At 47.3% G+C, this 139,580-nt stretch overlaps 8 protein-coding genes and 1 long non-coding RNA gene across 20 annotated transcripts in view; 6 read left to right on the top strand and 3 right to left on the bottom strand.

The window, feature by feature from the left end:
• KCNK4 (potassium two pore domain channel subfamily K member 4) overlaps positions 1-6,809 on the top strand; it is a 20,291-nt gene extending 13,482 nt beyond the window's left edge. For all 6 annotated transcript variants that reach the window (XM_080985544.1, XM_080985539.1, XM_080985541.1 and 3 more), the window contains 3 exons: positions 330-516; positions 1,030-1,169; positions 4,602-6,809. In XM_080985544.1, coding sequence (XP_080841670.1) covers positions 330-516; positions 1,030-1,169; positions 4,602-5,147 — 873 coding nt within the window. In that variant the 3' untranslated portion in view covers positions 5,148-6,809. The remainder of the gene's footprint in view (positions 1-329; positions 517-1,029; positions 1,170-4,601) is intronic.
• Positions 6,810-8,248: 1,439 nt separating this feature from the next.
• LOC308465549 (uncharacterized protein) lies at positions 8,249-32,946 on the top strand. Its single transcript, XM_080985526.1, has 17 exons — positions 8,249-8,395; positions 10,464-10,527; positions 11,258-11,781; positions 15,193-15,232; positions 15,347-15,408; positions 17,196-17,244; positions 18,820-18,869; positions 19,775-19,814; positions 21,968-22,008; positions 23,066-23,105; positions 24,191-24,234; positions 25,212-25,257; positions 27,302-27,359; positions 28,807-28,892; positions 29,571-29,624; positions 31,406-31,472; positions 32,753-32,946. The coding sequence occupies exons 2-17, from the start codon at positions 10,474-10,476 to the stop codon at positions 32,851-32,853; spliced, it is 1,356 nt and encodes a 451-aa protein (XP_080841652.1). The 5' UTR covers positions 8,249-8,395; positions 10,464-10,473; the 3' UTR covers positions 32,854-32,946.
• A 382-nt stretch (positions 32,947-33,328) lies between these two features.
• On the bottom strand, positions 33,329-47,388 carry LOC308465550 (transforming growth factor beta-2 proprotein-like). The gene is made up of 7 exons (XM_080985527.1): positions 46,579-47,388; positions 44,754-44,917; positions 44,117-44,249; positions 42,424-42,534; positions 42,153-42,318; positions 38,640-38,793; positions 33,329-35,376 (listed from the first exon to the last, which is right to left on the bottom strand). Exons 1-7 carry the CDS (start codon positions 46,928-46,930, stop codon positions 35,218-35,220), a joined length of 1,239 nt encoding a protein of 412 aa, XP_080841653.1. The 5' UTR covers positions 46,931-47,388; the 3' UTR covers positions 33,329-35,217.
• A 15,845-nt stretch (positions 47,389-63,233) lies between these two features.
• ESRRA (estrogen related receptor alpha) lies at positions 63,234-78,247 on the top strand. Its single transcript, XM_080984738.1, has 7 exons — positions 63,234-63,402; positions 66,958-67,303; positions 70,995-71,111; positions 71,282-71,407; positions 73,049-73,216; positions 74,576-74,845; positions 76,071-78,247. Exons 2-7 carry the CDS (start codon positions 66,970-66,972, stop codon positions 76,316-76,318), a joined length of 1,263 nt encoding a protein of 420 aa, XP_080840864.1. The 5' UTR covers positions 63,234-63,402; positions 66,958-66,969; the 3' UTR covers positions 76,319-78,247.
• Positions 78,248-79,878: 1,631 nt separating this feature from the next.
• On the bottom strand, positions 79,879-82,491 carry TRMT112 (tRNA methyltransferase activator subunit 11-2). Its single transcript, XM_080984922.1, has 4 exons — positions 82,308-82,491; positions 81,064-81,165; positions 80,379-80,471; positions 79,879-80,150 (listed from the first exon to the last, which is right to left on the bottom strand). The coding sequence occupies exons 1-4, from the start codon at positions 82,386-82,388 to the stop codon at positions 80,049-80,051; spliced, it is 378 nt and encodes a 125-aa protein (XP_080841048.1). The 5' UTR covers positions 82,389-82,491; the 3' UTR covers positions 79,879-80,048.
• Positions 82,492-83,560: 1,069 nt separating this feature from the next.
• PRDX5 (peroxiredoxin 5) lies at positions 83,561-93,439 on the top strand. The gene is made up of 6 exons (XM_080984859.1): positions 83,561-83,810; positions 85,886-86,020; positions 86,912-87,043; positions 90,515-90,553; positions 91,990-92,054; positions 93,090-93,439. Exons 1-6 carry the CDS (start codon positions 83,658-83,660, stop codon positions 93,193-93,195), a joined length of 630 nt encoding a protein of 209 aa, XP_080840985.1. The 5' UTR covers positions 83,561-83,657; the 3' UTR covers positions 93,196-93,439.
• LOC308465179 lies at positions 86,113-89,294 on the bottom strand. The gene is made up of 2 exons (XR_013980323.1): positions 87,137-89,294; positions 86,113-86,436 (listed from the first exon to the last, which is right to left on the bottom strand). It is a non-coding gene; the product is annotated as an uncharacterized lncRNA (long non-coding RNA).
• A 3,197-nt stretch (positions 93,440-96,636) lies between the features above and the next one.
• On the top strand, positions 96,637-128,724 carry CCDC88B (coiled-coil domain containing 88B). 6 transcript variants are annotated; one of them, XM_080984496.1, is made up of 26 exons: positions 96,637-96,768; positions 97,733-97,872; positions 101,469-101,577; positions 103,151-103,220; positions 104,237-104,295; positions 105,426-105,509; positions 106,452-106,583; positions 106,932-107,056; positions 107,563-107,644; positions 109,272-109,430; positions 110,018-110,164; positions 111,167-111,287; positions 111,399-111,568; positions 112,312-113,199; positions 114,858-114,982; positions 115,506-115,629; positions 116,585-116,728; positions 116,908-117,069; positions 118,206-118,483; positions 119,273-119,416; positions 120,112-120,298; positions 121,604-121,749; positions 122,348-122,443; positions 123,683-123,828; positions 125,102-125,359; positions 128,244-128,724. In XM_080984496.1, the coding sequence occupies exons 1-26, from the start codon at positions 96,709-96,711 to the stop codon at positions 128,288-128,290; spliced, it is 4,203 nt and encodes a 1,400-aa protein (XP_080840622.1). In that variant the 5' UTR covers positions 96,637-96,708; the 3' UTR covers positions 128,291-128,724. The 6 variants fall into 6 exon arrangements, with proteins under 6 accessions (XP_080840622.1, XP_080840621.1, XP_080840623.1 ...); XM_080984495.1 differs by having other exon boundaries at positions 111,167-111,305; XM_080984497.1 differs by having other exon boundaries at positions 96,675-96,768; positions 97,792-97,872; positions 111,167-111,305.
• A 3,986-nt stretch (positions 128,725-132,710) lies between these two features.
• The window catches only part of RPS6KA4 (ribosomal protein S6 kinase A4), a 41,209-nt gene continuing 34,339 nt past the window's right edge, over positions 132,711-139,580 (top strand). Inside the window, exons 1-2 of one of the 2 annotated variants that reach the window (XM_080984590.1) lie at positions 132,711-133,042; positions 138,172-138,243. In XM_080984590.1, coding sequence (XP_080840716.1) covers positions 132,991-133,042; positions 138,172-138,243 — 124 coding nt within the window. In that variant the 5' untranslated portion in view covers positions 132,711-132,990. Of the gene's footprint in view, positions 133,043-133,468; positions 133,490-138,171; positions 138,244-139,580 lie in introns of those variants that run through there. The other variant, XM_080984591.1, reaches the window with a different exon arrangement.

The raw sequence follows: 139,580 nt of genomic DNA, 5'->3' as shown, positions 1-139,580 counted from the left end.
TTCCCCCCAGCTTTTTTTGAGTCCTGTTAGGACACATTTGCAAACTGGAGAAACAGTTATGGGCATTTCACACAGACACACACACACCACAGCCTGTTTTGTCGACTGCAGTATAATGCTTGCCTTCCCCAATTTCATCAGGGAGAAGGGGACCTTGTGGGCACCAAGAATGCCCCCTGTGTGTTTGCAGGGCAGCATGTTGGCAGTCTATAGTCTAGACAGGCCGATTGGAAGAAATGCACTTATAGGAGTTGGCTGCCTCTTGGATCAGCTGTTGGCTTTTTCAACTTTGACCTCTCTTCCATCCTGTTCCCTCCTATTCTCTGCAGAAGTGGCAGGTCAGTGCTACCATTGTGAGGGTCCTCTCGGCCTTGCTCTTCATCCTCATTGGCTGCCTCCTCTTCGTCTCCCTGCCGACCATCATCTTCCAGAGGGTGGAAGGATGGACCCTTTTAGAGAGCGTCTACTTTGTGGTTGTCACACTGACCACCATTGGATTTGGCGACTATGTGGCAGGTGGGTGTTGTGGGGCGAAATGAAGGGGGTGAGCCCAGTGGTGTGGGGTGCATTGGGATTCCCCTTTCTGACCCTGAGAGTGGTTCCCGGAGCACAATCAACCCCTCTTCCCAGGGAACTCTGGGAACTGAAGCTCTGTCTCCTCTCAGTGCCCGTAAGGGTCTCCTCTCAGTGCCCATAACAAACTATTGTTTCCCAGAATGATTTGAGGAAAGCCAGGACTGTTTAAAGTGCTTTAAATGTTTGGAGTGGATGTGGCCTGAGACCTAGTACAAAATGCCACCCTATTGGTCTATTCCAGTTGAGAACTTCGTTGGGTTTTCCTGACAGCCTTTCATCCAGGCATCGACCATACATGATCTTAGCTTCAGCAAGGTGATTCAGTCAAGTCTCTTTGGACCACCTCCTCACCTCTCTCTTCCTCCCTCTGTACTAAGGTGGAGAGTAACTGGTTTTGGTGGTGTTGGGAGTGCTCATCACAAATTGTCTTGCCTTAAACTTTGCTCCTTCCAGGTGATACAAAAAGCGAAGAATACCTGTGGTACCAGCCATTGGTGGTGGTCTGGATTCTGCTGGGCTTGGCCTACTTTGCCTCCATCCTGACTATGATTGGCAACTGGTTGAGGGTGTTGTCCCGGCGCACGAGGGCTGAGGTGAGGACACTTCAAGTGCATTTGATAGGCCCATTGCATCATCTCCATGTCCTCCACAACCCCCATTATTAGGGTTTCCAGGTCAGGAGCATCCCAGACCCTGAGATTTCAAGACCTAGGAGAGGGTCCTGGTGATGTCACAGGGCAGGACCTGCAGATAGAGGTTTGTTGGAAGAGAATGAGAGTGGACACCCTCCTCCTCCTCCTATTATTATTATTATTATTATTATTATTATTACTCTATCTCACCTGAAGATTCAAGCCCTCCAACTGCAACCTGGAGGGGCCAGGCAAACCTGGAGACTTCAGGTCAGACCTGGAGGTCTGGCAACCCTGCCAATCTTCTCCCTGTATTTACCTGTTATAGTAGTGTGATGATGACTGACTGACTATTTAATTTCTATACTGCTTAATATATTAGAAATATCTTTAAGCAGTGTACAAAAAATGGAAGCAACGACAGACAAACAAAATATTACAAAAACACACTGCTACATGTAAAAAGGTTACATTAATACAAAGTTACTAATATATATAAATCAATATCCATTCATTTTCCTTCTGACACATCTTCCCTCTTTGCCTCCAGGTTCTCTTGTTAAGTCCACAACTCCCAAAAGCCAGTGGTGTAACCTCTGACGCAGACAATATATCCTTAGATCTTAGGTCAAAGGTTGTTTGTTCGTATAGACCAGTATTGGCCCAGTTTGTACAGAATACTAACCCAAACCGTGGCCTAGCATGGTTCCACAATCGAGAGGATATCCTGACTGCTGTGCTCCTCCCCTACTCTGGTTCTCCTCCTGCTGTGCTATTGTGAGCTAAGCCAAGGTTGTTGTCCAAATCTAGCCTCATGATTTGTCTCTCTCCAGTCCAGGCCAACTCCTGAGCAGCAACCAAGGTTTGTTTTAGGGTTGGGAACCTCAGGTCTGGGGATCTAATGTGGCCCTCCAGCCTTTTCTATCTGGCCCTTGGGACTCATCCTCCTTTAGGGTTTTTACCTGGCTGGAATGTTTCCTTAAACTCTGTTCATGCCTCTTAGTTGCCTCGCTTTAATGTGTGTGGAAGGTAGAGCAAAGCAAAATTTACATCCATGACTCACTTTGACTTCTGGTGCTGCCCACCAGTGGCATGTGGCCCCCAGAAGGTTGCCCAGAAGGGAATGTGGCCCTTGAGCTGAAAAAAGTCCCATGCTCCTAGTTTGCAGCCTGTGTTTCGTCTGGAGCAAACCTGGCCTCCTCTATTGCCTTTCAAATTGCAACTTGAGCAAGGCGTCTAGGAAGTGTGAAGGCAGAAGTCAGCAGATCAAGCCACTGTTAACAGCTGGCAAGCAAGCAAACAAACAAACAAATAAACAAAAATTTGGGGGCCTTGTTCCTACAGTGCTCCTCATCCCCACCCCCAAACACTCACAGCGCTCCTTGTGCTGGTGGTGCTCTATAATAACTCAAAGTGAAGGCGAGAATCTGCAGCCTCCGAGTTTTGAAGCATTTCCCCTTTTGCCAATTAAAAAAGCAGATGGCATCAATTTTGCACATAAACTCATTAAGCGGCTTGCCTAATTGAAAGCCATTTCTTTCTCGCTGACCCTGGCGTTCAGACAAAAGGCAATAAAAACAGCTGGAAATGATTGGTGGCATTTTGCACCCACCCGCATGGAAACAGGACCAGGCACAGTGAAGGGAAGTAGGGGGTGGTTAAGGAGAAATATGTACGTGTTTGCAGCGGGTCTCAATTTTATTTGGTGGTGAAGCGGTTTGCAAGGCAGGGAATGCAGTAGCCCCTTAACTGCTGCTCAGCACAATTTCCTACCTTACCCAAGTTGTGGCTGGCTTTGTTGAGCATGGGTGCGAGGGGGAACTGCCTCAACAGGGATGCAATGGGTGTAGCAGGGCATCACACACGATAGGCATGTCAGCAGTCAGCTGAGGGCAAACAAAAAGAAATAATTCCTCATGCAGCCTCAGAGGGGTAGACGTGAAAATCAGCTGCACAAAACGACTGCTGAAAGTTGCCTCTGGAGCATCAATATTTTGCAGGAGAGATTCAAGCACTAGGAGTCAAGCACTGAGAACCAAAACGCAAGGATCTTTGCAGCTTAGGAGTCGAGCACTTGCCTTCAATGCAGAAGGTCCTGGGTTCAATTGCCAACAGCTCCAGATAGGCCTGGGAGAGACTCCCGATCTGAAATCCTGTAGCGCCACAGCCAGTCAGTGTACACCAGGTGTGGGAAACCTTGGGTCCACCAGCTGTTGCTGAATTGCAACTAGCCATTGACCAGGCATAGTGGCGCTTCTGGGAACTGTAGTTCAGCAACACCTGGAGAGCCAAAGGTTCCCCACACTTGATGTAGACAATACCATACCCTCTAAGTGTCCCTATTTTCCAGGGGCAGTATTGGAATTACAAAAGCCATCCCAGCTTCTAATTTGATCCTGGAATGTCCCTATTTCCTCCGCCAGCGGCACCACTGCCTAGCTCAGGGGAGAGGATGAGCCAGCACTTGTCCCGAGAGATGGCGGTGGCATCCCATTGCCTCTCCATGGCTGCCACTGCTGGCCTTGGGCAAGGAGAAGGAGAGGCTTCTGTCGCCAAGGCCCAGCTCCTTGTGATGTGCCGGCTCTGAGGGGCAGACAGGGGGCAGGGCTGCCCTGGGTGGGAAGAAAGGGGGAGCCGAGCAGAGCACAAGGAGTCTTGATTTTTTTAAAAAATGCTTTGTGCATCCGCATCTAATCTTGCCATTTCCCAAAATTTATTTATTGATGTGTGTTTCCCTGTTTATAAATCTGCTAAAGAATAATTTTTTAAAAAACCAGGATTAAGGGTTTTTCTCAGGATGGTGGTGGGCGTGTGTGCTGGGTCCCATTGGTGTGGTGGTGGCGGCACTCGCCCTTCTGATATGAAATGCTCTGCTGGGGACACACAAACACACACACACACACACACACACACGGGGGTTGGGGAGGATCAGTTGCGGGGGGAATGAGAAATGTCCCTATTTTCATCTGAGTCATGTTGGAAGGTATGCAATACTAAGCTGTTGGTGTGACTCAGTATAAGACAGAGCCCTGTGTTCCTATATCCCTTATAGTCCTTTAGAATTTGCATTTATCCGAAATTAGCAACACAGCTCTCCAACCAGTGTTTACAAAAATGCATATAAAAATGTGTGCATATAAATGAATATATCCACGACAGTAACATGCAAATGTCTTGCATTAGGGGATATTGCATTAGGGGAAATAACATGCTATACTAGATAGATCTTTTAGCATAGAAGTTCTTGCATGTTCCTAAGTGGCATCTGATGGGTTTTTCTCCCCACCTTTCTACTTTCTGACCTTTTGCTTGACTGAATAAAAGGCATTCCCCCAATATGGATTTTGGAATTTTCTGTTATAACTACATCTCCCCCTTCCTATTTCCCTACAGATGGGAGACTTGACTGCGCATGCTGCCTCCTGGACGGGCAACGTGGCCTCCCAGCTCCGTGTCCCAAACATGGCGTTTCCAGACAAGCTGCACAGAGTGGGCACCTTGAAAGGGAAGCCGCTATCGCCTTCGGCCATGTTGCAGCAGGGGGACAGCCAAGAGGTATTGCCGCCATTGCTACTTCCGCAACAGCAATTGCCACCGCAGCAGCAATTGCCACCGCAGCAGCAATTGCCACCGCAGCAGCAATTGCCAACACAACTGCCACCTTTACCACCCCCGCTGCTGCCGCCACCACTGCCATCCCCGCGCCCATCTCCAGGTACTGCACAGCGTGTGGCCCAGCTGCGGCCTATAGACTACGCGGGTGAAAACCTGGCCTTCATTGACGAGAGTTCAGATGCGCTGAGCGATGGAGGGCCGCCTTCTGCCAGGTTGCCCCGCCGCATGCGCCCTCGGGCACGGCACCGTGCCAACACGGGCCAGCCGCCAGGATTGCCCATGGTCCTGCTGAGCCTGACCCAGGACAAAGGTGAACCTGTCTAAGGCTAGGGCTAGGCCCAAGCCTGTCTTGGAGCAAGTTTCCGACCTATTGGTGCAGTTCTCTTTGTTCCTCTCCTCCTGTGCCCAGCAGAGTGAAACCCAAAGCGTCTCGGCTTTTGTTTCCGTGAGGTGCTAAGTGCCCGCCTTTTTGTGTGCCCTGGCACAAACCCTCTGCACTGCGGTATCCCATTCTATGCTGCCAACTGGGCTCTGTCCCCGTTTCCATAGACACTAGGAACGCCACCCTCTTTGCTGTGCCAACACAGTCTCTTGCTTCCAGTGGGACAAAACCTGGCATCACCGCTCTCCTCTCCGCATGGTGCTCCCCAATTCAGCCTTCCTCCTGGCAGCAGGATTATACTTCTGTTCCCCGAGCATCACTGGAAGCCTCATCTCAACCTGTGTGCCTGTTATGGTTGTCCTCCTTTAATCTTCCAGAACTGCACCTTGTGAGTGGGTGGACAGGTCAGAATCTCTCCCATCCACTCTGGCTCCAAGCACCAGGTCTACTTCCTGTTGCATGCTCTCCTGATCATCCCTGTCCCCAAGCACACACGCACAAAACTCCTCCTGCCTTGTGAGTCGAAATTAGGCGAATAGCCACACAAAGTGTGAATGAGTTTCATAGCTGTTGTTCCCTTTCCCCCAGGAAATTATGTTAGCATTGGGCTTTTAACAGAGTAGAGGTCTGAACAGATGTCACTATGATTGAGAAGCCTCAGTGCCCTTGACAAACTACAATTCCCAGGATGGGGGTGGGGTGGGGAACCCATGATAGTATTGCACCTGTACACTTGCTGAAAGTTTGTCACAAACTTTTGCACCTTTCCTCCCCTGCTTTGGTGTAGGGACAGAGGAGAAATTTGGTTTAGTTCACATCTAGAGGCCAACCTCCCAAACTGGAATTTCCTGAAACTTAAAAAACACAACCCTCTTTGGAGATTCGCTCTCCTCTGCGTTTTGCACTGCAGTTCTCCAGCCAAGTAATGTGTAGAAAAATGCGTAATTTGGGGTAAAGTATGTGCAAAAATGCTTATAGTGCTGAAAATAAAGTGCAAAAAATGCATTTTGTTTGGAGGAAACTGCTTTGTAAAAATGTGTCTGTTAGGAGAAATTCACACTCAAATGGCAATGAGTTGTCATGAAGACTTTTTTCTTTCTTTCTTTTTTAAGCAGATGCAAATGGATGTAGAAATGTGAATAACTGAACTTAAGATTGGAAAAAATAAGAAACTGAGGGAAGCAAGAATTGACAGATTTGCCTATCCCTACCATGGGGTGTCTGGGAAGGTTGTTGTGGGGTGTGATTGCCTAAAATATGCTAACAACTGCATTGGGGGTGTCCCTATCCAACCCTCCCTGCAATCCGGTAATGTTGGAGAGGTATAGTAAAATTTGGGAGTGTGTGAACCCTATGGGAGCTCCCTCTTGGTTGGGCTTCCTCCAAGGGCTGTTTTGTTACATGGGGCAAGGCTCTGCAGCCACCCCAAGCTACAGAGAAGAGAGTGTGGGAGGAGGCTACCCTCATCTCTCCCCGTCTTCCATCTTTCACTTCACAAATGTGCCTGTTCTTGACTCTGTATATTGGAAGCATTTTATTTATTTATTTATTTATTTATTTATTGGTCTGGTCTTCCAGAAATTAAAACCAAAACTACACGAGAAGCATGTGTGTGTCTGTGTTGTTTGTTTGTATTAATCACAAAGAGACACGTCTCCGTGTTAAATTACAGCAGTGGTGGGGAACCTCTGTCCTGTGGGTCCATCTTGGCCAGCTAAACCATACCTGTATGTCCATCAGCTGATGTCACCAGGTAACACCAGGCCTACACCCACCTGTCTAAGTTGGCCTGCGAAGTGGGGGGAGACAGATCTGGTCCACTGGGCCAAAAAGCTTCCCTAGGTGGAATGCAAGAAAGAAGGAATTGTAAGAAAGTTTGCATTTGCTCCAACTAGCCTTATATAACTGATAGCGCTTCCAGGCTGTTGCTATTTGGGGGTTAGTGCTGGGCTGGCCTCAATTCCCCCCACCCCACCAAAGTGATGCTCATCGGCCTGTTGGTCCCACACTCTGGGGAATCCCCATTCCCAGGCCTGCCTGCCACTGGCCAATCCACAGGCAGGCATGCAGTCCTCCCCAGCCAGCCTCTGGATTGGTGACATGGCCGTGGCCAGGCCGCAATGCCGCCTGACCGTTTATGGTAAGGTATAGGAATCTGAGGCCTTGATGGAATCTAGGCACATATAAAAAAAATTGTGAAAATGCTTTTTTTTTAAAAAAAAAGTTTTGAAAAAAATATATTGAATTTGCCATAGCTCACCATCGCCAGCTAGTGTCACATTTGTATAATGCCCTTTAAAAGGTAAAGGGACCCCTGACCATTACGTCCAGTCGTGCCCGACTCTGGGGTTGCAGCGCTCATCTTGCTTTATTGGCCGAGGGAGCCGGCGTACAGCTTCCGGGTCATGTGGCCAGCATGACTAAGCTGCTTCTGGCGAACCAGAGCAGCGCACGGAAACGCTGTTTACCTTCCTGCCGGAGTGATACCTATTTATCTACTTGCACTTTGACGTGCTTTCGAACTGCTAGGTTGGCAGGAGCAGGGACTGAGCAACGGGAGCTCACCCCGTTGTGGGGATTCGAACCGCCAACCTTCTGATCGGCAAGTCCTAGGCTCTGTGATTTAACCCACAGCGCCACCCGTGTCCCATAATGCACTTTACACAACACTTAAAACATTCTTGTGTATTTCTGGTGCGCAGAGTCCTCTCTTAATTTTCAAGTTCAGGCGGGTTGAGGGAGATGACTCAAAATGTAGCTGAGAGAAAGAAATAACAGAATTCCCTAAGGGCATATAATGGGCCACGTGTTCTATTTAATAGATTTTCTAATGATCTGCAAAAAGGGTGGGAAAGAGAAGGAGGATGGTGATTAAGTGAAATTTCCAGGTAATGCAAAAAAACAAAAAAAAACCCCCAACATCTGGGATGCCAGCCAGGCATTACAGGCGGCAGCAGAGAGAGCAAAGCACGCTTTTTGAAAGGGAACTGAGAAATAATTTTTGTATTGATGGGGACAGTTGTGGTGGGTAGGACAGGAAGTGCAATTGCCTCATCCTGTTTCCATTGGAAATATTGCACTATTTACATGCTCTGGTTGTGGTTCACTACATTGGATGTGCTGTAGTTCAGTGGGAGAGCATCTGCTTTGCAGGCCAGAGGATCCCAGGTTCAATCCCCAGCATCTCCAGGTAGGGCTAGAACAGACTCCCTGTTTGAAACTTGACAGAGCTGCTGCCAGGCAGTGTATGCAATATTCAGTTAGATGAACCCAGTGGTCTAAGGCAGCTACCTTTTCTCCTGTGTACCAGGATTTTAGGCTGGGGACAATCCCAGACCCGCCAAGTGTCCCTGTTTCCCAGAGACAGTCCTGGATTTACAAAAGCCGTCCCGGTTTCTGATTTGATCCCGGAATGTCCTGCTTTTCCTTAGGACGTCCTTATTTTCATTGGACAAATGTTGGAGGGTGTGGAGTTATGCAACCCCCGAGCCAAGGAGATAAATAACTATATAACCTTTAGAAGGCATCTGAAGGCAGCCCTGTTTGAACGTTTAATGTTTTATTATGCTTTTATATATGTTGGAAGCTGCTCAGAGTGGCTGGGGCCATCCAGTCATATGGGTGGGGTTGTTATTATTATTATTATTATTATTATTATTATTATTATATTATATTTTATAAACAGGACCCCTATTTTCATCGGAGAAATGTTGGAGGGTATGCAATCTCAGCCCTGCTAGGGGTGGGTGTGCAATGAAATATTGGCATGTTTAAAGGGGGGGTGTTCAATATAGGAGAGGGTGAGTCAGATCTGATGCACAGCATATATTCAAATTGCTACTACAGCACCTTAACAATCCCAGGAATTGTGCTTAGTTAAAGTGGTGTAATAGTGCTGTAAATGTATGGTGTGAATGTGACCTTTGTGTCAACAGGGAATTGAGGAGGAATATGTTCTATAGATTTTTTAGGGCCGATTTCCTGAAACCTTTGCAAGCGCTAGAGGAAGTCCTGGTGGGCACCAACGCCTGCTCCAAGTCCTGAAATGTCTCTGTGTCTCTGGGTACGCGCTATTCCATTAAAGAACATTCAAAGCATATTCCCTCCCTCCCGAAAGAATCCTTGGCACTGTAGTTTGTTAAAAGGTTGCCGTGAATTGTGTGGAGTAAAGGAGAGAATTATTTGAGAGAAATGATGTGCTTCGCATGTGCTTTAAAGGCACAGTGTGCACGCACACCCTGTGTTTGGGTGCTATGAGAGGAACAAGAGCCCTGTGTAATTTAAAATAGAAACCAGCAACTGCAAAGGAGGGAAGGAAGACGACTGGAACTCGGGAAGGATCTGTTGTTCTCTGTTGCCATGGTGCTGAATGGCTCTCTTGTGTGGCGTTCGCCATATTGTAAAGGACCTGTTCTTTTTCTTGTTGGAGAAGAAGAGGCAGTCTTTTCAAGTCCTGTTCTACCCCACAGGGGTGGAGGTGAGAGAGGTGAAGATGTTTTCCCAGCAATAAGAATATTTAAGCTTGAAAGGGGCCAAAGCGTCTAAAGAGCTTTAAAAAAAACAACCCAAACACCTTTTGTACTTAGGCTGAGGGAAACTGAGCTACGAAACTCCTTGCCGCAAGGAAAATGCCACGGCAAAGAATTTAGTAATTCCCAAAGATAAGTTTAGTGTCAGTAAAAAAAAGAAGTGAGTAAACTGCCTGCAGATTCTGCCAAACTCTGCCTCCATCTGTCGCCATTTTGTGGCTGGCTTTGGCCCACAACTTCATTTTGTGATTGGTCCTGGGCCTCATAAATCTGAAATGTGAGAACCCCTCTCCGTTGGGTTTGTAAAGACTTTGCCCACTCCTCCCTTTTGGTAGATTTACTGAGGAGGAATTGCCCATAAGCAACCCAATCCTGTCCATGTTGCATGTGAGGTCTCTCAGGAGGAATAGGCAATTGGTTATTATGCCACACTCCCAAAGGCAGCCATTTTGTGTTATGCTACATAGAGAGAGCAGCCATTTTGGAACTGGTACCCACGGCACTTTCTCAAAATGTCCACTGCCCAAAAAGGTTGCTCACCCCTGATGTGCGTGAACTACCGGGCTCTGGGGGAGATGGCTGGGCAAAGCATGTCAGATTGAGGGGACCACAGAAGTAAAATGTTTGGTAGAAAGGGAATGAAGGCCTATGGCAGAACCCACTGGAAATGGGCATGGGTCAAAACGGAAGGTCCTCATCTCTCTCTTTTTCTCTCCCCACACCCCCAAGAGGCTTCCTAATGGATAGAAGCAGCAGGAAAGCGAAGAAGCCTACCACAGGCACAACAGAGCAGGTAATTGGAACAGGTGGGGTTAGGCATTGATTCCTTTTTTTGTCTTTCCCTTAAAAAGAACTTGATTTGAGCATTGTATTCAGGTTATTCCTAAGCGTCTTGAAGAAAAAATCTTCTACTGAAAATAGGCCATATTTCAAAAAGTAAAATTCCCAGCACCCCCAAAGTTCTGAAATTGTTGAGCTTTCTTTTCTTTTTAACCAAAGTTGTTTAGGTTTTTGTTTTTGTTTGTAAACCACCAAAAACAAAGAGAGAGGACACATTTTTCAACTTAAACTTCAACTCTTTCTTTCTTTCTTTCTTTTTCCCCCAGGGGGAGGGGGGCAGTGGCATAGTCTCCCCCAAAAAAACAAAAAAATCAGCAACACCCCCAGCATCTCCAAGAGCCGATTCTTCTTCCTCTTCTTCTTCTTCTTCTTCTTCTTCTTCTTCTTCTTTTTCTTCTTCTTCTTCTTCTTCTTCTTCTTCTTCTTCTTCCAGGGTAAGAAAGGGAGATTCCTTGTTGAGGTCCCCCCCCCCCCCCCGCTTTGGAAGGGTGGGACTGAGGAGGTAAGTTCCTATGGACCTGCAAAAAAAACAAAAACAAAAAAAAGATTCAAAAATTGGAGAAGTGCAAATTCTGAAGGATGGCTGTGTTTCAGTTCATGTATTGTTTCAAAAAGTGCAGATTACGAAGGTTTGCCTTGAAATGTGAACTGAAATGAATTTCTCCCCCTAACTGACATTACAGGCTGGTACAGAGAAGCTAACAGAAGAGGAGAAGGCACTCAGGAAAGAAGTGGATAATGTACTGCAGGGCGAATTGGCGAAGCTCTTAGTTGAGAAGCAGGAGGAGGCGGAAAGTCCAGCATTTCAAGGTGAAGTACAGAAAGGCAAGGCAACAGAGAAGTCCAAGGAAAGGAAGGGAGGCCTAGCATTGCAGAATGAAGTAGAGAAAGCCCAGACAAAGTCCAAAGAGGAAACGGAGAGTGAATCACCTCAGCGTGAAGTAAGAAAAGCCTCGGCAAAGAGAAGGTCCAAGGCAGGAAGTGAGCCTTCCTCATCATGGGATGAAGCAGGGAAAGGCAGGGTGAGGGAGATGTCCAAGCAGGGAACGGAAGAAGAGAACACCCAGGAGGAAACTGAGGACACTGAGACCCAGGAAAGCAGGGACAGTGAATCACCGCAGGCTGAAGCAGAGGAATCCTCAGAGAAGGTCAAATGGAAACAAGGCTCTTTATCAAGCAAAGAGGAGGAGATGAAGAAGGAGGAGGGGTAAGAGAACCCTCCCCAAAAAGCACCAGCTTGCCTCAATCTGTCCCACATGTAGAGATTAGCATCACCCCATAGTGCACACACACACACACACACACACACACACACACACACACACACCTGCCCCCTGCCTGCAGTGCTGGGAGTCTCAGATATTTTCTGCCTCCTACACTGAAAAATCAAAGTGATACTTGGCTTGGAATAAATTTCAAAATAATAATGGCCTACTCCCAAATGAGAATGGAAGCAAAGCAATGATGGGCTTAGCACTAGCAAACAGGCAAGTTCCCAGAGTAAAGATTGCAACTTCTTCCCCCCACCCCCAGTGCTACAGTTGCCACACTTCCTGAGGCCGGCTGGAGTCATCATTTTTCTCCCCCAAACTAACAAACCACAAGTGATATGCCATAGAACAAACCTTGGTCCCAGCTTGTGATCTGTCTGGCGCAAGACAAACCACAGGCTTGGATACAACACTTAGCCAAACCATGACTTAGGGCTCGTCCACACTTCTGCTTATCCCAAGTGGACTCTCTAGGCACAGGTCCGAGTGGTTTTCCCTTTGCTCTTCCACTTTCCCTTGTTTAGTGCTAGACTGAAACAAACAGGAAACCCCATTGCCCTTTGTTCCGATTCAGAGCTAGAGATCAGGTTTCCTTGGGGGGAAGTCGGAGGGCAAATGGAGGTGTATGTAAGCCTTAGCCTTGGGTAGCCTGTGCAGCAGGCAGCAGGACCAAGAGAGGAATGTACCAACTAACTAAAGTCTATTGACTTGAAGGCGTCTACTTAGTGGGAGACAACCATGTACTTTCTGATTTTATCTATCGATTTATGGTTTGTATGTGGAGAGTGCCTTTCCTTCAAGTAACTCCAAGCTCCAAGCAATTGTGGGCGGGTGGAGAAAGCAAGCCAGTAATCTGGTGGCACTTTTCCTTGTGCCCACATGCTGCCCTGTGTTGTCACCAGCCAACACTGGATGTACCCCAATTTCCTGGAAAGGTATGTGCCATTGCATATGACTGGTGCTAAGTGTTTTGCAATACACAGTTGATCCCCCACTCCCTTCCTGACTCTAACAGTGTCTTTGTTGTTGTTGTTGTTGTTTAGTCATTTAGTCGTGTCTGACTCTTCGTGACCCCATGGACCAGAGCACGCCAGGCACTCCTGTCTTCCACTGCCTCCTGCAGTTTGGTCAAACTCATGCTGGTAGCTTCGAGAACACTATCCAACCATCTCGTCCTCTGTCGTCCCCTTCTCCTTGTGCCCTCCATCTTTCCCAACATCAGGGTCTTTTCCAGGGAGTCTTCTCTTCTCATGAGGTGGCCAAAGTATTGGAGCCTCAGCTTCACGATCTGTCCTTCCAGTGAGCACTCAGGGCTGATTTCCTTCATAATGGATAGGTTTGATCTTTTTGCAGTCCATGGGACTCTCAAGAGTCTCCTCCAGCACCATAATTCAATAGCATCAATTCTTCGGCGATCAGTCTTCTTTATGGTCCAGCTCTCATTTCCATACATCACTACTGGGAAAACCATAGCTTTAACTATACGGACCTTTGTTGGCAAGGTGATGTCTCTGCTTTTTAAGATGCTGTCTAGGTTTGTCATTGCTTTAGTCCCAAGAAGCAGGCGTCTTTTGATTTCGTGGCTGCTGTCACCATCTGCAGTGATCATGGAGCCCAAGAAAGTAAAATCTCTCACTGCCTCCATTTCTTCCCCTTCTATTTGCCAGGAGGTGATGGGACCAGTGGCCATGATCTTCGTTTTTTTTTATGTTGAGCTTCAAACCATATTTTGTACTCTCCTATTTCACCCTCATTAAAAGGTTCTTTAATTTAACAGTGTCTTATACTGAGTCAAACCATTGGTCTGTCTAGTCTATACTGACTGGCAGGGGCTATCAAAGGTCTTAGGCTTTCCCAGTGTGGTAAGAATTCACTTCTACACCACCTTGTTCATAACACAGGTGAGGTACCACCTTTTAAATAAACCATGGAACCAAGAAAACTAATTCAAGTCCATCATCCAGGAGGGACCCAGTGTTTAGGACAGAGCCAGTTAAAAAGGTCTGTCCCAAGGCACATCAGAACAAAACCTTATATAGTAGTTCAAACACAGCAAGCAAAGAATCATAAAACATCTAAACATTCTCAAACCTATGTCAGGAAGGGTTACAGGTCATGAAAAGCAAAACACATATGGCTCCATTCCATCAGCTTCACCCCCTAATTACCTTGTGGTGACCAGAAATGCCTAGGTCATTTGACCATTTTAGGTTTTGGACGTCACACATTACCCTGACAACCTAGCTCATGATCCGTCTCTATTGACGTTCCTCCTTCTATCTTTCAGGAAACTTCAAGGATTTTTGATTAACACGTGGTAGACTTAGAATAACATCCTGGGGGACCTTGTGTTTGTGCCACTCTCAGGGCTCACAGGGCTAGATAAGATTTCTTGCTTATGACCTAAAGAGCATAGGGTTGTGAAATGCAGGCCCACAAAACCCTCGCGCAGAAAGCAAACCTTTTCTTTCATGCATTCTAACTAAAAGCAAAACACTGCAACATTATTAAAATAAAAAATAGACACCTTGAATTCCTAATTCTTATATTACCAGTACAGTGGTACCTTGGTTGTCAAGTTTAATCTGTTCCAGGAGTCCCTTCGGAACCATTCGAAAACCAAGGAGCTTCCTACACTCAGCTGGAAGCTGAGTCAGACATTTGGCTTCCAAAAAATGTTCGCAAACCGGAACACTCCTGGGTTTGCAGTGTTCGGGAACCGATTTGTTTGGGAGCCAAGCCGTTTGACAGCTACTGTATTACCTGGAGGTGGCAACACTGAATGGCTGGGGAACCCCTGCCAGATGGATGGGCTGTTGTTGTTGTTGTTAAACCTGGGATCCTTTGTTGTTAAACCTGGGATCCTCTGCATGAAAAACAGGTGCTCTTGCTGCTGATCTGCGGCACTGCCCTTAAAATGCAGTTCTTAAGTTCTAGGAAGCTACCTGTTACCATGTCAGACCACTGGGTTCATCTAACTCAGTATTGTCTTGAGCAGGCATGGCCAAACTTAGCCCTCCAGATGTTTTGGAACTACAATTCCCATCATCCCTGACCACTGGTCCTGTTAGCTAGGGATGATGGGAGTTGTAGTCCCAAAACAGCTGGAGGGCCAAGTTTGGTCATGCCTGGTCTAGAGTGAGTGACTGTGGCTCTCCAGAGTTTCAGGCAGCAAGCCTTTCCCAACCCTACCTGGAGATTCATTAGGGATTGAAACTGGGACCTTTTGCATGCAAAGTGGGTGACTTTCCACTGGCCTCCTTCCACACACAACCTGAGTACTTTATATTACCTGAACTCTGCTTCTTTTCTCCCCCCCCCCCCTTTTTTTTTTGCTGCTCCTTCAGACCATCTAGTGCTGGAAGCTTGTGGGTTAAACACAAAGAGGTAAGAAAGCTGGGCAAGAAGTGGAGTTCCCCATCACCTCTGGTTCTCATAAGAGGCTGGGTTGAGAGTGCACATTGGGTGTGCTTTTAAAACTTTTTAAACTTCAATTTACAGAAAATAAGAGAGATTGGAGAGAAACCGCTGGAGGAACTTGGACCACCTGGTTACTTTGCTAAGTATGACCCCCCCCCCACACACACCAAGCCCTGTGCAATAACTAACTCACCTGATTGACATAGGACAGAGAATGCTTCAAGAGCTTTTCTAGTTTCCAGGTGGGGTGCATTCACATCCCAGCAAATCCAGGTTGTGCAATTGGAAGCTCTTGTGTGACAAATCTTGTTCCCCCAAAGACGGGACTTTTTAAAATAAGAGAAGTACACTGGCATGTGTGGAATAACAGTTGCTTTGAGGCAATGTTGTCTAACTTTTGCACAAACAAATGGGAAAGAATGCTCATTAAATAGACAGCATTGTCTAATCTCCATGCAAACAGTCTAGGATAAATGCCCAATAAACAGGCTGTCTGGAAGCTCCCAGAGTATAGGAACATAGAAATGTAGGAAACTGTATTCTACTGAGTCAGATAATTGCTCCATCTAGGCAGTGGCGTAGTGTGGGTTGCCAGCACCTGGAGCGAGGCAAGTACTGCACACCCTAAAAAGCAACAGTGGCAGTGGCTTCAGACACTCAACAGCCCCAGAGGCAGCTCCTGAGTTTGCCACATGCCTCCATCCAGGGGCCATCCAAGGCCAAGCTTCTGAAAGGAGGGCCTGAGCCTCACCCTTCGCTTTGCCCAGGAAACCCAAGAGATCTCAGGACAAGGGGAAGGGCTACTACTCCCTCTGATTTGGAATTAAAAACTCCCAGCAGCTTTTGCGGGAAGGTGGCCATTGGGTGCTCAGTCATGGATCCTGCCCATTGGGGACTGGTAGGGTGGAATACAGGAAGCCCAACAGGTGGCAGCACCAGGGCCAATGGCAGGTGGAGCCAACTAATTCTAGTTTTGTTTCCATCCTCGTCCTCCCTGCTAAATTTCACAAGTGCAACTGAAGCTAAGGAAGAGGAGGCTGGTGGCATTGCCACCTAGAGTGGTTGTAAGTAAGGAGGCAGGCCGGTGGGGCCTGGCTGTGGGTAGACTGAGGTTAGTGGAGCAATGCCTCATTTGCCCTAATGGACTGTCCTCCACTAGCCCTGCTTCTGACCATGGAGACACAAACATGCCCAAATTAAAATTCCATGTGGTCATCACTCAACAAGCAGTTCCCTTCCTGCATCCATCAGGCAGGGTCAGAGCAAACTAATCCTGGTCCACAGTCTCGCCCTCCCTCCAGTTAGCATCCATGTTTCCTGAAACAGCCTTAAAAGGCAAATCATTAGCAGTGCCAGGGGAAGCAGATCAGTTTCCACAGCTACAGGCTTTTAGCCAGTCAGCACTAATACAATTTTGGGGATAACTCCCCTGCCACCAGGGATTATCATATCAGGAACCTACCACTTATGGAGTTCATCAATGCTTTTTTTACACACACACACACACACACACACACACACACAATTCCAAGGTAGTTGAAGCAATCTCAAGATGGGTGGGGCTGAATGACAAAAGGCTAAAACAGGGCAACCCAAAGAAGTTGAATGTTGGAAGTTTCAGGACAGGCAAAATAAAGCAGTTCCCACAGCGCATAGTTATATAGAATTCTCTCCCCTGACAGGCAGTGATGGCCACCAATTTGGATGGCTTTAAAAGGGGATTAGGCAAATTCATGGAGAGTAAGGCTATCAAGGGCTACCAGCCACAATGGCTATGTTCTGAGGTGGCTACCTCAGGCAGCAGAAGCCCCCAGGAGGCAGCTCCACCAGGCACCCTGCCCCTAACAGTGATGGCCCAACCTGACTAGTCCCCACTTTTCCCCAAGCAACAAGATGTGACTTTAACCTGAGCCGTCTCTTTTTCTTCAAGGTTAACTCATAGAATCATGCGGGATCTTCCTACTTTCCAGAAGAAATTGGTAGGTCTGTGCATTCAAATCTTGATTTGTTCCATCACTGTTAAATGTTAAGCTAAAGCACCTTTAAATGTCAGGGAGTGATGCCAGTAGAGTTGCCAGGGGCTGACCTGGAGGCTCTGCCAATCTCCTTAACACACAAGTGGGGAACTTCTTTTTCAGTCTTCCCTTCTGAGCAATTTTTGTGGGGCCACATGCCACAGGTGAGCAGGGCTAGAGGCCAAAGTGGGTGGAGCAAAGAATGCTCCTTCGTACAGTAGCCTAGTTTCTACCTACACACTCACACACCCCTCTCTGTCCTCCCTCCAGGCAAGTAGGAGGTATTAGTTCAAGGAGACATTCTATCTAGGCAAAAACTCTCCAACGTTGTCCAAAGCTGGACCATAATTTGAGGGTTTACTTACTACCCCCGCCATCCCTAAGGTTCCTGCTTCTTTAAAAACAAAACAAAACACCTGGTGAGCATCTGTCTCTGTTGAGATCAAAAGCTTCTCTCATTTATAGGTTCAGTATTATTTATTTACATTTATTTACATTTATTTATTTATTTATTTTTATGTATACCACCTTTATCTTCCAAGGCTCTCAAGGTGGTGTACATGGTTCTCCTCCTCCCCATTTCATCCTCACAACAACCTTGTGAGCTAGGTTAGACTAAAAGATGGTGAGTGGCCCCCAAGGTTACCCAGTTAGCTTCATGGCTGAGTGGGGATTCGAACCCTGCTCTCCCATGTCCTAGGCCAACACTCTAACCATTATGCCACACTGGCTCTCAGTAACTAACTGCTCTGGGGTTCCCGTTATCCTGTTTCTTTCATAGGTTCAAAGAACCTCCCTTCCTAATGGAGGGGAATGCTGCTCTACATAATCCCCCATCCCTTTGCATTTAACCTCTTGGTCTGCATTCAAACATTTTATTCTGGGACGTTTGACTGTGCATCAGTGAACTGTGCTTCTGGATGGTAGTGACCCCACCATTTCCCCTTCATATGTTTTGTCCCCTGCCCCCCAAGCAATCCATGAGCAGTAAATGAGAAATAAACCAAGGTAGTGGGGAGAGACATGTTGAGGCAAACCATAGTTTATTGTCACGTGCAAACAAGGCCCAATGTGCTCTGATTTTCTGGGGTGTGGGGAGCAAAGGTCATAGTGGAGCTCAATACTGGACTCATAAGGGACAAGCTGTAGTGGGGTGGGCAGGTTTGAGAAGAGGGCCACTCATAAGGCTCTGTGCTGCATTCACTGGGGTTGAGGGAGCAGACAGGGTGTAGTGAGGGGTTGGGCTGTCAGAGAACTCAAATGAAAAGAGAAATGGGGGCGGGGGGGGAGATTGCCAATGTTTGCTTACTTGTTTCATATCTAGGATGGAAATCAAAACAGATAATACAATTGGTATTCACTGTCATAGTTTTCAGTTCACCACAACCAATATGCGTTGGGAATGGTGTGGAATAATGCAATTCATTACTTTAAATTTTGCCATAGCAGACAGCGAGCCAAATTGTGTGGGTTTTGTCAGTGAGGGGTGGAGCTAACTGTTGCGAGAGTGTCCCTTCTAATCTATAAACGTTATTGCAGAAAGCTTCAGAAGTGCCAGAAAAGTATAAGAGAAAGAATATGCATCCAAGGTATGAAACTGTGATAATCATGGGCTGGTACAACCACTTTCAAATCTGTTGGGGTGGGAGGGGTGCCAAAAGCATTAGGGGAGAACAAAGCCCCCCTGTGGTATCTCCCAATCAGCATGAAAGGGGAGCTTCCTTAGTCACTGGGAAGCAGTCTTATCACTTTTTGTGCTGATTGGAGTCAATCAGAGTGAAAGGAGAGTCAGCAACTGAGAATTGGCTCCACTGGAGAAGGTGCCGTGGGAAGGACACTGGGGAAGAATCGTTCTATATAGGCTCCAAATCTAAGCATTTAGGAAGACTGACATCCCAAGGTGCTTTGGTTCCCAGAGAGTGGTGTGCAAGTTCTGTTACATACCATGGAACTTCAAGGGAAACACAACTTAAGTCAACTTAATTCACTCCAAAAGAAGATACTGGAGCACAACCATTGCCTGTATGTGTGCCCAGAAAATAGTAGAACTAGCTTAAAGACAACCCATGAATCATTGCACTATATCCCTATTTGTTCTCTCTGGGGCACGAGCCTTGGCAGTGTGTATGGAGGTCCTGGACTACCCAGACAACAAGACCTCTCTCTTGGCCACGCTGATATTTTCCAAAGCAAAGCAAATCAATACATTTGGCACCAGCTTGGCTGCAGGAGTTGCTGGAAGGAGGCATCCAAACCCCTATGGAACTCCAATCTCCATCTAGGAGAAGGACCCCTATGTATTATTATTGTATGATTATAAGATTGCTGTATAATCTTAGAAGGTTGTATCATTTTAGAAGGGGACGTGACTGTGACTATCATGTAGGGGCCCCTGAACTTTTGAAATTGCTACAACTCTACTGGCCACAATAGAGATGGAAGCTCTTGGGCAACAGGACAGATTTTTGACCTGGACTTACTTTCTTTCTTAAAGGATAGCTAAACTGCTCAGCTCCGAGCTGCCCAGCACCCAGGTAGGCATCTCAATTTATCTTTGTTCTTCACTCTCATCCATGAACCATGGGATCCCTTGACATGCTGTAGAGCAAATGAGGCCCTGCCCCACCAACTTCTCAGCCAGTCCCCACCTGCCTGCCTGCCTTCCTCCTTAGAACCTGACCATGGGAGGTGGCTCCATCAGTCAGCTTCTTCCTTCCTAGTCTCAGCGTTGCCCCTTGTATAATCCATCAGGGAGGAGGAAGATGGGGTCAAAGCTAGAATTAGTTAGCTCAGTCAGTGCCTGCCATTGGCTCTGGTGTTATCTACTGATGCGTTGTGCCCTGCCAGTCACAATATGCACCAGACACCTCTGCCTTTTCATTTAAAAATCAAGAAGGCAAGCCAGGTGAAGGACTAACAACAACAACAACAACAACAACAATAACATTATTACTTGCCGTTGACCATCAGTTTCCAAGGCAAGTTAAAACAATTTAAAATCCAGAATTAAAAACTCTGGAAACAAATAACAGTCAATGTGTTTAATCTGAAGCTTTTCCTTGTGTTATTTTTCTCTTTACATACCCTTTCATATATTTTTTGTACCCGCGTTTCATAAAACTGCAGTATAAATCAGGTTTCTTTTGTTATTCTTACTGGATATGATCCCTGAAGATTGTGTTTTTTTACATTTGCCCAGTGATTGTTCTTTGCTTTTCTTTGCCTTCTCCCCCATCTTTATTATGATACAATTTCAGACTTGGTTATGAAAATTATTGTTATTATGCCATTGATTTTATGTTTAGGATTTTTAAAAACTCAGTAAAAATACACTGCACACACAATAATGACAGTTGCAGGAGTAGGGGGGTCCTGAAAACACAGGTGTCAAAAGCAAGAGCTAAATAGGTGCATCTTCACCACTTGGCTGCCATTTGCTCTGGTCTAGCAAGGGTATTCCTTATGGTCACGTGGTGACTTAGTGGTACAGTGGGGTTGCAAGCTGGAGGTTGCAAAGGATACAATATAGAAAGATTTGGGAGACAGGAAGTGGTTGGTGGGGGATGCATGTGTGTGTGGGTTTTTGAATTCGTATCCTACTCCTTCCATGCTGCGTAGGACTTTCAGACCCTCAAACAATCTCATCATACACCAGGAAAACCATGAAACAAAAACCTGCAGAAGGAAAGCAGCATTAAAAAAATAAAAATAAAATAAAATCAGCAGCCAATATTATCCAAAGTTAACTGCAAATAAATCAGTTGCTAAAAAGCATTTCCCCCCCCATAAAAAGCATGTCCAAAAAAGATTATCCCTAAATGTGCTTTGGAAAGTAATGTACTATATCTCATAGAGCTGAGAGTTCCACAGCCTGGGTGCCCCTGAAGAGAAAGTATATATCTCTGCATTTCCCTGCTTTCCACATTTTCAGGAGCAGAGACTCAGAGAGTAAGGCCACCCTAATTACCAGACAATGTGTGGACAGGCTCATGGGAAGGGAGATAGTCCTTCAAGGATTCAGATCCCAAACAGTTGAAGGCTTTACTGAATGTTCGCAGAGTTGTGTACTGGCCTCAACTGATCATGCTCTGCTGACCTCCTATCTGGACTACTGTAGTGCACTCTGTGCAGGGCTGCCCTTGGAGACTATATGAAGGCTGCAGCTGTTAGATAGGCAAGTGGGGCAGCTCCATGGGACCATTTTGTCACCAGCCCCGAAAATGATGCATTGGCTGCCAGTGAACTATGAGGCCCAATTAAAAATATTAGTACTAGCAAAAGAGAGTACCTTTCCCAATATCGTCCACCTTGGGCCCTATGACCAGAAGGGATACCCTGGTGGTGCTGCCTCACCGCTGAGTGCTGCCCAGTGGGCATTGGCCCATGACAGGGCCTTTTCAGTGACGGTTCCCCATTTGTGGATGCCCTCCCCTCTCTTTAGTAACTTTTGGGAGGAATTATAAAACATTCCTGGTTGCCCAGGCATTTGAAAGTTTCTGTTCCTGGCAACTTTGAAAGTATTACCTGTGAGCGTGTGTGATTGTTTGTAGACTCTTTGGGAGGAAGTGCAGGATATAAATTTAATTTGATGATGATGATGATGATGTTGATGATGATGATGATGATGCAGGGAGCAGTTTCTGGGGTGGAGCATAGTGTGCCTTCTAATGTATCCCTGTTATTGCAGCAAATGAAAACGAAGCATCAGCTGTCCCTGAAAGACTCAAGGTACAAAAGCAGAAATGCTCTGGAACACTGTGGGTACTTTCAAATCCATGGCAATGTGCAGAAATGTTGGCAAGAACCAAAGGCAGGGGTAGGGAGCTTGTGGCCCTTCCATATGTGTTCAGAATAAGCAGAGTCACCCCACCCATGAGGTGGACTGAAGAAACCCATCTCAGGTGGTGGAAGTAAAAGAGGTGGTGTTCTGCCTGCCCCATCACTTCTGCCACCGAGAGGGAAGCGTTCCGCGACATGGTGCTGCTGATCATCTTCCAAAACCATGGTGAGAAGCCAAACGACAATGCTTTGAGGAGCACCCAGGCCCCCTGCCAAGTTCAGCAAGTGCTGGGGCATTCCTGAGTGCCATGTTGCCAATCAGTTCCCCGCCCCACCACGGGGGTGGAGAAGCCAAGCGGCAATATTTTGAGGAAGCGCCCCATCTCCTGGTGAGTTTGGTGCACGGTGGCAGTGGAATTGCTGGGGGGCAGAAGTGAAGGACAGTGGCATAGCGTGGATTGCCAGAGCCCGGAGCCTTTGCAACATAATTCAGTTAAAAGGTAACTTAGTATCCGGATGTGCCTATTTACAGTGGTTATTTTCACTTAGCCCTATTTCTCGGTGAATCCACCAATTTCTTAGTGAAATTACACTTTTACCAGTAAAACTTGCACTGAACTAGTACAGGGAGCATTAAAGCAGCCATGTCTGACCCCTAGTCAGCCTCAAGACTCCTCCAGTCACAAAGCAGCACATTATTCATGAGACTCCCCTTTGTGAAACTGCTATAGCAAGTACTGATAACTCTCTAAGCAGACTTGTCAAAAGAGCAGATATCTATACATTTATCTGTGAAAATGGATGCTGGAGTCAAGGTATTCACAATTTCAAAAGAATGGCCCAGAATGGCCAGGAAAAGGCAATCAGTGAACATTATGAGGTATCTTAACAGACAGCAGACAAGCCATACTCTCAAATTTCTGTTGTAGGCCACCTCTTTCCCAGTGTGCTTTCTCTTGGAAAATAGGATGTTTCTCTGAACAGGACCTTCTCTCTTTTTTTAAAGGTTAACTCGGATCCTGAGCCAGGATTTATCTGAAGATGAGGTAGGCCGCTTATTCTTGTTTATCTTTCATCCCTGAATGGTGGGTTGCCCAGCATATTTGGATTGCTGGCCGGGGGGTGGGGGTGGGGGGAGGCACTTTGAAGGTCAATAATTGTAATTTTCCAAGGTGCTTACCTGGACCCTTCATCTCTTTAAGATGTGTTGGGTGGCACACAGGGAGGAAGTGTGTAAGGGAATATGCCTGGATAGCTTAGTTCAGGGGTCAGCAACCCGCGGCTCCGGAGCCACATGTGGCTTTTTTACACCTTTGCTGCGGCTCCGGGGCGGATACTAGCGAGGGGAGGAGGTGCATTGTGCGCCCCGACACTCCCCACTGTGGCGGGCGCTGCACTGGCTGTGACGTCGCATGGGGGCGGTGCGTGCGTTAGTCATGCACCGTCCCGACGTCACCTTCCCGCCCGCTGTCAGATCGCGGCTCCAGAGATATATTTGTTTTAAATGTCGCAATGGTTTTGCGGCTCCCAGTTTTTTTTCTTTGGAAACGGGTCCAAGTGGCTCTTTTTGTCTTAAAGGTTGCAGACCCCTGGCCTTAGTTGGTTAGAGTGTGGTTGCAGGTTCGATCCCCGTATAGGACAGCTGTGTATTTCTGCATTGTAGGATGTTGGACTTGATGATCCTCAGGGTCCCTTCCAACTCTTTGATTGGAATCAAGTCTTTACTTCTTTTTTGCCCAGATTATCCATGGGTTGGGATAGAGATGAGTGGTGCAGTTGGCTAATATTAGACTCTGTGCTTTTATGGTCTTATGAGCCCCATGTTGGCTAAACTGTGGCCCTCCAGATATCATTGGACACCCAACTCCCATCAGCTCCTGCCAGCCTGGCCAGTTGTCAGAGAAGATGGGAGTTGTAGTCCAGCAAAACCTGGGGAGCACCAGGTTCGTCACCTCTGCTTTATATTGTGCGTATATTGCTTCATTCACTTCAAAATACAATAATACAATAAAAATAAAATACAATAATGGAGGGGAGACCCCTCCTGCTCCCAAAGTCTTGCCTTGACTAAATTACTTTTTTTGTTGTTGTTGCTGGAGAGTCACCCTCTAATTTATAAATGTCACTGCAGGAAGAAAAGGATGAGTCAAAGAAACCAGACCTCCATTCTTCAAGGTATGAATCCAAGTGAGGGTGACCTTGGAATGCTGCGCCTACTTTCAAATTTGTGGCAGAGATGCCCCAGCCAGTGTTGCCAAAAAGCACAGGGCGAACTCCTCAAGTGTCAAGGACTGGCTGGATGAGGAAGAGTGGTGGGAGCTGCCTGCCTTAGAAACCCCCCCCCCCCCGGGAGGACACAGAAGATAGCAACTTAGATCCTGGATCATGGTGGTGTGACACTGGGGAGCAATCTGGGGAAGGGACGAGCTGGGAGGTGCTAGAAGCAGGTGGTTTGAGCAATTGTGGGGGTGTAGAGGCTGAGAGTCGCAGTATGAGCGCAGACTCAGACAGAGAGGAGTCCTGAGATCCACAGATGAAGGGCGGTACACAAATTTAATGAATAAATAATAATGAAAGATAATTCCCTTTGTAGGCACAACAAAATAATATCCTTTGCACTGAGTTAGAGACCACAAGTATTTATTGTGTCCCTTGCCCCTGGGCAGAAAATATTTATTGCCCCTAGAGATGAGAGAGCTGTGTACAAACTCATCTCTCACAATATGGTGGCCTTTCTGGAAGGAGCAAGAGCCACTCCAGGGGTGGCATGCAGCTGGTACTCTTGAAGAGAGGATCAGGGAGGTTCTTCTGTCCTCCTATCTATCTCTCCCCAGTCACAATGCAACACCTCCTCAAATTTGCCACCCCAAACAACTGCCCCGTTGGCCTTCACTGTTAATCTGTCTAGTGCAATATTGCCTACAATTGCCTCTCCAGGGTTTCAGGTGGGGGTCTTTCCCAGTCCTACCTGGAGATGCTGGGGAATGAACCTGGGATCTTCTGCATGCTGAGCTAGTGTTCTAGCACCACAACATTGACCAAAGGTGGCTTTGCCTCCCCTCTCCCCATAATCTATGAACCTTCTCCTACAGCCTGTCAACTCTAACCCTGGATCTATCTTTCTCCTCCCCCACCCTCGTCATTTCCTGCAGTAGCAAGACAGTGCCCTTTGAGACCTCTTCTGAGGAGAAAAGGAAGGTAGGGAGTGCAGAGAACTGTAAGCTTTTGGTATTCAGGAGGACTGTCCACCTGCTGCTTGGACCCAGCCTCCAGAGAGTGTGACACTAGGCCTTTCCTGTGGCCACCAAGCCCATGAAAATCTTGCTGGTATGATGGTTATCTGTGGCCCTTCTTGGCAAGCCTGGTGTAGCATGTAAACAGAAGAAAAGACTGGATCAGACCAAAGGCACATCTAAGCTGGCACCCTTGAGGGCTTTTGCCACCCTTGAATGGGTCCTTGTGTGGCAGGAACATAGGAAACTGTCTTCTACCAAGTCGAAATATTGGTTTGCCTAGCTCTGGGTTTCCCAAACTTTGGTCTCCAGCTGCTTTTGGACTACGATTCCCATCATCCCTGACCACTGGTCCTGCTAGCTAGGGGTGATGGGAGTTGTAGTCCAAAAACAGCTTAAGACCCAAGTTTTTGGACCCCTGCTACAGGGCCATCTTAAGCATATCCGGCGCCGTGGTTCAAAGATCCCTCTGGCGCCCATCCCCTTTCCCAGAGTTGTTGACCTTTCCCCAAGCCTCTGCGGGGATCGCTCTCCTCCTGCGGAGGCTTGGGAAGGAAGCTGCACGCCTGCCAGCCATATGGTTGACGGGGCATAGCTAGCGGGCGTGCAGGGAAAGGGGAGGCCTCCTGCAAAGCCTCACAGCTCCCCCACTCGCTGGAGTGCCCCTGAGAAGCCAGCACCCTGGCGCAACGCGCCAGTAAGCCCAATAGGAAAGATTGCTCTGCCCTGCTATAGACCAAGCCAGTTGCATAGGAGGTGAAGGACAGGGATCAATAGTGGTCCCTCTGCAGATATTTGAGCATGCTGAGTTTTAATGCCAGCCATGTGGCATCCACTGCTGCCTCTTCCTAACTTGAGGAGGTGGCAGTGAACACAGCAGACACGGGTTGAGGCAATTGCAGCATATACTTCAATATACTGAACCATTTTCAAAGCCCTTTAGAGACAGCTGATGGGGACAGACGATCATCAGCACATGATGCCAGTGCTCAAAAGCTTGCCACATTGAAGCTTGGGACCTGCCTCGCTCTTCAAAGGAAAGAGACAGGGGGCAGATCGTTTGTTGGCTCAACATCCATCTCAGCTCACAATTCACCTGCTGTCATGGGTGTAGTCAGGATTTACAGTATGTTGCCGGGCAGGACACCCACCTGTCATCATCTTCTGTCTGCCTAGCAGATTTAGAATGAAATGTCTCAGTAACAGTTGTTTTAAATTACTTTCTTTTGGCCCAAGTGCTCAGGAAAATGTCAAAATCTTCCTACAATTTCTACTTTTAGTTAAGTCTTTTTTTTATTTACTTGATGGGGGGGCAGTTGCTCCCCCTGGCTACGCCCATGCCTGCTGTACCTTTAACCCCTGCCCTGCCTATGTATCGTTCAAATTTCTGTATTAAATAATTTGGCAGAAGCAGAAACTTGAGTCAGAGTACTTCAGCCAGCAGTGAGAGCTAGGACAGTGGCCTTATTAGGTCAGCCATCCCTCAGCCCGCAATGTGGGGCTAATCATACTGACCTGTCTTCTATGGTTCTTAAAAATATCACGCTGCAGGTAAGACCTGTGAAGACTTTTGAACATTATGAGTGAGCTAGTGCAAATGCTAAATGTTGTTGTAGCTGTCTTTTTGATGTTGGTCTGCCTTGACCTGAATTAGGGTCACCATATTTCAAAAACTGAAAATTCAGACACAGAAGTTGTCGAGGTATTGCAGTTGTTGAGCTATTGAGTTGTTGCAAAATCTCCAGAAAACTTGACATTTTCCAGCTATTTTTAAGGATATTCACCAAAAAAAACAACACTTCCAACATGGATTGCCATATGCCCATGTTTTCCCGGGCATTTTATCAATTTTTGAAAATTCTGCTTGAATGCTATTTCTGATGGATGAATCCCGGATATGTCCAGGGAAACCTGGATGTATGGCAGCCCTACTTATATACTGATTTTTAGTTAACAGATTTCTTTACCTCTTCTTCTTGCTTCTAAACTCTTAAACTCCTGCCCAACAGGCTGAAGCAGCTGCAAAGGATAGCACACAGAAGGGTGAATCCTTGTCTTCAACTGCAGGTGAGGTTGTATCACTGGAGTGGGAGAAGGACCAGGGGCGGAGGAAGGGGTGTGTGGTAGAGGCGGGCCGTCCCGGGTGTCAGCACTGAGGAGGGTGACAAAATGCTGGGCGACACTCACTGCGGGGCCTGCAGCGTGCCCGAGCCATGCATCTCTCCTGGGAGTGACATGGTGGCTTGGGCACCTGCAGGCTCCGCTCTGCCCCAAATGGTCCACCCACCACCTCCCCCTCAGCTGTAGAGTGGCTGAGTGGGAAGAGGCAAGCAGACTCCTTGGAGGCCCCACGGAGCATCCTGCCCCAGCTTGCCCCGCCCCGCAGGCAGCTGGCCCTGCCCCTGGCACAAGGCACGTGTGCCACCCCAGGCTCCCGATTGGCTTGCTCTGCCACTGAGAAGGGCTCCTAGATAAGTGAATGGGCCTGCCCCTGCCCCTCCCAGACTTCTCCTGAAAATCTACCAGTGCTTTAGGGCACATTCATCCTGAATTTGAAGCAATAGATGAACCCAAATTCACCCATCCTTCTGCATTCTGAATTTTGCCATGCAGACCCCCAGTCAACTAATTATTTAATTTTATTTATTTAAGGTATTTATATCCTGCCTTTCTCCCAAGTTGGGATTCAGCATCTTAACACTTTATACAAATTAATGAAAACAAACGAGTTAAAAACATAAGTTGAAATACAACAAAGCAAATAAAAGAACCAGCAAATAAAAGATAGATTGCCCTGGCAGCAATATTCTTCTTCTTCTTCTTCTTCTTCTTCTTCTTCTTCTTCTTCTTCTTCCCCATCAATTATTATATTTATACCCCACTCTGGGCGGCTTATAGCAACCTAGTGATCAGCATTGTCTGCATCTTAGTTTTCAAAAGCTTATCTGAACAGGAAGGTCTTAGCCTGCTGGTGAAAGATAACAAGGAGAGAATCAGTCTAGCTGCTCTTGGGCAGAAATTCCACAATCTGGGAGCAGCCACAGAAAAGACTCCCTTTCTTGTCACCAGCAACCATGCCCCTGATTTTGATGGAATTGAGAGAAATGCATATCCTAAGGTCATGTGTGCATTTATATGCCACTTTTCTTCTGAGGAGCTCAAAGTAGCATAAATGGTTATTTTCCTCCCCATTTCATTCTCACAGCAACCCTGTGAAGTAGATTAGGCTGAAAGACTGTGGCTGGCCCCAAGATCACCCAGTGAGTTTCATGACTGAGTACGTCCTATTATGGAAATTTGGAGTTTGAGTGGGAATTGTGTATATTAGGAGACATCCACACTAAAAACGCTGGTGGATTTTCAGGATGACTTAAAAAAAACTAGTTGGTGAACTGATGAGGAGAATGTGGAGAGCTCAGCTTAAGACTGGAATAATGAGAAACCAAAATGGACATGTTTCCCCGTCCTTACCCTATGTTCAGCTTCTTACGCCTTGTTTCCTCACTTCACACAGGAAGCTCTGTCTGGAACATGGGGCAAAAAATAAGCCACTGGAAGATGGCCCACCAACATGGGTATCACGTGGGCCAGCTTACTCAGGTGTGTGTAGATGCAGCTAAGACAATGTAGCAATGGGTTCCTCTTGAGGGAAGGGAAAAAAGATGGACTGTGCTCTTAAACAGACAACCCTTGTTAACAGAGGCCGCTCACTGGTGGCAGATTCGATATTTAACGCCATTGGGGAAGGCCACAGTTGGGTTTTCTTCCTCAGGCGGCAAAATCTGTCATCCAGATTCAAGGTGGGGAGGAAAGATGGGGGAGAAATTTGATTTCGTTTAAATGTAAATCTATCCAATTTGCTGTTTCTGAGAACAATATGGGAACCGAAGCACGGATATCCTTCAAAGCTTGAGCTTACCTGAATTTTTGCAGTGCAATTCTCGGACCAGTGTTTGCAAAAAATGCTTCTATTAGGGGAAAGTCAGTGTACAAACAAATGTATTCATGAAAAGGACATACAAGAATGCATTAGATAGAGGGAAATTGTTTGTACAAACGTGTGCATTAGTCCAAACTGCATATAGAAATGTGTTTATTGGAAGAATTCCATACTAAAATGCTGGTGGGTTTTCATGAATATTTATTTATTTATTTATTTATTTATTTATTTATTTATTTCTAATATAGGGATTGGAATCTTTGGGTACTGATGCATGGCTCTGAAAAGGGGGAAAGCTGCCAATCCATAACTGACTGGTCCTTTTCCTTTCATCCTAGGATAAAATTTACAAGCAAAGGCTACTGAAACATGAGCGGGACACCAAAATATCTGTAAGCCTCTTTCAACAATTCGACCTTTCAGTTGTATTGCAAGGAACTCCGTGACCTGTGATATCACCACTTCACTTTTGGGTGGTGTTATTTATTGATGAGAAGTATAGGCCTCAAAACACTTTGAATGTTTCCCTTAGAGCAGAGCTGGGGAACCTCAGGCCCAGGCCTTTCTATCAAGCCCTCAGCATTCTCCACAGTCTGTGTTGCACTCTGTTAGAGTACCGTCGCCTGTCTGAAACAATGCCTTCTTGCTTGCCTGGACGGTAAACAGAGAGGTGTGGTTTTTTAAAAATATAATTTTTATTAACAAGCCAATCAAATCACATCACATTAATTCCAAATTACACAGCCAAATTTTTACATTTTTGTTGGGGGTACCCATGCTTCGAGCTCAGAAAGGGATCCAAACATCTCTCTTGCTGCTGCTTTGATGTTCACAGTTCTGTCCAAATAGCATTCACAGTTCTGTTCAATCTTCTCTTTCTTATTTTCCTCATCTTCTTATTGTTGTCATAAACAGAGAGGTGTGTATGGGTTTTTGGGAACCTCTGGCTTTTTGTTTAAGGGGGATGTGGCGCTGTGGGTTAAACCACAGAGCCTTGGACTTGCCAATCAGAAGGTTGGCAGTTTGAATCCCCATGATGAAGTGAGCTCCCGTTGCTCGGTCCCTGCTCCTGCCAACCTAGCAGTTCGAAAGCACGTCAAAGTGCAAGTAGATAAATAGGTACCACTTCGGCGGGAAGGTAAACAGCGTTTCTGTGCGCTGCTCTGGTTCGCCAGAAGTGGCTTAGTCATGCTGGCCACATGACCCGGAAGCTGTACGCCGGCTCCCTAGGCCAATAAAGCGAGATGAGCGCCGCAACCCCAGAGTCGGCCAAGACTGGACCTAATGGTCAGGGGTCCCTTTACCTTTACCTAAACAACAACAACAACAAAGTTTGCTGTACACAAATAAATGTTGCATCCAGTGCCCCACCCACATTTTGCCTCCTGCTGCACCAACCTCTGCATTTCACTAGCCTACTGTGTACAAAGGTAAACATCTGCCTCTGGCCCCACCCACCAGTACCATGTGGCCCCTGTAAGGCGTTGCACACATGGCAATGTGGATCTTGGGTTGAAAAGGGTTGCCTGCCTCTTCCCTGGAGGCTGACCCACAGGTACCTTTGCTCTGTGCTTTCTAGGCACAGCTCAGCTCCATGTTTTCCAGATCTGCATCCAAGTGGCCTTTTTTGTCCCAGCACTTGGTCTGGGAAAACCCGCACGTTACTGCGGAATCAGAGCAAATGGCAATCTGCTGCAAATTTGACTGCCGTTTGCTCTGATCCAGCAGCAAAATGTGGATTTTCCCGGGGGAAGCACCAGGACCAACCCCCCCCCCCCAACCCCTGGTATTCAGACATGGAAAGTCCAGACCTGTGCCTAGAAACACAACACAAAAGGAAGTCTGGATGAGCCCTCTGTTTAATGTTCCTTTTGGACTTTGGACTTGAATGTTTTTTACAATTATAAATCGCTTCAAGACCCTTTACAAAGCTGGAGATGAATAAATGTAATATTCAATGATGATACATAATCATTTAATTATAATAATTATAAAACCATTGTTATTATTAAAATGTTCAGATTTTTTAAAAATCACAAGGGGTGGGGGGAAATGGTTGAATTTAAAAAGTAAGCAGAATATCACCTTGAAGTGATGGTAGTGGTGGTTGAGGGGTTCTGTGTGTACTTTGAACGTATCTCCCTAATCCCTTGCTCACTTCCCCATTCCACAGATGCCCATGCCACTCCAGGAAGTGATGGAGGAAGAAGTGTTTGACATCTTAGTGGAAACCCTGTTTGGTGAGGAAAAGGCTTGTGTACTGCAAGTCTAGCCTGCTTTTGTGATCACAAGGACACATCTCCCTCTTGAAGTCAAGCCACCACTTATACGTTGTCCCCCTGCCCCAAAGTGGGAGGACTTCTGTAAAATGTGTTCATACTAATATACAGTGGTACCTCTGGTTAAGTACTTAATTCATCCCGGAGGTCTGTACTTAACCTGAAACTATTCTTAACCTGAAGCACCACTTTAGCTAATGGGGCCTCCCGCTGCCGCCGCGCGATTTCTGTTCTCATCCTGAAGCAAAGTTCTTAACCTGAAGCACTATTTCTGGGTTAGCGGAGTCTGTAACCTGAAGCGTATGTAACCTGAAGCGTATGTAACCTGAGATACCACTGTATAGATACAAAAATTCAGAAATGATCATTGTAATTTACACCCCATCTGCACCATACATTTGAAGCAGCAGCATGCCACGTTAATCAGTCATGGCTCCCCCCAAAGAATCCTGGGAACTTCAGTTTGTTGAGGCTGCTAAGAGTTGTTAGGAGACCTCAATTCTGCTCAGATAGCTGGAATGCCTAGGGTTCCTTGGGAAAGGGGATTTGCTCTCAGAATTGTAGCTGTATGAGGGGAATTATAGATGTTAGATTACATGGGGACAAGATGGAGCCCTGCAGGACACCACAGGAAAGCTTTCATGGCATCAAGCACTGGTCCTGCCTCCCATAACTGCTTTCTGGAAACAACCCTGGAAGTAGGAGCACAACCACCGATTGGCCACTGTGAGAATAGGATGTGGGACTAGAATTTAGGGTTGCCATATTTTGAAGATAAAAAAAAAATAGGACGCTATGACACTGGGGTGGCCATTCAAAGCAAATGAATGCAATTTGTCTCGAATTTTGCCCCTGAAAAAGAGGATGTGTCCTGGGGAAAAGAGGACTCATGGTGGGCCACTGACCTGATTCGGCAACAAGGCTCATTTTATATTCTCATGATCATGGCGGGTGAGGTTCCTGCAGAGGTGCAGGCTTCTCATACGTTGCTAAATACCAGCTGCTGGGAATCGTTACAGGTGAGCAGAGTTTCTGCTGCCCTCAGGTCCAACTTGCAGGCTTCTCGCAATGCTAGAATGGATGGACCTTTGTCCTGATCAAGCAGACTCATCTCACGAGAGGCAGGGCAAGGTCCCAGAGACTCAGGTCACTTATGCACCCTGCCATATTGTGATGGTAGAAACTGCGGAAATGTGTGGCATGTAAAAGTAACCTCTTTCCCCTCTACCACCCCTCCTCAGACTACCACAAAAAATTAGGATCAGAGCACCCTCTCACCATCCAGATGGAGCAGCATGTGGAACACCTTCACCTCCAGTTGCAGGGAAGAAGAGTTCTTTGAGTGAAGATGCTGTGCAAAGGACGCCCCTCCTACCCTTTGCCCACCAGTACCTTGAAACCACCTTGAGAACAAGTAAATGTTTATGTGTTTTCATCCTGTCCTGTGGTTTTTCCCCACCCCCCTGTGGGCTGGGGCAGCAGAGGAGGGCACAGGACCAGCGTGTGTGCTGTGAGTCTGTGAGAGTGCAGTATTTGATTCAATTTGCATGTTTTATGTCCATGTTTTTTCACATAAGCCTTCACAGAGCTGCTTATAGTAACTTAATGAATGCAGATATCATTTGTAAACTGATCACAATCATTAAGCAATGATTTGGTACAGGCAAGCTAACTATGATTACAAAAAAAAATGAGCAGAGGCAGTTAAAAATAAATAAGGAGAGGAAGAGAATATGGAATTGGGTGCAGAATTCAGCTGTTGTTGTCCGGCTGTGTATTACACCACAGATTTCAAGCAGTTCAGGACAAAACTACAGTGCTGTTTCCCACAATAATTTTAATTCATTAGCCCAACAACATTAATTATTGCTGCTTTGGACAAATTGGACCCTTAAAAAAATTAAAAACCCAACACTTTGAAGCTTTCAGGCCTATGCATGGATAGTGTTCTATTTATCATCAATCCTTCTATTTCCAATATTCCGGCAGGGAATGGCGCTTATGTAGCCAAAACAGCTCCACCCCCACATAAGGGAAGGGAGCAGGAGCAGCAGGCTTGGGGGGACCCCAAAATGTGTCAGAGTACAAACAATCTAAAGGGCCAGAAAACCTGAAAGTGTGGGGGCAGGGAACACTCTCCCAAACAGCTCAGCAAGGACTAAGTGTGCTTAGTAGCTATGGAAAGCTAACTGACCACTGAGGGTGTGGGCAGATAATGGGGGCAGAAAAGTTATTTAGGGCAAGAAAAACTCCATGTCGAAAAATTCCTTCCCTGTTTCTATAATCCTCCTTAGGCTGGGTTTTTGCAAAAACCAAGGCTGGGGAAAATGTTGGGATCTCTGAGCATGCCACCTTCCCAGTTCAGTACAACCACTTGTGGTCCTGTGCAGTTCTGCTGGATCAGTTCAAGGAAGATCTAGTGCAGGTGTGCTGATGGGAAGCCCACAAGCAAGATGGCAGCAATCCCCACTTGAGGTTCCCGGCAATGGGGATTCAGAGGCATCCAGCTTCCAACTGTGGAAGGAGAGCATAGCCATCGGGGTCGGTATCTGCTGATAGTCTTATTACCCTCTCTGAATTTAAAGCTATCCAAATTGGTGACCATCACTACTTCTTCTGGGAGCAGATGCCATAGTTTTAAACTATGCGCTGTCATGGTGTGAAGAAGTACTTTCAGCATTAGGGCAGGGAGATGCTAGGAGGGCTCTGCGTTTCCATCTGTGTTGTGTTTACACACAGCTCCGAAACCACGAAGCTCTGCTCTCAAATATTTACCTGCAGCCGAGCTGAGCACCCCCACCAGCCCGCTCTGTCTGCCTCCCTTCCTATCTCTCCCCTCCTTTCCCCCCTTCATACAACACTTAAGCACACAGCCTTGTTTATCCTACCGCTCTATATTCCTCTTTCCTGATCAAGAGATCCTTTGTCTGTCAACCTGCCTCTCTTCATGCCTCTCTGCCCTGTGTTTGCACTCATTACCACTGAGCCAAGCCTTCAGCAGGCGCTTGGTTTTGAGTGTGTGTGTGGCTAGCATCCAAGTACTTGGGGGATTTCCTCCCAAGAAAACTGAAGACTAGCTTTGGTAGATCCCAGGTTAGATGGATCTCAGGCTTGACCTGAGCCAAGTCGATCATTTAAAGTTTACACAAGGCCTGCACACTTGGAATATGTCAAAGAATCCTAAAGGGGAGAGTGCCTCTGAGCATGCACCGAGAGCCAATCTTATACCACCAAGTAACCACCCTCAGGGAGGCTAGGATGCTAGATATCCGGACCAGCTTCAATCACATATTTTTCTTTTGAAAAAATTAAGTGCTGAGTTTGCATGGATAGGACAAGGATACCATGGGAGAGAGACCCCACCAATCCCTTTCAAAGTATCTGGGAGAAAAGCAAGGGCAAGGCACTTATCTGTGAACCAAACTGATTTGTGAAGTGAACTGGGAAAGAGGGAAGAGTCTTTTGCTGATGAGTGGAGCCACAGAAGGAGAAGGTGACTCTTCCCTGGGAGCTGGGGCATAAGAAAAATGCTGGAGCCTTGTACTGGCGGGGTGGGTGGGGATGGAATAATGTCAGGTTGAGAATCCTTTTCCCAGTAGCCTTGGGACAGACAGACTGATAGAGATGAGAAGGGATGTCCCTTTACTCCAGTTAGCCCAGTTCCCACCATCCATGAAACCGGTTCCTGCTCCCCTCACACACACACTCAGCGGCAGCGGCAGGATTTCACAACCATGTTGCTGAGTTGTTGTACTTTGGGCAAGCGGCCAACGTAGTAGAGGATAGTCAAGGGTTCCAGTTCATGGGGGACACAACATGGGGCAGCCGAGGCCTCGGGGTTCAGCTTGTTGTACAAGGGGAGCACCTGCGTGATATTGGGATTGAAGAGAGAAGTCGTTAAGTTACATGCCTTCTTCTCTAGTTCTTTCCCTAACCCAGAACCACTTTAAGGATGACATGCTTTCTTCCTTGCTACCCAGATGCCTTGAACTCCTGTCTAGTGATTGGATTGGGGCAAACTGGATTCAGTTTACATTTAAAGGTGAATCTACCAAATCCACACTTCTTTAAAAAACAACATGCCAACCAAAACTCAGTGCAGTTACCCAGCCAAGCAATGTGTACATTGGCGAGGGAGTGTGCATTTTTTAAAAAAACATATATTACTAAAAGTAACATACAGTACAGGAATTGTATTATATTATATTTTATGCATTATATTTTAGGGGGAAAGAGCATGCAAACTTGTGTGTTTTCAGAGAAATTCAAACTGAATTGCAGGTGAATTTTCATGAGGATTTCTTTCACAAAAAAGAATTTGCAAACTGATGTGGAAAATGAACCTAGGTTTGGAAAAATGAAATGGCCCTCCAAGTGTTGTTGGACTCCAACTCCCATCATTCCCTGTCAGCAGGGCCAATGGTCAGAGAGGGTGATGGAAAAACTCATCAGCATCTTGGTGCAAATTTCTCCTAATAAACACATTTTTGTGTGCTATTTTGCATGCAACTGATTAGTGTGCAAATTTTGCAAACAATTTCCTCTAATATAACTCATTTTTGCATGTTATTTTCACTAATATATTCATTTTTGAGGCATATTTGTAAACATTGGATGGAGATCTGAATCACAAAATTGGGAGAAGCGCAGTTCTCATCTTTTTCAGAAAGTGCGAATTTGATAAATGTGGCAGCCTACATCGAATTTTCCCCATGTCACTATCTACAGGTTCCTCACCCCTTATGTAGCACATGACATTATATAGGGCCACCATGTGTTATAGCTCTCTGTCTAACAGAACTTAAATGATGAGTGGCAGCAGAACTGGGCCCTAAAGGAACAATTAAGAAGCCAGAAACAAGTAGTAATATACTCAGGGGAACCTTAAGAAGCTCAAAAGTACAAAAAAAGAATTAAAAAACACATGGGGTACTGCCACCCCCAAAAAAGAAATAGCCCAAGCATGCGCAATAGACATGGAATGTTGAGTATCATAGCGCTTCCAGATGACCTGTTTATTGAACATTCATCCTGATTTGCTTGGAGATGATGTCAGCTATTTATTGAGCATTGACTCTGATTTATTCACAGGGAGGTTGGATAACAGTGTTTGTCCCACACTTTCTTATGCACTTCCCTTGTCGCAAAATGTCCAATCTTTTTGGGGAAGTAGGTTTGTTGCTTCCAGTCAACAATAACTGTACAACCTGAATTCTTGCCAGTATCATGCCTAGCCCTGACCGGGTGCCAGGCGTGGAGACCTCAGAGGTCAAACCAGACACCCCACAGGCCATGGACCTTGAGACGCTGAGTCCTATGCCAAGGATCCCCTAGAGGGGTCCTCCTCTGGGCTGATACCTGAGGAAGAACCTCTGGAAAGGTCAGAGAAGGAGGTGGAGTCTGGTCCTTAAGAGTGCCAACGCCAGAAACTTCAGATCCAAGCTGAAGAGCAATGGTACAGTATACAACTATGGACCCAGAGTCAGCAGGCTACTTGTGAGTAAGGGGTCTACTTGTGAGTAAGGGATTCCTGCATCACAGGGGGTTGAACTAGATGACCCTTGGGGTCCTTTCCAACTCTACAATTCTAAGATTCTATGTTTCTACTCATGAGTAAACAATCCCTACACTCCTTCACCGCCAGCAGCTGTGGTTAGAATGTGGTTTAGGAGACCAGATAGTATAAGGCTTCCTTCTTGAACCTTCCACTTGCTGGAAACAACACAGGTCTCTGGTTCCTCACTCCTGACTCTGCTTATTCCTCCTTGCTGTGCTGTACCTTGTGGACTACCCTGTGATATTGTCCTTGGACTGTTTCTTGACCTGGCTTCTAGATCCTGGCTTGATCTTCTGGATTCCCTGTGTTTGACCTTGGTTTGTTTGGGCTACACTACACCAGCAACCCTGTCTGTGCTAGTGAGGTACTTTGGTGAGAAGCTGGTATTTCAGAAACAAGGGCTCCCTGGAGTATGACATCCGGTATGTGACTACATCCCACCCAAAAATAGAGACAGTCTGAAAGGGCCCATGTTTGGAAAAGTAAACTGTGAGGAGCGTAGGGATGGAATGGAATGGAGTATCCTGGAATAGGAGCATATTTTCTTGCAGGTCTCCACTGAGCTTCTGGCCCGACTGCACTGGCTGCCAATTAGCTTCTGGGCCCAATTCAAAGTGCTGGTTTTGACCTATAAAGCCTTAAATGGCTTAGGACCATAATACCTAAAGGACCACCTCTCCTCATATAGACTGTCCCAGACTCTGCGTTCATCATCTGAAGCCCTACTTTGTGTACCGCCTCCACATGAGGTCTAGAGGGTGGCAACTTAAGAATGGGCCTTCTCTGTAGTGGCTCCCTGTTCGTTGAATGCTCTCCCCAGGGAGGTTTGCCTGGTTCCTTGCTTACATATTTTTTGGCACCAGGCAAAAACAACCAGGCCTTGGGCTGATTAATATTCTGCAGCCTTTTAAAAAGTGGTTATTGTTTTGCTTTAATTAGTTACAGTCGTACCTTGGATCCCAAACACCTTGGCTCCCAAACAATTCGGCTCCCGAATGATCAAAACTTGGAAGTGAGTGTTCTGGTTTTTGAACGATTTTTGGATCCCAAATGTCCGGTGTGGTTTCCACGGCTTCCGGTTGGCTGCAGGAGCTTCCTGCAGCCAATCAGAAGCTGTGCTTTGGTTTCTGAACGTTTTGGAAGTCGAACAGTCTTCCGGTACAGATTCTTTTCAACTTCCAAGGTACGACTGTACTTGTCTTTATCCTGTATTTTATTCTGTGAACCTCCCTGAGATCTTATGATTAAGGATGGCATATAAATCTGAATAAAATAAAATAAATAAAATATTGTAATAAATAAAATATTGTAACTCAGGATAGATCCATTAAAATTAATAACTATGGCTAACTTAGGTTAGTCCAGGGGGCTACTCTGAGTAAAAATTAGTTGACTATCACCCGTTGAATTAAGAACAAGTATTCTTTCTCCCGCTCCATGAGGTTCTATGTTGGCACAAAGGGTGGTGGAATTGGAGATCCCAGGGGTAGAATAATAGATTTGGGGTTGGCTGCAGGCTAGGGGTTCAGGGAGGAACACCCGCCACCTGCCCGCTTGTGTGCCCCTCTCACCATGTTGTACTGCGTGTCCATGCTCCATACGTAACGGCAGCTCCCTGCGCAGAAATTTGCCTTGTAGCCTTTGGGCTGGTGGATCCACTTCCACTTCAGATCCTTGCGGAAATCAATGTACAGGGTGCGCAGGCAACAGCCCTGGTCTGTACTCCTGGAGCGAGATGGGGAATTGGGGGGTGAGTGCAAGTGGAGAGAAGGAATCAAAAAGATGGGGTCCACACAGCAAGTAAACCAGGAGTGGGGGCACTTCCCTGCCTGGCCCTCATAACTCCCTCCAAGCCACGCCCCTCCCTGGCCCATCTTCACGCCCCATATATTTTTGCCTAGCTAGAATGTGTCTGTGAACTCCGATAACACCCCTTTTGCTTGCCTGAAAAGGGATGTGCTTGCATAGGCGGGTGTGTGCGGAAAGTTACCTACTGTACACAGGCAAAATTTACATCTGTTGCCCCGCCCATCTCTTGCCTCTGGCCCCACCCACTGCTGGCATTGGGCCCTTTGGCTGGAAAAGGTTTCCCAGCGTAAACCAATGGAACTCATGGACACAGGACGCAGCAGTGGCTCGGGCGTGGGGGTGGGAGGAAGTAGGCAGCACCAGAAACCCAAAAGAAGCAGCAAATACAGTGCCCAAAGATTGCATCTTTATCATAAACCGCCCTTGCAGAAGAATGAAGTGTTCAAGCTCTGTGGGTTGAGGACGATAACAACCCTCCCTCAGGCTGTCTTGGTAGGAGAACCTTATCCCTTGTTCCCCTTTGGGCTCCTCCAGACAATCCTTTTTATTTACTGTACATTCGTCCTGATTCCCTCATACAGAAGTTATATCTGGTCTTTATTGGCTTTGTTCTGATTTGTTTACAGGACAGTTACATGACAATGACCATTTGTCCTGCATTCATCCTGATCTGTTTGTGGGGTGCTTACAGGTCTTGTGGGGTGCTTACTGAATGCCTTCAGTCATTCACTCCACACTTTTCAATGCAGTTTCCATCACTTTCCAAACCAAAAAAAGGTAGGACTTTGGGCTAAGGTTCACGGGGGTGCCTCTGTGTGTGTATTAGAAAGAAGCCCTGCTTCTTAATTCTGAGGATAGGGTTGTATATACTCAGTTATAGAAGAGAGGGCACTCTGCGTATGCTCAGAGGTGCTTTTCTTTTGTTAGAAATGTGGGGTAGAAAATTTTAAAACGTATAAATGTTGGCTCCGTGGATTTTATGCAGTTCAGTCTTAACACAGAGCAGACTCATTAAAATCAAGGGTCATTACTAAATTGTCAATTTCAAAGGGTCTACTCTGAGTTATGGATGGGCGAGAGTTTAAAGGCAAACTTACACTTTTCAAAGCAATTTGCAAGCCATGGGACTCTGAATTTGTATTCTTAATTTGTATTATATTATCCTGCCCATCTGACTGGGCTGCCCCAGCCACTCGGGGCTGCAAAAGATTCCTGCATTGTAGGGGGTTGGACTAGATGAACCTCATGGTCCCTTCCAACTCTGTGCTGATTCTATGGTTCTATGAAACAGAGCCGTCCTTTGAAAGTCACACTTCTCCAACTTTTGCTATGTAGATAAAGTGTGCATATAAATGCATATAATAGTCAACGCAACAACATACAAAAAGGCATTATATCAGGGACATTGCTTTGAAAAATGTGTACATTAGGGCAAAGCTTCTTACAAATATGCATGTTACAAGGAAAAAAATGCATGAACTGGTGTGGAATTGTGAGAGAACCAAACTTAAAATTGGAAAAACGAGAAGCTGAGAGGAAGTGAAACTGACTGATGCACCCATTCCCTACTCCAGGTACGACTTAGTTGGAGGCAAACCCCTGTCTGGCGTTTCATGAAGAGGTGTTGAAACAGGTGAAAAGAGGTGTTGTTGGATTTCATTTTATGTATGTATATAAATATATTTTAAATTTTATTTTCTCTTAGGTTGCCTTTTAGGGCTAGATGGGTGTTTGCTAAAGGAGGGAAGGGCCACAAGAAGATCAAGAGTAACCACTAAAGGGTTTTTTTTCTGCCACTGAGTCACTTCAGGAAGACATACAGTCTCTGTGTTCACAGCTGGGATCATTCTGCCTGCCTGAAAATGGGGACTGACAGGAGATGGGGGTGATCACTGTGCTCAGTTTCTGAAATCCAGATGATCCCTTAAAAAGCACTGGATGGGCTGTTATACCCAGCGTGATCATTCTGATTGAAGAGTGGAGATAGGCTGCATAAGGAAAAACCAACAAAATGTAAAAGGGCATACGGACTGTGCACCATCTATCAATCACTAAGGTCATTCAACCAATACCTTCCTCCTCCCCCTCCCTTCCCCAGCAGTCTGCGGAACTCCTTGAAACAAGGGTCGCTTCCAGATGGCCAGTTTATTGAGCATTCCACCCTGATTTGTTTGCACAAGGTTTGTGGGGAAGAATGCTATTTATTGAGCATTCATTCTGATTTGTTTGCAAGGAAGTTGGGCGACATTGCACCAAGCATGTGTGAGTTCCGCCCTTTCCAGTATGTACACTTTCCCATCATTTCCCGCATAGTAAAAAGTTGAATTGGTAGCAGGGGAGGTGGGTTTGTTGTGCAAGAGCTCTAGGTCGGCTTTAATTGCACAGCCAGAATGTGCTGGTATGTGATTGAATGGCACCTGAACATAGCAGCAGGCTGTAAAAGCTCAGGGTATTAGGATGAGACAGAATCATAGGATTGTGGAGTTGGAAGGGATCCCCAAGGGTTATCTAGTCCAACCCCCTGCGACGCAGGAATCACAGCTAATGATCATTGAGATGGTGATGAGGAACAAGTTGCCCATCCAAGGAGGAGAGCAGTTTAGGATGGTTTGCAGAAGCAATGCAGAGACTTAAGATGAGGTTCTGCATTTTAATACTTCCTAATTTGCACTCTCTGAAACAACACAGTGGTACCTCGGGTTAAGTACTTAATTCCTTCCGGAGGTCCGTACTTAACCTGAAACTGTTCTGAACCTGAAGCACCACTTTAGCTAATGGGGCCTCCTGCTACTGCCGCCGGAGCACGATTTCTGTTCTCATCCTGAAACAAAGTTCTTAACCTGAAGCACTATTTCTGGGTTAGCGGAGTCTGTAACCTGAAGCATATGTAACCCGAGGTACCACTGTATGTGAACCATAACACAGTTATCCTTCAAAATTGGAACATCTCTGAATTTCATGGTGCAATTCTCCAGCCAGACAATATACAAAAAAAATGCATCTACCGGGGGAAATGTGCATTAAACTGTATATATTCGTGAAGATAATATGCAAAAATACCTTGTTTTAGGGGGGAAATGCTTTGCAAAAAAAGAGCCTGTATGTATATTGGGAGAAATCCAAGCTGTATTGACAATGAATTGATAGAGTCGTCCACGGTTCATTGAAACCAGTGGCACTTCTGGTCTCCCAAACCACAAAACACACACCCAACTGTTAGGATGTTTAAGGGCCCAACACAATGTTGGTATCTCTGAAGAGCTTTGCTTCCTCACCTGGCACAGCTGGGAGTGTTGGCTGACCTCCGACGCCGTCCCTTGGGTGGGGACTCCAACCGGTGGGGGGGCAGCAGAGTGAGGATCAGGTGCGGAGCTTTGCCACTGAGATCTGGGGGCCTTGCACGCCCTTTCCAGGCTTCCTTGATAAGATCGTCATCCAGGCCTGCGTGTGTATAGGAAGTAGCTGCGTGACTCACAAATCCAGGGGTAGAGAGAGGGTGGTGCTGAAATCCCCACCCCACCCCGATGTCCCTGCCTAGGTCCATACCTGCAAACCGAGCCTCCAGCTCCTCACTGTGGTTGGGGTTAATCGTGTTTCCAGCAGGGACGTAAGTGCAGCAGGGGCAATGCACTCCCAACTTGAAGCCCAGGTTTCTCTCTGGGGAAGAAGATGCAGAGAGGAGGAGAATTAAAATGGAGAATTTGGATCTCGCCGTCATAAAGCGTAGAAGCAAATTATGTTGACCCTGCTACTTCTGTGTGCCTTTTAACAGCAGTCTGGCCCACACTGTAGAAACTGAGCCAGGGATGCTTTCCCCCATCCCTTCATCTTGAGTCCAGGAAACGTTTTCTCTGTGCCTGGCTGGTGTTAAAAGGCACAGGTTCAAGGCCAGCACACACACACACCCCATATGAGATGGCAATCCTATATGCCAGAGACAGTGATGGCTGATGCCCATTGGGACTTGTAGGCTAAAAAGATGGGAACCCGGCAGTAGGTGGCGCCAGAGTCAATGATCGGCAGGGCCAACTCATTGTCCCATCTTCCTCCTCCCTGCTGAGTTCCACAAAGGGCAACACTGAAGCTAAGGAGGAGGAAGCTGGTTGCAAATAAGAAGGCAGGCAAGTGAGGACTGACTGAGGGGCAGGCCGATGCTGGTGGGGCAGTGCCCATGGGCGTAGCCAAGGGTGAGCAGGGGGGCAACTGCCTCTCCCCAGAGCAAGTAAAACAATAGAAATACTTAACTAACTGACCAATCACATTGGTTCCGCCCTCCCTAACAAAAGTCCTGTTCCCCCTTCCCCCCAAAAATCCTGGCTGCTCCCATGGCAGTGCCCAATGTGCCCTAATGGACCATCCTCCGCTGGCTAGAGATGGGGAACCTTTGGCCCTCCAACTCCAGTTTCTATCAGCCCCAACCAGCACAAACAATGGCAGGGCTTATATAGGGCTGGGGAGATGGTTCAAGGCTGCTAAAGGAACAGGACGCTTCTCAGCTGAGCTGAGCTGGAAAAGGAAAGGGTGTGCCTAGACATGGTAGAAGCATCCCCTCATCTGTTGCAGCAGGTTGGTGTGATGACGGCTTGGGTAGGAGTGAAGAAAGGCCAGAAATAATAATAATAATAATTTATTATTTATACCCCGCCCATCTGGCTGGGTTTCCCCAGCCACTCTGGGCAGCTTCCAACAGAACACTAAAATACAATAACCTATTAAACATTAAAAGCTTCCCTAAACAGGGCTGCCTTCAGATGTCTTCTAAAAGTCTGGTAGTTGTTTTTCTCTTTGACATCTGGTGGGAGGGTGTTCCACAGGGCGGGTGCCACTACCGAGAAGGCCCTCTGCCTGGTTCCCTGTAACTTGGCTTCTCGCAGCGAGGGAACCACCAGAAGGCCCTCGGAGCTGGACCTCAGTATCCGGGCAGAACGATGGAGGCTGCAGTTGACCACTAACAGATGTTGGAGAAATGGGGGCGGGCTGGGAAAATGCCAGGCAGATGGTAACCTCCCCCCTCCCTCAAATAATAATAATAATAATAATAATAATAATAATAATAATAATGGGTTGTATCCAAGTAAGTCCTGCTGGGAGGAGACCTATTGAAAATAATGGCCCTAAGTTCATTAATTTCAGTGGGGTCTGCTGTGTGTGGGACTGAGGTTAGATACAACTCTGAATACTTTCCAGGTGAAGAATCTTCCCTCCATACAAATAGGTTTAGGAAGAGAGGGGCTCTCACCTCTTTTATCCAGCCACTGGCTGATGGTGTCTGTGACATCAAAGGACACCCACTCAGCCCTATCAGTCGGGTGAAACGTTCGGCTTTCCACATAACGCTGGGTTGGTCCTGAAGGCTCTCTTGCCCGTATCACCTGGGGAGGTTTTTAATTTTGTTTCATTAAAATGTTACACCCTGCTTTTCTTCATACTGTCCCCAAGGCAGCTTATAAAATTTAAAACCAGAGGAAGCAACCAATTTGTTGGCATTTTATGGAGAAACGACCAGATTTCTGCTTCTCAAACCAATACACGAATTGTAACACACTGATCCTTTGAAATTTGCACATCTTTGAATTTTGCAGTGTAGTTCTCCATCCAACCAAAAGTGTATGTGGGGGGGTGTGTATATTTTAGGGGGAATCCACATGCATACATCAGTGGAAAAAAACCTAGCATACAAAAATGCCTTCTACTACGAGTAATTGCAATTAAAAATGTGTGCACTAGTCAAAACTGCATACAAAAACGGTGTCTATTGGAGAGGTATTCACAAATTTGCAATACGAAGAACTGTACTGAAGACTGAGAAAATGAGAACCCAAAAGAAGCTGTCAGCAACGGATTTGTCCCTCTCTCAGGCACTTTGGGGCTCTGACCTGATACAACTCCACGCGTTGCTCCACCACACGCGCTCGGGAGTTTGGGACCCTGTAGATGCGCAACTCGGCCTGAACGAGGCTGCTGAGGTTGCGCTCGGCGCCCGAGACGTCGAAACGCAGAAGGCGAAAGAAGGGGCTGGCTTGGGTGCTAGCGATGGAGTCTGCGGAGAGGGAGGAGAACAAAGAAGTTGACAGTATCACCAGAGGAAGAAGGTAAGAAAATGGCCACTGCTCTTTTAACCTGTTTTCATAGACTCGTAGGAGAATCCCAAGTCCAACCCCCTGCGGTGCAGGAACTGCAACGAAAGTATCCCTGGCATACAGTGGCAGACCTACACTTTGGGGGCCCTGAAGCCTGTCATGGGATCCTCCTTCGCAACCAGCAATGATGTCTGAGTAACCAATTCTTCAATGGGGTTGTTCCACCATGAAAGATCACGACACCTTTACAACATCTGTACCACTGACTGTCAAACTTTGGGGTTATTGACATGTATGCGCAAAAAACGAATCAATTCGAGTCATGCCACTCAAACTGAGTCTACTAGTTCTTTTTGTTCTCCAACATATTTCTTAAAGATTTGGTGTGGTGCAAGCAAGTTTTTACTCTGAAAGTGTGGCCCAGAGGAAAAACGTTTTTGAACCACTGGATTAAATGTTGGCAAACAACCCTCTGCATTATCTGAGCTACCTCGCTGTCTTGTGATAACCGTGCACGGGGCAATGGCCTAATGTGACTGAACGGTGATATGAAACCATTGATAGTCCATCAGCCACAGCCCATTCACACAAACAAATGCGGTCACTAAGTAGAGAATAGGCATCTGTGGGTGGGTCCTTAGCATTTTTCCTCATTGCCTTCCAAGAACCTCTAAGAGTCCGGGGTGGGGGGGAGAAAGGCTGTGGCTCAGTGGGAGAGCATCTGCTTTGAATTCAGAAGGTCCCAGGTTCAATCTATAGCATCTCCCGGCAGGGCTGCGAATGTCCCCTGCCTGAAACCCTGGAGAGCCACTGCCAGTCAGTGCAGACAGTACTGGGCTACATGGACCAAAGTTCTGACTCAGTATAAAAAGATGGTTTCCTAAATTCCTGTGATTGCACCAATGGCCCACCTAGCCCTTATTTCCTCTCTGTGGCCAACCAGATACCACAAGGAGGGCAGAAGAGGAGTAGCTTCTGGTACACTTCCTCTGGACATGGAGGCTCCATTTAGGTATGATGATGATAATAATAATAATAATAATAATAATAATAATAATAATTTATTTGTACCCTGCCCATCTGGCTGGGTTTCCCCAGCCACTCTGGGTGGCTTCCACAAAGACAAAAAATAAACTAAGATGTCACACATTAAAAACTTCCCTGAACAGGGCTGCCTTCAGATGTCTTCTAAATGTCAGGTAGTTGTTTATCTCTTTGACATCTGGTGGGAAGGCATTCCACAGGGCGGGCGCCACTACCGAGAAGGCCCTCTGCCTGGTTCCCTGTAGCTTTGCTTCTCGCAGTGAGGGAACCGCCAGAAGGCTCTCGGTGCTGGACCTCAGCATCCGGGCAGAACGATGGGGGTGGAGACGCTCCTTCAGGTATTCTAGTCCGAGGCCGTTTAGGGCTTTAAAGGTCAGCACCAACACTTTGAATTGTGCTCGGAAACGTACTGGGAGCGTACGTATCATGACTCACCCTCCCAACAGATCTCTCCCCAGTCGTGGTTGCTCTTGCCATCCTAATGAATTCATCCTCCCCACACTCTGAGCTTTGACCCAGGGCCATGTTGGCCGCTCCAAGGCTCAGCCATCTCCCACCCCTGTTTCACACCCCTTACTGTCAGCGTGCCCGGCGGGCAGCATGTCCACCCTCCGCACTTCCTTGGCGTAGTACTCCTCTTCCTCGCTGCTGCTGCTGGCGCTCCGTCCGCCGCAGGCCGCCCGCTCCCGCGTCAGCTCCCGCGTGCTGTTGTACAGCAGCATCACCTCGGGGGGCGGTTGTTCAGGCACCCCTTCCTCTTCCTCGGGAGGTGTTGCCAGCTGCAGCTTGCTGAGGATTTGGCCTCGCACGGCCTGGACCCTCCGTGCCCGGGCTACCTCCAAGTCCAAGGTCTGGCAGGTAGAGAGTGCCGTGGCTGTGCCACTGGGGCCCGTCACCAATGGCATGGCCAGAAGCACCAGGAAAAGCATGTTTGGGGGGTGCCAGGTTCCACAAAAAACAAAATAAGAGGGGACTACAAACGGCTGCTCTAGGCTGGCAGCCTAGCCTGCCTCAAGTCTGTCAGTTCTTCTGGACAAGGCAGAAAGCCAGCCGCCTGTCCCGGTGGGGTTGGTCGCAGCCTGATGATGAAACAGTAAGTCTTGGTCCTCTTCTGGAAGGGGGCTGGGGAGTGTCTGAAGTTCTCCCGACAAGCCCACAAAGACTTGGGAAGTCTTGCAGGAGCCCAAGGGCTGGTGCAAAGCTGGCTGTCGTCACATGCAGCGGGCGAACCAAGCCACCTTCTCCTCTGCGCCGTCGTCGTATTTGTGCGCCTCCATCTCCATCTCCCTCGCCTCAGCCCTTTCTGCTGGGCTAGAAGCAGCTGAAAACAGCCAGGAGTTGCTCAGTGCTCTCTCCCTCCATCGCCTCAGGAAACTGGGAGAGCCACTCAGAGACAAGCTGTCTCCCACCCTCCAACACCCTCCCAATCCTTCCCACACATCCTCCACCCCCTTCCTGCCACATGCTTTCGCTCCACAGAGCCAGCATTGATCGAGAAGGGCCCCGGAGCCTCGCAAAGAGGTCTGGACCGTGCACCCTGCCCAGACGCACCTCTTCCCGGCCTCTCCCGCTGCATCTTAAGCCTCCCTGGTGTTGAGGTGGCTCCTTTTCACCTTCCAGATTATTGGAACGTAGGCCAAAGTTTCAAATCACCTTTTTCTTTTGCTTTGAGTCAGGAGCTTCAGCTGTTTGGGGCAATGGGGAAATTGCCGGGCATTTATTTTTGGGGGGAAACATCACACACAATATATATAGATTAAAAATCTACCTATCCATGTCCAACCAATTTAAAATGGCTTGCATATTGATCTCACTTGATCTAGGCACACACCCCGCACACATGCACTCCACTGTTTCTCAAGAAAGGCAAGATGGTTTGCTAGTAAATTGCATGAAAGAGCAGTTTCTTACTGAAAGGGAGTGGCATGAGAGAGTGAGGAAGAACCTGTCAAGGGTTCTGGTAGCAAACATAGCTTACAAATGAATTTTTGACTCTGTCACTCACCTACAAAACACAGACACCTCTCTTTTCTCTGAGAGTCCCTCCAGACATCCTTTTTATTGTGCATTCATGATGATTTGTGCTCCCGATGGTATTGGGGTGGTTAGACACAATCCTTCTTCCAATACGCTTTGCACCTGCAAAAGTTTTGAGGGAGGCATTTGTTTATTTATTGTACGACTGAAATATAAGCATTTCTCAGCAACATAAAAAAACATGCTATTCAGAGAACAAAACTCATCTTAAACCTTAAGCTAAACCCCAATACTACCTTAAAATGCCTGCTGGAATAAGAAAGTATTTGCCATGTGCTTGAAGTTCAGCAAGTAGGGGGCCTGTCTAATCTCAATCGGGAGGGAGTTCCACAAGACTGGGATCAATACATTGAACGTCCAGTTCCTAGCAGTTACAAGCTGTACCTCTGAGCCAACAGCTGCAGAGATGGGAAAACTCCTGTTGTTGTCAGCCTCCAGCTCCCATCAGTCCCACCCAGCATGGCCAATGGGCAGCAGGGGAGGCTGGTCCTTATGGGAGGTGAGGCACTGCCCTACCAAACTCTGCCTGCCTTCAGTCATTCTTCACCTGCCTACCTCCCTTACTTGACAAGTCGAGCATGTGGCACTGGCTGTCAGCCTCCTCCTTAGTCTCAGTGTTGATGGGAACAACACCAGACTTAGTTGACTCTGCCCATCATTGACTCTAGCTCCACCCATCTTTTGCTCTGGCGCCACCTACTGTCAGCATCCCTGCCTTCCACCCTACCACTTCTAGTGAGTGCCAGCCTCCACTGACCTGAAGGATGTTCCCTGACCTGTAGGCGATCCAGAACGCGAAGGGCCTGTGCTTTGAGCCAGCAGAGCTTATGTGATAGCACAACTTGAGTACCAACAATACTCTGGATTTTCCATAGGCTGGGCCGCATGCAAGATCAGTGCTGGGCACACCTAACAGCCACTCAGCTGTTAGGCCCGTATCGATCGCTGATGATGCTTCTGCGTCTGCTGGAAAAGATTGATCGGGAAGCTGGCTCCTGCACTAATAGGAGCAGGCCAAGCCATTAGCAGCGGGCAGAACAAGTGCCCCATGCCAACCGATGCTTGGCCTTCTATCCCACTGCCAGGCCTTGAGCAAGGCTTGGCCTCTGCTTCATTTTCCTGTCAGCAGCTTAATTGTCATAGAAGCCAAGCGCTCCTGCCGCCTCCACCTTTCTTTTCTCTTTTAGAGTGTCTAAGTGGAGAGTTCATTCACCAGTGACTGACACAGATGAGATGCCAGGGGTGGATAGCCATGTGACTGAGGGCAAAAGGATGGTTGCCCTGAGATGCAGTTATCCCCAAGAGGGGTAGAGAGGGAGGAAACCAAAAGCAAACTTGGGCAGCAATTCTTACAGTCATGGAGCTGCGTAGTTTTTCCTGCCCTTTGCTAAATCAGTTCAGGCACCGACCCAAGCACACTGGAAATCTAGATTTGTGCTATTAAAAGGGGTTAAAGCACTCTGTCGCCCCAGTGCAACAAATCTTCTTTTTTTAAAGACTTTTTGCAGTTAGGAAAATGATGGGGAAAGACACTGAAAAGTGCAGAATAAATAATTGATTTATGGGAAGACATGTAAACACCCCACCCACACACACACAAAAATCAGGATGATTCTAGGATGATGGCTGCTCATTTTTGTATAACCTGCCAACAATTAAGATATAGTTCACATCCATACCTTACATTTAAAGCACTTGGCTTCCTGCAAATAATCCTGGGAACCACAGTTTATCTATTACAGAGCTACAATTCCTAGCACCCTTAACAAACTGCAGTTCCTAATAACTTTTTGAGGGGAGCCCATGTACTTTAAGTACAGTGGTACCCTGAGTTACATACGCTTCAGGTTACAGACTCCGCTAACCCAGAAATAGTACCTCGGGTTAAGAACTTTGCTTCAGGATGAGAACAGAAATCGTGCAGCAGAGGCGCAGCGGCAGCAGGAGGCCCCATTAGCTAAAGTGGTGCTTCAGGTTAAGAACAGTTTCAGGGTAAGAACGGACCTCCAGAACGAATTAAGTACTTAACCCAAGGTACCACTGTATATGGTGTTGCTGCAATCAAAATCTAACCTCTGCATGAGCTTTGTGCAAGTGAATCAGGATGAGTGTTCAACAGGCAGGTCCGTCCAGAGGAGCCCTGCATTATTTCCAATTATGAGCAGATCTCTGGCATCTCCTGGCAGAGATGTGTCCCATCACCTGTTCCCTGATTGCTTTCTTAGCTGGAGATACCAGGCATCAAACCTGGGAGCTTGTGCTTGCAAAGCCTGTTCTCTGTCGCTGAGCTACAGTTCTCCCCACCACCAACAGAGAGCACCACTGGGACTCTCCTGGACTGGATGAGCTGGTTAGGAAGAAAGCTGAGGGGTAAAGTTGAAAGTCCTCTGAGCCATGTGACCTCCCTCAACCTTCTGGGCTAGCAGCACCTGTCCAGGAACTATGTGCTGTAGGGCTGGTCAGTTTTCCCAGACCAGATCACCACCCGCCCACTGGGGCTTTCCAGGTTCACAATGACACACTTCTTTTGCAGGCTCAGGCAACAAAATTCTAGCAATTTTATTATTATTATTATTTTAATGTATTTGTATCCCACTTTTCTCCCAAGTTGGGATTCAAGGCAGCTTAAAAGCAACATTGTAAAATTCCAGATAATAGAAACAAACTACAGTAGTACCTCAGGTTACATACACTTCAGATTACACACGCTTCAGGTTACAGACTCCGCTAACCCAGAAATAGTGCTTCAGGTTAAGAACTTTGCTTCAGGATGAGAACAGAAATCGTGCCCCGGCGGCGTAGCAGCAGCAAGAGGCACCATTAGCTAAAGTGGTGCTTCAGGTTAAGAACAGTTTCAGGTTAAGAACGGACCTCTGGAATGAATTAAGTACTTAACTCGAGGTACCACTGTATTGTTGTTGTTGGCATCCGTCTGCATTGGAAGACAATGGAGTGCACCTCCATGGGTGAATCAAACCTCTGCATTAGCAGCACTGAAGTGACTTCCCTGGGGCACAAAACTGGGCAGTGTATCTGGAGGTCCTGGGCTGCCCAGACGACAAGACTCTCCTCTCGGCCTCACTGCTGTGGTCCAAAGGAAAGCAGAACAATATGTCTGGCACCAGCTTGGTTGCAGGAATTGCTGAAAGGAGCCTCTCCTGGTCTGCCCGGCAGAGGACCTTAAGGTACATGAATAACCATAGTTTAGAGGTCCCGGGCCCTAAGGAAGTCAGACTATCCTCCACCAGGGCCAGGGCCTTTTCAGTGATGGCTCCGACCTGGTGGAATGCTCTGTCCCATGAGACCAGGGCCCTTCAGGATTTAACCTCCTTCCGTCAGGCCTGTAAGGCAGAGCTATTCTGCCTGGCCTTTAATTTGAATTCAGCCTGATCTTTCATTTCCCTTCTCTTCCCTCCCCCTCCCCTTTTATGAAGATCACCCGCTTTGAGACCCCACAGCTAATTCTCCCCTGGCCTCCTCACTGGCCCAAGTAGGACTAATTCAGCCAGCTAGCCCTGGTGACTATCTAATGCTTATTAGATGGATTTCCCCTTAATTGATTTCTGAACTTTGAATTTTATTGTTATTCGTGTTTTTATACTGTATTTTATGTTGCTTTTACAATTAAGTGTTTTAAATTTGTTGCTAGCTGCCCTGAGCCCGGTTTTTTGAACCGGGAAGGGCGGGATATAAATAAATTATTATTATTATTATTATTATTATTATTATTATTATTATTATACAAGACACCATCCAACTGCCTTAGGGGCTCCACTCCTTAGTCTTTTCTTCTCCCTAAGATATCTCGCAAGGCAGTGGAGGTTTAGGACCAGTTTTTCCCTGTCTTTTCACGCAGAGGAAGTCCCTAACCCACTGAGGAATTGAGACCCATTGGCTACCCTCACCTGATTTAGCCACAAGCTCCAGTTCAAGAGTCTGAGGCTTCTAGGCAGAGCCAAATCCTTTCTTTCTCTTTTTAATAAATCAACCAGGACTGCTGAGTTATATCATTACCACTAGGAGGCAAGAGTGGCATCTGTCAAGCACAGCTAGAAAGAAACTCTAAAGTGAACCAAGTGTGTCTAGGTTCCCTAAACCCCAGTTTGAGAGGAGAGTGGCATCTAGCGGTGAGTGCTGGGACTACAAAGGTTCATAGAATCATAGAATCTTAGAGTTGGAAGGGACCCCAAGGGTCATCTAGTCCAGCCCCCTGCAATGCAGGAATCTCAGCTAAAGCATTCATGACAGATGGCCATCCAGCCTCTGTTTAGAAACCTCTAAAGAAGGAGAGTCCACCACCTCTCGTGGGAGTCTGTTCCACTGCTGAACAGCTCTTACTGTCACAAAGTTTTTCCGAATGTTTAGTCGGAATCTCATTTATTGCAACTTGAAGCCATTGGTTCGAGTCCTACCCTCCAGAGCAGGAGAAAACAAGCATGCTCCCTCCTCCATGAGACAGCCCTTCATTTATAAAGACATTGAACAACAACGTGCCCAGGACAGAACCCTGCAGTACCCCACTTGTCACTTTTTTCCAGGGTGACAAGGAACTATTAATGAGTACTCTTTGGGTTCAGTCAGTCAACCAGCTACAGATCCACCTAACAGTTACCTGGTTCAACCCACGTTTTACCAGCTTACTCGAGAGAATATCAAAGCCTTACTGAAATCAAGATACACTATCTCCACAGCATTTCCCTGATCCACCAAGTTTGTAGTTCCATAAGAAAAAGAAATCAGATTGGTCTGGCATGAGTTATTTTTAGTAATCACAGCATCCTTTTCTAAATACTCACAGACCAACTGTTGAATTATCTAGGACCTTCCCTGGTATCAATGTCAAGCTCACCGGTCAGTAGTTACCTGGGTCTTCCTTTTCCCCCTTTTTGAAGATGGGGACAACATTTGCCCACCTCCAGTCTGTAGGGACCTCACCTGTTCTTCAAGAATTCTCAAAGATAATAGACAAAGGCTCTGAAATTACATCCACAAGCTCCTGTAGTACCCTTGGATGCAGCTCATCAGGCCCTGGAGATTTGAATTCATTTAAAGTAGCTAGGTGTTCCCTTACTACCTCTTTTCCTGCCTTGGGCTCCCTCCTTACATCATTTATTCTGTTATCACCAGGTTGGGCATCGCTTTCCTTTGGGGTGAAGACAGAGGCAAAATAGGTGTTGAGTAGTTCTGCCTTTTCTCTGTCACTCAATAGCATTTCTCCGTATTTCCCAAGTGGAGGACATACCACTTGCTTGTTCTTTCTCTTACTTTGGACATAGCCGAAGAAACCTTTTATTATTATTTTTAACCTCTACTGCAAGCTTGAGCTCATTCTCAGCTTTAGCCAGCCTGACTTTGCCCCTGCAACTGTTGGCTAATCGTGTATATTCCTCCTTTGTGATTTCCCCTTTCTTCCATTTCTTATACATGCCCTTCTTAACTGTCAGCTCATCTGTGAGCTCCTTATGCAGCCACACCGGTTTCCTTAGATGCCTCCCACTTTTCTTTCTGGTTGGTATTGTCTGCATTAGGGCCTTCAATATTTCTCCTTTCAGAAACTCCCATCCTTCTTGGACTCCCTTCTCACTGAGTATTTCTGACCAGCGGGTCACACCCAGTAGCTCCCTCAGCTTTTCGAAATTGGCCTCCTTAAAATCCAGAGTGCGTGTTTGACTACACTCAGTTTTCCCTTGCCTCTGTATCTTAAAACCTAGGAGAACATGATCACTTCCTCCCACGTTTCTGAGCACTTCCATTTCATCAATCAGTTCCTCCCTACTGGTGAGGACCAGGTCCAAGATAGATGTTCCCCTTGTTGGTTCTTCCACCTTCTGGGAAATGAAATTGTCAGTGAGGCAATGGAGGAATTTGTCAGACCTTACACTCTTGGCAGAGTTTGAGTCCCAACAAATATCGGGGAAGTTGAAGTCCCCCATGATTACTATTTCTTTCCTTTTTGAATGTTTGGTAAGTAAGGCATCATCCAAATCTGAGAGCCAGTGTGGTGTAGTGGTTAAGAGCGGTAGATTTGTAATCTGGTGAACCGGGTTCGCATCTCCGCTCCTCCATATGCAGCTGCTGGGTGACCTTGGGCTAGTCACACTTCTCTGAAGTCTCTCAGTCCCACTCACCTCACAGAGTGTTTGTTGTGGGAGAGGAAGGGAAAGGAGATTGTTAGCCGCTTTCAGACTCCTTTGGGTAGTGATAAAGCGGGATATAAAATCCAAACTCTTCTTCTTCTTCAGTCTAGATTGGTGGATCTATAGCAGACACCCACAGTAAGGTCACTGTTGTTTCTCTCTCCTACAATTTTTACCCATATACTCTGCTACATTTTTTACCCATAATAGCAATAACCCATAATAAATAATGATAATTCCTAATAACCTGCCAAGAGATGGGGACGGGGGCTGTTGGTTTAGGCACACAGGCAGCCTGCCTTATGGTCAGACCATCTGGCTCAGCTTGCCTACACTGGCAGGCAGCAGCTCTCCAGGCTTTCAGCCGGGGACATTCCCCATCAGTACTCCTGGTTTCTCTGCAAAGAGGTCTGCTAAACGAAGTTGGAGGAAGAGTTGTCACTCAGCAGCAGAGCATGCAGAAGGCCCCATGTCCAATCCCTGGCATCTCCATGTAGAGCTGGGAGAGATTCCCTGCCCAAAACACTGTTTTGTTAACAGTGTTTCATAGATTGTAATTGTTTCATTGATGATTTGTTCATTATTTTATATGGCTTGTGCTGCATTTGTGACCTTTTATTATGCAGATGGTGACAGCAGCCATGAAATTAAAAGACTCCTACTTCTTGGGACTAAAGCAATGACAAACCTAGACAGCATCTTAAAAAGCAGAGACATCACCTTGCCAACAAAGGTCCATATAGTTAAAGCTATGGTGTTCCCAGTAGTGATATATGGAAGTGAGAGCTGGACCATTAAAGAAGGCTGATCGCCGAAGAATTGATGCTTTTGAATTATGGTGCTGGAGGAGACTCTTGAGAGTCCCATGGACTGCAAGAAGATCAAACCTCTCCATTCGGAAGGAAATCAGCCCTGAGTGCTCTGCTCACTGGAAGGACAGATCGTGAAGCTGAGGTTCCAAGACTTTGGCCACCTCATGAGAAGAGAAGACTCCCTGGAAAAGACCCCGATGTTGGGAAAGATTGAGGGCACAAGAAGGGGACTACAGAGGACGAGATGGTTGGACAGTGTTCTTGAAGCTACCAGCATGAGTTTGACCAAACTGCGGGAGGCAGTGGAAGACAGGAGTGCCTGGCGTGCTCTGGTCCATGGGGTCACGAAGAGTCGGACACGACTAAACGACTAAACAAAAACAACAACGTTATGTTCTGTTATGTTATTGCTATGCATTGTTTGTAAGCCGCTTTGAGATCCATTTGAATGAAAAGAGGCATAGAAATACAATCAATCAATCAATCCTTGGAGAGACACTGCCAGACAGAGCAGACAATTCAGAGCTAGATGTACCAAGGGGCCGACTTGGCAGAAGGGAGCTTCACATATTTGTTCCTAGATCTGTGTGGCGGCTGCATGATTTTTCCAGCGATGGACCTCTCCTCCATCAACAGATGCCAAAGCTACAATTTTCAGAGTGCTTGAGCTATATCCTCCTCCACCTTCCCAGTAAACTCTGGGAACTGTAGCTCTCTGCGGGGAATAGGGGCCTCCTAACAACGCAGGTGGCACTGTGGGTTAAACCACAGAGGCTAGGACTTGCCGATCAGAAGGTCGGCAGTTCGAATCCCCACGACGGGGTGAGCTCCCATTGCTCGGTCCCTGCTCCTGCCAACCTAGCAGTTCGAAAGCACGTCAAAGTGCAAGTAGATCAATAGGTACCGCTCTGGCGGGAAGGTAAACGGTGTTTCCGTGCGCTGCTCTGGTTCGCCAGAAGCGGCTAAGACATGCTGGCCACATGACCCGGAAGCTGTACGCCGGCTCCCTAGGCCAATAAAGTGAGATGAGCGCCGCAACCCCAGAGTTGGCCACGACTGGACCTAATGGTCAGGGGTCCCTTTACCTTTAACAACTCTCAGGTGTCACTATGACTGCCTGGCTCCCATCGGCTTAATTCCTCCTCCAGGGTGCCCTCAAGATGTGCTCCCATGGGGAGCTGATTTCAGTATGTGGGGAACCTTTTTGCAGCCTGAGAGCAGCATTCCCTTCTGGGCAACCTCCTGGGGGGCCACATGCCAGTGGTGGGAGGGGCCAGAGGCAAAATGTGGGAGGAGCAACCAATGTAAATTTCCCCTTCGTAAAGGAAGATCGCTTCTGCAGAAGCAAGAAGTATGATCAGAGTTCAAGGACATGTTCCAACCAGGCAAAAGCACTCAAGGAGGGTGTGAGGCAGGGCCAACGAGGAGTGTGCCATGGGGAGAGAAATCATAGAATTGTAGAGTTGGAAGGGATCCCAAGGGCCAACCCCCTGCAATGCAGGAGTCCCAAGGGCCTGATGGAAAGGTCTGGAGGGCTGCATTCTACTTGTGTTGTAAGATGCTGTTTTCAAAGGTTGTGTTTTGGCTCTTTCGGAATCCAGAGCTTTGGCCTGCCCCTTCAACCGGGGGTGGGGAAATCCCTTTTTGCAACAGGCAGGACAGCCCCCACCTGTGAAACACTGCCAGATCTGCAGGCAGGCAGGGTGATGTGTATTGGGGGGGGGCAGGGAAGGGAGATGAAAAGGAACACCCACACCCTGCAGGAGGATTCTTGAGCGTATGACTCAAGATTTGTCAAAACAGGCAGAGTAGCTGAGGCTGGTTCCTCCGCTCAAAGCGAAGTGGGTTCGCTCCAGGAGAAAAGGGCGTGTGCAGGGTGTTTCGGGTTGGTGGGAGAAGGCAGGGCAGGGTATGCATGTGAAGGCTGGTGGGGTGGAGGAGGAGGCCGAGAAGGGGCCGGGCAGCTGAGCTCCAGGGCAGGACACTTTGTTGCGCGGCGGGTTTCGCATGTGGGTCCCACCCGCCCTTTGGGACAATTAGAACTGGTACCAGCTGGAACCACGCTGCCCCACAGCAGGCAGGAAAGCCATTGCGCAAGGAAAGGGCGACTGAAAAGATCGAGGGAGTTGGAGGAAAGCTTACAACATTTGGGGCTTTTTTCCTCCAAGTTCAGAGAAAAGGCAAGAAAGGGAGGAACATGAGAGGCGGATAAAATTGTGCAGGGAGCATGGAGGAAGCGGACAGGGGGACTCCCCCCCCTGCCCGCCCCATCTCTCTTAATACTAGAATCCAGGGACACCCTCAAACGGCTCAAGACCACAATACCTCAAGGACCGCCTCTCCCCATATAAACCATCCCGGACTCTGCGATCACCACTTAAGGCCCTTCTTTGTGTACTTCCTCCAGAAGAGGTCCAGAGGGTGGCAACATGAGAACGGGGCCTTTTCTGCAGTGGCTCCCTCTTTGTGGAATGCTCTCCCCAGGAAGGTTCACCTGACGCCTTCATTATACACCTTTAGGCACCAGGCAAAAAAATGTTCCTTTTCAACCAGGCCTTTGCCTAATCAATATTCTATAGCCTTTTATATGTGTTTGTAGGGGTGGTGGTTATTGTTTTGTCATTTCTGTTTTAACTATTTATTTGTGCTTTTATTTCGTGTTTTCATCTTGTGAGCCGCCCTGAAGATCTTTTGATGAAGGGCGGTATATAAGTCAAATAAATAAAATAAATAAATAATCCTGAATGGTGGGAGATTCTGGTCAGATAAAAGGAAGAACGTCTTCACACAGCTAAACATTGACACCCAATGCCGTTTTAAAATATGTTAGGGAAGGGGGATTTTGGGGTTGTTCTTGTTTTTATTTATATTATGTATTTTGTGTTTGTTATATTGTGATTTTATCTTTTGAACTGCCCTGAGACCTGCAGGTATAGGGCGGAATAATAATAATAATAATAATAATAATAATAATAATAATAATAATAGTAATAGATGGGATTTGGCCACTGTGAGAACAGGATATGCTGGACTAGATGGGCTATAGGCCTGATCCAGCAACCCTAGAGGATCAGAGCGCTGGAGAGCCCTAGTATCGCACCTTGCAACATTTCATGGATGCAAAGAGGGAGATGTTGTAAGGCCCCCAGTCTTACATTTGATCGCCTTGTTGATGGTTTTTAAGGCCTGTTTAAAACCCATTTATTCCCCTGGTGCTTGTAATTTAAATGCTGGGCTCAGCCGACCTTTTCTAACAGCACGTATCGCTGCTGGTTTTAAATGGCTAGTTTTAATTAAACCGTTCTTTTTTCAGCTGTTCAAAATGAATTTGATATGAGCATGGACTTAAGTTTTGTGAGAGGGCGATGTCTTGAAAGGCAGCCTAGAACCAGTGTGGTGTAGTGGTTAGAGTGTTGGGCTAGGACCTGGGAGATCAGGGTTCGAATCCCCACTCAGTCATGAACGGACTCAGTGGCCTTGGGCCAATAATTCTTCCTCTCTCCCTCTCCCCCTTTCTCACACACCCTATGATATGGTGCCAAATTCTATGATCCTCCTCTGCAGGGTGACATATTGATTTGAACAACTTGCCCCTGAAGACTAATCTATTTGTGAGAACTCTTGAGGAGGTTTTTCATTGACAAAGGTGGCTCCATAAGTTTTTCAACAGTGGTTGGGTTGCCATGATTTGTAGCCAAAGGTTTGCTCTGTGTCTTATTGTTTGTGGTTTGTTTGTCTGGGGAGATACAAGCCCAAGTTTGGACGTAACGCTAAGCCAAACCATAGCCAGCTTGCTTGCGCTAAGCCGTAGTTTCACTTGCTGTTATGTCTCGTTATGGTCGTGGCAGAGCCATCTTCTCCATAGGGCTTAGTGGTGTGTTGTGCCAGGGCGCCAGCCTCTTAGGGGCGCCCCAGCGAGTGGGGGAGCTGCGTGGCTTTGCCGGCAGCTTCCCCTTTCCCTGCACGCCCGCCAGCTGCGCCCCATCACCATATGGCTGGCGGGTGTGCAGCTTGCCTCCCAAGCCTCTGTGGGGATTGCTCTCCCACAGCGGCATGGGGGAGAGTTGCAGGGGGCCCCCATGGCTGGCAGTGTGTAGCTTTCACCCCACTATCCTGCGCTGGGGTGCTAGGCGGATATTTGCAATCTGCTAAAGACGGCCCTGGGTTGCGGCAAGCTTTCAAGCTTGTGTTGTTAACATTAATAATAATCCTATCTTTTGTTGTTTAGTTGTTTAGTCATGTCCGACTCTTCGTGACCCCCTGGACCAGAGCACGCCAGGCACTCCTGTCTTCCACTGCCTCCCGCAGTTTGGTCAAACTCATGCTGGTAGCTTCGAGAACACTATCCAACCATCTCGTCCTCTGTCGTCCCCTTTTCCTTGTGCCCTCCATCTTTCCCAACATCAGGGTCTTTTCCAGGGAGTCTTCTCTTCTCATGAGGTGGCCAAAGTATTGGAGCCTCAGCTTCACGATCTGTCCTTCCAGTGAGCACTCAGGGCTGATTTCCTTAAGAATGGATAGGTTTGTAGAAGGGACCAGATGGTTAAAGGTATACAGGTCGGAACTAAACACTATAAATTGAGAGCATTTGCAGATGACTTAGTATTGACGTTACAGGAGCCAGAATCTAGTACAAAAAGGGTTTTAGAACTGATTCAAGAATTTGGTCAAGTGGCAGGATTTAAATTGAACAAGTCAAAAACCAAGGTTTTAGAGAAAAATTTAACACCGTTTGAAAGAGAGAGGTTTCAGAATGAGACAGGTTTAACAGTGGTTAAGAAAGTTAAATACTTGGGGATTAACATGACAGCAAAAAATGGGAATTTATTTAAAGATAACTATGAAAAATGTTGGTCAGAAGTGAAAAAAGATTTAGAAATTTGGTCAAATTTGAAGCTTTCACTGCTAGGCCGTATTGCTGCGATAAAGATGAATGTATTGCCCAGAATGTTGTTTTTGTTTCAAACCTTGCAGATTGTGGACAAAATGGATTGTTTCAAGAGGTGGCAGAAAGATATTTCTAAATTTGTCTGGCAGGGCAAGAAACCCAGAATAAAATTTAAAATATTAACGGATGCAAAGGAAAGAGGTGGATTTGCCCTGCCAGACCTTAAACTGTACTATGAATCAGCAGCCTTTTGCTGGTTGAAAGAATGGCTGCTTCTTGAAAACACTGACATTTTGGATCTAGAAGGTTTTAATAATGTATTTGGATGGCATGCATATTTATGGTATGATAAGGTCAAAGCACATAAAGCATTTAAAAACCACATTGTCAGGAAAGCGCTGTTTAATGTTTGGATAAGATATAAGGATTTGTTAGAAAATAAAACCCCAAGGTGGCTGTCACCAATGGCAGCGAAAGCCTTGAAAAAGGTCAATATGGAGGTCAAATGGCCGAAATATTGGGAAATTTTGGAACAAGACGGAGATAGACTGAAATTGCAGAGTTTTGAAAAACTAAAAAACAAAGTGCGAGACTGGCTTCATTATTATCAAATAATGGAGGTATTTAAACTGGACAGGAAAATTGGCTTCCAGGTGGAAAGATCCAAATTAGAAACAGAATTGTTAGAACCCAATACTAAGAATTTGTCAAGAATGTATAACTTGCTGCTGAAATGGAATACTCAAGATGAAACGGTAAAATCGGCTATGATTAAATGGGCACAGGACGTTGGTCATAACATTATGTTTGCTGACTGGGAACAGTTATGGACCACAGGTATGAAATTTACGGCATGTAATGCCTTAAGAGAGAATATTATGAAAATGATATACAGGTGGTACATAACCCCAGTCAAGCTTGTGAAAATCTATCACTTGCCCGATAACAAATGTTGGAAATGTAAAGAAATTGAAGGTACATTTTTTCACCTTTGGTGGACGTGCCCAAAGATTAAGGCTTTCTGGGAAATGATATATAATGAATTAAAAAAGGTATTTAAGTATACCTTCTCTAAGAAACCAGAGGCCTTTCTCCTGGGCATAGTGGGCCAAATGGTGTTAAAAAAGGATAGAACTTTCTTTATGTATGCAACAACAGCAGCAAGAATACTCATCGCAAAGTATTGGAAGACACAAGAACTTCCCACGCTGGAGGAATGGCAGATGAAACTTATGGACTATATGGAATTGGCGGAAATGACTGGTAGAATCCGTGACCAGGGAGAAGAGTCGATGGAGGAAGACTGGAAGAAATTCAAAGACTATCTTCAGAAACACTGCAAAATTAAGGAATGTTAGAGTGATGTTGGACTGAAAATAAGTGGTTTCCAGCTGCATAGGTTAAAGTTAAGGATAGATTAAGATTAAAGATTAAGATTAAAGAAGTTTAAAGAAATGGAAATTTGATTTTAAAAGGGAAAACTTTAAAGTTACAGGATATTAAGATCAAGGATTAGGTTTAAAAGAGTTGAAGTTATATATTTTAACATTTTATTAAATTAAAGATTGGGATTAAAAAAGTGGAAAAGAAACTGCTGGATAAATAAATGTGGATTGGAATACAAAAGAGGGAGGTATGAGGAAGTCCAGAAAATAAGTAATTTAAAATTGGTAATGGAAAAGAGAGTTCGTTATTAATTGTTTTGTGTTTATATTGTTAAGCTTTGTATTGTTTTTTGTGTGTGTTGTTTTTCTTTTTTGTTTGTTTAAAAACTTAATAAAAAATTATTAAAAAAAAAAAAAGAATGGATAGGTTTGATCTTCTTGCAGTCCATGGGACTCTCAAGAGTCTCCTCCAGCACCATAATTCAAAAGCATCAATTCTTCGGCGATCAGCCTTCTTTACGGTCCAGCTCTCATTCTTAAGGGGCATGTCGTATGCAGCTAAAATAGAACTGTCCATGCAAAAGAGGAAGGCATGAAGAGGCTATGGGGAGCCTCAAGATTTGCAAATACAGTAAGCCCACAAATGCAAAAACACGTAAAGCCAGGAGGGCTAAGATCATCTTCCGCTTGCTCTCAGACCGCCTCTGCTTGCTCTCCATGATCTTGCTAGGCCCACTCTCAGTCTCCAACTCTGATGCCCAAACACTCTCCCAGGGTCAGTGCAATGGCTGATGGGATTGCCAATTGTTGTTTCCTGCTCTCCCGCCTCCTCCTGACAGTTTTTCTACTGCCTATTTTGCTTTCCCCCTTGTCTTTCCTATCTGTTTGTTTGTTTGACGCCCATGTAAGGTTGTGTTTGCATAAGAAAAATGAATGTATGTTGTGGGCTTTCTGGTAAAAAAAAAACTTTAAAGGGGGAGGAATCCTAAGGGGAACTCTCACACTCACCTCAAGGACTGAGCATGCTCAGTGAGCACAAAATGCAAGCTAACTGTTGCGATGTGAAAGCAGATGGGGGAATGGAATGGAGTTTTCTGGGAAAGGGCATAGCTGGCAAGCTAGCAGGTGCCAAGACCAGAAGCACTCCATGCTGCAACATTTTGTTGCAGAACCCACTTGTAACAAATAATTGTAAAAAATATAATTTATAACTAAATAATAATAATAATAATAATAATAATAATAATAATAATAAATTAAATGAAGTAGTACTGGCTAAGGTGATGCCATTTGTAGCTCGATAGATTGGGGAAGGTTGCGGATGGCACATTTGTTAAGCCTTAAGGTACCACAAAACGCTCTTGCTGTTTTCGCTGCCAGGATCTCACATGCTTCACTCGCTTCTGCAAACCGTGCGGAGGTCAACCGCACTCTGGCTGCCACGGCCAGAAGAACCGAATGCCGGCGCTGTGCCTGGCTCAGGCTTGGCCGGTGGGCCATCCACCTGCCCGCGGAAAGCTCTCCTTCTCTTTCCTCCCTCCTCCTTGCTTGTCCCACCAGGAGGTAGACTGCCCCTGGCAGTGGAGGCTCCACGGAGCTCCTTCTCCTTAACTGGTAGGTTCCATTTCCCGGGTGACCTTGAGAAGCGGGGCTGCGGGGAGAGAGCGGGACGCGCGCACACCCAAGTCTCCCCCACCCGCGATCGGGCTGGTTGCCCCTCAACCACGCGGGGGGCGTTGGGCAAGAGACGACCTTTCCCTCGCCCGCCCCCCGTCCTGCTGCTGCTGCTGCTGCTCCTCTCCGGGCGCCACGTTGCCAGCAGCCGCGGCCGGCGCGCGTTGTTGAGAAGAGCGCAGCAAGCGCCTTGGAGGCGGGGGGGGGGGGACCGCGTTGTCCCCGCCCCTCTGCTCTGCATATTCATCTCCAGGCCCCGCCCCCACCAGCTGGAGGAAGCCGAGTAGGAAGTGGGTTGCGATGTCCTTTTGTGTCCTACAGCCGGAGCGAGGAGCGAGCGCGCAGCCCCAGCCCATGGCCCGGCCGGTCCCCGGCGCGCGGGGCCACTGAGCCGCCCCGCTCGGACACAGCTAGGACCCCGCCGCCGCCAGCGCTTCCTGCAGCTCCCAGCCCTTGGCTGCGACCAAGGTCAGTGCGATCGTGAGGAGGAGGAGGAGGAGGAAGAAGCGGGGAGTATTCTGACGATCCCCCCCCCCCCAATCCCAGCCCCCTTCTCCAAACCGGCTCCATGTGACCGGCGCTTTCGTTGTGGGAGGTTGGTTGCCTCGCAGGGAAAGAGAGCGCCCGATCCAGAAAATAGGGGGCGGGGGCAGGCAGGGTTCTGGAAGTGGGGGACACACACACACCACGGTGCCCCCCACTCGGGGGCAGACGCGCGTCGGTAGACGCGCCGGCGCCCCCAAGTGCGCCAGAACTCACTCACATGCAAATAGACATCGGTGTACTACGGGTGTACACACGTCTATTGCGGTGCCTCTGTTGGTGTGGCAGAGGGCAAAAATCGTGTGGGGGGGGGAGTGGAGAGATGTGTGGGCACAGATCAGGGGCATGAAAGTGCTCGTGTGGATGTCCCTGTTGACGCTGCCAGGCAGAGTCGTGCTCTTGCAGCAGAGTGCGCAGACCCGGGGACAAGCAGTGTGGGGCATGGCGCAGCCGGCGGGGGGTGGGGGACATGATTTAAGGTCACACAGTGCGGATATTGTGTGTTGTGCAGGTGTAGGTGGGTCCCATGTAGGCACCTGTGTAGGCCTGCTTGCCTAGGTGCAAGGGCACGGACAGAAAAAGAGAAATGCTTGTGCATGTACAAGGAGGGCGCACTGATGTGCTCACAGCCGCACATGGAGATGTTGAAGTGCTGCGCCCAGATGAGTGAAGTCTCCCTTGTGTGTACAGACACGGTCTGCATATACCCCCTGCGGCTGCCAGGATGGGGAAACCCTTTCGCAGCCATGTGCATAGCAAACTCATGCGCGCCTGGGCACGTGTGAAGGGAGAGGGCTCAGACATGAGAGTGCCCTGTCTCTTTTGCCCAGCTGGCCTCACCGCTCGGCCACTAGGGGGCACTGCGGCCCGTAGTAAGTGGGGTGTGTGGGGGAGAGTGACAGAAGTGAACTGCAGAAGGGTCAAAGGTCATGGGCACACAGGCTTTCCACATGGAGCCCAAGAAAACATGACCACACATTGTTCAGCTGCAGGGAGGTGGTGTGCAGAGGTGTCCGGGAGGTTGAGACAGCTGCCCTGATTTCACAAAGTCTCCTGCTTTATGGAGTCCTGAGAACGATCGAAAGTCTGTGTCCGATGTGGACTTTTCTGAATGGCTTCTGCTTGCTGGGGGGGCGGGATGGGAGAAAGTTGGGCAATGTCTCCTAGCCCCCTCTCTCTGGCCCATGCTGCTCCCCTCCTCCTCTTGCATAAACTCCACTCTTGTCCCCGATTGGGTAAGGGATGATGCACTGATCCACAGAGGACAAAGGTCCTTTGACTGGCCTGGCAAAAGTGGGGAGGGTAAACCTATTAATAGAGACACAGAGGGGGTGTCACTTAGGGGTGCGGGGGCAGAGCGTGCGCTAAGAAGTGGCTTGCGTGCCTGGAGTTAAAGACGCTGTCCTAGGGTGATTACTGGACTTTCTCTTTCGCTCAGGGCACTGCTCAGAACACACGAATAATGCTAGGTAATGAACCGCAGGTGCTTAATATTAGTAATATTTTCATCAATTTTATGTGTTTGTTTATGGAATCTGTATCCCGCCCTTCGTCCCAAAGGAGCCCAGGGCGGCAAACATCAAAATGTGAAAGCAGTACAATTTAAAAGTCATATTTGCATTTCATCCCTGCACTGCAGGCCTAGTTGCTTTGAGGAGGGGTATTTAAAAACGGCTCTCCCTGGTCACTTTTGCCCCTTCTCCAAACTCAGAAGGGGGAGGGCAGAGAGACACAACAAAACCACCTCCCAATTTGTAGCCAGGACATCAGTATGAAATCTTGGCTGGCTATGGAAGGAAACCTCAACAATCCAGTGTCCAGAAGAGGTGGGGGGCAGAGAGCCTTAAGCTAAGGTGTGCAGGAGATGGGAGGGGGGCACAATTCGTGTGTGGGAGGGTTAATCTTTGTTGCATTGAAGTTGCAGGGGCAGGGAGGGGGGAGAGAAGAGATGTCAGGTTGCTGAGCCAAGCGGCTATTCCTGTCCTCTGCGTGTTTACATTTAACTCTCGAAGCCCCAGAATGTTGCTGTTCTCCAAAGAGGCGGTCAGGGACAGGACAGGACCGGACCAGAGGCAGCAAGAGTGCACTGCCTTTGATGCCATCGCCAGCCCTGCCTGGGTGCCTGATTGTATCTCCCTGGAGTGACCTTGAGGCCGCTCCATTCTTCCGGCGGGATGCTGGATCCCAGGCCAGCAGCTGTGAGGTGGACAGTGTGTAGGTTGATGAGATAAGACGGGGGAGGTCTACATAGCAGGGCCTTCATGGAGTGAGGAACACTCTCCCCCCGCATTCCCACACATCGGATGCTGCCAAAAAGGCAGTAAATTTTGAAGAGAGTCTCTTGGCCTGTCTGCATTAAGCCACGGTTGGCCATCCCAAAAGCTCTTCCTTGCTATGTCTCCATTAATGGAATTGAATGTAGAATTGGGGTATATGCTATCACTTCCTTCAGTGGGGGGCAGCTCCCCAGATTGAGCAGCGGAACTGGAGGCCCCCTAAACTCAGGTTGATGAAATTACAGTGGTACCTCTGGTTAAGTACTTAATTCATTCTGGAGGTCCGTACTTAACCTGAAACTGTTCTTAACCTGAAGCACCACTTTAGCTAATGGGGCCTCCCGCTGCCGCCGCGCTGCCAGAGCACAATTTCTGTTCTCATCCTGAAGCAAAGTTCTTAACCTGAAGCACTATTTCTGGGTTAGCGGAGTCTGTAACCTGAAGCGTATGTAACCCGAGGTACCACTGTACTGGGGTTTCCCCCCCCCCCCGCCCTGACTCAGTTCTTCTGATTGATTTGTCGTCACATTCTTCCCCCTAGTTGGCTAACTTGGCCTAGCCCCCCAAATTCCATGCTGGTCCCTGGGTTTGTGACGCACGTCCAAGTGACAGGGCAGGATTTGGGACGGCGCATTGTGGCTCTCTGCTCTTTGTCACAGCCCGGCCGCTGAATTCTGTTTGTGATTGTGGTCCCTTCTGAGTGAGAAACGTATTAATCGTCATTATTTTAAAGATCTGCCTTTGAACACCACCTTTAAGCTTTATCACACTGAAGGGCTCTGTCCATTTTTTAAGAAAATGGACTTCACCTGTGCAACTCCGTCAGTTTTTAAGATGCTCGATCTACATGTACACTACACATTTAAAGCACTCAATACAGTCATGACTTTCCCTCAAAGCATCCTAAGAATTAAAAGTGCACAGAGTGATTTATCAGTCAATCTTTCTTCCCAGGGAGCTCCAGCCGTTGTAGCTTTTGGGGGGAAACAGGGGTCTCCGGACAACTCTCAGCATCCTTAACAAACTGCACCTCCCATAATTCTGTGGGGGGGGAGCCATGACTCTTTAAAGTGGCGTCAGTAGTGTTGTGAATGTGGCCTAGGAAGGGGAAATATTTTCCAACATTCCTTCTGGTTCAGTTTTTTTTTTGTATTTCGTGGCAGCTCTTCTCTGACGCACCCCATCTGTGTCCTCTTTCCTGCAGCCCTCTACAGCCATGTCATCCCGGGAACGCCGGGCAGAGTTTTTCATCAAAACGGAGCCGGCCTCCCCAGACAGCCTTGCCCAGCACAGCCCCAGTGGGTCTTCCGACACCAGCGCCAGCGGGGCCCCACAAGAGCTCGAGACCGCTGGGGCGCTGCCTGCCGGGACGGGGGCTTCCCGGCGACGCCATGATGACGACCCGGACGAGCCTCCGGGGCGGGGGAAGTACATGCTGAGCGCCATGCCCAAGCGGCTGTGCTTGGTGTGCGGGGACGTTGCCTCAGGGTACCACTATGGCGTGGCCTCCTGCGAAGCCTGCAAGGCCTTCTTCAAGAGGACTATCCAAGGTAGGCCGCTCCTGCCTGGGCGCTGCAAGAGAAGTCTGGGGTTCCCCTAAAGCTGTTAAGGGGGAAAATGGGTCTTTGTTTGGGGAAGGGCAGCGAGAGAGCATCTGCTTTGCATACAGAAGGTTTCAATTCCCGGCATCTCTGAGTCAGGCTGGGAATACCCCCTACCAGAAACCCGGGAAAGCAGCTGCCAGTCAGGGTAGACAGTACTGAGGTAGATGGACCAATGGACTGACTTGCTATAAAGCGGTTTCTGATGTTCCTAAAAATAAAGAGCCCCTGCTGGATCAGGTCATCTGGTCCAGGCATGGGGAAGCTTTGGACCTCCAGGTGGCGATGGACTACAACTCCCATCAGTCCCAGTGAGCGTCGTCAGTGGTCAAGGATGATGGGAGTTGTAGTCCGGAAGGCTGCAGGTTCCCCACCCGTGATCTAGTCTCACATCCTGTTGTTCAAATGACAGACAGACCTTTCTGAGACACTTGTTGCCCCTCTGGTAGACTGTCTCTTAAAAGTGAGGTTCTATTTAGCTATCACGGTGAACAGATGTTAACAGGGCTGGTGCCATGTTGGGGGGTTGGGCTGCGCTGTTCAGGGATATTCTAGGTCTCTTTCCTAAATGTTCAGCTTACTTGGGGAGGGGGTGGAGAAAGAAGTCCCTTTTACTTGTGGAGATTAATAAAACTGTAGGAAGTCTGAGTATGAATGAACTTTATTGCGCATTATGAAAGGGTTTTGCAAAAGCAAACACCCTCGCTTCTTGCTCACACATAGTTTTCTCCATTAACAGAGTTTAATTGACATTTACAGCATCCGGCATCAGCACATCACTTCGTTAAATCATTAAAAGGGCTCCCATAACCTCCCTCCTAAAAAAAACCACCACCTTTTGAATGTAAATTCCTAGCTGCTGTGGCAAACAGCACCAACCTATAGGATGCATTTTGCCAAGTTGGTCTGTAAGAAGTACTATAATTAAATTGCTGCGATCAAGTGTGCAGCAGCTGTGAAAAATGTGAATTCCATGTTGGGAATCCTTAGGAAATGGTTTGAAAAGGGGGCTGGGGAAAAACACTGCCAAGATTATGTCTTTATGCAAATTATGGTGCAGTACGCACTTAAAATACTATGTACGGTACTGGCTTCCATGCCTGAAAAAGGGATCTTGTAGAGCTGGAAAAGGTTAAGAAAAAGAACTGAACAAGGGGGTGAAGTAACTCCCTTAGAATCAAAGAATGGTAAAGTTGGAAGGGACCAACCCCCTGCAATTCAGGAATTCTGCCCACAGCCATCCCTGGGTGGGCTTGTGAGGAAAGGCTCCAGTATTTGAGGCTTTGGGAGTTTAGAGTAAGCGGGGTCTTGGTAGAGGTGCATAAAATGTGGCACAGTGTGGAGAGACAAAAGTCTGGGGGAAAGACCAGTGTTTCCCAAACTTGGGCCTGCAGCTGGTTTTGGACTACAATTCCCATCATCCCTGACCACTGGCTCTGCTAGCTAGGGATCATGGGAGTTGTAGTGCTGGAGACCCCAGTTTGGGAAACGCTGCTCTAGACTACCTCTGGAATCAGAGGCAGCCTACTTTTTGAATAGCAGTGGGGAGACTTCTGTTGCTTCCATGTCCTGCCTGTGGTCTTCCCATAGGCATCTGGTTGGCTACCGTGAGAACAGAATGCTGAGATTGGACAGGCCTTTGGCCTAATCGAGCAGAGCTCCTTTCATGTTATGAACTTCTTATTTTGTTCCTGGCTGTTCTTCAGGGATTCCCCACCATGTTTGGACACGTTTGCACTGTACACTAAAAGCACTGTGATACCTCTTTAAACAGACATGGTTTCCCCCAAAGAATTCTGGGAGCCTTAGTTTGCTGAGAGCTGTTAGGAGACCCCTATTCCCTTCGCAAAGCTACAATTCCCAGAGTTCCCTGGGAAGAGGGATTGATTACTTAACAATCATCAGAAACGTCTATCTATGAGAGGAATAGGGGCCTCCTCCTAACAATTCTCAGCACTCTTAAGAAACTACAGCTCCCAGAATTCTCTAGGGGAAGATGTGGTTGTTTAGCATGGTACAATGCTGCTTTAAATGTATGGTATGAATGTGGCCTTAGACAGACTCTCTCTCTCTGGATGTCCTAGAATCATAGAGTTGGAAGGCACCATGAGAATCACTTAGTCCTATCCCCTGCAATGCAGGAATGTTTTGCCCAACATTGGGCTTGAACCCGACACTGGGCAAAACGTTGAGCATGAAGCGTCTCATGCTCTACGACTGAGCCACACACTTTCCCCAATAGACTTCTCTTCCTCCATGAACTTACGGGATTTAAGAAAAGAGCCATTTCAGCTCAGTGCTGTTGCCTCATCTTGTGCTGGGGGAATTCCATAAGTTAAGTATGTATTCCATGAAGAAATACTTCCTGAACTTGTGTCATTCCTGAACCTTTGCACTGATACAGCTTCCTTGATCTGTTTTGTAGCACTGGATAGGGGCTGATGGATAAAAGCACAAGAAGGGCCCACAAACAGGCTGTGAAGGCAGTAGCCTCTCCCGCCTCATAACCAGTAATTTGAGGTATACTATTACTGCACCTGGAGGTTCCACTTGGCGAATGTGGCATTTGGAACATAGGAAGCTACTTTTATCTCAAGTCAGGCCATTACTTTATCTAGCTCAGTATTATCCACTGACTGGCAATGACCCTAAGTTAGTCACGTCCATTCACATCAGTGGATTTCCTCTGTGTATGACTAACGTGGGCTGCAAACTTTTGTCTTCTTTGAACAGAGGTTTTTATTTTATTTATTTAGGAGCATTGCTTAATTTTATTTTATTTTTTTTAAAAAAAAACTCTAAGTGGTGTATGACTTTAAAGCATTAAGCAATATTATTAAAACAAAAATAAAGCAACAACAACAACCCAGCAACGGTAGAACAGTAGTGAAAAAGGCTTCTAAAAGCAAATTAAAAACAGAAATCCAGTGAAATCAAACAAAACAAAACAAAAACCAGGGACAGGAAAGTGTGGGCAAAAGGAGATGTCCTTACAAAACATCTGAATTTAAAATGCCCTATTAATGGGCGAGAGACCCCAAAATACCCCAAAACTCAGAACTCATGACTGAAGCTTCCACTTAAAATTCAAACATCATTTTGATATAAAAATGCTTTCTTTCAACAAAATTCAAGAGCCAGTGCTGATTACTGCTACTACAATTTATTACCTGACCTTCACCCTAAGGTCCTAGGGCAGGTTACAACAATTAAAACATTATTAATATTGAAATATTGCGTGTGTGTATGTACACACACGCAATATTTCAGTATCACACAGAAATTAGGTGGGTCCTAAAAATATACACCTCAAGTGTCAAAAGTCAGGGTCAAGAAGTACAGTGGTTAGAATGTTAGACTAGGACTTGGGTGACCAATGGCTCAAATCCCCATTCGGCCAGGAAACTCGCTGGGCGATCTTGGGCTCAGTCACTTCCTCTCCGCCTATCCTACCTCACAAGGTTGTTGTGGGAATTAAATGAGAAGTGGGAGAATCATATATGCCACACTGAGCTCCTTGGGGGGGGGAGGGAAGTGGGATATAAATGCAATAAACAAATAATATTTTTGAGTAAATGCATATATATTATTTATACTATAGCTTTTTTAAGCTTTCTGGCCCTTTCTCTTTCTCTCTCAGGCAGCATTGAATATAGCTGTCCGGCCACCAACGAATGTGAGATCACAAAGCGGCGCCGGAAAGCCTGCCAGGCCTGCCGTTTCACCAAGTGCCTGCGCGTGGGCATGCTCAAGGAAGGTACGGCTTTGGGCCTCGGGGCCTAAACCTCGGGCGTGGCGCCAAGGTTGACGGGGCGGGAGGGTGCACAGCGAATGTGAAATGGCTTGTGGGGGGGAGAGGAATTGCAGGAGGAAGACCGAGCTCCTAACAGGTTGAAAATGTTCTGAATCAGCTTTGGTCTTCTCCAGGGGTACGTCTCGACCGGGTGCGAGGAGGGCGTCAGAAGTACAAGCGCCGGCCTGAGGTGGAGGGTGCCACTTACCCCAGTGCATTCGTCACCCCACAGATTGCTACGGCGACCACCAAGAAACCAGGTAAAGGACTGCGGTGCCCCCCTGAACCCCAGACTCTTATCCAGAGTTTGGGGATAAAGGGGCCCAGGGCGTGTGACCAATACAGAGGTGTACTTGGCTATGTCTCCATCCTAAAGCCAGAGAACATTTTTTCAAGCCAGGGGCCACATTCTCCTCTGGGCGACATTCCGGGGGCCACATGCCAGCGGTGAGCAGGTCCAGAAGCAAAAGAGGGCGACTGAAAGAATATTTATTTTGCCTTTGTACCACGGGTTAGTTTTCCACAAGCACCTATCTGTACCATTCTTCCAAGCAAGCAAGAGTTTAAGGATGCTGTTCAGCTAGGCAAAAACACTTGAGGGTTTGAAGCAGAGCCAGTGAAGAGGTGTGGCCCAAAGAGAGTTCTGAGGGCCAAATAGAAAGGCTTGGAGGGCCGCATTTCACTCCTGGGCCTGAGGTTCTATCCCCACAAGTGTTTCATAGGCTTGGACTCCGGAGTGTTTTATTGAACCAGAAAATGCTCTGCCTTTTCCCCCTTGTTGAAGCTGGGCTTCCTTAGTCTCTCCTCCTAACCTTACGTAGCCACCAATGGTACCATTCTCACTGTGGAATTATCCCCTTGGAAAGGGTTTCTAATGTGAGCAACGCTTGTTACCTTGGCAACCTGGCAGGCACAACCCTGGGAGGAAGAAGAAGAGAGCGTAGGCCAGGATTTAACAGCTACACTTTCGTTTTGTAGAACATGCCGTATTGCCCTCTGGGCCTGTACTATTTAGAGGGGAGGACATTGCTCAATTGAATGTTCCCCTTTGTAATGTACATTAAAAAACAGGTGCATCCGAGAGAAAGCATATCTATTTGTTTATATGCCACTTACTGCTAAACAGGCTTCTAAGGAGTTTACAAATATAAATCCCGCTTATGCTGTCCGCAGAGTCGTCAGTGCTTTAATGTGTTGTAACTCATATGCAAATTCAAAAGGGAGAGTGGGTAATTTGACCAGAACATCACTACTGCATACTTTGTTGAAGTTTGTTATCGTTGATTGTTGTAACAAAAAATACTAAAAGCAAAAACCACCAGTTATTCCAGGATCCCTAATAGGCTAACTTCCCACAAGCAGGGAAGAAGTTGCTGTTCTATCTTTGGGGAGCGTTCAGACATGTGTTTTACCCACAAACACGTACACACACGTGTGGTGCATTCTGGAGTGCCATAGTTCCAGGAGGATTGTGTCATCTTGATTTTTCTTGTGCTTAAAGTGGCTCTTAGGCTGGCAGGTACAGCTATGATTGATGGCAAAATGAGAAAAGATGAGAGAGAAAAATGGGCCCTGGCCTCCTTTGGCCCACTTCCCTGATTAGATCAAGGCTGAGGAACGTGTGGCCCTCTGGACTCTATTGGACTCCAACTCCCATCAGTCCCAGCCAGCATCATCGATGATCAAGGATCATGGGAGTTGTAGTCCAGCAGCTTCTGATGGGCTCACCGGCTCCCTGTCCCTGGCCTAATTGCGAACCAGCATTACCTGAATTTGGGGATACTTCCCCCAAGCAAAGAAAGGGAGATTTGTGAATCTGGAGTGTACAGCTTACTCCTGACACTTCTCTTTCTTTCATCTTTGATCCTCAACATCCTTTCTTCCACCCCTGCTCCCTGCAGCTCCAATGAACACAATGGTGTCGCACTTGCTGGTGGCGGAGCCTGAGAAGCTGTATGCCATGCCCGACCCTGCACTTCCTGACAGTCCCGCCAAAGCAGCGAGCACTTTGTGCGATCTGGCTGACCGGGAGATCGTGGTCATCATCGGCTGGGCCAAAAACATACCAGGTGAGAGAAAAGGGTTGGCTTGCACAGATATTACCTTGCCACTGTCCAAAGACCCACAACGACTTCAGGTCCATTGCTGAGCTTGGCACAAGGCTCAGGAATACTCCGTTGGTATCCAGAGTTGGTGGTGGTGCGTGGGGCACCTCATTGCTTTCTCTCTTTCTGCCATCCACTCTCTCCCGGCAACTCCTAGCTACCTGTTAAAGCATCCATGACAGATGGCCATCCAACCTCTGTCTAGAAACCTCCTATGAAGGAGAGCCCATCACTTTCTGAAAAAGACTGTTCCACTGTCAAATAGCTCTTGCCATCAGAAAATTCTTCCCGGTGTCTGGTTGGAAACTCCTTTATTGTAGCTCAAAGCCATTTTTTGGAGTCCTCCCCTCTGGAGCAGGAGAAGACAAGTTTGCTCCACCTTCCATGTGACAACCCTTTAAATACTTGAAGATGGCTATCCTATCTCCCCTCAGTCTCCTCTTATCCAGGCTGACCACACCCAGCTCTCAACCGTTCCTAATAAGACTTTGCTTCCAAACCCTGGACCATCTTGGTTGCCCTCCTTTGCACAGCTTGTTAGAATCCTTCTTAAATTGTGCCCGAAACTGGACACAGTGCTCTAGGTGTGGTCTGATCAAGGCAAAATAGTACCACTCTATTCATAGATTCATAGAATTGTAGAGTTGGGAGGGATCTATTGCTTCTCTTGATATGAAAGCTACATTTCTGTTGATGCAGACTGGAATAGCATTAGCTTTTTTGCTGCTACATCACACTGTTGACTTGTGTTAAGCTTATGGTCTACTAAGACCCTTAGATCCTTTTCACATGTACTACTAGCAAGCCAGGTGTCCCCCATCTTATATTTGTGCTGCTGGTTCTTCTTGCCTGAGTGTAGAACCTGATATTTGTCTCTTTTGAGATTCATTTTGTTAGTTTTGGCCCAGTTCTCTAGTCTAAGGTCATCTTGAATCACGATTCTTTCACCTACCCTTCCCAATTTGGTGTCATTTGCAAATTTGATGAGCTTCCCCACAATTCCTTCATCCAAGTCATTTATAAAGATGTTGAACAACAATGGGTCCAGGACAGAACCTTGCAGGACCCCGCTTGTCACTTTTCCCCAGGATGATGAGGAACCATTAATGAGTACTCTTTGGGTTCAGTCAGTCAACCGGCTACAAATCCACCTGACAGAAACCTCATCCAAAAAAAGCAATGAATCATTTCTAAGCACCCACACTTGGTTGCTTGGAATCAATTTCTGCTCGCCACAGGCCACCCTGCAAACAGCTGGTTAGTTGTGAATTAATCCCTCTTCATCCTTTTCTTTTCTTTCCTGTTCTGTCCTTCCTGGCTCAGGATTTCCGGCGCTGTCCTTGGCGGACCAGATGTCTGTACTGCAGAGTGTGTGGCTGGAGGTCTTGCTGCTGGGGGTGGCCTGGCGTTCGTTGCCCTGCGAGGACGAAATCGTCTTCGCGGAGGACTTTGCTCTGGACGAGGAGGCGGCAAGGGCGGCGGGGCTACTGGAGCTCAGTGGGGTGGTCCTGCAGCTTGTGCGCAAGTACCGGGCCCTGCGCCTGGAGCGAGAGGAATATGTGCTTCTCAAGGCCTTGGCGCTTGCCAACTCAGGTGAGTCCCTTTCACAGGCAGAGAGATGCCAGGCGCGTGAGGTGGGGGCTTTCCCCACAATGTTTATTGTTTCCTTTATATCCTACCTTTCCTCCAGGGTAGCATACATTGCTCTGCCCAGATTCTCCATATTCTCCTCACAACAACCCTGTGAGGTGGGTATGTGACTAGCCCAAAGTCTAAAGCCCTAAAAGGCCTCTGCCCAGTATACCTGAAGGAGCATGTCCCCCCCCCCACTGATGTCCAGCTCCGAGGGCCTTGTGGCAGATCCCTCACTGCAAGAAGTGAGGTTACAGGGAACCAGGCAGAGGGCCTTCTTGGTAGTGGCGCCCGCCCCGTGGAACGCCCCCCCCATCAGATGTCAAGGAAATAAACAACTACACAACTTTCAGAAGACATCTGAAGTCAGCCCTGTTTATGGAAGTTTTTAATGTTAGATGTTTTATAGTTTTTAATATTCTGTTGGGATTCACACAGAATGGCTGGGGAAACCCAGCCAGGTGGGCATTGTATAATAATAGTAATAGTAATATTATTATTATTATTATTATTATTATTATTATTAGAGCCCCACCCATCTGACTGGGTTTCCTGAGTCATTCTGGGTGACTTTCAGCATATACAGAAACATAATGAAACATCAAACATTATAAACATCCCTATACAGGTTTAAAAAGTGTCCCTCAGAAATCTCAGTGCATGATTCAACATGGCCAGGCTGCCCCTGTACAAGGGAGGCGAAAGGAGGAAGATTACCAGGAAGAATGGACGAAATTTAAAGATTATTTAGTTAAATTTGTTAAGTTTAATTAATTGGAAAAGCTTGCAAATACCAGATAGGCTTAGGATTTAAATATGCAGTGTGATGAATTAATATGTTTAATGCCGAATTGGAGAGAAAAGAAGATTTTAAGTGATCAAGTTAATTTTATAAAAATATTGGTTTTGGAAAACCGTTAATAATTATATACACTGAAATTCAACCAGGGGGATACGAGGAAGTCACTTAACAATATTACTAAGTAGGTTTAAATATGGTTGAGATTTATGTTTGTTTGTTTGTTTAAATTTTTTGAAAAATCAATAAGATTTTTGAAAAAACAAAAAAACAAGAGTGGCAAAAGGCACTCCCGGCTACTGAAGCTCCCGTAGTCTCTCCCATCAAGCTAGGGGGTCCTAATCGCTGCTGTGTGCATCTATTTCCCACCCTTCCTGTTTCCTCCAGACTCGGTACATATTGAGGACATGGCAGCCGTGCAGCGGCTCCGGGACGTGCTACACGAGGCCCTGCTGGAATACGAAGCGTCGAGGCGCCCCGAGGAGCCCCGCCGGGCCGGCCGCCTCCTCCTCACGCTGCCCCTCCTCCGCCAGACAGCCACCCGCGTCCTCCACCACTTCTACAGCCTCAAACTGGAGGGCAAGGTCCCCATGCATAAGCTTTTCCTGGAGATGCTGGAAGCAATGATGGACTGAAGGAGGAGGCCGGGAGGGGAGGGCAGGGGACAGGATTTGGGGAGGGGAGCAAAGTACAGACTGACTGGTTATGGGGGATTGTTGGGGGGGGGCGCGTGCAGAAATGGAACGGGGCTTGGGTTTTCCCCTCCCACACAATCCCCCCCCTCCCAGAACCGCCGCTCATCTGCCTCATGTTAAAAAAACGCATTTCAATGTATGCAAATGTGATAGCTGCCCATTGCTTTGCACTGAGGCTGACTTATTTTCTTTTCTGAAGAGAACAGACCCCATGGGGGAGGCAGAGAAGTTTTTTTTTAAAAAAAAACACAAACCACCAGCCCTTCTGGACGTCAGAGGCTGGGCTGCCGCAACGTGGGGCAGGGAGAAAGGGAGACAAGAGAAAGTTTTGACATTCACACTGGAAGCCATACTTTAATTTTTAATTTATTAACTTGGGGAAGGGCAGGGGGTGGGTGTTAGCCACTGTAGCTCTAGCCTGGAAGCCATATTGCATTTGCGAGGCATGGAGGAGGGAGAGGAAGGGTGGTTGTTGGGGAGGGTTGTGTGTGTGTGTGTGTGCATGTCTGTGTGTGTGTTGGGGGGGGGGGTTGAATGGTTTGTTCTTGCCCCAGGATGCAGCTACAGGATAGCACGGGATGGAGAGCAGAGACAGCAGGTTCACGACCTCTTTCCTACACCACTCAAACGCCATCTTGGTTTTGCCACTGGGCTGGGCCCAGCCAAATGCACCTTAATGAGGGTGAGAGTGTCGAAACCGTAGATCCACAGCTCTCCAAAAATAAGGAGGGAGAGAGATTTGTGGAGGGGAAGGAAGACCCACAACACTTTTCTTTTCTTTTTGACCTCCTTTCTGCCTCCTTAGTACCGAGTCTCTTCATTAGGGTGTCTCTCAGGGGACGATAGTCCGCCCCCCGTTTCTCTTTCCCTCACAAAGGCCCACCCTCCCTCTGGGAATGTTGCATTATCACTTATAAGCAATAATAATAATATTAATAATAATAATAATTTAAAAACTTGGGGGAGGGTCCCCATGATGCAGGGGGGAGAGGAGGTTGTGTCTTACGTCGTTTCTGCTTTGCATGGAGTCTGCCTTAAAAAAAGTGGGGAAAGGGGTGTGTTTGAGTGTGTGGCTGCAGTGGTGGGAGTCCAGCCCCCCCCCTCCCCGCTCCTCCTCTGCAGAAGGGAAAAGGCAGGGCCTTTCACGCTCCATCCAAAGTTCTTTCACTTAATTCCCTTGTAGCAATAGTTAAAAAGGCAATTTGTGCTTTTTTTTTCAGGTGTGATTTCATATCAACCCCGCTCCCACAACTCCCCTCACACTACGAGGCTACGCAGCTAGTTCCTCCCTGCTCCCCCATTAAGCCAACCCCATCTTACACCCAAAGCAATAAATAAAACCTCTTCCCCGCCTCTCCTTAATTCCCTTTTGACCCGCCAAACCAGGGGGGTGGGGAAGCTACGTTGGCCCACCAGCTGTTGGGACTAGAACTCCCATGGGCCACGCTGGCTGCAGGGGCTGATGGGAGTTGGAGTCCAACAACGACGCTTGCAGTGGCCTGCAGCTTCCCTGTTCCTGCTCTAACTTAAACCAAGGAGGGAGGCTGCATGGCCTGTAGCTGAGAGCCGTGTACATAGCAATATATTTTACTGTATATTTGTTGCAGGAAAAAGAAATCTACCCCATTTCTGGCTCGCTTCTTTCCCCCCCACCTACACACGGAAGGGAGGTGGGGCTGCAGCCTCCCTTGCCCTGGTTGCGGGGGGGGGGGGGAGAGGAGAAGCTGGAAACTTTTTTTTTGTATTAAATTATGTGTGTGTACATATTATAAATACCTCTGATTTGTGTATAGGCGGCTACACATACACATTCATAGAGAGCTCTATTACTGAACAAATTAAAAAAGGCCATTGCGGCCTGACAGTCAACTGCTGTCTGTTGTTGTCTTCCTGTGTGCTGTGTGATAAGGCTGGGAAAAACATACTGGCATAGCCCAGGGGGGCAGGTGTGCCCTCTGGATCCACAAGTATTTAAAAGCATTGAAAGTACTCAATTACCTGAGGTTCTGTCCCCCCACCCCAGCAGAAGCTAATGTATTTTTACCCGCAATTTCCCAAGAAACTTTGGTTTATTAATAAAAGCTCAACAACTTCGGCTGCCCCCCCCCCCCAACAAAGCAATGTATGCTGTTAGGAAAAAGTCAGCTGAGCTTGTCATCTCAATTACAAGTACCCCAGGAATGAATGAATGGCCTAAGAAACCATCCATAAGGTGGTCAAATGGGATAAACTGGCTGGAGGTCTTACAAACGACTCCCTGTTTACATCAGTGAAATATTGGAGGGTGTGATGCTGGGGCTTTCTGATATATAGTTCAGTTTTTCTTCCCAAAGACTTATCCTTAAGAACATAAAAAGAGACTTGTCCAGTCCAGCTTCCTGTTCTCACACTGACCAGATAACACAATGGGAATTCCACAGGCAGGATCCAAGTGAAACAGCAACTCTTGTGATTCCCCAGCAGCTGGTATTCAGAGGCCCATACTGCCTTTGACAGTGGAGGCAGAGCTTAAGATAGCCACTGATAATGTTCTCCATGAGAAATGATCTAATTCTTTTGTATAAGCCATGCAGGTAGGTGGTCATCGCAACATTTATTTTTTATAAATCGCCACCTATCAGATTCTTGGAATTCTCCCTAGGCCACACCCCTTCCTCGTCTTGCTGTGTAGCCTCCCTGGTTGGAATGTGTCCTTGAACTCTGATAATCCATGCTTCTTACTGGCCTGGATGAAGAGATCTTTGTGAATTTGTAGAAATTTCTGGAATCTCCTCCAATATCCCGCTTGCTTTTCCCCACCTACCACTGGCACACGTTCCAGCTGAAAGAGGCAAGAGATCCTTGGAGGGGTGGCAGAGTGTCAATGTGGTCCTCAGATCAAAAGGACTTTGCCATCCCTGTCTGAATTCTCTGTAATACTGACTGGAGCTCTGGGAGGGTGAATGCACTTTCCCATCTAACCCCCTCAAAGTTCAGGATGAGGAAATTCTACCTCCTGACAACCGAGGCAGAGTCTGAGCGGTGATGGGATAGCGCCACTTTGCCCGCTTGAACAAACAACATCAGGCCACAGATGACTGAGCCACATACGTCTGCAGGCCACAAATTACTCTGGAAAGCTGTCCTGATTTGCAAAGAACACCCTGCACATTAAACAAAAAACCTAGCACATCAGGGAGAGCTAGAGCCTCCCTGCTCCTGTTGCTGTGCTTACTTTCTACTTACAAGGTGTGTTGTTTTTAAATAAACTGATATAGGAGTGCATTCAAAAATGGCATTCCCCGCCTGCAGTCTAAAATACCACCGTTCATTCTGGGACCTCAGAACTCTGCAAGCTCATTCCGTTGCACAGTTAAACCCACTCTGTATTCTTGGGGGAGGAAGAAGAGAAGCGTCTGCTAAAAACGTTGAAGAATAAGGCTGAGAAACGGGGAGATCAAGCACCTGCACAATAAGGGGCAACGACAAGAGATCCACACAGTTAAATTGACACACCGAGATTCAAGAACTTGCATTTATTTACATGCACAAAAAAGCAACCCAATATTATATTCAGAGCATCTCCTCCCCCCAACAGAAAAATAAGGGTGCTGGGCTTTCCACAGGAACATATCCCACCCTCCCTCAACCGCAAGGCTTGCTTCTCAAAGCTCCACTGACACAAACCAGCTCAAGTCTCCTCTTCGCTCAGCAACATGTTGGGTATCCCTTTAGTTATGGGAAACTCACGCCCAGTATCTGGGCATTTCAGCACACCTTCCACCACTTCCACCTGCACAAGAAGAAATATAAAAACAGCAGGTAAAGGGAACTGCACACCACTTTGGGAGTTGAAAACAGGAAGTGGCAAGGTGAAGAGAGAGAAGATAGGTGGAGATATCACAGCATTGGAAAGATGCTAGATTTTGTTCCTAGGAATTGAGGCAAGTGGTCAGACTCTGCATTATGACAGTTTTCTGTGGGTCGGGGTGGGAAACAGGCAAAGAAGAGGTTCCCTTACCTCCATCAGCACATGATGGACTTTTCGAAGGAAATCCTCATTGCTCTCGAAGTCAGGGATGGGCTCAGGGGGCAGGTCTGATCGGTGACCCAACTGCAGAAGGGTGCAGAATATAACAGTTTGTGCCATTTTCACAACCTTCCACTATTCAAGGACCAGTTATCTCTCTTTAACCACCAAATACTGGATATTTTACTCCACCCACGAGCTTCGCTCTGGCATTTGTCTGCTCAGGTGGCGGCAGAAGACAGGGTAGGCCCACCTCCACCAAGTCAGGAATGGAAAACTTTTCTGTCCTCCACAGGCAGTCTTGACTGACTGCGGGGAACCTATATGCTCCTTGCCTTAGATCTCCACCAGTCAAGTAACACACTTGAAAATCTGTGGGCTCCTTCCCCTTCCTATGTCACTTGGTTCATTTGAGACATACAAGCTGTCCATTCTCCAGACTGTGCAGAAGTCTAAACACAAGTTTATTTAGGCATACAACACCCTTCAGTTCATAAATTCCTAGGGTGGTTTACAGTAAATGAAGGAAATCGTGTGTGTGTGTGTGTGTGTGTACACACACATACAAAAATATAAATAGCAATTGGCTGTAGGAAGGGAAAAAAGAGGCTACACCTCTATAATTCTAGCCAGTCTCCCCCTACCCCCCAAAAAACTTCCAGAGCCAATTACTCACACTCTCCGCTGCCTCTACCAAAGCTGCCCATTCCACCTTGGGTACCATCCGCGCTGTGAACTCCGGGTTGAAATCAACATTGTTCACCTTCACTTCTGTGGCCTGTTAGAGGGGGGAAAGGCTGATGGGAGAGCAGTGTGGCTCAAAGAAAAGGGAACAAATATTTCCTCCCCTGCATTTCTCTAAGTGTAGTAGGATTCCCAGAGGTGGGAGGGGTGGAGGGGGAGGAGGACAGAGAGAATGGTATTGGAACAGGCATAGTCCACATGGTGCCATCTAGATGTACTCGGACTACAACTCCCATCATCCCTTACCATGCTAGCAGAAGCTGATGGGAGCTGTAGTACAATGGCATCTGGAGAGCTCCACATCGGCCACCCCTGCAGCAGAGCTTTATGTCACATGCAGTATGGTAACAAAGGCATGACATGTGAAGTCCCAGGTACAGAATTCCATTTTGGCACTAAACCTACTAATGGTGCAAACCTATCCCAACCTCTATGGAAATAAACTCCATTGAGCTCAATGGGATTATTTCCAAGCAGATATACGTAGGACTGGACTGTAAGCAGATATGACAAAACTGATGTGTATTACTTCTGCACCACAAATCTACAACAATAATAGCCTACAGATTACTAACAATCTAAATAAAGAAATTTCAGCACATGAAATGTGCTATATAAATGAGAGTGGATGCAGTATTGTGGCTAAGAAACTGAACTAGAAAGCCACTAATTCACTTGTCACATAACTGGCAAGTGGCCTTAGGGGGAAGATGTGTGTGTGTGTGTTTAAATAAATCAGAGTTTTAATATACGCCATTTCCAATGAGGCTCTGTTTGATACCCCAGAGAGCCACTACCAGCAAGTTCGACAAAGTTAGATGGACCAACAATCTGACTTGATATAAGACAGCAATGCTGTATTCCACATACTCCACCTTGAGTCCCTTGGACAAAAGGTAGGATATAAACACAGTAAATAACGAGACCAAGCTCAACCTTACAGCGTTGTTTTTCAGCTAAATGATTGTTCATAGCAAGCACTATAGAGATACTAATTACTGGTGATTGTTGTCAGCAAGCATAAACACCAGATTCCAGTTAGGCAGCAAAAACAAAGCGGCGGGTGAGTGTGAAGGAGGGACCCTGGCTGTCAAGTCCCCACGTTATATATACTCTGCTCCCACCACCCAATTCTAGAGTGGGAAAGTGGGCGTGGTCTGAAGAAATCCCCGTTACCTGGATACGAAGGGGGAATCCTCCACCGGGCCTCACTCCTCGCACGTGGGAGGTGAGCATGTTGTGCGTCAGGAGCTTCATGTTTTCAGGACAGCGGCCACCAAAGCAAGCGAAGGTAACATGTGCGTGCGTAATAAACTTCGGACAACTTCCGGTTTGGTTGAAAGGCCGGTTTTTCTCACCCACTTCCGGCGGTCTTTTATCACTCACTTCCGGCGACCGTGCGCAGCGGCCCTCCCGCGCGTATGAGAAACCTGACCTTCCTCCCAGTCAGTTCCGGTTAGTTTTTGTTCCCAACCACGTGGAGCTGTAGGTGGGGCAGCGTTTGTTTTCTACCCCCGAGGTTGCTTGGAAATGTGTCAAATAGCCATACTGTATTGTTAAGTGTTTGTAAACAGCGCGGTCGGTATACAAAAAAATTGCGCACCTCGTAGAACTGGCAGGCTTATTTGCCAATACAAGGTAGTGAGGAGCGGCCTTATTACGCAACTCGAAAGCCAAAGCGTTTGAAATTAGAATGCAAAGAAGGCCGAGCAAGCAAGCGCGATCCTGCACGTGCTTAACTCAGAAGTCACTCCCTCTGTCCAACAGTCTTCTTATTCCAAGTAAGCACTGCGGTGCTTTGCAGCCTTGCAGATTACTCCTGTGTCTGTTCGGGAAATAAATGCCGTTAAAACCTATGAGACACAGCTCCCAAGTCAGGCGCTACTAAAATCACTGGGATTTACTTTGCGAGTAAAAACATGGAAATCTGTGCGCGTAAGGATGGGCCTACTCCCCAAACACGCGTGGCGTAGGAAAAGTCTTACTCGGAAGTGAGCCACCACTAAACATCAGTGGGGCTTACGCCCGATAAAATGTACATAAAGACTGCAACCTGTTGCAGCCCATGCTTGTGCCACATTAACTCAGGAGTACAGTAGGTCCTCCTGAACTTCATGAGGTTTAATCCCGGGTGATCAGCATACGAGAGTGTTGCCTGCTGAGGCTACGCGTGCTTCCTCGAGAGCAAATTTCCCACGGTGTTCAATAGGACGTACATATTTAGGAAATAAATGCCCAGATGTTCATATCCTGCAAAAGTAGGCTGCACGCCTACCTGTGAGTAAGTGCCACTGAAATTATTTCTGAGTCTTCTTTGGCGATCACGGTCGTAGAACTGGGACAATCTGGCCGAGCCGATCGTGATAATTCCGAAGCATGCAAATGAGGTGCATGCAAATTTCCCCACTAGCCCCCCTTGCGGTGGAATTAAAAAGCGGGCCTGGGTGCTTTGCGCCTGCACGACTTGGAGGAGGAGGACTTCAAAGGGCCGGGGTTGCCGTGGCAGCTGTCACTCCCGCGATTTCCATGGCAACGAGGTGGAAAGGGGCGGAGGTGCTGGGCTGGCTGAGTCGCCGCTGGGGAGCAAGTTCAGGCTCCCCTCTTGGAAAGGGTTGGTCGGCAGCAGGGATCGTTCAGCGGGCCTTTGCAACCGGAGCACCAGCCATGGCGGCCCTCAAGGTGAGTCCTAGGAGAGGGGAGTCTGCGGAGAGAGAGAAAAGACCCTCTTCTCCAGAGCCCCTTGCAAAAGAGCGCCCCCTTCCAGCCCCATAGAAGCCAGGCAACCCAAGCAGCCCTATAGGGCATCTGCCCAGGGTCTGTGCAGAATATGCCCTCCTCCCGCAATGGACAAGGACAGCCCCACAGACACAGAGGACGGGCCAGCTTTGGAAGCCCCATTGCAAAAGAACAGCCCCAGCCCCATAGAATTCCATCTGGGGATCCGTGCAATAGAAAGCCTATCCCTCTCCTGCAAACGAACAGCCCCAGTGAGTACTGTATAGGCTGTTTCACAGCTCCCCACAGTGCATCAGTTCTGGGGCCTATGCAGTAGAAAGCATTTAGAGAAAAGTAGCCCCCGCCCCACACCTGTGTAGTAAACCCTGCTCCCATGCAGCCCCATAGGACACTCCTCCGTCCTATAGAACGCTAGCACTGGAAGGCCCATTGCAAAAAGAAAAAAACCTCCAACCTCATAGTAGTCTGGTATCTGTTTACTGCGGGGAGGGAACAGGCTGCCTCACAGCTCCCTGTAGCCCACCAGCTCTGGAGTCTATGCTATCGAAAACCTTTAGAAAAGAGTACCTCCTCAAGCCCCATAGAGCAAGCCCACTCACCCCCATGCAGAAGAACAGCTTCACTGAGGACAGATGGTTCCTGAGATCACTAGTCCTTGGTCTCTGCAATAACAAGCCCTAATGGGAAAGAGACACCCCAGCCTCAGGGAAATTGGGTGCATCCCTGACCCTGTAGAAAGGCAGCCGCCCTTGATCTGTGGGGCTGCCCCGCCCAGTACAAGAGTGAATGTCTAACCAAGGAATGCAGTGGGAAAGAGCACTCCAGACGTTAAGCCCACACTTAAGCCAGTCAAATTCAATTTCTTAAAGGTTTACATGTTTCTGCTGTGCCTGTAGCAGAGGTTTCCTAGGGTTCCATCAGATAAAAATGGGACATGACTTTCTAGGACCTAGCTTTGGGGGGGAGAAGGGCAGTGGGAAAGCACCTAGCCCCATAGAACACAACCTCTAGGTTATGCAATAATGGTCAGGAATGATGGGAATTGTAGTCCTTCAAAGGTGAGAAAGGCTGAAGAGACGTTTTACCTGCGATCCCTCTAACCTTCCCTTGGCTGCGCCATTTGAATACCAAACCTTGATCCTTAGCACATGTGCTTTACCACATACGTTTAGGGTTATGGAACTGCAGGGAAACCCACATCCGTTAGGCCTGAATACCTTGGAGTCCCCACCACCAGAGCAAAATAGGAACATAGGAAGCCACCTTATACCAAGTCAGACCTTTGGGTTTTGTCTACACTGACTGGCAGAAGCTCTCCAGAGTTTCAGGAAGGGGGGACATCACCAGCCTGACCTGGAGATGCTGGGAATTGAACCTGAAACCTTCTGCATTCAAAGCAGATGCTCCCCCACTAAGTTGCAGCTTTGTGTCCTCTTTCCCCTGGATCAGGGTTTGGGTTACTTGTGGCCCTCAGAAGGTTGCCAACAAGGGAATGTGGCCCTCGGGATGAGAAAGGTTTCCCCTCCTCCTGAATTAAGAGGACTGCGAGTCCTGTGTGCTTTATAATAATAATAATTTATTATTTATACCCCGCCCATCTGCCTGGGTTTCCCCAACCACTCTGGGCGGCTTCCAACAAAACACTAAAATACAATAACCTATTAAACATTAAAAGCTTCCCTAAACAGGGCTGCCTTCAGATGTCTTCTAAAAGTTTGGTAGTTATTTTTCTCTTTGACATCTGGTGGGAGGGCGTTCCACAGGGCGGGTGCCACTACCGAGAAGGCCCTCTGCCTGGTTCCCTGTAACTTGGCTTCTCGTAGAGAGGGAACCACCAGAAGGCCCATAGCGCTGGACCTCAGTGTCCGGGCAGAACGATGGAGGTGGAGACACTCCTTCAGGTATACTGGACCGAGGCCGTTCAGGGTTTTAAAGGTCAGCACCAACACTTTGAATTGTGCTCGGAAATGTACTGGGAGCCAGTGTAGGTCTTTACTGCTCTTTCCTCTCTCTGACAGGTTGGAGACAAGTTGCCCAGCGTGGAGGTCTATGAGGGTGACCCTGGCAACAAGGTGAATGTGGCGAGCCTCTTCACAGGCAAGAAGGGGATCTTGTTTGGGGTGCCTGGTGCGTTCACTCCAGGTTGTTCAAAAGTGAGTAAGACCTGGGTGTGTCCATTTCCCCAGACACCCTTCCAGCCCAGTCCCAATCTTTTTCTTTAATTATTCTTTATTAATTCTGCAAATAAAAATTAATACACCTTTATTAAGGCTGCAGATCATAAATAACAAAAAAAATATGAACGAAATCCCCAGAATGACAATAACGGTAAGAAAAACAAACAAATGAAATACAATAACAAAAGTTAGCGTTTAGTCTGATTCTTCTGCCCTCTCCCTATCATGTAGCATAAGGTGCCCAGGATACTTGGCGCTGATCTTCCATGTCAAGTCTTTTATCTGTTGAGAATTCCATTAACCGGCATGCCTGGCCTGGTATATTTGGGGCCTCACCCGTCCCAGTCTTTGAATCCAAACTTGATGGTACATTGGCAAGAGCTGTAGGAAAGCTAGAACGACAATAAATCTTTTGTAAACAGCCCTGGGGCCTTCTGGATGAAGGATGGTTTTTAAAAAAAAGAATTAAGTAAAAAATCTTAGCATTCAAACCAATGCTGTCATTGTGGTCAGATATGACCCTCCAGAACCACGGTTGGGAAGCAGGCCTGGCTCTGGCTAAGAATTGGAAGTGGGGTCTCGTAAGAATGGTGTGTTCTCAGCCTAGGAACTTCTGCCCTGAAGACCTACATCAGGGATGGGGAACATGCAGGCTCCAGATGAGTAGACTCCCAACTCCCATCAGACCTAGGCAGCATGGCCAACCATCAGGAAAGATGTTGTAATCCAACAATATCTGAAAAGATGCAGGCTCCCCATCCCTGGTGCTGCTTTCTGCTATTCTTATTCCCCTGTTCCCTTTATGTGCTACCCCATGAAAGTCTCTGATAGTTTGTTCTTCCCTGTTGCACCCACACCCTGACACAGACTCACCTCCCAGGCTACGTGGAGAAGGCAGGACAGCTGAAGGGCAAAGGAGTGGAGGTCATCGCCTGCTTGTCTGTCAACGACGTCTTCGTCATGAGCGAGTGGGGAAAGGCTCACAAAGCCGAGGGAAAGGTAATGGGAGAGTCACATTTTTTAAAACAGCCAAGTTTCTAGTCCTTATTGTCTCCATCTCTCTCTTGCTCCCTCCCCCACACACATACACACCTCGGACTTCATATATGGCACCTCCAGGTAGCACTGGGTGAGACTCCCGGTCTGAAATCCTGGAGAGCCACTGCCAGTCAATGTGTTTACCATTTTGGCATATAAACTGCATATAAATTTAAAAAATATTATTACCATTATTATTAGTAGTAGCATTAGTCTGCCCTTCACCCAAATGACCCAGTAGAGTACAACAATTTATAATATTGAGCTACAGGGACCAATCACAGCTTCCTATCTGCTCCCAGTTAGTAGCTGGAGGCTGGGGGAATTTATATGAGTCCTCCAGCCATTTCAAGTTTTAAAGGCTCTTTGTGCAGGGAAAGGATCGGTAGTGAATTAAATGCTTGGCTCTCGTCCCCTGCTCTCTCAATCCCACTAGAACTAGAAAGGGGACAGAAAATGCTCTCTGCTGCTTCCGTGATTCTCCCAGGCCCTGCTTGTGTCTCCAGATAGGCAAAGGTTCCTCGTTAAGCAAATCACCTCTTCAGAATCCAGGTATGTTAATGAATTTAGATAGCGGAAGGGAGAGGAGGATAAAAAGTTAACAGGGCCAGAGGGAATCCTTCCTATTCTTGTAGTAGCAGAGGGAGGTGGATTGCTGCAAACTAATCTGGAAAGTTTTTTAAAAAAACATATGGCAGGAACCATGAGACGGAGTAACAGCCATCAACTTGGATTAGGCAAATTCCTGGAGTAGAAGGCTACCGGTAGCTACTAGCCAAGGTGGCTGTTCTCACTGCACTGTCAGAGGCAGTCTGCCTCTGAATACTCGCTACTGGGAATTGCAAGGGGGGAGAATTGCCATTGCTTGCAGGCTTCCCATTGGGGTCTCCACTGCGAGGACAGAGTTCTGGACTGCACAGACCATTGGCCTGTCCAAGGTCTCTTTGTATATTCTTCAGAGTGGCTTATGTACAATCGATTAAAACAAGATGCCCCCTGCCCTCAGGCTTACAATCTAAAAAAACAAAAACAAACAAAAGACACCCAAGGGGAAAGGGCCAGCGAGGGCAGAGGTGGGGGAATTGAACTTGTGTACCATTTCTTAGAACACAGGCCACAGATTTATTGTTGTTGTTTAGTCGTTTAGTTGTGTCCGCCTCTTCATGACCCCATGGACCAGAGCACGCCAGGCACTCCTGTCTTCCACTGCCTCCCGCAGTTTGATCAAACTAATGCTGGTAGCTTCGAGAACACTGTCCAACCATCTCGTCCTCTGTCGTCCCCTCCTCCTTGTGCCCTCCATCTTTCCCATCTTTTCCAGGGAGTATTCTCTTCTCATGAGGTGGCCAAAGTATTGGAGCCTCAGCTTCACGATCTGTCCTTCCAGTGAGCACTCAGGGCTGATTTCCTTCAGAATGGAGAGGTTTGATCTTCTTGCAGTCCATGGGACTCTCAAGAGTCTCCTCCAGCACCAGAATTCAAAAGCATCAATTCTTTGGCGATCAGCCTTCTTTATGGTCCAGCTCTCACTTCCATACATCGCTAGTGGGAAAACCATGGCTTTAACTATATGGACCTTTGTTGGCAAGGTGATGTCTCTGCTTTTTAAGATTATTTAGAGCCAAAGGCCAAGGCCTACCAGAAAAGAAATATTCTTGTCTGGCTCCTAAAGCTATGTGATGACAGCAGCAGGCAATCTTCCCCAGGGAGAGCATTCCTCAAGCAGGGAGTCACCTACATAATAATAGTTTCCTTTTGTTGTTGTATTAATAAATGTCACTGGTTTTGTAAAAGAATGGCAAGCAGGGTTTAAATGAACACAGGAATCTGCCTTCGGCTGAGTCTATCTAACTCAGTATTGCTGTATCTATTGTTTAACAAAATTTATATACCGCTCAATTAAAAAAAAAAAAAAACACACAAAGATTTAATTGGTTCACAAAAATACACCATCCATACTGACTGGCAGTGACTCTCCAGGAAGTTTCTTCCAGCTTAATCTGGAGATTCCATGGGTGATTGAACTTGGGACCTTCTGCATGCAAAGCAGGTGTTCCACTACTAAGCTATGGCCTTAGGCTGCAAAAAAAGAGAGAGAAAGTCAGAGCTGCTTTCTGTATTCACCCTCGGCTATCTGAAATTTAGGGGAAATGCTGGCTGACAGGCCCAGACAGATACACAGAGAGCTTTCTCTTCATTTCTCTCTCTCTCTCTCTCTCTCTCTCTCTCTCTCTCTCTCTCTCTCTTTTAAAAAAGCTTATTTTCCCCTCAATTTGGCATTAGGTGTATTTGTTTAATGAGCATGGTAGAAGTGGGAGGGTGGCTGGGAGAGGCTGTCTGGAGGGGGTGGAAAGACACCGCGATCCTGGCTTCAGCAAAGCAGCACATGCCTCTCTCCTAGAAGTGCTTTCTGCTCTGTCCTCCAGGCGCATTGCACAGGCAAGACTTGCTTGTGTAACTCTGGGAACGGCTGTTTCGTTTGTTATGCAACAGCTGGCTTGCAACAGAGAGCGTTCCTTTTCAAGGAACTGACTTGCAGGATCTGACCAAAGTCCTTCTGTTCTGGTCTTGCGTAAAGGAGAAAGGCTGTAGATCTGTGGCAGAGCATAGCTGCACTGCAAGCAGAACATCCCAGGTTCAGTCCCCAGCATCTCCAGGCAGGGCTCAGGGAGAGACTCCTGCTTAAAAAGGTGGAAAGCCGCTGCCAGTCAGTGTTAAAAATACAGTGGTACCTCGGGTTACAGACACTTCAGGTTACAGACACTTCAGGTTACAGACTCCGCTAACCCAGAAATAATACCTTGGGTTAAGAATTTGCTTCAGAATGAGAACAGAAATTGTGTGAAGGCAGCTGGAGGCCCCATTAGCTAAAGTGGTACCTCAGGTTAAAAACAGTTTCAGCTTAAGAACGGACCTCCAGAACAAATTAAGTTCTTAACCCGAGGTACCACGGTACAGTTCAGGCATCCCCTCCCCGTTGTTTTGTTTGCAAGGGGAGCAAAGGGGAATTCTGCCCCAGACGGAATCAGAAGAGTCTGCATCCAATAGTGAAAATAACATAAGGAAAGCATAATATTAGGGGAAATATACTTTGTGGACATGTGTATGTTGGACAAATCTGAATACAAAGGGACATATGTATTAGGAGAAATTAATGTGCCGGTGCATTTTAATGATAACTTAAATTTTAAAAATCTCAAAACAGATGTGAAAATGTGGAGAACTGAATTTGAGATTGGGGAAACGAAAGAAACTGAAATCCTCTCATCCGAATGGCCGCAGTCATTAAACTTTGGTGTTTTTGCAGGGTTTGTAACAAATTTATTTTAAAGGTTTGCGCTTCTTGGACGTCACTGCTCAGCCTGCAGCGATTCTGCCTATTTGAATAGCAGTGGTCCCCTTAAATGTTTGTGTTTTGCTTTCTCTCCTCAGGTCCGGATGTTGGCTGATCCCACAGGAGCATTTGGGAAGGTACTGAAATTTCTTGTCGTAGGGCAGGGCTGGGGAAACCTTATTCCAACTCTTTGTCCCCCACCCCCACAAGTCAACTTTACTGGTGGGCAGGGGGCCACTCACCGGACAATCATCTGATGTCATGTTGACATCAGGTGACTGATAGGCTCTTCAGCTGACCTATCAAAGTTGGCCTGTGGGGGGTGGGGTTGGAGGTGTCTGCTTCAACACTGCGCACTCCCTGCTGATGGAGAGGAGGGCATGGTTTGATGAAATGTCCTCAAGAGCCCCTGTTGCGGAGTATCAATGTAGGCTTTCTGTCCTCCTTGCTGCCCTGAAACACACATCTAGGATCTCTGGGTTGAAGGATCCTGAGCAGCACAGCTGGAGAAGACCCTCTCTCTGTCTTGAGACCCCAGAGAGCCACTTCATATACCTCCATACTGCTGTCAGTTTGACACTTAAAAGTGGTTTATTTATTTATCTGCATAGATTGGTCCTATGTCCATAGCCACTTCAGAAAGAACAGGTGTGCTAGGACTCCACCCCTAAGGGACCACTGTCTACAATCAACATGGAGAAACAACAGAGCAAGTTAGGAGGTGAAGGCATGAGCAGGAAGCAGGCCTGGTGCCAGCAGTTGCTCAGTAAGGCCAGGTACTGGCCAAGTGCCCCGGAGGCTCAGAAAGACCCCTCGCCTATGCAACTCAGCTGCGCCATCTTTACCACCCTCCTTACTCTGCCCCAGGCAACTGAGGCTGATGGGAGACAAGAGTCTAGTGACATCTGAAGGGAACCCAGTTGCACAAGACTGCAATAAAGTATCATGTGGGGCCAGGAGGGAGCTAGGGACGTTTTTCAACCTGAGGGCCACAATCCCTTTTAAGCAACCATCCAGGGGCCACATGCCAGTGCTGGCTGGGGGAAGAGCAACAATTGTAAATTGTAACTAGGTTAGTTTACATCCTCCATCCAGCCAAGCGAGAATCGTAATTGGATATTTCAGTGACACATTCCAGCCAAACCAAAAACACTCAAGGAGAGGGTGCAAATCGGGACCAGTGAGGGGGTGTTACCTGGAGGAGAGTCCTGAGGATCAGAACAAGAGGTCTGGAGAACCACAATAGACCCCTTGATCTGAGGTTCCTCCACCTAGTGGCTAATGGAAAGATCCAAAGGCTCCTGAGAAAAACATGTGGTTTTTTTGGGGGGGGGGTCAACTGGAGGTGTTCGGGAAGCAGATCCTGGCAATAAGGAGTAACGAGGGAAAATAGGCCAGAGTCATTCCAGGAAACGGGAGTCCATTTGACAGCTGAGAGTGGCAGTATTTAGTGATGCCTGCAAAACATGGACCCCTAGGTGTCAGGTTTTTGTTTTTTTATAACAGGGCCAGTATGCGTCTCCCTTCTTGCTCTCCTCTAAGTTCCCACCCAATTGTTTCCCCTTTCACACAGGCCACAAACCTGTTGCTGGACAAAGAGCCACTCCGGGAACTTTTTGGGACCCAGCGATCCAAACGGTAAGGGGAACTGGGGGTAGGAGAGGCAGAATTTTAAGACCTGGGTGGCAGAAGAGCAAAAGAACAAAGAGCCAGCCTCTTCCCTTCTCTCCAAACTGCTGCACATCTTCCCTTGGGGATGGAAAGAAATTCATTTCAGTTACGTTTAAAGCCAAAGCAAATCCCCGCTTTCCAAAACAGTATGAGAATTGAGAACCAAAACACAGCCCTGCTTTGAAATCTGCATGCATCTCAATTTTGTGACACAGTTCTCCAGCCAAAATATGTTTACAAAAATGTGCACATTGGGGGGAAATGTGCATAATTGAATACATTAATAGAATCATAGAATGGTAGCATTGGAATGGACTGTTTAAGAATCATCTAGTCCAACCCCCCTCCCATGCAGGAATCACAGCTAAAGAATCCCTGATAGATTGCCATCCAATCTCTTTTTTTTAAAAAAAATGTGCAGAAATTGCTTGCAAAAAATGTGTAGCTTAGTCAAAACTGTATAAAAAAATGCTGTTTCTCGGGATAAAATTAGCACTAAAACACTGAAGAACTTTAATCAGGTTTAAAAATATATATAGCAAATTGCCTCAGAAATGTGAAACCTGAATTTAAAATGACTGGAAAAATGAGAAACTGAGAACACCAAAACTGACATATCCACTCTGGAGAGTTTGGCTGTTAGAACTGCTCAGGTGGTTGCAGCTCTGCCCTGTTTTTGAAAGCACTAAGTTTTGGAGTTGAAGCGCCTACACTTTGGAACTCCCTGCTCTTTGATATTAGGGAGGTTCATTTCCTGCATCGTTTTTGGGCCTGCTTGGGAAACTGTAGCTCTCTGAGGGGAACAGGGGCCCCAGCTCCTTTGACAAACTACAGTTGGCAGGGTTCTTTGGGGGAAGCCATGGCTGTTTTAAAGTGGCCTGACACTGCTTTAAACGTATAAGTGCAGATGGGGCCTTCTTAAGTCACCATCCAAATGTAAAAAATCTAAACTTTTGCTTGTCCTGAGCCGTGTGTCTCTTCCATCTCTGTCTCCCCCTACAGGTTCTCTTTGGTAGTCGAAGATGGTGTGGTGAAGGCCCTCAACATAGAAGAGGATGGCACAGGCCTCACCTGCAGTTTGGCCAGCAACATCCTATCTCAGCTCTGAGACCTGGGACACCGCGGCTGTTAACCGTCTCCTAAACCCTGACAGCAAGAGACGCACAAAAGCACCCACCCTCACCTGGTTCTTACTATGCAGAAGGGATGGTGGGCTGATTTATTTCCCCCTCACAGCTTCTAAGATTTGGCCTTTACAAGGGCAGGGATATGTATGTAGCTGCTTTGAATCTCTTCTCTGTCTTGACTCCGTTATCTTGGACACTATTGCCTGAAATAAAAATTATACTGGATTTCTCTATTGTGGTTTTCTGTTAACTGAGGGTGCGCCCATGCCAAGATGGCATTCAGTTGCTTATTGCTGCTATTATTGTTTCTGTTCCTGTTGTTACCGTTGAATTATTAATCGTCTTCTAAAGCACCGTCTCAAGGTAATTTACACATAATTTAAACCAGTTAAAAATGGGAAAAAAAACAAAAAACCCACAACCATTTAAAGCAACACTAAAACCCTAGCAGAGGTGGATGCTTGTGGAAAAGACTTATTTATCCAGCTGGGGGAAAGCCTCTAAACAGTCACAGTTTCACCCAAAGAATCCTGGGAACTGTAGGTTTGTTAAGCATGTTAGGAGTTGTGAAGAGACCACTCAAGAGAGCTACTATTCACAGCAGGGCTAGCTGGCTAAATTAGTCCTATTTGGGCCAGCGAGGAGACTAGGGGAAAATTAGCTGTGGGATCCCAGAGCGGGTAATCTTCATAAAAAGGGGAAGGGGAAGGAAGGAAGTGGAATAAAAGATCAGGCTAAGTTCAAATTGAAAGCCAGGCAGAATAGCTCTGTCTTACAGGCCTGTGGAAGGAAATTAAATCCTGCCGGGCCCTGGTCTCCTGGGGCAGAGCATTCCACCACTGAGAAGGCCCTGGCCCTGGTGGAGGATAATCTGACTTCCTTAGGGCCTGGGACCGCTAAACTATGATTATTCATGGACCTTCAGGTCCTCTGTGGGGCATACCAGGAGAGGCGGTCCCGTAAAATACAAGGGCCCTAAGACACAAAGGGCTTTAAAGGTCAAAACCAGCACCTTAAACCTGACCCGATTCTCCACCAGGAGCCAGTGCAACTGGTAAAGGACTGGGTGAATATGCTCCCATGGCAGGGACCCCGTGAGGAGCCTCTAACCCTAACCCCTGCGGCTCCATGGAAAGGGAGGCATCAAGGATTACACCCAAACTCTTAACGGAAGGCACTGGCTCTAATTGGGCCCCCGCAAGAGAAGGGAGTTGGTCCCTCATCCCCATACCATCCCAAAACAGCCAGAGGACCTCTGTCTTCAAAGGATTTAGTTTCAATCGGCTCCCATGAAACCATCTAGCCACATCTTCCAAGCATCTGGTCAGGGTGTCCGGGGCCGAGTCGGTGTGGCCATCCATCAGCAGATAGAGTAAAGGTATGGTGGCTGGGGAAACCCAGTCAGATGGACAGTAAATAATAATAATAATAATAATAATAATAATAATAATAATTAATAATAATAAATGCATTTACAGTGGTACCTCAGTTTACAAACTTAATCCGTTCTGGAAGTCCATTCTTAAACCGAAACCGTTCTTAAACCAAGGCGCGCTTTCCCTAATGAGGCCTCCCACCGCCAGTGCCCTTCCACTGTTCGGCTTCCGTTCTTAGACCAAGGTAAAGTTCACAAACTGGGACACTACTTCCAGTTTTGCGGAGTTCGCAAACAGAATAGTTCGTAAACAGGGCTGTTCTTAAACCGAGGTACCACTGTATATATAAATCACCTCAAGGCAGTTGTTCAGGAGGTGATTAATAAGTTGATGGTAATTGCACAAAATGGCTGCTGCATGTAAAAGCAGTAAAAGACAGGAACCAAAATGGGACAAGCATGCCCCTAATTTTGGCCCCTGTGGATTTCTGAGGGGAGGTATTCACTGGGACTTTTCGCAGGTGCCATAGCTGCTGGTGGGCACCCAGGCACCTGTGGGCACTGGGTTGTCATCCTCTGATCATGTATGTATGAGTGGAAGCTATTTTGCTGCCACAGGAACAAAAGGCACCACTTTTTCCACGTCCATGATGCTTTTCCAGCCCTTCTGAAACTAGCGATGGGTTCATAGTTTCCCCAATGTGTCACTAACTCAATCTGAAGCAGAAGCTAAAAAAAAAAAAAAAGTTTCCTCACAAGAGATTTATTTTTAGCTGAGTCTCTCTTAAGAGAGTAGACTGAACAGGCCCGTGAATGAAGCCCTCTTTCGTATTTTTCTCAGGCGCTAATGTTCTCACACTCAGTTAGCCACAAATTCAGTTTCCTCTCGTGGCCAGCTGGTGCCCCTGACTGTGTCGTGTCCTGACAAGAGTCTGCTTTCAGCACCCAATGCATTTTTCCTGTTTTGCTTCATCTCGTGCCTAATCACAAAATTGGAATTGCAATCAATTGGCGCTGGCCTGCGACAGGGCCTTCTTGGTAGTAGCACCCCATTTGCGGAATGCCCTGTCTGGTGAGCTACAACTGCCAGAGGGGTGTAATCGCCAACCCTTCTTCCCAGGGAATTCTGTCAATTGCAGCACTGTGTGAGGGGGGATACGGGTCTCTCAGCACCCTTAACAAACCACAGTTCTCGGGAATCTTTGATGGAAGCCATGACCATATAAAGTGGTATAATTGTGAATGCGGCCACAGTGGTCAAGGAGCTGGAATCTTTTTCAACCCGAGGGCCGCCTTCCCCTCATGGCAACTCCCTAAGGGCCACATGCTAGTTGTGGGTGGAGCCATTAATATAAAAATTGCATTTTTGAACCACAGGCTAGTTGTGGTCTACACACTCGCCTACCCCTTTCTCTCAGTCAGGCCAGCAAGAGGCAGGATCAGGGTTCGATGACACATTCCAGTCAGGCAAAAACACTCAGCAGGGCTAGTGAGGGGTACGGCCATGGGATGTGGTCTGGGGAGAGCCCCGAGAAGCCACATTTGGCCCTCGAACCTGAAGGTCTTTGCCCTTGACGTGTCAGGACAGGAGTCAGTGGAACTTCCTGCCTCATGGTCCCATCGCCTCGAAGCCTGGCTCACTAGTAGGATTCTGGCATACAGTAACGGATGTGCGAAAGGCAGGCCTCTTCCACCAACCAACAGTTCGGACCACAAACCTGACGGGCCACTTTGAGGCGGCGACAGATGACTTCTGCCCTCTCCGTTCCTCCATCGCCGCCTCTCGAGTGTGGTTTTTCTGCAGCAAGAACGGGAAATGAAGTCAGCGTTGCCCTCTCCTGCAAAGCAAGCCTGCAATGCCTCACTCAGGCTGGTGCACTGAGAACTGGAAGTCTTTCGTCGAGGAAATGTTTCGCACTGGCGGCTTCCTGCGTGGCGGAAATTAAGAAATCAGTCCCTTCATCCTATGTGGCTTCCTCTCTTGCTTCCCTCCCTCCCTCCACCCCCCACCCACTGATCAGTCTCATCGGCCCAAGATTACGGAAGGAGGTTTACCGTAAGCTTTAAGCGCTTACAGAAGGCGCAACCAACAAGGAGAGGGCGCCCCTTTGGTGGCACCATGGATGGAGATGTCACTGAGATGCTGGAAGATTTTGTCTCGGGGCCGCTGGTCACCTGGGTGAGCATCTATGGGGGGGGCAGGAGGTTTTGAGGAGGGGGTGTTGTTCTTCTGGGTTGTCCTAAATAAAGGCCTTATATCCCTGGTTTTGAAGTCATGCTGAGCCCGGGAGTTTTGGCAATATATCGCCTGACACCGGTGGTCTGCTGGGTAATTTTATGGCAAGTTGGGCAGATCGACTATTTATTTGTTTGTGTGTGTGTGTGTGTGTACATACAGGTGCACACACACACACACACATAAATGGTACACACATACCGAGCAGAAAACACTTTGACCCTGGTTTCCAACTACCGGTAGGTAAGATTTTGGGAAACTTTATTACTGAACCCACCAAATATTAAGCTTCTTGTTGCAGTTAGGTAAATGTAGACTTGATAAGTTGGGGTTATTTACATGGTAATGTGTATTGCTTCACTTCCTTTGAAATGTGGTAAGCCAGCCCAGCAGTGTTTGGGGGCCTGGCGGTTTGTTCTGCTGAACTGGACACTGGACTTAAGAACTTATGAAAAGCCTTCCAGCCGGATCACAGACCCTCCAAGTGTCCCTATTTTCCAGGGATAGTCCCAGATTTACAGAAGTTTCTGATTTGATCCTGGAATGTCCCGCTTTTCCTTGGGATTTCCTTATTTTCATCGGACAAATACTGGAGGGTGTGGACTTATGCGACATCCAAGTCAAGGAGATAAGTAACTATACAACCTTTAGAAGACATCTGAAGGCAGCTCTGTATATTGAAGTTTTTTCAATTTTAATGTTTTATTATGTTTTTATATATGTTGGAAGCCACTCAGAGTGGCTGCAGCAACCCAGACAGATGGGGTATTATTATTATTATTATTATTATTATTATTATTTAGGACATCCCTATTTTCATCAGAGAAATGCTGGAGGGTATGAAAGTGTGGATTAGATAGGTTCACCTACAAACATGAACTGAATCAAATTTCTCTTCTCCTTACAGGTGCGAACCTTGGAGACGCTGACTTACTTGAGATCTGACCAGCCCCCTTCTCCCCATAGGAAGAAGAGACATGAGGGAGCACAAGAATATTTCCTCAAGCTGGTCAGTGGGGACACCCTCATCCATATCATGGAGATAATGTGAGTCATAGTGTACTGAGCGGATCACTGGGGCACCTCCAGAGGGTCAGTATTTTCTGGGAGGGGTTCAAGTGAGAGACAGTGTGGTGCAGTGGTTAAAGTAATAATAACTGGGAGACCAGAATTAAAACTACCCACTGGGTGACCTTGGGCCAGTCACTATCTCTTATCCTGACTTACCTCCCAATATTGCTGTGAGGATAAAATGGAAAGATGGAGAATCATATATGACACCTTGAGCAACTCAGAGGAAAGGTGAAAGATAAACATAATAGTAGCAATAATGAAAAGCAGATACAGTACTGAGAAATTTAGGTTTGTACAATTTAATTCACAATGTTCTGATGTCCTGTAACAACATATTTTATGGGGGGGGGGATGCACTGTGGGATGGATTAATGCACATTCAAACGGTGCGCAAGCAAATCAGGATATCAGAATGAATACTCATTGCTATGTAACCTCTTTGCAAGCAAATCAGAACAAATGCATTTATATTATATTATATTATATTATATTATATTATATTATATTAGCAGTAGGTCATCCCCCCCCACTGTGTTTGAAGCTGCATTGACACGGGACTGTTCACACTGTTGTTCACAGGGTGGGGGCAAGGATGTCTTCACTTGATACGCCACAGATTCCCCACTGTTGAAACATAGCGTAGTTAAATGGAACCTCCTATTCAGAGGCGGCAGGGCACTGGATACCAGTGGTTGGGGGGGGCAAGCAGCAAAGTCTGGTCCCCCATTTTGTAACCTACATCTGGATAGCCACTGACAGTACAGAACATCAGGCTTCATGGACTTAAGGGGAATCCTTAAATTATTATGAACTGAAAATTTGCCCAGGGAAGTAAACACTCTTTCAATTGCTTAGGTATTATTAAGTTAATAGCTTTCTTAAGTTATTTAACCACCACTACTGCTTTTCTTGGTTTTTTTTTTTGGGTGGCTCCCAGAATTTATATCCCCTGCAACCCAGTAACTGTATATGAAAGCTAATTATCAGATTAAATCCTGCTCAGATTATTTTTAAATTGAAGACATCAGGTTGTTTTGGATGCTTTTAATATTATTAATAAATGGACAACAATAATAAAAACTAAACGTTCAGAAGTAATATGTCCATGCAACTGTATGCCAAAATTAATTCAGGAGTCTTTGACGTGTCACAAGCCTCCTTTTTGTTACAGTTGCAACCAACTGACCAGCCAGCCAAGCTCTAATTAGGGATGGAAGAGAAATTTGACTCCCTGCACATTTAATGTTGAATCTATCAAATCTACACTCTCCAAAACAATATGCAAACCAAAATGAGGAAAAAATTGTATCAAAATGCTGATGAATTTTCCTGAGGATTTTTTTAAAAAACCAAACATTTGCAAATTTCTGCAAAACATGGAGAACTGAATTTAAGATTCAAAAAATGAGAAACTGGGGGAACCGAAATTGACAGAACCTTCCATCCCAGTCTCAAATATAGTTGTGGTTCTTTTCAATGTGCTTGAAGCATGTTAATTTGCAAATAGAGATATTTCCAATGCATTCAATTAAGGAAAATCAATAAAAAGAAAAAAAGATCGTATGAATCATTCAGGATTCAGCTGTATATTTCATGCTCAAATAAAAGTTGAAGGGGCAGAAGCAAGTACCGTACATTTTCAGGTAAACGAAAAGAATCTGGCTTCACTGGCCAATCCTTTCAAAGGGTCTATGAAACCAGATAGATTTTCTGCTGTTGTGGCATAACAGGAATTTCTTTTTCAGCATTTCAGTGTTTTGCAGGGAACATTTTTCCAGCAAACAATCCTCTGCTAAGGAGCACGGATATTAATGTCAGCAGGAAAGTTCAGCTTTGTACAGCTGTGTTTTTGCAGGATGCTCTCAAGGGAACAGAATCAAGGGGAAACTTTTGGGATATCTGCTGGCACGCAGCGAGTTAACAGTGGCGCAGCGCATGGCGGGTAAATGGGCGGGTTTATGCAGATTTAGCACCAATGGCCATCAGAGCAACGAGGCAAACGGCTGAGAAATTGACAAGATCGACAAAATCCACTTTTTTTAAGGTTAAACTGTCCATCAAGAGGCTGCTTAGCTGGACAACAAAAGCAGAAACGTTGTCCGAGTGTATTTTGTGGACTTGGAAACGGTGCTGATTCCGAGGCGGCGGTGAGAGGTTTGCAGCACGCAGGTTCCCACCGACACTTGAAAAGGCAACGGGAAAGGAGACCCGCTTAATTTTTGTTTCCCTTGGTATCGCTTCTCGGCCTTTTGGCTAAGATCAAGTGTAGTATCTGTTCTTATCAGTTTAATATCTGATATGTCCTCTATTTGAGGACTATATATTAAATGGATTTTTGGAATTGGGAGATGGAATAGGGGCTTGCTCCATCCACTCCATGCATCGACCTGGTATTGCAGTACCTCCAGGAACGGTGCACCTCCCTCTGGGGGGAACATTGTTGGTTCAAAAAATAGATAAGAGCTTATAGTGCCTTTAAGATGTTGGCTTTTTACACGGGAAAAATAAGCACTACCAAAAAATAATCTGTGTGTAAAGTGATTTGATTCCAGTTTCATTTAGCGGAAAACGTTTATTGAATACAGTATTGTATAGGGAAAATAATTATGTACAGCTGAAAACGCTGACAGCATTAAGATAAATTCAACAGTGTAAATAGGTTTTGATGGATGTAATAATGGAAAACTGATTGGCATAATTCTTGTCAACTATGCAGGGATATAATATATGTAAAATGAACCATGGAAAGAGAAGAAGGCAACTCAATGATATCTCAACTATGTAAAATGCTTATCTGAAATTGTAAATCAGAAAATTAAAAAAAAAATCATATTAAATAATAATAAAACAAAACTTTAATTTATCAAATATTCTCTTTCGAAAACAACAGGAAAACTGAAACACAACCACTTTCAAAATTCACCACTTATACAAAATGTTCTCTGCAGCTCTCCCGACATAACAACGTTTATAAAAATGCCTTTATTTGGGGAAAGTGTCCGTGAAAATGAACACACAGCTGAAAATGACACCTTATATCAGGAGAATTTGCTTGCAAAGATGTACGCTAGTCCAAACTGCATCCAAAACCTCTGCATCAGCCTGGAATTGCACCTCCCCTCTGGCAGAGAATACTTTTGGTTCAGAATAACAAATGAAACAAGCAGCATAATGTTCTGCTTTGGAATGTTTTATTTACAAATCCTAACCCGCCGGGCTCTGTTTCCAAAATGTTGCAATCACCTCTTCTCACACTCCACTGCACTTCTACTGCTCATCTATCTGTCTATCTGTCTGTCTGTCTGTCTGTTGTGATTCTGCAACCCATGGTTAGCCCTGTGAGGCGTACACTACATTTCCCATACGTTAGAGATCCCCAGATCATCCTATTAGAATTACAGTTCCCAAAATCTATTGTGGAGAGAGATAACTTGCTGAACCAGTCTGTTGTATAACTGTTCCCTGTTTAAACTTGGCTAGGCCAGTAAAACGATTGTATATTTTCTCTGCTGCTGGGGACAGGATTTCCCTCCACTCATTCTTCCAATGTGCCTGGTTACCTTTCCTAGAGACCTGATTCCTGGGGGAGCGCAACCTCCGTGGAGTGAGCAAAACGAAGAGGCACACAGCTTGCAAATGCTCCAGGGCCTTCTGCAGCGGCTGCGCAGGTTCTACCAGGTGAGTAGGATTTAACACACATTGGATCTGAACCCATGGCTTCTGCTCTGCTGTCCCCACACGTTCCTGACACAACCCATGCCACAAAAAGACTGGAAGCTGATTGGGGTTTCAGTGCTTTATAAAATAATTGTTCTAGTATGTTGTTATAGTATTTTAATAGAAACAGCCATGTTCGGTGTATGGATTATGTCATTATATAGTTTGGTCACTAACAGAGCAAAACCAACCAACCACCAGGATGAGAGAGTATGGATTTAGCACAACTGAGTTGTGGCTCAGCCAGGACTACTCTGATGTAAATCCTGCACCCCAGCTGAGCCAGATATATGCCACTGTATGTTCTTCAACCCGTTTTAGCCAGGGCTAAACTGGTGTAATTTGAGGACATATTCACACCATACATTTAAAGTGCTATGAAACCACCTTAAACATTCCATGGCTTCTCCCAAAGAACTATGGGAGCTGTGATTTCTTCAGTGTGTTTAGCAATTCCCAGAATTCCCTGGGAAGAGGGATTGACTGTTAAAACCACTCTGGAAATTGTAGCTCTCTAAGAGGAGGGGGTGGAGTGTCTCCTAACAATTCTCAGCACTCTCTCCAAGGAGCTCAAGGTGACTGTTACGAAAATTACGGGGGGGGGGGGCACATCTTTAAAGTTAAATGTTACAAATATCATGCCTGAATGTATCCTATCAACTTGACAGCTCAGGGAAGTTACCTAGCTTTAAAAATAATATAAAATCAACCCCTTTGCCAGTTTCCTCCATTCCAAAGCTATTTTCCCCTTGAAAAAGGACTCCAGGAAGTTCCCAGAGGTGACAATTTCTGGGCTCATTGTTAGCCAAGGGAAGCCAAATCTCATCACCTGACTTGCCTCAGGCTCCAGACATGCAAAGGAAGTTCTATTGTACTTTCGGGTGGTGGGTACTTAAGACATATTTGTCTATGCTAATCTTGTACCAAGGGCTTGTCTGGACATGTCTGCCAAGGTTAAACTAGTGTAACCCCGGTCTATCCCTCCCCTTTTGTGACATGTCAGTGATGTAGCAATGATGTAGCAATGATGCTGTACAAACTGTATTCTGGGATATGGTGGGAAAGTTTTAAAAGTCTTTGTCACCCCATCCTCAGGGTTCAAATTTCCTCTTTGAACCTACTGCGCAATAAACTTTGGTCTACAGCTATTTGCTCCGGTTGGTGGCTGGAATCCTTCCTTTATTCTGCAGGGACCCGCGGGCTTTGCCCAACAAACTGGGTGACTGAGCAGCCTCACACCTAGATTTTTCCGTAACATTGACATACATGCTCCTTCCCCCCACCCCACAACCATTTCACCGACACAACAACCCCTCGAGGTAGGTTAGGCTTAGAGGCAGTGACAGGCCTGAAGTCACCCAGTGAGCTTCATGGCCAAGTCGGGATTTGAACCCTGGTCTCCCATGTCCTCGTCTGACCCTCTAACCACTACAACACTCTCTACTCTACGCCATGCGGAGGAATAAGTACAACATCACTCAATTATCTGTTATTATTCTCCCCTTCCATGCTCTTTCTCTCTTCTTTTCCCCAGAACGATTTGCAACAACTGATTCTTTCATTGCCTCCTAATTTACATCTTCTGGCCCAAGATCCTCTCACAGGTAGGCCTATTGGGAGAAAAATTGTGGTGCTGAAACCACCAAAACAGATGGATCCGAACTTTCCTGTTCAGGGAAGTTTTTAACAGTTGATCTTTTATTGTGTTTTTTTAAGAAATATTTTGCTGGGAATAAATGGGATTTAGAATATTAAGAAATGTGAATAAGATGCACTATAATTGGAAATTGTTTTAGTTTAATAATGATATTGGAAAGCTGTTACTTTCAACTACAAGGAAACTCAGAAGGGAGGGACTAGGGGAAGTCAACCAAGATGTTTAAAATGTTGGATTTGTAAAGAATTAAGTTTGTTGTTATTGTTTATCTGTTTATTGTTCCTTTTTCCTTCTTTCATTCATTGATGTATTTCCTTTTTCCTTTTTTGTTTTTGTGTGTCATTCTGCTTTGTGGTTTTTGTTATTATTGTGGAAAATCTAATAAATTTTTATTAAAAAAAGAAAAAAAGAAATATTTTGTTGAGAGCTGCCCAAAGTGGCCGGGGCAACCCAGTCAGATGTGCGGCATATAAATAAAATACAGTGGTACCTCGGTTTAAGAACAGTCCGGTTTAAGAACAATTTGGTTTACAAACTCCGCAAAACTGGAAATAGTGTCTTGATTTGAGAACTTTACCTCGGTCTAAGAAGCGCACCGGTGGTGGGAGGCCTCATTAGAGAAAGCGCACCTCAGTTTAAGAACGGTTTTGGTTTAAGAACAGACTTCCAGAACGGATTAAGTTTGTAAACTGAGGTACCACTGTAAAAACAATAATTGTTGTTGTTGTTCCTGCGGAATCCTGCCTGATCTCCTTTTTTACCAAATACGACCTATGCCATCAGAAGGCCTCCCTCAAGCTTTGTGCTCCTTCAAATGAGAAAAATCCTTGCAAGCCACAACCCCAGTTGGGATAAAATTTGGCTCTGGAACTTGGACCTCGTAGACCAGGCATGGGGGTGCATTTGCCTTCAAATATCACATTAACACTTTCTCCCCCTTTTCCCTGCAATGGTGTGATCCAGCACAGGCTGTTGGGGAGATGAAGAAGTTGTTGCTGCTGTTGCTTGGGAGTGCTGTCCAGGTACTTTGGAGTGTGGAATGGGTGGGCAGGGGGCGCAAATTTAGCTGCTGGAGGGTGGAGACAATGGAAAGGGGCCTTTTTGGTTGTGGCCCCTGTAATCTGTCTGTGGAATGCCATCCCCAGGGAGACCCACCTGACCATGTCGTGAATATCCTTTTCAGAATCAGGTAAAAGTGTAGCTCTTCTCCCAGGCATTTGGCAGAGGATGTTAACTGTTCTGTTGCTGATGACGTTTTCAGCTGTTGCTTGCTCTGTTTTATGGGTTTGATAATGATCTTATTGCATTGTTGTCTATTTTTATGCTGTGCCCTTTGTAAGCTGCTTAGATTCCCCCCCCCCTTTTGTATTAAGCAAGTCACAACTAAAATAAAAATAAAGCAAATGGATTTCCCCAAATTAATATCCTGCCTCGTAACCTAGATTACCCCCCAATTCAGTATCCTCCCCAAATTCATTACCTACCCAGAAATACTCAAGGCACTTTGGAAACTATTTGGGGGACTGGGCCCAGTGGGCCTCCACCTCTTACAAACACTTTTGACCCGCAGCAAGAACTAAAACACTCAGGGTTCCCTGGAGCGAGGGGAATTACCTACTAAACTGATTTTATGTCCAGAGCATGAATGTGTGTTTGGTCACATTCACGCTACACATTTATTTAAAACACATAACTTTCCCCAAAGAATCCTGGGGACTGTAGTTTACCCCTCACAGAATGCCTCTTAACAAACTACTGTTCCCAGGATCCTTTAGGAAGCCATGTGCTTTGAATGTATGGTGTGGGGGTGTGACCTAAGTGTGTTTGGGGCATTTTACCAGAGGCGGTTTTAGGGTAGCACAAATAGTGAGGTTGCACTGGGCGCTGCCCTCCAGGGGGTGCCAAAACATGCTGTAGAACGGAAGCGTGAGAGGCAGGGGACGCAGAAATTTGAGAGCCCCAAGTCCGCCACTGGTTGCACACACTTTAAAGCACTCCCCCCCCCCTCTGGACACTGTCATTTATCCCTCACAGAGCTACAGTTCCCAGCACCCTTTAACAAACTACAGTTCCCAGGGCATTCTTTGGTGGGGAAGCCATGTGATTTAAATGTGTAAGAGAACCTGATCGCCCTCCTTGAACATCCCAACAGTGTGAAAGGCGTGACGAGATCATTGGCCTAATCCAGACCCTTGACATCAGCACCCAAGCTGCCCTGGCTTCTTTCATCCAAGAGGTAAGGCTGGGCCTGGGTTTTGAGGCGGAAGGGTGTGGGTTGTGTTACTTTTCCTCTCCCATCATGCTTTGCACTTCAAGCCTGGTATGAATAGGGCAGATCCCCAAGCAAAATGGAAGGAATGTTGTGAGGAGAACTTGTGAGGTAAGCCATAGCTGTCAACTTTCAGATTTGAAAAGAAGGGATCAGTAGCCTCGAAAATAAGGGATCAGCAGCACAGCTGTCAACTTTCAGATTTAAAAATAAGGGATCAGCAGCCTCACCTGTCCCGGAGACAGTCTAATGGATATCTAATAATCCGGGATAGCAGCGGGAAGCAGCGGGAAACGGCGCTGAAATAAGGGAATTTCCCACAAAAAAAAGGGAAGGTTGACAGCTATGGAAGTAAGCACTGGCTATATGTATACACCCATTGGTTGAAACATAGTGAGTGAGGTTGTCACCATTCCCTCCTTCACCGCTGTTATGTATTCAGTGGTCTGTGTTTGCCTGAGCTTCAGTCTGGACTAAGGATTCTGAGCTCCTGTGTTCTCATTCGATACATGATGTCCAATCACAGAACATTTCAGGATTTGGGCCTCTGCCATTGGTCCTTGAACTCTGAGTCGTGATTTGCAGCTTGGAAGTTTAGACAGCCAGTCACGCTGAGAGTGGGAGTGGCCCAGGCTTTCAGGAATGTATATAAGCAGTTGCTTTGCCTGATTCCCAGTTATGTAGTTCAATAAAGGTTCTTGCTGTGTCTTGTCTCGTGGGAATCCACCTATACTTCAGCCGTCCTGCTGCATTTCAAGTTGATTTTTTTACACCAGCAACAGGGCAGGGATGTCTTCACCAGATGCCCATAACCTTATTTAATTTATCCCCTGAGGCAACTCTTGTGTGTCTCATACAAGAGGTCAGTGCCACAGCATGTTCTCATGCACAACTTCCTCTCCTTCCCAGGTGACCCAGGAGCCCAAGAACATGGTGAGGCTGCAGTGGAAGGAACTGGGACCCTCCGAAACGGAACAGTTGCTACAAAATGTGGTGTCTCGGATTCAAGAGCTGGTGCATGAGCGAGACGCAGGCTTGGAGGTGAGGGATGCAATGGGCTGTGTGTGGTTCTAATTCCCGCCCTCTTCTCAAAGTGCTGGCTTTTCAGAGAAACATGGCACCTGAGCCTAGAGATGCCCTGGGATCTGTTTCAGCATCATGACACCCTGAATCTAGCCATGACTGGGGGCACACCCCCTCTAACTTCCATCCACTCATGCAGAAGGCATGACCAGAGTTCAAGGACACATTTCAGCCAGGCAAAAACACTCAGGGAGAGATGTTGACTGGGGAGAGTCCCAAGGGCCTGATGAACAGGCCTGGAGGGCCACATTTGCCTGCCACACTCTACCCACATGGCTTCATCCTTTACTCTATCTCCCTCTACAGAAATTGTGGGAACTGCAGCAAGAACAGGAACGCCCCCTAGTCACCCCCCTGGAGGGCCACCATCAACATCTTGGGGTGCAGCTTGCTGAATCTCGGGCCCAGGTGCGGCGTCTGCAGCACGAGCTGTGAGTGGAAGTGGGGCAGACATCTAAAAAAAAGTCAAGCATGGGGGTGGGCATCTGTGGGGCATAAAAAACAATGGGGGCCACAGCAATTCTAGAGAAGCTAGGGGGGTTGGATTTTAGTCTCCCACTTCAATTTCCCCACCTAACTCTGCAAGGGCATCAACAGGACCCTTTTATCTCCTATGAACATTTTGGGGTATGTGATGTAAGTTCCGAACAATGTTTTCTTTTTTTGAAAAAATGTGGCTGACTCCTATTTCTATGCTGGGGGCACAGCGTTTAGTTGATTACTCTGAGTTCCTTCCAGACATCCATCAATTCTATTGTGCATTTATGATGATTTGTGGTCGCGGTGGTATTGGAGTGGTAACACGCAATCCAGCTCATTAACTCACCCAAAAATCTGACGTATGGTTTTCCTCTTGGAGCGTTTGCAAAATAAAAACTCACTTTTAATTAATAAAATGAATAAATAAAACAAAACTGTGCTGTTTCCCCACCCCCAGGGAAGAGAAGATGGAGGAACTGTTAGATCAAGAGGATGAACGGAAGGATTTGGAGGGGCAGCTTCAAAAGATGCGGCAGGAGGTACTGCTAAAAAAGCCACGCAGAAGGCTGGAGTTGTCCTGGCACTGAGGAGCTGAAGGTGCACACTCTGGCCTATGCTATTGGCCACAGAATCAAGGGCCACTGGGAGGCTTCACCCCCTGCCTCCCAGAAAGAGCTTCATGGCAAGGGGGGAGACCAGCCTGGCCCCATCCAACATCCAGTCCAGAACAACTGCAGGAAGCCGGAATTTTGTAATTAAGAACTGGTGCCTGGGTTTGATTTTCCTCCTCCTCCCTCCCCTCCCCTTTTCCTTGTGCGTCCTGTCTTTTAGATCACAAGCTTGAAAACTGCTGATTATTGGTCACTGCAAGCCACTTCTAAGAAACCTCCCCCCCCTTTCCCTGCTGCAGAGAGGGTTATAAATACTTTCAGTAAATAACTTCCTGCCTTTCCAAAACCACATCCTTCCAATGTGGCTTACATCGAAAGACATTATTACGCTTGTAGTAAATGATACCAAAATATAACAGGTCACTGGGGTCCTTCACACTGGGCAGCTGGTGGGAGATGTGAAGGGGGCAACTCAGCTGGAACAGGAGCAGGTGGTGGCATCCTTCCCTCAGGGCAGCTGGTGATAGCTGGCCTTGTTATGGGAAGGGCAGTGGAAAAAGCCCAGCGGGAGTAACTCCTGGTGCCTTCTTTCCCTGCCTCCCTTTCTTTCCTTGTTTTAATAAACAAATCTGAACATTTAGGAACGAGGCCGGGAAAAGTTGGCAACCTTATTGAGGGCAGGACAAGTGGAGAGCACTAGGCACATAATAAATGTTGAAGAAAGCGCTGTGAGCACCAGTCACAAAATGGCTGTTGTGGGGGCATGGTGCAGCATAACGTTAAAAGGCTGCTATGGGGGCATGGCATAATGACTGCCCCATCTTAACATACCCACCAAGCGTCCTGGAAAAAAGGGACATCCTGTTTTTTCGTGCAAGATCGCGGCGGCCATTTTGGGTGCTGCAATTTTGCTCACTCTCGGGCTATGAAAAAGAGCTTTTGGGGGGAAAGATTGTGACATGGGAAAAGTTGGATGGTATGTCTTACAGGACAGAAAAAAGAGGGTGAGGAGAACAAAATGGTGTGGGCATGCCTCTCCATTGGCTGCCCCATTGATGGTAGAAAAGGCACCTGCATCTGCCACCACCACTTGCAGAGAGAGAAGCTTTCTTTGCACCTCTCTTCAGAATGGAAAGGAGGGTGGAGGATCCAGTCCTGGCATCCAATGAAATGTGGGCATGCTTAAGGGGACGTGTTCAATGAAGGAGGGGCTGAATAAGTGCAAACTAAGCAGGAAGAGTATGTATTGTGGATTTTTAAGGGGATATTTGGTGAGACGTTTTGTGGGTGCCATAGGAGGTACTGGCAGGCACACTGGCAGCTGTGGGTGCCACATAGACAACCCACAGCCTAGAATAGACCTGAGGGGACCAGCCCCCTCCCCAGTCCTCTCCCTGCGAGGCTGCAGCTCTGGCAGGGACAAAATAGCATTTCTTGGGACCCTGAGTCCAAACAACCCCAGGTGACTTATCCATACACCTTTGCCTCCTTGTGCCTAATTCACCTGCCACTCACCATGCCACTTATTTCTAACTTGTTCTCCTGCTTTCACCAGAACCGGGCACTGGTAGGCGAGGCCCGCCTGGCTGGGTTGTACCGGGATGAGCTGGACGCCTTGCGAGAGAAGGCCTTGCGGACAGAGCGGCTTCAGGCGGAGCTGGCAGCCCTGAGAGAGCGGCTGCCTGCCTTGGAGCAGTGCCGTGTCCAGCTGAAGGTAAGGTTGACATCTGGCCACTGATCAGTTATCAGTTATCAAAGGGGCATGGGTGTGTATCCTTTCAGCCACATTCACACCACACATTTAAATCACTACAATGTCACTTTCAACATGGCTTCCCCCAAAGAATTCTGGGAAGTGTAGTTTGTTAAGGGTGTGGAGAATTGGTAGGCAATCCCCTATTCCCCTTGTGGAATGACAATTCCCAGAGTTTCCCAGGAAGAGAGACTATGCATGTGCACAAAAACTAACCTACTCTATGAAGGCAACATTTACATTCAGTGCTCTGACCACTTACCCTTTGGCCCTGAAAAGTTGCCCCAAAGAGGATGCAGCCTTGATGCTGAACAAATTCCTCACCCCTGCCCAGGAGTAAAGCTCTGCCAAGGGCATTGCGGGTATTTAAAATGGTGGCTCCCAGACTCTCACTGGGAGCTGCCTGGAGCTTTCTTGTCGCTTGCCCCTGCCAGCTAAGTCAACCTGAGTGGCATGGGCAGCGGGGGGAGGCACTGACACAGGGCGGAAGAAGGGTCCTCAAACCTAGATCTGACTGTGGTGTTTGATGAGCTGCTTTGGATGGGCAGGAGGAGCGTGAGTTTTCCCAGGCCTTGCTGGAGACAAAGGCCATGATGGAAGGACAGCTGGAGGCTGCTCGGGCCCGGGGGAAGCACCTGAACCAGCTGGAGAAGGAGAAGTTGCACCTGCAAAGCTACCTGAACGAGGCCCAAGAGGTGAGAGACCCAAGGGAAGCTGCTCCATATGGGCAAATGGAGCAATGCCGCCCCCCCAACTTTCAGCCACCCTGTGGAATGCCCTCCCATCAGATGTCAAGGAAATAAACAACTACCGTATTTTTCCGTCTATAAGACGTCCCCATGTATGAGACCCTCCACCCCATTTTGGGGGACTCAATTTTAAGATAATGAGGGGAGATAGCTCAAAGTTATTGAGCTTCTCCCCCCATGCATTTGCGGGCAGGAAACACTCCCTAGATTGTTTCCCATGCACAGCAGCATCAAGGGAAGTTGCACTCCCGCCAAACAGCTGGCTGTCGGGTGCACTGCTTCTCCCCCCCACGCCACTATCCATGTATTGGATGACCCCAGTTTTTTGACACGATTTTTGAGTCAAAAAACCTCGTCTAATACACAGAAAAATACGGTATCTGACTTTTAGAAGACGTCTGAAGGCAACCCTGTATCGGGAATTTTTTTATATCTAATGTTTTACAATTTTTTATGTGCTGTAAGCAGGCCAGAGGGGCTGCGGAAATACAGCCAGATGGGTGGGGTATAAATAATATTATTATTATTTCGCTCTGCCCTCAGTCATCTTCCACCTGCCTGCCTTCTTGCTTACATCCAGTCTGGAGGGTGGCACTGCCTGTCAGCTTCCTCCTCCTTAATTTCAGTATTGCTGTTGTTGTTGCTGCTAATTGAAACTGCACACTGCCCTCCATCCATAGATCTCAGGGCGGTTCACAACATAAAACCTTGTGTTGCCCCTTGTGGAACTCAGCAGGGAGGACTAAACTACAATGCACCAAATGTCATAACTTTTCCTCATGGGGATGTCACTCGGTCTCCTTGATCATTTTTTGTTGCCCTTTCCTGAACCTTTTCCAACTCTTTGTGGTGAGGTGACCGGAACTGCAGCATGAAATTTAACAATGAATTGATATCCATGAAATACTGTACAGCACCATGAAATTTAAGCATAGACTCTGTACACAGGAACGGGACCAGCTCTACCAGCAGACAGAGGAGCTTCTAAGAGAAAACATGGCTCTTGAGAGGCAGCTGAGGCGAAGTTTAGCGGAGCCCATCAACATTCTCCGTGCGGAAGAACTAGAAGGTGACTGGGCCCCAGGTGGTGAGTGTGGCCTTGCCTTTCCATTTTCTAGCAAGATCCTCAGAGTCATTCTAGAGGCAGAAATGTATTCCCTCCCTTCATCTGCTTCTGTAGGTCCTTCTGAAAGGCCTATTCTCTTGAGTGATGAGGTGAAAGAGGACATCGGAAGGTTGCTGACCCTGGAGAGGGAGAACCAGGATCTGCGCAGGAGGCTTCAGCAGGCCCTGGAGGATCCCAGCAAGTCTAGGAGTTTGGAACCAAAGAACGCAGTCCTTGATGGAGAGGTATTTATTTAGAGCATTTGGTACCCTGCTCTTCAGCCGAAAAGCCTCCCAGAGCACCGTACCTATAATCAACTAAAAGAAAACGGTCCCTGCTCCTTCAGAAAGCTCCTCCTGTCCCTAGAGAACATGACATTTAACTCCAGACACATTGACAGTTTCCTCTTCTCTCTGATAATTTGGACAACCAACATCCTGAACGCGTTGTTTCCTGGGAAGTTGATGCAAATCAATAGCAGTGGTCTTCCACTGACAGAGACATAAGTACAGAAGGTGCCACAGCAGAAAATTCCGTGCCCATCAACTGAGTTTCTGATAAAAGAGGCCCACAAAACAGGACCTCCCCTAGCTGATCTTCAGGCATGGTGGGGCAAGGGGGGTGGAATATGGGGGGAGTTGTTTCTTAAAGACAGGAATGGGGAGAAGGGGGGGACAATTTCCGGGTAGCACACTAATAGGGGTTGCCATTGCAGCTCTGATGGGCACTGATATGCCCACCAGTATCTCAGAAATACACAATCCACAATAGACTGTTTGCTGTTCCTGCTCAGTTCCTGTGTGCACCAGCTGGCCTTAAAAAAACAACACCAGAGCTGCCACTTTGTGCTATGCCATGCCATAATGACAGCCATTTTGTGGCAGGCACCCACGGCCCTTTAGCAAAATGACAAGCGTGCCCACTGGCCCGAAACGGTTGGCAGTCTCACTGTGCTAATAAATTCTGTCCTCTTATGTGCCCTGTCTAGCTAAAAGCGCTGCAAAGCGAGGTGCGGTCAGAGGCAAGCGAGCAGGCCTCAGACCCTGGAGAACATTTGCCAGAGGCCCAGAAGCGGCGAGAGAGCGAGGCCTTGGCCCCAGAAAGGCAGGAAAGCCAGGGCCCGAAGCAAGAGACTGAGGCTCTGGTGTCAGGGATGGAGGCGGCCTTGTTGGAAGCTCGGACTTCGCTGGGGGAGGCCGAAAAGCTGCGGGAAGCGGAGTCCCAGCGCGCGTCGGGCTTGGAAGAGAGGCTGAGGAGCCTGCAGGAGGCCCACGCCGACCTCCTGGAGAAGCGAGAGCGAGAGCGTGAGGGGTGGCGCTCGGAGACGGAGCGCCTGGTGGAGGAGGCCCAGGCCCTGGAGCGGGAGCAAGAAGCGCTGCGGGCCGGATCCCAGGCCTTGCAGGCCGCAGCCACCCAAGCCGAGCTGGAGCTGAGGGAAGCCCGGCAGAGCCTCCAAGGCGAGCGGCTGCAGGGGGCCCAGCTGGCCCAGAAGGCCCGGCAGGCGGAGGAGGAGCTGGGCGAGGCACGGCGGGAGCTGGAGGCCTTGCAGCGCAGTCTGGAGCAGCACAAGGTGACTCTGGCTCAGGCGGAGGCCGAGAAGGCGGCTCTGGAGGAAATGCTGAGCCAGGCCGAGAACCTGCGGCGGCAGCTGGAGAAAGACAACCGGCGCCTCCAGGCCCAGGCCCAGGCCCAGGAGGAGGCCCTGGCGGCTCAGAGCCTGCGTCTCGTCCACCTCGAGGCCCAGAGCCGGCAGCAGGCGGCGGAGGCCAGCAGCCTGAGGGAGGCCGCCCAGCGTTTCGGGGAGCTGGAGCAGAAGGAAGCAAACCTGAGGAAGGAAATGGACGCCAAGCAAAAGGCTTCAGCCCTCCTGGAGGAGGTAAAAGAGAAACTGGATATGTTTTGTGGGTCAAGCAAGTATGAACATAAGAGCTGGGATCAAGCCTGTCCCTGAGGCTCCTTAAGCAAAAGTTAAAGGGACAGGTGTAAATGTCGTAAGTAAGTAAGCAAAAAAAATAAATCCCTGCCCCATCAGGCTGCCGTTTAAGTACCCCACAATATCCAGGAGTAACACTTGGTCTGGGGCGCTGTGGGAAAATTTAAATGGCAGCTCCCAGACTTCCGCTGAGAACGTTCTGGTGCTTGTCTCTGCCACCAATGGTCACATCCGCACAACAAATGGCTCCCCCTCCCCTCTAGAATCCTGGAAACTGTGTTTTACCCTCACAAAGCCACAATTCCCAGGACTCATAACAAACTACAGTTCCCAGGATTCTTTAGGGCAAAGGCATGCATGTTAAAAGTGGGATAACAATGCTTTAAATAGATGGTGTGTACTCTGGTCAGTCATGTTCCCTGCTACAGTGAGATTATTTCTCAATATGCATCTATTGATACAAGCAAGTTAGCACATGCAAACTGCATGGAGATCTGTGTTCTCCTCTTCTCTGGCAGTGTGTAAGTAGCCGCCTTATTGTTGTGCACGCCATACACACAACATTTCTCCAAATTTCCCTGGCATTGTTTCCTGCCAGTTTAAAATACTTTGCTTGCATATGTTAAGTGTTTTATCGTTTGGCTTTGCCCGCTAGAGGGCACTACAGGACAAGAACAGCCGCAGAGGCTTTATAAAATAAAGCCAAGTAGATTAATTGTACCACTTTCTGGTGGACCACAGACTGAGCCTTTGCTTGTTGCTGATCCTTTTGCAAAATAATGTGGGCAAATAGGGCTGTGTTTACCGTGCGCTCAACTTTGCTTCCAGTCCTGGCTTTTTAACCTGTGTTCGCACAACTGTTGTCCAAAATGCATATGTATATCCTGCACTTTGTTATGAAATACCACTGCTTGACGCATTGTTAAGAACATAGATATGTGAGAAGAGCCAGCTGGATCATGCCCATGGCCCATCTAGTCCAGCATCCTGTTCCCACAGTGGCCAACCAGACGCCTGTGGGAAACTCACAAGCAGGTCCCAAGGACAAGAGCACTCTCCCCGCCTGCTGTTTCCAGCAACTGGTATTGAGAACCATCACTGCTTCTGACTGTAGAGGCACAGCATACACATCATGGCTAGTAGCCATCGATAAATTGTCTTCTCTGCTAATTTGTCTAATCCTCTTTCAAGGCATCTAAATTAGTGGCCATCACTGTCTCCTGTGGGAGTGAGTTCCGTATAACTATGAGCTGTCCTATTTCACAAACCAGCTTCGCAACAATTTGGGTGGGTGGAACTCCACACCCTTGTTCTCTGCAGCTAATCCAGGGTTCAGGGCCAGATTGAATAAACCTAATTGACAAAGTGAGGATGTTTTTTAGGCCTCAGTCCTAACCTCACTTACACCTAGCCCATTTAATAATAATAACAGTAGTGTTGATGTAGTAACTACAACATATTAAAATAACAATACATTTGAACCGTAGACATAAGGTGACAGGTATGCATTCTAAGGGATCAGTGAACAGTGCAAAGAAACTGCTTCAAAGAACCCAAACCCCCTCGATTTCTCACCCTTCAAATGATGCCAATTGTTGCAGGAGCTCCAGAGGGAGAAGGCAAAGGGGAAGGAGAGGGATGCCGTCTTGGCTCAGCTGAAGGAGCAGCTGCTGAAGAAGGAAGAGAGCCCACAGGCTGGGATGCAAAGCAGGCAGCAGCACCACAGGTAGGTTACCGAGTGGTGGCACAATTTAAGCTAGGGTTTTCAACTGTCCAGAATTCTTTGCATACCAGGCCAGAATTCTCCCAGCCAATTTCTGAAGAGGACAGCTGTGGATTATCCCTTGTCTGAATAAGGGAAACTAGTATGCCTCATACGCTTCTCCCCATATGAACCAACCTGGACACTGTGATGATCCTCTGAGGCCCTCTGGACAAGAGTGTGGCAACATGAGAATGGGCCTTTTCTGCAGTGGCTCCCTGCTTGTTGGGAAAAAAAGCCCTAATAATAATAATAATAATAATTAATGCAGGGTGCCTTCCAGATGTTTTGGACTAAAACTCCCATTATCGCTTGCTATTGGCTGTCCTGACTGGGCTGAAGGGAATTTTGGACTACAACTTCCATCATCTCTGGCTATTGGCCATGCTGGCTGGGGACGATGGGAAATGTATACCCCATGTCTGGAGGGTACCATGTTGGCAAGCCCTGGGATTAATGTATGTTTCCTGTCTTCCTGGCATTATAGTGAGGAAAACCAAAAGAGACCTACTAATGGGAAGAAGATGGAACTGGAGGAGGAAAACAGCACACTCAAGAGGCAGCTTGAGGAACTACGTGCCCTCAATCAGCAACACACAAACAACCATCAGGTGAGAACTTGGAAAGGTGTCCTTTCATCAGGGCACTTCTGGGCTCATGCCCAGCAACAGAATGAGGTGGTAGTGTCCTGACTTTAGAAGCGTAGACTGTACCACCGCAAGAGGGGAAAGCTACTTTTGAATACATCTTCAGTGCAGGTTAGCCTTAAAAAATGTGAGCCTGCCACCTACAGTCTATTTTACCTCTTGTTACCACCTTGTTTTGTCTCACGTGTAGCCCGGGCAAGGCTCATTCTAGGTTTGAGGGGGCCCTACAGCTGGGGTGAAGAATGTCAGTCCCAGGGGACAAATGTGGCCCTCCGGGCCCCTATATTTGGCCCTCAGGGCTTTCCTCTGACAACACCGTCTCCTCAGCCACATTCATTCTCCCAGGCCACACCCCTCACCGGCCTTGTTTCATGCCTTCCTTGAGTGCTTTTGCCTGGTTGGAATGTGTCCTTGAACTCTGATAATGCTTCTTAGCTTCCCTGGAGGTGTGTGAGAGAGTGTGTAGAAACTAGCCTACTGTACAAAGGGAAAATTTACATTCATTGCTCCGCCCACTTTTGCTCCTGGCCCCTCCCACCAAAGGCATGAGGCCTTTAGAAGGTTGCCCAGAAGAGAATGTGGCCCTCATTCTGAAAAAGTTTGCCCATCCTTGCCCTAAGGAGAGACGGCATTCTGTGGTTTTAGTGTGCCTGGGTGGTTTGGAGCCACCATTTCAATATCCCACAATGCCCTTGTCATGGGATCATTGTAGGAAACTGAAATGATACACAGCTGCCAAGTTCAGATAGTCTACCTGGGGGCAATCGATGGCCCAGTTATGGAGCCCTGGCAGCTCCTGAGGATGTTGTGTGTGGGTATCGGCTGGGCCTGAGCCCAGGCCTCAACCACTGCAGTGCAATTCCCCTCAGGCACAGAGGTTGGTGTTCCCCAAAACTAGACTTTTGTTTTCTCTCCCCAGGCAAAGAGTGGCTTTATTGTTCCTTTGGAGGAGCCGCCTGTGACCCAGGAGGGACAGAGTGAACATAACTCAGGCCTGTTGCCACTCCAGGCTAATGCCAGAAACGAGGCCCTGAGTGCGAGACTCATTGAAGTGGAACGCAAGGTGAGCAGACGGCTACGACGGGAGTTGTGGTACAAAACCTCTGGAGGGCCCCAGATCAGTGAAGGCTGGTCCAGGTCCAGTGCTATATGTCTTTGGGGAGATCACCTCCCCAGCCAGCTGTGGAAGGCCTTCCAACTTTGCTACCCCATACCAATTTCACCCGGGTGCTGCCTTTACAGAACGCCGTTCTGCAGGCCGAGAAATCGGCGCTAACCGAGCGTCTCGCTCAGCTGGACTCGCAAGTCAGCAGCCTGCAGGTGGCGCTGCTGGGGCTGCGGGGCCAAAGCTCCGATGCGAAGGAGGAAAGCGGGAGGTGGCAGGCTCAGAACAGCGCACTGCAGGTAAGCACCCCTGCCTCTTCTGCCCCTGGGATGGGAGCTGATTCCTGGGAACACGGATCCAGGTCTTCCCACCTTCTCAAGTCTATGGAGCACAGGAAGACCCTTGACTTATATATTACACACCTAGTAGATGCTGCTGTCTCTGGGATAATTTCTGCTGCAAGTTCCAAAGATCTCAGAAGCTCCCTCTGTAGTAACTTGGAGCGGGGCTTTTAGGGTGGCTGCCTCTGTTCTGTGGAATAGCATCCCTGTTGTGATAAAACAGGTAAGCCACTACCTGCACTTTCTGGAAGCAACTGAATACAATTTGGTTCCAACAGGCTTTCCCAGCTGAATAAATGGGTATTCACCACAAGCGTCTACTCAGACAGGGTTTTGTTCTGAATGTATGCGCTTTTTTGCATTTTAAATTGTTCTTAATTACTTCATGTGAAAATTGGCGTGAGCCAGTTGTTTAGAACACGATTAAAAAATAAATGGTAATAAAATGTCGCACACCACCCCGGTCTTCAAGCTGTGCAAGATTCCAGGGGGTCCAGGCGCTTACCCAGGGTTTGTATTTCCTTTGGAATTATGTATATTGGAGACATATCTTTATTATATATGGTTTATTTATACATATATGCAGCCTGAGCCCATGATGCTGGGGCTCACAGCATTAACACCTCAGAAAGTCTTGCTTCTCCCATAGTCACAGGCTTGGATTCAAGCAGAAAATCCAACATGTCTTTCACACTCAGGCTAAAAGGAGGGAGGATGGTAAAAGCAAAGAAATGAGTATAATAAAAGCAAAAAGCAAAAGAGAAGAAATATGAATAAAAGTGACTTCCATTTGAAAGTGTCTCCATGATAATCCCGAATGGCATCCTGTTCTTCCTCCCTCTGCTAGCTGATGGGGCAAACTGTAGTTCCTGTGATTCTTTGGGGAGGGAAATATGCTTTAAATGTATGCTGTGAACGTAGCCTAAGGTTGCTATTCTATATATACTTAACAGAGAGTGAATCAACTGAATTTACTTGTTCAGGATTGTATGAGCAATTGTCATTGGATTGATTAAATCTCCCTGCCCCAAGGAGCTTACAATGTGTCCGTCTCTCTCTCTCTCGCTCTCATATCCCTGTTGCAATCCTGGCAGGTGGAGGCAGCATCTCTGCGTTCCCAGAAGACGCTACTGGAATCCCAGCTCCTGGAGCTGCGGCAGAGGCTGTCTGTCCTGGAGGCAGAAGCCCGGGGTGCCCAGCAGGAGAGGGAGGAGTGGCGGGGGCGCTACGATGCCCTCCTGCGTGATCACGACCGCCTGACGGTGCTGCACGAGAGGCAGGGATCTGACCTGGAGGGGTTGCTGGGGAAACATGCCAGCCTCAAGGCGGCGCTGCGTAGCCTGGAGCAGGAACACCGTGACCTGCAGGGCAGGTAAATCTGGGACAGGGAATCTGTAAGTTGTTGGTGTGTGTGTGGGGGGGTCTATTTCTATTTATTTCTCTATTACATTTATATTCCACCTTTTGTCCAAGGAGTTTGAGGTGATGTATGTGGTTCTTCCTCTCCCCATTTTATCCTCACCATAGCCCTGTGAGGCAGGTTAGGGCCAGTGATGAGCCAAAAGTGGATTGAACTATGTGACTTTTACCTCCATCCAGTCAGCTATATTCTAGATGTGCCAATTTATCACAGTTTGAGGAGACATTCCAGCTGGGGAAATGTCCTTGAGGAGGGGGTGGAGCAATACTGGAGAGGAGGTGTGGCTTGTGTGGAGAGTCCTGAGGGCCAGATACAGATGTCTGGAGGGCCACATGGGGCCCCTGGTCCTGATGTTCCTCATCCTTGCTCTAAACCACAGGCAACACTACGTGTTCATTATATTTATAACCTATCATTATGAATAACAGGTAGCTGCTGATAGCCTTATGCTCCATGAATTTGTCTAATCCCCTGAGAACAGAGATGGAGAACCTGTTGAACTCCCATCAGCCCCCTTCAGCCAGCAGGGGATGATGGGAGTTGTAGTCCTAATAGCATCTGGAGGGCCACAGATTCTCCACGCCTTAGGAGAACGTGAGAGAACGATTTCCTTGGAACCAGAGTACTGAGCAGAAATAACAAGAAGCAACAGAACCCCCAGTCTTTTTCATTTTGCGGGGAGCACAAGGCCTTTTCCTAAACGGCACGTCTGCCTAAGTCAAACCCAGACTTCTCCCGCAGGCACAGCGAGCTGCTGGGGCAGAAAACTGGCCTTGAGCAGCGGGAGGAAGCACTTCGGGGGCAAAAGGAGCGGCTGGAGGAAGCTGAACGACAGCACCGGGAGCTGGCAGCACTGCATGGGCACCTCAAGGAGGAGCATGAGCGGTAAGGAGGGTGTATCTGCCAGGGGTGAAGGTGGGAGCCAGCCCTTGTGGGCATGCCCCAAACCTGCCAATACTTATTATGTAGCAGTGGACAACTGGATGTGGCTGGCAGGCCAAGCTCTTTCCCCCTTCACCCTCACGGGCCAAGTTAGATAGGTGGGTGTAGCGGCCCACCTGTCAATTGCCGGAGTGCCTAATGATATCAGGTGACCTGTTTGACCACCATCTTTTATTTACACCTGCGCAGTATTGAGGAAATGGGGTGAGCTTGGCACTAGGGTATGGTTACCAGACATCCCCGTTTCTTGGGGACCGTCCCCCGATTTACAAATCTGTCCCTGGACAAAATGTGTCCCCGGGAGGTGGGAAGCAGGGCCAGCGCAGACCGTGGCCTGGGGAAAGTCCCGATGGCCAGACAGAGAGGCCTGGGTGGCCGCATTTGGCCCCCAGACCTGAGTTTCCCCACCACTGGATAAGCCAAGGGGACAAGGACCTCCTTTGTACACGGCAAGCGCTCTGTGACACTCCCAGCCATCTACTCTGGGATAGCTCAGTTGGTAGAGCATGCGACTCAATCTCAGGGTGGTGGGTTCAAGCCCCACATAGGGCAAAGAGTCCTGCATTGCAGGGGGTTGGACTAGATGACCCTTGGGGTCCCTTCTAACTCTACAATTGCATGAGTCTATGATTCCCCAGGGTGAAGCAGGCATTGGGCCAGACAGAACGTGAACGGGACGACCTCCAGGGAGAGCTTCAAGGAATGAAGAACCGGGTGACCAGCCTACAGCTGGAGCATGCGAGGCTGGAGGCTGAGAGCAACGCCCTGAAGGAGCAGAACCAGCAACTGGACACGGCGCTAGGGCGCCTGAGCACCCAGTGTGAAGTAAGGATACCCTCCCCATCCCCTTATACATCACACACATCTTCTGGCCTAGTCCATGTCTGCAGCAGATCAAGTGGGAAAGCTGTTCCTTGGCTGTAACCACTGAGAATGCTGGTTATAATATGTGGGAATACCTTTTGCTACTTTCACGTGAAGCAGGCATATGTTACAGCCAGCATCTTCTTAAAAAGAGGCATCCCCCAATGTCTCACCCACAGGAGGGAATGCCTCTATTCAAAAGTAGTTCATTCTCTGCATTTGGACACCTCTTAGATTATAACCAAATCTCAAATGATGGTTCCTGAGATTGGGGAGCAGGTTTTCCTGTGTTTGGATACAGCTGGGTGGGTGCCATTTTGAATCAAGATGGAGGACTGAACCTTTCAAAACTGCACTGATTTGGGGGTTTCTTAGAATTCCTAGTGCGGGTGGGGCTGGGGTAAACACGGGTGGAATAATGGACGGGGCTGTTGCCCTTTGTACAGTAGGCTCAATTCCAGCCATGCAGAAGTCAGCCATTTCTACAGCCACCCATCTCTCCAGCCTCCGTGCAGACAGGCAAGCAAGAAGCATTGTCACAGTGCAAGAGCACATTCCAGGCAGACAAAAATGAAGCTGAGGAAGGAGCAGAGCAGAACCAGCAAGGGGAGTGGCCTGGAGAGTGGGCGTGGCCTAGCAGGGGCAGGCTTTGATCTTTCAAATTCAAGGCCAAAATTTGGCACCCCCATTGCCTCTTGCCTTCCATTCTGCCCAGTTAACTATGTCATAGTTGCAACGCCCCCTGGGTTCAGCGCCCAGTGTAGTGGAACTGGTCACACTGCCCTAAATTTGCCTCTGGGCCTAGTTGCAAGGGCCATATAAAGGGGTCTGGATGGCCGCATGACGTTGCACGTGTCTGAATATTTAGGTTTTTGAGGGCTTACATCCAATATGGATACTGCTAATAAAGACATGGAGAGATGGAGAGGACATGTCCACACCTCAATAGTGTAGAAACCCCCCACATTGTCATCGCATGGTGCGTTCCTGCATCACGTTATTCCTAGCTGAGGCAAGGAAAATGTATGGTGTGCTGACATCACGACAAAGGTGAGCATCCTCACACATGACAGGAGAGACGGGGAGCCCTAAATGCAGCTGGTACCTTTTCAGCAGAATCCCTGTGCCAGCGTAGCAAGTTGAGTCAGCTTGTGGAGTTGGTTGCATGCGGGGTTGGTTGTCATGCATTGTGTGTTTGTTAACAGGTGGGTATTAATTCCACCTGTTAATGGGATGCTCTTTCTCCCCACCTCCCACAACCCGTAGCTGCTGGCCCAGCTGAAAGGGAACCAGGAGGAGGAGAACCGACACCTTCTTCAAGAGATTCAGGTGCTAAGCAGGGAGAACAGACGCCTGCTGGAGCACAGCATGGAGAGCCGGGAGCATTTCCAAGAGGAGCAGCGCCAGTACCTGTGAGTGGGAGACAACCCACCTGTGAAACAAGTAGAGACAGATGCTAAGTAGAATAAATAAATTGTAGCTGATTGATTGATGTATGAATGAAATCTGTGGGGAACCTCTTGCCCACAGGCCGAATTAATGCCTGACACTAAAACAAGTGGAAATAGACCTAAAGCTACGGTAGTTATTGATTAAAGGAATAGTAGCTGATCAGTTGATGAATAAATTCAATCTGCCAAGCAGGCATGGGAAACCAGTAGGCCAATGGCCAGATTTGGCCCACCAGGGGTCCTGATTTAGCCCACAAGACCATTTTCCTCCACGTTTGTCATTTAAAAGTGTCGCTGCAAAAGAACAGCCCTTAGAGTTGTTCCTGATTGTTTCTTTGCAAGTGTGGGTTGCCTTCAGTGCTGATTAAATTGAGTGCCAGATGCAAGTGTGTGACATCGGGTAGCTGATAGCTGTGTGGCTCTAGTAGATGCCTGCACATCCAAGACAAGAACTCCATAAGGGCCTCCTCTGAAGTTTTCTGCGCTGTCCTGAACACCTCCAGCACGCTCTGCAGCCTGGAGGACCTTGGCATTAAATCCCACTCGGTTTCTTCCTTAGAGACAAACTGGGCGAGCTGCGTCGGGAGAAGCAGAAGCTGGTGGAGAAGATCATGGACCAGTACCGGGTGCTGGAGCCAGCACTTCCTCGTGGCAAGTAAGTCCAAGAATAATTTGGCAACTTGTAGTCCCTGGGGTCTTCATAAGAACCCTTAATGCATCAGCCCCCTCCAGCACAGCTAATGGTCAGGCATGATGGCAGTTCTATCAGCATCTGGAGGGATTGACAGGTTCCCCAATCTTCTGTTCTAAATCCTAGTGTTACACAAATTTTTAAGGTGCACACATAGCGGACACCCCCCATCCCACACACAGAAAACGAATCCTTCACCCTTCAAAAATTTGGAAATATTTCCGGGGGGAAATAGAGACTTTATTTGAGTTCATAGAGCAATCCTGAAGCCATCTTGACTCTTAATGAACCCAAATATTTTCTATGGAGTAGAAGGAAGTATCTTGGAAAAACATTTCCCAATAGTTCTTTTCACTTAAAAATCCTACAAATCCTTCAAATAGATAAACTTATCACTAGAATGGGTAGGCCTGTGGCAATGGATTCAAGAACTGAGATATTTACCATTTCAAAAGAATGGGCTGGGCTGGCTAGGAAAAGGCAATCAGCAAGCATTATCAGGTGTCTTGACAGACAGGAGACAAGTGACGCACTCAAATGTCTGTTGTAGACCCGCCTCTTTCTATGACACTCCTATGATGCTTTTGAGTGGTTTTAAGCTGAGGGTTGGGTAATTTCTAACGTCTTTAAAAGTTGCCACATACCTTTGTTCTGGATTCTCGCCTCCTTGCAAGGCAGGGTGGTGGGGGGACTCTATTTCAACAGAAAATAAAGATCAGCCTTGCATTTTTCAATTGGTTCTTGCCTCTACTCTTTCTTCTCTGACCTACAATGATACTGGGTCCCTTGATGGGGAGTTGGGCTGTAAAAGCTAACCCCAATGTTTTCTTGTATCACTTGCAGAGCTTGTGACAAGCATGCTCCAATTGGCTAATTCTTCACCCTCCCAACACGTACCAGATTAAAACAGGGCCATTCTTTATACTCTCTTATTCCAAGGATAATCTTGTGGAGCTCTGATACAGCTTCTGATCATGCCAGAGATAATATAGCCATCATGACTAGTAGATGTAGCTGTATTTTAAAGTCATCCAAACTAGTGACTGTCACTTACCACTTCTTGAGAGAGCCAGTTCTATAGTCCAGGGATGCACTGAGTGTAGAAGGTCCTTCCTGTTAACTGTCCAGAACACCCCATCCTTTAGCTTCCCTTTTCCTTTCCTCTTCGCAACTCTTTTATCTCACCCGCTTTTTACCTCACAGGAAGAGTAACTGGATTGCCGAGAAAATACGGAAGCTGGTGAAACACCGACGGGAAGCCCCCCATGAGCAGCTGCGCCCCATGGCTGAGGGGGCCGGGAGCAGCGAGAGCCTAACAGGGCAGGAAGGACGTGGGGCTGATGGAACAGGTGAAAGAAGGGAGGAGAAAGTCGTGGCAGGGGCAGTGGAGAGGTTTTCGCTCTCGGGTTTCACTAGTATATTGGAAGGCATGGGGGCAGAAGTGGTGGCTCTCTGGAACCAGGGAGGGGGAACCTCAGTCCCAGGGGCCAAACACAGCCCGCCAGGCCTCTCTGTCTGGCTCTCAACAACTCTCTCCAGGCCACAACCCTCCTTGAATAGCTTTGCCTGGCTGGAATGTATCCTTGAACTCTGATAATGCCTACTGCTTGCCTGGCTGGAGGACAGAGAAGGGAGTGTGAGTGTGTGTGTAAAGCAGCCTAATGTATAAAGGAAGATTGACATCTGTTGCTCTCCCCCCTTTTGCTTTTGGCCCCAAATACCACTGGCATGACCCCCGCCGCTTGAAGCAGGTTGCTGGAAGGGAATACAGCCTTCAGGCTGAAAAAGATCCCCCCTCCTGCTCTAGAATGGTGTTGGACTACAACTCCCAGCATCCCTGACATTTGCCATGTTGGCTGGGGCTGGTGGGAGCTGGAGTCCAACAACATCTGGAGGGCCCACAGGTTTCCTGCGCCTGTTTTAAGGTATTTTTGTTTCCTTTTTATAATTGTGTAAGCTCTCCTGGCGATGTTTTTACACCAAAGGGCAATAAATGAATGGAAGAAAGAAATTAGGACCACAGACAGAGATGCTTTTATTCCAGGATCATAACCGCACAAGCATGGAATTTTATGTTGTGATCAGAATTCACCCTCCCAAAAATTGTAGCTTTCAGTTGTTTTAAATAGACGGTGCAAGTTTCTAGCCCAGGAGGCTAAGAGTTTCGGTGCTCCTCCTTTACAACAATTAATTAATTAATTAATTAATTATTGACCCTTTTTTATTGTAATACTATGTTTTTAGTCCGTATGCCGCCTTGTGAAATTTTATATGAGTGCAGTTTATGAATATTTAAATGAAATTTAAAATAAATTATATGAAATGCAGAATAAATGATGCAGATTAACAAAACATTATACGGATTGGCATAATGTAAACAAGGTTGCAGAATTTTCTTGATGCAGGATTTATTTGTGGAGCAAAATGTTTAATGTTGTTTTTAAAAAGCCTTTTAGTGTTGTATTTCAATTTCTTGTGAAGGGTGGGTAAGTAATCAAATGGTTATTAATTATGGAGCCTTGCAGAGAGGTTTGGGGCTTCTCTCTCTTGAGGCACAACCTGCCCAGCTCTGCTGTCTCCTGACTTGCCTCTTTTCTCCTCTTAACCCTTCTGCCCTCAAAGTTTCCAGCACCCCCAGCTCACCAGCCCCTCTCCGCAAAGCAAGCAGCACCCTCAGTGTTTTGGATGGCCAACAGACGCCCTTCCGCCGCCATAGGCTGAGCTCACGGCTGCCTGCGGTGGAATGCCCAGGAGAAGAGCAGGACACCCCTCGCCAGCGCTTCCGCCAGCGCCGTCTTGGAATGCTGGGGGGTTCCTTCGAAGAAGCTGCGGCAGAGTGGGAAGTTCCCAGCCAGACTTCCGAGAGTGACAAGGAGAGAGGTGAGATGAGAGAGATGGGGTGGAGAGAGCACATGGGCGTAGCCCATCAATACAAATCAATATAAATCTGAGGTTCTGCCCCCCTAACAAAACCCTGCCCCCCTCAAAAAAAATATTGGCTATGCCCATGGGAAAGCCTATGCAAAGGGATGGGTAGGTCTGCCTTTTGGGGAAGTGGGCCTTATTTTTTTTTTATATATATATATAATTTTTTATTAAAGTTTTAAACAACAACAAAAAAAGAAAACAACACACACAAAAAACAGTACAAAACTCAACAATAAAAAACACAAAACATAACAATTAAAAATAAACTCTCTTTTCCATTTCCAAATTTAAAATACTTATTTTCTAGACTTCCTCATACCTCCCTCTTTTGTATTCCAATCTACATTATTTGTCCAGCAGTTTCTTTTCCACTTTTTTAATCCCAATCTTTAACTTAATAAAATGTTAAAATATATAACTTCGACTTTTTTAAACCTAATCCTTGATCTTAATGTCATATAACTTTAAAATTTTCCCTTTTAATATCAAATTTCCATTTCTTTAAACATCTTTAATCTTGATCTTTAATCTTAATCTATCATTAACTTTAACCTGTGCAGCTGGAAACCATTTACTTTCAGTCCAACATCCCTTTAACATTCCTTAATTTTGCAATGTTTCTGAAGGTAGTCTTTGAATTTCTTCCAATCTTCCTCCATCAACTCTTCTCCCTGGTCACGGATTCTACCAGTCATTTCCGCCAATTCCATATAGTCCATAAGTTTCATCTGCCATTCCTCCAGCGTGGGAAGTTCTTGTGTCTTCCAATACTTTGCGATGAGTATTCTTGCTGCTGTTGTTGCATACATAAAGAAAGTTCTATCCTTTTTTAACACCATTTGGCCGACTATGCCCAGGAGAAAGGCCTCTGGTTTCTTAGGGAAGGTATACTTAAATACCTTTTTTAATTCATTATATATCATTTCCCAGAAAGCCTTAATCTTTGGGCACGTCCACCAAAGGTGAAAAAATGTACCTTCAGTTTCTTTACATTTCCAACATTTGTTATCGGGCAAGTGATAGATTTTCGCAAGCTTGACTGGGGTTATGTACCACCTGTATATCATTTTCATAATATTCTCTCTTAAGGCATTACATGCCGCAAATTTCATACCTGTGGTCCATAACTGTTCCCAGTCAGCAAACATAATGTTATGTCCAACGTCCTGTGCCCATTTAATCATAGCCGATTTTACCGTTTCATCTTGAGTATTCCATTTCAGCAGCAAGTTATACATTCTTGACAAATTCTTAGTCTTGGGTTCTAACAATTCTGTTTCTAATTTGGATCTTTCCACCTGGAAGCCAATTTTCCTGTCCAATTTAAATACCTCCATTATCTGATAATAATGAAGCCAGTCTCGCACTTTGTTTTTTAGTTTTTCAAAACTCTGCAATTTCAGTCTATCTCCGTCTTGTTCCAAAATTTCCCAATATTTCGGCCATTTGACCTCCATATTGACCTTTTTCAAGGCCTTCGCTTCCATTGGTGACAGCCACCTTGGGGTTTTATTTTCTAGCAAATCCTTATATCTTATCCAAACATTAAACAGCGCTTTCCTGACAATGTGGTTTTTAAATGCTTTATGTGCTTTGACCTTATCATACCATAAATATGCATGCCATCCAAATACATTATTAAAACCTTCTAGGTCCAAAATGTCAGTGTTTTCAAGAAGTAGCCATTCTTTCAACCAGCAAAAGGCTGCTGATTCATAGTACAGTTTGAGGTCTGGCAGGGCAAATCCACCTCTTTCCTTTGCATCCGTTAGTATTTTAAATTTTATTCTGGGTTTCTTGGGAAGTGGGCCTTATTTTTGCTCAGGACCTCCAAATCAGCTTTGGTTCCGTAACCTGAATTCGCTGTTAGGTGATAGAATCTCTCACTTGGGAATAGTGACAATCTGGAAAGGCCTGGATCCTTTTAAGTGGTGGTGCTGGTGGTGGAACCTAGGACCTCCATCATGAAAAGCAGGTCCTATGGCAAGAAATTTGTGGTTCCTTCGCAACTGCTGTTTTCTGAATGTGTTAGGAGATGCTCATAACAAATAAATCCTTATTCTTTACCAAAATTAGGCCCCTGCACCCTAGAGCAGGGGGTGGGGATCAAAATGATAAGAAGATAGATAGATTTTCTAATACACAAAAAGCAACAATAACAACAATAATATAGGAGAAAAAGAAGAGATCAAAGCAAGAAAAGTATTGGTGCTATCAAAGTATTGGTGCTGACCTTTAAAGCCCTAAACGGCCTCGGTCCAGTATACCTAAAGGAGCGTCTCCATCCCCATCGTTCTGCCCTGACGCTGAGGTCCAGCGCCGAGGGCCTTCTGGCGGTTCCTTCAATGCGAGAAGCAAAGCTACAGGGAACCAGGCAGAGGGCCTTCTCGGTAGTGGCGCCCGCCCTGTGGAACGCCCTCCCATCAGATGTCAAAACGATCAACAACTACCTGACATTCAGAAGACATCTTAAGGCAGCCCTGTTCAGGGAAGTTTTTAATGTGTGATTTTAGTGTATTTTTGGTTTCTGTGGAAGCTGCCCAGAGTGGGCGGGGTACAAATAATAAATTATTATTACTATTATTATTATTATTATTATTATTATTATTATTATATCATCATCATCATCATCATAAAAGAAAAAAGGAAGGATACGAGGCTGTAATAAATATTTTCACAGAATCCTAGAACTGTGGAGTTGCAAGGGAATCTTGCTCACAGCCATCCCTGTGTGGGCTCAAAGCACCAACCTTCTGGTTAACAGCCAGATGGACAGACCCATTGCCCCACAAAGCTTCTGCAATTCATTGTGTGTTTTCTGTTTTGGTTTTCTCAGGACCGCCACTGGGTGAGGAGGAACAAACCCCTGAGTGTCCATCGTGATGTTGTGGAGGAAGAGGGCTCACCCTCTCAGTTTCTCCAAACCTGAACTGATGTGAACATCTTATTGGAACGATGGGGAGGCATTAAATGAATGCAAAGCACAGGGTCTCATTTGGGTGGGTGCCCAGATGCCTGTGGGCAGTGGGGCTGTCAGGACAGGACTTTGGGGCAGACATCCAGGTCCCCACTCAGCCAGATGAGCAGGAGCACTCTCCCTCCCCTCAACTGCAGCAGGGCTACTGGATCGCTGCATTTTGAAGCAAGTGATGTAATACCCTCTAAAGAAGGTGACCCAGTTTGAACAGCAGGTGTGAGGAGGGGCTGAGTCTGAGCATTGCAACCATAGATGTATGTAATATGTATGAAGGGTGATGGGCCCGAATTGTTGCAGTTAAGTAATGTATTTAAAAATAAAGTTTATGGTTATTTATCAATCCAGTCTTTCTGGGAGTGGAATGTGAACAGCACAAAATATTGTATTGGTTTAGCACCATGGCGTTGCAGGAGGTGCGTGAGATCATTTTCCCACAAAAGAAGCAGGGCCGGCCCAAGCATTTGGGAGAGTGAGGAGGCTGGTTTAGCGTGCCACGAAAGAGCAGCAAACTGTTATTTATTATTAGTAGTGCATTTTTACTGCCAGGGAATGGGAGAGGAGCTCACAAAGCTGCCAACTTATTTTGCCTTTGGTGACATAACACCTTGGCTGATGTCCCTTCTACGCTTCACATTTAAAGTAGCATTATATCACTTCGACAGGGAAGAGCTGTTCCTATGTTTCCATGTCTTCAGGGAATGCCCGTAGCTCAGTGGCAGAGCATCTGTTTTGCATGCAGAAGGTCCCAGTCTCAGTCCCTGGCATCTTCAGGTCAGTCGAGGGGGGGGATCCAGTTGAAAATCCTGGATGGCTTCTGCAAATCAGCTTGGCAGGAATGTGTCCTTGAACATTTGCTAATGCTTCTTGCTTTCCTGCATGGAGAGGATAGAAATGGTGTGTGAGAGAGAGTATGTATAAAGGTAAAATGTGCTTTTAAAACAACTGAGAGTTGGAAGCCCTGCCTGACCTGTGGCACATGACCCAGCGATCAGTCTGGGCTGGTGCTCATCGAGTCTGGTGGTGTGGAAGGCAACGCCAACAGCAGGGGGCACCAGAGCCAATGATAGGTAAAGGTAAAGGGACCCCTGACCATTAGGTCCAGTCGTGGCCAACTCAGGGGTTGCGGAGCTCATCTCGCTTTATTGGCCGAGGGAGCTGGCGTACAGCTTCCGTGGAGGTCATGTGGCCAGCATGACTAAGCCGCTTCTGGCGAACCAGAGCAGCGCATGGAAATGCCGTCTACCTTCCCGCCGGAGCGGTACCTATTTATCTACTTGCACTTTGATGTGCTTTCAAACTGCTAGGTTGACAGGAGCAGGGACCGAGCAACGGGAGCTCACCCCGTCGCGGGGATTCGAACTGCTGACCTTCTGATCAGCAAGTCCTAGGCTCTGTGGTTTAACCCACAGCGCCATCCGCATCCCTTAGAGCCAATGACAGGCAGAGCCAAATAATCCTAGTTTTGCCCCCATCCTCCTCACCCTCTCTGGTGAGTTCTACATGGGGCAGTACTGAGACTACAGAGGAGGAAGCTGCCAGGCAGGACCACCCACTGGATTGACTGCAAGAAAGAAGGCAGCCGGGAGGGGGGAGGGAGGGGATAGCTAACAGCAGACAATGGTAGGGCAGTGCCCCATATGCCCTCATCTCCACTGCAGTAGATCCTCATCAATCTACCTAGGTACACAGTTTTAAGCTTGCACCCCACCAACCTGAGCTGCCCTTACTTAGCCCCCACCTTCCCTTTCTTCTTACATCTAGTCCAGGGGGTGGCACAGGCTCTTGTCTTCTCTCCCTAGACCTCCACGTTGCCCCTTGTAAAACTGAGCAGGGAGTGGGGGGGATAGCGGCAAAACTAGACACTGAGCCATCTATAGCTCAGTTGGTAGAGCATGTGGAGACTTAATTTCAGGGACACGGGTTTGAGCCCCACATTGACCTTTGTGGTCCCTTCCAATTCTACAAATCCCATGGTTCTGTCTCTGCCTGTAACTGGCTCTGGCGCCATCTACTGTTGGGCTCCCCTGCCTTCGGCCCCACCAGACCAAAGAAGCTGCAGCCACCACTATCACAGGCAAAATGTTATTATTGTTGTTGTTGTTGTTGTTGTTGTTATTACCCCCCATCTGGCTGAGTTTTCCCGGCCACTCGAGGCGGCTCCCAATTGAGTGTTAAAAACAATACAGTGGTACCTCGGGTTACATATGCTTCAGGTTACATACACTTCAGGTTACAGACTCCGCTAACCCAGAAATAGTGCTTCAGGTTAAGAACTTTGCTTCAGGATGAGAACAGAAATTGTGCTCCGGCGGCGTGGCAGCAGCAGGAGGCCCCATTAGCTAAAGTGGTGCTTCAGGTTAAGAACCGTTTCAGGTTAAGAACAGACCTCAAGAACAAATTAAGTACTTAACCTGAGGTACCACTGTACAGCATAACTGGGAGAGGTGCGAGCTTCAAATAAATCTGGTTCCCAGTGAGGATGCAAACTGAGTGTGGTGTGTAGCACTTCCAAAACACACATACACTAGCCACTTCTGCAACGTCTGCTTTAGGTTCCTACACTCCACTAGCTCTACCCCCTTAGCATAGTTTTGATTTCCTACCAGCAGAGGCCAAAGACAGGCTATTTCATGGCCTAGTTGCCGATTTTTCTCTTCCCTTGCACAATCCCTTCCTTCCTGTTTCAAAATGCTACGGCTGACACAATCAAGCTAGCCTAACTATTGTTCCACCATCCCTCTCGGTCCATTCCAGCCAATGTTCTGTGCACCTTGCACCAGATATGCCTCATTGACCACTTTGATTTTGCAGAACTGGCACTATTAAAAGGGCCACATAGTATTTGTTTTACACTTGTAAGAAAGAAATATTTTAGCGCGGTGACACTTACCCTCCGGACCTCGCCGCCACTTGACATTTGGGCTATATAGATCATCTTGGCTTTCACTGTACAAAATGTTTTCCGAGCCTGCTAAAATCTTTTTTTGTTTAGACAAGCCTGCACTCAGACAAAAACTGGCATAGGTTTTAACCTGTCATTTTAGCTTAACTGCTGGCTTTAATTGCATTTTGATTTTTTTTAATGTATTGTTCTTAAATTTTATTGTATATTTTATTGTTTTTTTGTAAGCCACTTAGAGGTTTTACGTACATATGGGGGGGGGGAGAACCGTGTGTGCCACATTAAGTTTCTTGGAGTAAGAGATGGAATATAAGTGCAATAAACAAACAAAAAATCAAAGATGGAGCAAAAGCATTCTACTCAATTGTGACAAAAAAAAAAGTTGTTGTGAGTAAGCTGACCTGCCTAGGCTGATCCCCATCTCCCATCCCAACAATCCACATGGGAGACCTTGGGAAACTGGCAGAGTCCACTTAGCAGAATCCACAGCAGAATCTGGGAGGGATTTATTGATTTGTTTGTTTTATTATGTATTTTGTGTTCCCACTTTTATGCTGTGAACCTCCCTGTGATCTTCGGATGAAGGACGGTATGCATGTTTAATAAATAAATAAATAAATAAATTCCAAAATAATATATAAATAGAGTTATGCCAATCTCCATGTAGCAGGAGGGCTTATTATTGTGCTTCCCATATTCTGGGTCCTGTGTAGAGACACCATACCATCATTTCCATGTGCCATGTATAACCTCCCCATTTATTTATTTAACTATCACATTTTTATTCTACCGTTCCTCCAACATGGTTCTTTCCCTCCCCATTTCATCCTCACAGCAACCCTGTGAGGTAGGTTAGGCTGAGAGGCAGTGACTGGCCACCAGGATCATCCAGCGAGCTTCATGGCTGAGCAGGGATTTAAACCTGGCCTCCCAGGTCCTAGTCCTCCGCTTTAACCTCTACACCACAGCAATAATTCACTTGCACAAAATTCTATCTATCTATCTATCTATCTATCTATCTATCTATCTATCTATCTGGAGGAGTCCTGTGACCCATTGAAACAAATGGACATGCCTAAATATTGCATCTAAGTTTTTCTCCGAGTAGACCCACTGAAATTAAGGCTCCTAAGTCAGTCCTGTACAATCACTCTAATGGGTCTGTAAGACGAGCATTAGCTGGAGGTACAGCCCCCTAATTTGGATCCTTTCATTCCAACGAGTCTACTCAGAGTAAAACTTAGGTGGCGAAGATCCCCGGGAACAATCGCGCTCCTGCAGGGGTGCAAGGCGCTGGACAGCGAGAAAAACCACCGCGCGCCTCCCCAAGAAGCAGCGTGTCCCTGGGATTGGCCGAGACGGGCCCCGCAGGAAGTCCGAGCGTGTGTGCGTGTGTGGTGGGAATCCAGGCACGGGGGTGACACGGAACTTCGGGCAGGGGGCGCGTTAAGCAGGAAGGGGGTCCCCTGTCCCTCCCTGGGGCGGGTCCCCTGATTTCCCTGGGCTTTTTCCTCCTCCTCTTGCTTGCTGTCACATTCCTGCCGCTTGAGTCAGGCCTGGAGGCGGCGGCGGCGGCGGCGGCGGCGGGCTGCTTGCTGCACCAGGAAGCGCAGGGCCCGCACCATGTAACCAAAGCGGAGGAAGGAGGAGGAGAAGAGCGCGAGAGGAGGGCAAGGAAGGGAGCAAGGAGAAGCCGGCCTGGCCATGGGGGACGGCGGAGCCGAGGAGGAGATGGTGGAGCTGCCTCTCACTGACGGTAACCAGGCGATCGAGGGGGAGGAGAGCCGGGCATGTGTGTGTGGAGGGAGGGGGCAGCTGGGTGGGTCCCCCTTGGCGCGCGCGCGGGCGGTCCTTGGAGACGTGGAGCCGCTGGCCCGGGCGCCCCGGGATGGGATCTCCGGCGGGGCGCGCGGGGTTGGGGCTGGGGTTGGCTCGTTGAGGGTCCCGCAGATGAGAATCTGCGGAAGGGGGTCAGGAGGACCCCCGACCCTCCAGGCGGCGCCTCCTCCTCCGGGAATGACAAGATGACCCCCAGCAGGGCGCACCGTAGTGGCGGCGGCGGGGTGGGACCTTGGGTTTCGGCTCAGGACCCGGTTGGAGGCGCGTGGAGGAGGAGGAGGAGAGGGCGCTGCTGGAGCGCAGGGAACGCATCGGGGGGCGTATCGACCTGATCCGAGGAAGGCGCACGTTGAGGGACAAGGAGGTGGGGGGTGTCGGCTGGTTGCACGGCTTCTTATGGGCGCCGATCGCGGTGTGTAAACACGATCGGGAGTGCGCGGCGTTAATATTTGGAGTGAGATCAAACTGGAGCGCATAAACTGGAATAGGGGTTTTGTCCGCGGTGGGGACAGCGGCACGCAGGTCCCGCTTCTCGTCCGTGATAAAGGAGATTGGGGGTGACTGCAGATCTCGGTGCATAAACTGGGTCGGTGGAAGGGAGGAGAGCGAGAGTCATCTTGGCGGTGATGCACAGGATTTCGGGGAGGGCGGATAAACGTGACCTGGGCGCAGGAGGAGGAGGAGGAGAGACACCAGTTGCTTTCTGCCCTTGCTAAAACAGCCAGCTTTGCAAAGAGAGCGGATATCCCGGCTCGGCTGTGCCCGGAGACCTTTGCCGAGAGACAGAGGGCGCGATTGGGCAACGCTTAGACCCGCCTGGGGTTGCGGAGAGACGTCGGGAGTCGAGAAAGAGAAAGAGAACCCTTTCCTATCCCACCCGAGGGCCTGGGAGAGTGTTATCTTTCAAAGTGGCGGAGCTCCGCCCCTAATTTATGCACGCCCCGCCTCCCGACCCAGCTGGAGTGGGGGTGGGTGTTGCTGAATCACCAGCCCGCCCCCGCCTGGATTGGCAGGTGGGGGCAAGGGGAGGGAGCCGTAGGGGCGGCTGGAGGCGGTTGGCAGGTGGGTGGTGGGAAGTGGTGTGTGTGTGTGTGTGTGTGTTTGTGAGAACAGTGTACTGGCGAAGGCTGTCTGGAGTAAGAGATCTGCTCCTTCTCCTCCTCCCCCCACTGGAAAAAAAGTCGCCTCGCTTCAAGAGAGGGGCTCTTAAAATGATCTGGCCATCTTCAGCATCCGTGCATCCTCCATTTAAAGAGGGGTGGGGAAATAGCGAATAATAAAGGGTAGTTGGTACCAATGATTGCATGCTTTGTGGTGCAAACTTGCAGGGAAGCCACCATTTCTGATCCAAACATCTTGACCTTTCACTTCCAGATACAACTTTGTGTTGGTGGGTGCTGTGATGATGAGGCAAAGGTCTTTGCTCTTAAGGCAAGGGTGGGACAGCTCTGAGTCCCGCAGATGTGGTTGGGCCCCAACTCCTATCAACCCCCTCCAGCATGGTCAATGGTCAGGGATGATGGAAGTTGCAGTCCAAGAGCATCGTGGGGGAGGGACACGGGTTCCCCAGCACCTCCGTCAGAGGTACTTTCGTTTGTTGATTTGCATAATCCCACCATTAAAAAAAGAAAAGAAAGGTTGAGCCTTGGCATAAATAAAACATGGTATCCGATACCACTCTTGGAGTAATTTTTGTGTTTGTGTGTTTGTGTAAAACCTTTTTTCTGTTCAGATGAGAGACAGAGACCCTGACAGACTAAAAACCATTTACATCAATCGTGGGGAACCTTGGCTGTTTACCCCAGATGTGGCTGAACTTCAACTCCCACCATTCCTGGCCATTGGCAATACTTGCTAGGGCGGATGGGAGTTGTAGTACAATTCTATGATTCTATGGACATTGGGTGGGCCAAGGGTTCCCCACACCTGATTTACACACACCGCACACAAGAGGCACATGTTTCTCAATCCTTTTGGCATATGAGAAGCAGAATGTGAGAGTCTGGCAGCAGCATCCTAACTGTACCTTGCATGCCAGGCTGGGGCAAATATCTTAATTTGGGCGAAGGTTAGGAGTTGCTCAATCACACTGTCTGTCGGGCCATGTCACTTCCTTATGCATGACCTGAAATGCACTCCATCCCCTCTCGTTTCTCCCTCAAATGCACTTCAAATATCTCAGTCATATGCAGGTAACTGCACCAGGCAGTGTAAACTATAGTTAACTGCTGCCCTTCCTCCTCCTCCTTTCACCCCAGGTTAGGGCAAGCCAGGTGGGTTTTAAAGTGGAGTTGTCTATAGCAGCTTTTGCCAATTTGATGCTCTCCAGACTCTTTGGACTACAACTCCCATCAATCCCAGCTAGCACAGCTGTAGTCCGAAATATTTGGTGGGCACCTGGTTGGGCAAAGGTGTTGACTCAAATGTGAAACTTACATGTTGAGAAGTAGTATACCTTTGAGTACTAGATGCTGAGAACAGAGAGCAGGCCTTGCTTGTGAGGAAGGCAGTATACTTTCATGCCTTGCTGCTGAGTTTCCCAGAAGCCTCTCTTGCAGACAGAATGCCAGATTAGATGGACTTTGGTCTGATCCAGCAAGGCGATTTGTACAGCACCTGATCTTCCCCTGAATATTTTCTCGTAAAAAAAAAGAGAGAGAGAGAGCTTTATGTAACAGGAACACAGGGGACCTGTCTGCTTGCAAACTGTATTTGCTAGAAACTCCTTGATGGCAGATGTACTCTGCACATGCTCAAAGTGAATGTTACTGTTGTGGCATATGTTGTTGTTGTTACTATTTCAGTTTATAGCCCACCCTTCCTCCCACCAGGGTAACAGAGCTGAGGCTGCTGGCATTAAAAGCAGGTTCTTAAGGAGACCTATGAGGAGACAACTGTATTTTAAATACACTCAAGAGACTTGGGTCTCTTATTTAGTGAAATGCTTTTAGCCAATAAATAAAACAAAACTAGCTACAGTATTTGCGAGGGGATGAAAATGAGGAGGGTAACAATTAAAGGCAAACACACACTGCTTTTTAAAGCATGACATATAAGACTAAGAAAATATTGATACCCATGTATAGGTCACATCCACATGTATTTAAAGCACCTGTCATGGCTTCCCCCCAAATATTCCTGGGAACTATTCCCCTCAGCACCCTGTTTTAAGGTGAAGATGTGGCCATAAATGTGCAATTAGCAATAAATTAGAAAACACTGTACAGTGGTACCTCGGGTTAAGTACTTAATTCGTTCCGGAGGTCCGTACTTAACCTGAAACTGTTCTTAATCTGAAGCTCCACTTTAGATAATGGGGCCTCCTGCTGCTGCCATGCCGCCGGAGCACGATTTCTGTTCTCATCCTGAAGCAAAGTTCTTAACCTGAAGCACTATTTCTGGGTTAGCAGAGTCTGTAACCTGAAGCGCATGTAACCCGAGGTACCACTGTAAGCTATAAGCCACCAGGCGGCAGCCCTACAGAGGGTGTTTTGTAGTGGCTGCGTTTTTGTGGCAGGCCTTCTTGGGCTAGGTGTTCCTGTGGGCAAGTGCGGGCCCGTTTTTTCCCCCCTGTCAGAGTTGGCCAAGTTGTGACTCATAGGCCGGAAATGGGGCCTCCTCCCCTGTGCACCCGAGAACCCTAGGGAAGAGGGTGGGGACGGGTGCCGTGCGAGAGCAAAGGGAGTGTGCCATGAGGAGAAGGAGGGCCAGAAGTGGCTCGGCACCATTGGCACAATGCCCGCCCCCGTGCCCCATAGCCAGAGATTTTGTGGTGGGTCCTGGTGGTTGGGCCTAAAGTGTAGACACTCGGGGAAACGGGTGTAGCAAAACGCATCATTCACAAGATCCGAAGGGCCGTATCCAGCTAAATTCCACTCAAGAGTAGACCTATTGAAAATAGGCTGAAGTTAGCCGGGTCTATTCATTTCAATGTGTCTGCTCCGAGCAGGACTAATGTTGGATACAGCTCAAGGTATTTTTTCAACGCACTATAATATATACCCAGTGTAAATGCTTTCTGTCAGTTTTTCTAATTTTCTTTTCTAGAAAGTTGTTAAATAAATAAATAAATAAATAAATAGTGACCACCTTCATTAAAAAATGGGCCAGCATGTTTAATTTAAAAGTTATTTCATTCCTCTTAAATCACTTCAATACTGTTCGGGAAAAATAAGCACCAGTCTCTTGTAACACTTTGTAAATCTTCTGAACGTAAGTTGTTTTAGCTTATTTCAGTATTGTAATGGTACATTGCTGTAACCTGCCCTAGGACCTTGTGCTGAAGGCCGGTTAAGATATAGTATCTAATAATATTATGTTTATTATTAATACTTGTAATAGCAATAGGCCCCAGAATGCCAGAAGGCAGAATCAAATTTAACTTCTTTATGAGTAAATAAGAGGATTATGGCTCACACAGCCCACCCCCATGCCTGGCCCTTCTATCTCCATTAAGTAAAATATGTGGACCTCAATCCAACTAAAGTTTGTGACGACTAGGGGTGGTGTCGCATAAGTCCATCCATTGAAATGAATGGACCTCAGTCATGTTATTTAATTTCAATGGGTCTTTGATTAGGACCAACACAACATTGGATCCAGTCCTAAGCTTGCAGTCTTTCTGCACTTACCTGGGAGTAAGTCCCATTGAACTCAGCAGGGCTTTCCTTCGAGTAGACATGTACTGTATAGGTTTATGATGTGGATCCCACTGAAAGCAACGAGGTTGGCAATGAACTTGTTCCATTAGTTTCAATGGGAATCAAATTGTGACCAGTGTTAGTTGGACTGGGGTCTTAGGCTGCAGTCCTAACCCCACTTACCTGGGAGTGCACCCCACTGAATTGAATAGGACTTACTTCTGAGTAGACAAGGTTAGGTTTGCACTGTTACTCTTTATCCTTTTCATTTTTAATGGAAAGCTGGAAAGTCAGGAAAGGGGTCTTGGAGGTCTCCCTGATGTTCAGCCTCCCCTTCCACACACCCCCAACTCTACCTTGTTCTTCCCACCTGAAAAGTGTATGTTTTTGAATTTTCCCTCAACAGCAAACTTGACAGGCCATGAGGAGAAAGTTGGCATGGAGAATTTTGAACTACTCAAGGTCCTGGGCACCGGAGGTGAGTCGAAAGCAGCTCTATCATAGAATCTATTTTATTTGGGGGAGGTAATACGGCACACAAATGCATAACAATTAATAAGAAAACCAAAGTTGTAAAGCAGAAGTTGAAAACAGTGTAGCAAAAATATATTTTGATGCCTGACAGAGAGCTTGAAACGAAAGATGGCATACGTTTAGGCTCAGTTTTCTAAAGTTGTCAGAAACTGAAGGTGGAAAAATGAAATTCTTTGGAGTTGCTTGCTGATATTCTTCAAGGCAGGGACGGGGAACCTTTTTTAAACTCAAGGGCCATATTCCTTTCTGGGCAACCTTCTGAGGGCCATATGTGGGGTGGGTGGGTCAACAGATGTAAATATTATGTTTGTACATTAGGCTAGTTTCTGCACTCATCCACCCTCTTTACCCTTCATCCTGAATAGTAGAAGGCATTTTCGGAGTTCAAGAGCACATTCCAGCCATGCAAAAACACGTGGGGGGAATTGGGGGGAGGTCAGTGAGGGGTGTGACCTGGGGGGTAGTTCTGGAAGGCCATACTCAACCTCTGAGCCTGAGAATTCCCCCCCCCCCCCTTTTCTAAAGCAATATCATTGAGTTAAGCATGCTTTCGCCATATGGACCTGCTTCCTTGCTGAGGTCTAACAATGGCTATTCATCATGATACCTAAACAGAGCTCTCATGTGCAAGAGCACTGTACCTCTGAATACCCGATGCTGGGAACATAACAACAGGAAAAAGCTATTTGTTGCTTCAGCTTGCGTTTGGACTTCTTTGGAGCATCTGATGGGCCACTATGGGAAAGAGGATGCTGGAGTAGATGGGTCTTGGATCTGATCTGGCAGAGCTGTTTTGTTCTTATGCAGGGTCTGCGCTGGGTGTCCCCATCATCAGAGACAGGGCCTTCTCAGTGGTGGCACCCAGGCTTATGGAATCCCTCCCCCCAATATGTTCATCTGGAACTCATATTTCTCTCCATTCAGTGGCAAATTTAAACAGTTCAATTCTGTCAGGCATTTGAGGAAAAAGAAGTTTGAAGCCTTCTAAGGACACTGCTTTGCTCTTGCCTTATTTGATGTTCCTGTCTTATAATTATAATTTTATTTATTTATTTATTTATTTAAATAATATTGTGCTGTTTTTGTTAGCTGCCTTGAATACTTTTGACAGAAAGGCACAGTGTAAATACTTTAAAGACATTCATCAAATGACACAAATCAAATGCTTTCCACACGCTGCAATTAAAAGAAGCAATGGAACGAAGAATATGGGAAATAGAGGCAGCCACTGGGTAGGAGTGGGGAACCTTAGACCTCCAAGATAAATGGATTGGGACCTAA

Source organism: Podarcis pityusensis (genome assembly GCF_964106645.2).
Source record: "Podarcis pityusensis genome assembly, chromosome: 16".
In the NCBI taxonomy this organism is placed as follows: domain Eukaryota; kingdom Metazoa; phylum Chordata; class Lepidosauria; order Squamata; family Lacertidae; genus Podarcis; species Podarcis pityusensis.
This window is presented reverse-complemented; position numbering and strand designations above follow the sequence as displayed.

Excerpts from the sequence above, each read along its gene's own strand:
- PRDX5 (XM_080984859.1), top strand. The coding sequence starts at position 83,658 with ATGGCAACGAGGTGGAAAGGGGCGGAGGTGCTGGGCTGGCTGAGTCGC. Across the intron at positions 83,811-85,885 it reads CAGCCATGGCGGCCCTCAAG|GTTGGAGACAAGTTGCCCAG; the intron begins GTGAGTCCTAGG and ends TCTCTCTGACAG. Across the intron at positions 92,055-93,089 it reads GGGACCCAGCGATCCAAACG|GTTCTCTTTGGTAGTCGAAG; the intron begins GTAAGGGGAACT and ends CTCCCCCTACAG.
- TRMT112 (XM_080984922.1), bottom strand. The coding sequence starts at position 82,388 with ATGAAGCTCCTGACGCACAACATGCTCACCTCCCACGTGCGAGGAGTG. Across the intron at positions 81,166-82,307 it reads GATTCCCCCTTCGTATCCAG|GCCACAGAAGTGAAGGTGAA; the intron begins GTAACGGGGATT and ends CCCCTCTAACAG. Across the intron at positions 80,472-81,063 it reads TGGTAGAGGCAGCGGAGAGT|TTGGGTCACCGATCAGACCT; the intron begins GTGAGTAATTGG and ends ACCCTTCTGCAG.
- ESRRA (XM_080984738.1), top strand. The coding sequence starts at position 66,970 with ATGTCATCCCGGGAACGCCGGGCAGAGTTTTTCATCAAAACGGAGCCG. Across the intron at positions 71,112-71,281 it reads CGTGGGCATGCTCAAGGAAG|GGGTACGTCTCGACCGGGTG; the intron begins GTACGGCTTTGG and ends GGTCTTCTCCAG. Across the intron at positions 73,217-74,575 it reads CTGGGCCAAAAACATACCAG|GATTTCCGGCGCTGTCCTTG; the intron begins GTGAGAGAAAAG and ends TTCCTGGCTCAG.
- CCDC88B (XM_080984495.1), top strand. The coding sequence starts at position 96,709 with ATGGATGGAGATGTCACTGAGATGCTGGAAGATTTTGTCTCGGGGCCG. Across the intron at positions 111,569-112,311 it reads ACGCAGTCCTTGATGGAGAG|CTAAAAGCGCTGCAAAGCGA; the intron begins GTATTTATTTAG and ends TGCCCTGTCTAG. Across the intron at positions 121,750-122,347 it reads GAGGAGCAGCGCCAGTACCT|AGACAAACTGGGCGAGCTGC; the intron begins GTGAGTGGGAGA and ends TTTCTTCCTTAG.
- LOC308465549 (XM_080985526.1), top strand. The coding sequence starts at position 10,474 with ATGGATAGAAGCAGCAGGAAAGCGAAGAAGCCTACCACAGGCACAACA. Across the intron at positions 24,235-25,211 it reads CCAGACCTCCATTCTTCAAG|TAGCAAGACAGTGCCCTTTG; the intron begins GTATGAATCCAA and ends CATTTCCTGCAG. Across the intron at positions 31,473-32,752 it reads CTTAGTGGAAACCCTGTTTG|ACTACCACAAAAAATTAGGA; the intron begins GTGAGGAAAAGG and ends ACCCCTCCTCAG.
- LOC308465550 (XM_080985527.1), bottom strand. The coding sequence starts at position 46,930 with ATGCTTTTCCTGGTGCTTCTGGCCATGCCATTGGTGACGGGCCCCAGT. Across the intron at positions 42,535-44,116 it reads CCAGTGGCTGGATAAAAGAG|AGAGAAACCTGGGCTTCAAG; the intron begins GTGAGAGCCCCT and ends CTTCTTCCCCAG. Across the intron at positions 38,794-42,152 it reads AACACTCCCAGCTGTGCCAG|GAGTACAGACCAGGGCTGTT; the intron begins GTGAGGAAGCAA and ends ATCTCGCTCCAG.